This window comes from Malurus melanocephalus, unplaced genomic scaffold (assembly GCF_030028575.1).
Source record: "Malurus melanocephalus ecotype Western Australia unplaced genomic scaffold, MMel_1.1 scaffold_123, whole genome shotgun sequence".
In the NCBI taxonomy this organism is placed as follows: domain Eukaryota; kingdom Metazoa; phylum Chordata; class Aves; order Passeriformes; family Maluridae; genus Malurus; species Malurus melanocephalus.
The window spans coordinates 572491-701801 of NW_026623355.1; the positions used below are offsets into that span (position 1 = coordinate 572491).

General features: G+C 39.1%; 4 protein-coding genes across 10 annotated transcripts; 1 reads left to right on the forward strand and 3 right to left on the reverse strand.

Moving 5' to 3' along the window:
• Positions 1-17431: 17431 nt before the first annotated feature.
• On the reverse strand, positions 17432-25131 carry PDP1 (pyruvate dehydrogenase phosphatase catalytic subunit 1). Of its 3 annotated transcripts, XM_057370347.1 has the most exons (3): positions 25022-25131; positions 24553-24587; positions 17432-21670 (listed from the first exon to the last, which is right to left on the reverse strand). In XM_057370347.1, exons 2-3 carry the CDS (start codon positions 24581-24583, stop codon positions 20019-20021), a joined length of 1683 nt encoding a protein of 560 aa, XP_057226330.1. In that variant the 5' UTR covers positions 24584-24587; positions 25022-25131; the 3' UTR covers positions 17432-20018. The 3 variants fall into 3 exon arrangements, with proteins under 3 accessions (XP_057226330.1, XP_057226331.1, XP_057226329.1); XM_057370348.1 differs by lacking the exon at positions 24553-24587; XM_057370346.1 differs by lacking the exon at positions 25022-25131 and having other exon boundaries at positions 24553-24962.
• A 23517-nt stretch (positions 25132-48648) lies between these two features.
• On the reverse strand, positions 48649-79444 carry TMEM67 (transmembrane protein 67). The gene is made up of 28 exons (XM_057370349.1): positions 79254-79444; positions 77206-77294; positions 75700-75793; positions 74168-74267; positions 73638-73707; positions 73463-73537; positions 72149-72211; positions 69649-69803; positions 69420-69528; positions 67836-67922; positions 65830-65895; positions 62781-62937; positions 62286-62409; positions 61335-61440; positions 60877-60933; positions 60684-60782; positions 60094-60192; positions 59655-59741; positions 58836-58935; positions 58594-58733; positions 56860-57000; positions 56307-56387; positions 55036-55152; positions 53728-53844; positions 53542-53646; positions 53067-53169; positions 51906-52048; positions 48649-51460 (listed from the first exon to the last, which is right to left on the reverse strand). The coding sequence occupies exons 1-28, from the start codon at positions 79438-79440 to the stop codon at positions 51380-51382; spliced, it is 2952 nt and encodes a 983-aa protein (XP_057226332.1). The 5' UTR covers positions 79441-79444; the 3' UTR covers positions 48649-51379.
• Positions 79445-81103: 1659 nt separating this feature from the next.
• RBM12B (RNA binding motif protein 12B) lies at positions 81104-87693 on the forward strand. 2 transcript variants are annotated; one of them, XM_057370350.1, is made up of 3 exons: positions 81104-81216; positions 84113-84158; positions 84853-87693. In XM_057370350.1, exon 3 carries the CDS (start codon positions 84881-84883, stop codon positions 86975-86977), a length of 2097 nt encoding a protein of 698 aa, XP_057226333.1. In that variant the 5' UTR covers positions 81104-81216; positions 84113-84158; positions 84853-84880; the 3' UTR covers positions 86978-87693. The 2 variants fall into 2 exon arrangements, with proteins under 2 accessions (XP_057226333.1, XP_057226334.1); XM_057370351.1 differs by lacking the exon at positions 84113-84158.
• Positions 87694-88008: 315 nt separating this feature from the next.
• Positions 88009-111472, reverse strand: CIBAR1 (CBY1 interacting BAR domain containing 1). 4 transcript variants are annotated; one of them, XM_057370354.1, is made up of 8 exons: positions 111385-111471; positions 109360-109594; positions 106849-106917; positions 101701-101802; positions 98110-98214; positions 97491-97604; positions 95838-95957; positions 88009-92011 (listed from the first exon to the last, which is right to left on the reverse strand). In XM_057370354.1, the coding sequence occupies exons 1-8, from the start codon at positions 111414-111416 to the stop codon at positions 91901-91903; spliced, it is 888 nt and encodes a 295-aa protein (XP_057226337.1). In that variant the 5' UTR covers positions 111417-111471; the 3' UTR covers positions 88009-91900. The 4 variants fall into 4 exon arrangements, with proteins under 4 accessions (XP_057226337.1, XP_057226336.1, XP_057226339.1 ...); XM_057370353.1 differs by having other exon boundaries at positions 88009-92014; XM_057370356.1 differs by lacking the exon at positions 95838-95957 and having other exon boundaries at positions 111385-111472.
• Positions 111473-129311: the final 17839 nt, after the last annotated feature.

Below are 129311 nucleotides of genomic sequence, written 5' to 3' on the forward strand. Positions count from 1 at the left end.
TTCTAGGAGCATCTGCTTCATGATATTTCCAGGCACAGAGGTGTGGCTGACAGATCAGTAGAACCCAGAGCCCTTCTTTCTCCCCTTTTWAAAAATGTTGCAATGTTTCCCTTTTTCCARTCACYGAGGAWTYCACCTGCCTGCYATGACTTTTCAATATCACCTATTGCCAAATGAGCATGGACTATAATTTGACTGCTACCTGCAATGAACAGGAGGAAGCCAATAAGCAGCTCTATATTGTTGATGCACAAACCCACAATGCTGCCAGGTTTGTTCATGCTTCCATCTGGATTTGCAAATCTAGCTATCTCTGCCAGAATGCAATTTCAAGTCCTGTATAGACAAAAGCCAAGGACTGGAGAAGGGAAATTGAGAGAAACATGAGCAGTTCTAGGGATTGTGGAGATTTGGCATCCCTTTCTAGACCAGAGGGGATAACTGAGGTTACGATAATGGAAGGGAAAACGAAGAACATCTAACCATGCAACCAAAAGGTTAAAAATGTGAAAGCACCAAAAAAGACCCAGATTCCTGAGCAAACAGCTGCACCAAAGCMTCATACTGTTGCTCAGAAGTGCTGTTGTCACCTTGCCACTGCAGGGCAAGAGTTCTCTCAAACTTATTTTTYCCACTGCACTGGCAACACAAGAAACATCTCAGAGGAACCAAGAGAACATGACTTCTGTGTATAATTATATAGGCATATAAAGACATCTTAATGGTTAAAAATGGTAGGAAAACATTTTATTTAGAGACAGGGTAAAATTATGATMCCATCAAAATGCCAGGCATTTCATCATTGCCTTTACCAATGAGTCAATATCTGATCAGCTACCTTCAGTTGAAAATATGTAATTATCTCATTTTGTAGGATAGACATCCTGGATGATTTGTCCAAATTCATGCAACAAAGTCGTCAATTACAAGCAAGTTGAAAATTATTTCCTTTTCCATAAAAAATGTTGATGTTTCTATACAATCACAACTATTAAACATATGAATTAAAGTCAGAATATCAAGTATGCTTAAACAATAAAAGCCTGCAAAAGAATAACTTTAGATTGGACCTATAATTTTTCCTTTTGATGATCAAARTATTTGTTTWAAATTGGCTTTAATTTTACTGAAAMTTAATTTAAATTTWAAAATTAATCTTTTTTAAAACCTCCCTCTGAAATGTTGAARTAGGATATGGGAACRACTTCTAGGCATTTTARAAGAGGTTTTAAATATATTTAAATTGTTCTTTTACGATACACAATTTGATAAATTAGCACTTTCTAGAGGAAAATAATTTTGCTGGTGAACTGAGAAACTCTACCACTGTCACATCCTGCCTCTCACTATGAGATGCTCCCAGCAGGGCTTGAGGTTAACAGTTGTGCTGATGGTTTTAGCCTGTTCAGATAATGAACCCAGGAAAATCTCTGCCAATGTGCCTGGGTAGGCAGCTTTTTCCAAGACTTATTGGTGACTGGGCAGGACTCTTACCTCCTGTGGCTGACAGGACAGCGGAGTCACCCACTGAACCTCGCTGCTCATTCACACTGAACCAGGCAGGCAGTGACTGCCACATGCACACTCAGACAAGCCCATTAGRATTCATCTGAAGATAAAGAATTCTTTTCCAGTGAGAATAATCATTCACTTAACAGGGTTCCCAGGGTCATGGTAGAGTCGCTATAACTGGAGGTGTTGAGGATGTAATTGAACAGGTTGGTTGCTAATCTATTTACACTCCCCTTCCCATGAAAGGCTGGACTAGGTGATCTTCTGAGGTCCCTCCCATATYAGACTGTTCTATGATTTTATGATTTGTATGCCCACATGACCATTAGGATATGGATAGCAAGTACAGCTTATTCCAGAAAATGTTGAGTCCGCTAATTTTCTGGCACTTTTCTATGAAATAGCTCTTCACGGAGGAATGAAGAACATTGTTTTCCAATACTTCAGGAGATGAGGTGAATCCCAGGAGAAATCTGTCCATGAGAGTGTGGCAGACGAGGGCTGTTCCTTYTGCCCCACCCAGCACAGCTTTCAAATGCTGGCAGGGGGTGTGACAAGAGCRCTGTGAAAATGATTTGAAGCCAAGAGTGCCCCCAGTGTCACAGAGAGTCTGCTCAGTATCCCTGTGTGGCATTGAGACCCTGGTGGGCAGTACCTCTGAAATGACAGGGACCTGGGAGAAAGGATTCCTTCTGACTCTTTAAAACCAGCCATTACAGATTCTGTTGGAAGGATGAGCCCAATTCACTAAAATGTGAATTAATGTAAATTAATGAAATTCAGTACAGTACAAGGCTTCAGAAAATGCCAAAAGCTCAGTGACAACACACCAGAATAGGCCAATCCTTGTATTAGCCTTTTAACATTTTAATACCATTATCCTTAAACTTCTGGAAACAAATGACTCTTGAAATAAATAACAAGAAAGTATTCCTGCWTATTAAATAGTGAGGGAATCCTCACTAATAGCATCTGCAGATATCCACTTCAGTGACAATTAACACTGCTCAAGTGTCAAAATGATAGCCAGGCTACACTGTGAGCTGAGTTTTCTTACTCAGGATTTGAGTCAAGCACACTAAGGAAGGCACAGAGCAGCCTCAGTGAAGAGATGTGTACAGCAATATAACATCCATTTCAAATGTATAGTTACAAACAGAGGAAAAGAATTCTSGAGAGGACTCCTCCCTGTATGAGTAATAATTTAAAATTATTAAGGCTATATTGGTGCCATTCCAAAGGAYTCTCTAGCATATTAGTGTACCAAGCAAATGAGGGTTTTTGAGGCAAGAAAAGAGCCTATTTGAAAAAAAAATCCTACTCCAAAGCTTGCAATTTTCATTTTGGCATACCTTTTATCCTTCTTGCACCTTTACTTTTTGTCATAGCTTCTGCTATTCTTTTATTCATTATTTTACTTTGCTTCACTAATTTTTTTTTTGTCCCTTGGAAATGCTTTAACTGTAGAGAAAGAAAACACTTCTGAAGCTTGGCATCCATTCATCCTAGCTGCTATAGTTAGGATTTCCCTACTGTAAATGAAAAATTAATTTAGAATTTGTTTTTRACTTTTCATGTGCTAAGAATAATGGAAGAACTAACCAGAGCAATCAGACCTGCTAGCCCCTGGTAAGACCTGCTGCACGCCTAAGCTTCTAGGAGGTAAAAGATGAGAAAAAAAATAAGGCCTCACCCATTAAAGACACACATTTTAGTCCTTGTGGCTATGCAAAATGGCCATATTTACATTCAATCTTGAGTAACAAAGTTTCCAATAATTCCCTCCAATAATTTCCTCTAAAATGATGCTTTTAAACATAACAAAGAGTTCATCTTTTAAAGATAATTCATCATTTAAGTAATGCGAGAAAAGGCCAAATAATGGCAGGAGGGACTAGAGAAGGACATGGCTGCTCAATGTGTGCCATGTGAGGAAAAGCTCTGTGCACAAGATAATGTCTTTGCTGCTCTGTGAAATGGAAATATTCGAGAATTCCAGTTTAAACCAAGGGAAATGCCTGGAGACAAAATCCCAACTATTTTTGCACTCTTTGATGTCAGCTGAAAAGCAAAGGCCAAGCAATCTCARACTGTAAAGCTGAGCTGAATCTGGAGAGAGGAGCTCTTGACTCATGAGTCATTCAGCTTGTGCCAGCCAGAGCACATCCACACTCAGGCTTGCAGGCTGGGTAAGATTTCCCAGATAGTCCCTGCTGGTAGCTGGGCCAAGCACTRTGACAGATGTAGGAAATAACAAGCAGAAATGCTCTTCAGATGGTGCTTTCCAGCATGGAGTCACAAGGATTAAATTCAAACATTGCAGACGCTTTTCAAAAATTCAAAGCAGAATGTGAATGCTACAAATCCCCCATGTCTTCAGTAGCTCAGCCCCTTCCTCCCAGGAGCCAAGGACCTGGAGGGCAGCCCACTGGGCATCACACAGACATTGTGCAGTTTTTGTGTCAGAAAATATGGGGGGTGTTTTCTTACCACTGGGAGGCCAGGTTTAGGAATGTCCAGAGGGTTCACAGATACAGCACCAAAACAAAGTGCTTCTTACACACTTGGATCTCTCTGGCCTTGCATTTATTCCCTATCAGTACATTAAACAAATGATTTGGTTTTCTTTCAGGTGAACCTGATTCCCATAAGATACTGAGAGRAGGACTGACTTTTGCTAACCATATTTAGCAACATAATAATTTTTAGATAGCTYAGGTCAGAAGCCCATTTAGTGCAAAACACTAGGATAATGTGATTTACCAGAGGCTCTGCCCAGTTATAGTCATGTCAATAAATTCCYTTTCCAAAGTCAGCCTCTACCACAGGGGAGTAGTATTTCTTTCTAGGCTGAGATCTGGGTTACAGAAGCTCAGAAAAATTTTAGCACTAACAGTTCTGTCATGTATGGGACAATGACAGTATTAATATCTCATAAAAGGCAGGATCAMGTTCTCATAAAATATAGRACTAATCAYGGGGATAAAACTTAAAGRAAAAAACACTTTGCCATGAAGTGGATGTTCATTTCCTTTATAAGATGCGCAGGCAGATCATCATTTCATGCTTATCCACTCAAATACCAATTTCTCTCCTAAATCAGTTCTGTCAGTTCAAGTATTTTTCAATTCTTTATCCTGTTAGTCCTTCTCAAACTGTACAAGACAATTTATTCTTTCTTTGAGGAACAGTAGGCATATTGAATTTTAAAAGGTGTCTTTTTGCCAGTCTTTCAGGAAGATAAATTTACATTAATTACAATACAGTGACATTAGGTTCTGCAGGAATGGCTTGTTTGGATCATTGACTGAGCCAGGAATACGGTGCCAATAAATTCATCCAGTATATTTATATATATTTACTAAATCATTCCTCTCACATTCCATTATACTCTTCTATACCATCTCCAAAGCCAACCAYGATAGTCTTTTGAGAAAATTACAGGAAATCCACAGTATGCAGTCAAAAAATAACATCACTGAAACAATGTGTCCTAGGGTGCTCAAAMCAGCTTTCACCTTAAAGCCATGAAAATAATTCTAATTTCCAAAAGCATTTATAAAATCCTGCAGGTACTACAGCTGTTTATGATATCCTTATCCCTGTTACAATGACATAGACACAAAGATAATAACTGATTCATTTCTTCTTGACAAGATCAGTGACAGGTTGATTGTAAGAAACCCTTTCTTTTACAGCTCTTACTTTTATTTCCTTTCATGGCTGTTGAATATACTCCTTCCATATTATAAAGAACAAACAAATTGGCCTATTTGCTTAAATACCTGTACAGAAAAATCTTCACCTATCTGTACAGGGTCCTTTTTTTTCTGCACTCAGTAGCATGTATAGTAGATAAGTCAGATCACTTAGGTTATTAAATTACTATTTTCATAGTATGTTTCTACTGTTATAACTCTAATCCAAATGGAAAAGCACAACAGCACTGTGGACATCGAGTCCCAAGGACCTACTCAGTTAAATCCCATGAGAAATTCAACTTAATGATTTGGTGACTCCTCTGGTTGCTCTGGTGTCACTTCACGACTCAGTAGGGAGAAGCTACAGGATAAGGAAAAGAACATAAGAAGTCCCTGGACTATGTTCCTGCTGCCAWGCAAGCTCCTAGCAGCTGACAAACGTACACACGAGGCTGTGGTGCCTGGAGCTCGCAGGTCAGATCCAGCACTTGTGACTGCTCACACTTCCAGGCACGGATATGTATCTGGTCACAGCTGTACTTTGCAAGACGTGGAAATGTCATTGCTTGTGTCTGTCTAGAGGGAAAATCTGTCAGAGAGCCAAGCCAAGGAGGACTGTGGAGGCTGTTCYCTGTACTGGATTGTGTCTAATCACCTGCATGGCCATTTCACAGAGGCTTTGTAACAAATCCCCGATTTACATGCTTGCTAGAGAATAAAGACAATGGATAGAGATACAGTTTTGCTTCCCCTTCTCCTTCTATCTTAAAAGTGAAAAGAATACTAAAGTGAAATGGACTTTTTCTGGGTGAGTGTGGATGCTCAAAACACTTGCCATTTGTCACAGCTGGGAGCTACATAAACACCTTTACCAGGACCAGAACATCCTCCGTTTGTTTTCCTGCCCAGGGAATCTCAATGTTAAGTACAAAGAGAAAAAGACCCTGTTTGGGAAAAAAAAAAAAAAAAAAAAAAAAGGGAGAGTTTTTTTCCTAATTTCTGTAAAGAATGTGTCAGTTTCCTTTTAAGAGTGTTTGCCTTTCACGAATAATCAATATTAAATCAAATGAAAATTCAGAAGGGTTATACTAAGAAAATCTCAGTTTTTTATTTCAGGTGGACCTAATTTTATTTTTACTTTTCATAATTAGGCGGAGAATATGTTTTGTGATTGGAAATATATATRAGATAGAACATCAAATAAAAGTTGTATATAAGAACTTTGAATGTAAATTCTATTAAGGTAAAATTTGAATTTTTCAGAYTTGAATGGACAGTTTCAACTGCAACAGGATCCTTCATTTCAGCTTTACCTTCAGATGCAATATTTTAAGTGTTGAAAATGCAGCAYATTATTGCAGCTTTACTCAAAGAATATTTGACTGAAAAATCACCATGAAATAACATCGCAGGCAGATTGGGTTAGAGCCATATTGAATTGGGAATTATTTTGCATTAATTCAGAACAGAGACAAGTGTTTCCTCTCAGGGTCCTTGCCTTTGCCAAGCCTGATACTGCTGGCAGCAGCTGCTGCAGCCAATGTAAAATTAATTTTGCATTAATGGAAGGGTGGTGGGTAAATTTGCTGGTATCAGCCATTTTCCCTTGCAGCCATTGAGACACAAGATGCTGCTGTGAATAAAAGGCTGGCTGGGCTCCTCTGGAGAGCATCTGCCTTCACACCACCTTTGGCTCTACAAAAACCCCTCCAACAGCCCGTAACCCCCCGGGCTGGCACATGAACTCCCGGTGTGAAGTGCTGGCACATGACTGAAAGGCTTTTTGCATATTAAGGGTAATGATTTGCTGTGCACAAACCCAGGCAGCTGCAGGGACCCGACCCAGCCTCTGCCTCTGCCCAGCCCTGTGCTACGAACATCACCCACAAGGAGGAGCCCGATTTACAAACAATTCATAAAGAGACAAGAGCAGAGCTCTGCCGCAGCCGTGCCCGGGCTAAACAGATTAGCGAAGAATCACTGCTTGATAAAAGAAACAGGGTGGTTTTGTTGTTTTTGGTTTTTTTGTTTTTTTTTTTTTTCCAACTAAACTCCCATCAGAAAGAAGATTCACCAGACAGGGGATGTTTGCCTAATTACATTATCCCAACTTTTCCCAATTACATGGAGAACAGACGCTTTGTGACTGGAAATGAACCCAAAGGGAAGGAACATCAAAGACCAGCTGCTTACAACATGAGTCTATAAAATATTTTTTTTTCCTTAGACTCAATTATTTAAGATGCCAAACACGTTTTGCTCTGGCAGGAAGGTGTGATTAAGTGAAACTGCATCCCTGGGGACTACAGGATGATGTTGAAATGAACGCAGTAAAAATTAGTAAAAAGTTTATACAGTAAAATAAAGTTACTGCACGAATGTGCAACAGAAGTTTTCATTTTGAATTTGCTGTGCTGATTTCAGTATATCCCCCAAAGCTCAGTTTAACTGARCAGTGTTATTGTGAGTAGCCCCATTACTATTTTACAGCTGCAACAGTCTGGAGAAGAGTAGRAAGGGCAAGTATGCAAAGCACTTGTGCAGTTATGACATCTCTTGTTCAATTTTCAGGTGTACTGAGCCTTCAGAGAACCATTTGCAGCCAAAAGGGTGCATGTACTCTCTGAGCCAGCTTTGGAACTGTAATGTACTCTCTACAGCTTTGGAACTGTAATCCAAAACCTGAGGTTTGCAAATTAAGTGACTGTTTCAAAACTTGATCTTGAGCAACTTGCCTATGGTTACCCAGTCATGCCTGGCAGAATCAGGAACAAAATCCGTATCTGTCAAAGATCAATAAAATGATGCCAGATGCCTCAAAACAACAAGCAAGAATTTCTCTTGATTTCACACGAGGAAGAAYTTCATTTGAGATTTCTTTCATGTAGGTTTTCAATTTTCAGCTCACTGACTGTAAAAGCACTGTGGTTTTTCCTTCCTGTTTGAACATTTATTTACATACTCAGAATTCACAGTAATTCACATTTCTTTTTTATCTGTTTGTTGCTATCTTGATTACTTTCAGTTTGTTTCAATTGTTGCCTACTTTGCAAAATAAAATTACCTGAGCTGTGGATTAAGACTTCAGAAAAAAAAAAAAAAAACCAAACAAACTCCTGGCAACATATTTTTTTCTGCATTATTCAGAAACAGCTACCTTCAACAGATTGTTTAAAAAAAGTTGATTAAATGCTGAAGTTTTTTCATTCTAACAAAGCTCTGTCCTGCAATGATACTGGCTGTGAGGTCAATCCAGAAGGACACAAGCAATCTGGGAGTTACCGGAGTGAGAAGTTGGTAACAAATATGATCACAGAGCCAATGGGGGCAAAACATTCTGCTGGATCCCACACTTAAAACCAAGGAATACAATCAAGGAAGAACTCCTCGGAGATGTGAAGGTCACAGCCAGCCTTCGCTGCAGCAGCCATGAGGTGGTGGATCCCACAAACAGGGAACAAGGGGAAATAGCAGGATTAACTCCAAGACTTCASGAGAGCAGGTTGTGGCCTCTTAAGCTCATGGAGAAATCCTGTGCAATGCATCCATAGAGAGAAGAGAGGACCAGAGGAGTCAATTGAGTTTCAAGTATCATCTCCTCCAGCTTCAGGATGATCCATATTAATGTGCAGGAAATCAATCAAAGGCAGGAGGTAGCTGCAAATATGATCATGGGGATTCTAATTCAAGTAAAACTCAAATAAAAAAAAATAAAAAAAAGAGAAGTGTACAAGAGGTAGAACCAAGGCCAGGAACAAAGACACTGTCCAAGCATGAAGGGACAGGGCTAGAAAAGGCAAAACCCATCTAGAGTTGAACCTGGGTAAAGAATTGTGGACAGCAGCAAAGACATCTACAAGTATATCATCAGCAAAAGGAAGACAAGGGAATATAGGCCTGCTGCTGAACTGGGATGGGGCCCTGGTAACAAGAAAACTGAGGTTTCCTGTGTTTCACTGGCAGGATCCTTGTGATGTGAAACCTGTGAGAAAGGCCAGAGCAAGAAGAAGAAAATCAAGTTAAGGTGAACATTATTTTTAAAAAGAGGCTTATTAAAGTCCATGGGGCCTTACAGGATGCTGTGCTGACAGTGCTTACAGGATGCTTACAATTTCACAGTGCTGGCTGATGCCATTGAGGCCACCCTCAATTATCTGTGAAAGATTATGTGATCAGAATTTCCTGAACTGTACAAAAGAGTGAATGTTACTCCTGTCTTCAAATAGGTGACAGGCTGGTGACCCTCATCCCTGTCCCCTGGAAGGTGATGAAAAAAGCACTCCTGGAGAGCACCTCCAAGTAATTGGAGGACAAGGCGACTGGGAGCAGCCAGTGTGGACTTTGTGACCACACTGCCCTGTAATACAGCATAGGCATTGCTAGCAATGGCCATACGCTTTGTACTGASTTTGCAAGGTCTCAGGCCTGCTTTAACCAAATTTCTCTTGACCTGCCTGAAGCTTTATTTAATTTGGTTTAGTTGCGACAGCAATTTTGCTAACTGACCAGCAGGTTAAACAGGATAGCTGGACTAGATGGTGCCCAGAGGTTTCTGCTTACCTCCATTATCCTGCAATAATAAAGTCTGATGAAATTCACTTAGAATTTGCCTCCCATTTAAGAAATATACCAAGCATTTTTTAAATTGTTTCACCTCTTAAGAAAATTTCAGACCACAATTTTCTCCTTATTTTGACCCTCTCTTTTTCTGACTAAAGTGAAGGAATGAAAAGTAGAGCTGATGTAACATGTTTGGGAGAAGCTTATAGATATAGAATATTTTATTCAAGTTCTTAAGTAATAAAGAAAAAAAAATTGCTTTAGTTAAACTGAAATTTTCAACAAAGAAGAAAACTAGCAAAWAATGAATTCATAGTATTGCTTTTCACTGCTTCTTTTAAGAGTAATTCAGCAAAATCATTTGTTTTAATCCTTTGAAACGTATCTAAGCACATTAAAATTAATATACATTTTGATTCCGAGATGTCTTTTGCAGCCAGTGTAACTTATCATACTTCTTAGTTTTTACTTATAAATTCATCCACAAAGACCTGATTCTTGAGTAGGTCTACTGAGTTTTTAAAATTAAGTAGATCAAAACTGGTATGAATTTGCTCAAAAACATTATCTCTATCCTTATTATTAACCACTAGCTTTTTAGTTTTTAACCCTTCTTTTACAAGAAAGCTTTGAACTTATAATGGAAATTATTTGTTTGTTCTGGATGTGTTAGGGTTTTTGTTAGTTTTGTTTGTTTTTTCAGSTGCAACAGGTTATTTTACTTCACATTTTGCAAACTTTCATGCAGACCAACAATGCCTTTATTGTCATGGCATATATAGGATTGTCCACTAAATTATTAAGCTTAAGATCTGAGTCAAGTTTTCTATTTACATTGGCTTTTGCTTTCCTGAGAGGTTTTGCTGACAGGTGCAGRTGTATTATTGTCCCTGCTAGTCAAATACTCCAGAATGCAGTTTTTGCTTAGTTCAGTCARTAACTATCAATTTACTATTGCAAAGTTGATATGTATGTTGCACTTATGTTCTGCCTAAACAATCACACCATAAATATGTCACACAGACATACTCCTTGTTTTATTAAATTTCCACAAGTGGAATATTCTGGCAACTAAATTTATCTCAGAGAAAGTTTCTGGAAATGAAAGACCTCCAAAAGTCATCTTGTGATAAAAATTTTAGTTCTCTGCCTATGAAGCTGCCAGGCATCATGTGATGCTCCCAGTTTTGCAAACAATTTGGTCATCTGATTATTTTCTCCCCTGTCGGTAGTAGTTGACCCAGTTGTCTCYGATGGACTGRCAGGATCTTGGAATGCCTTGAGGAYGTTCCATTTAAGGAATGCACATGGACACCCATGTGTGTGCTTGCAGCATTTTACTTCTCTTGGGTGARGGTGACTTAAGATAGAATGAACTCTCTGTCTTCAGGATAGCAGCATTCACCTGAGGTATGGAGAAGGAGAAAAACTTGTTGAACGAGGGAATGCCACAATGATTAGTATTCATTTGGGCAGCAACTGGTGGAATGCAGGAGAGTAAAACTACCAGTTTTGCATTTTAAAAACCGTGAAATGTCAGTATATGTTGCTTTTAACTATATTCTAAACCAAACTTAACTTATCATGGTCTACAAGCATAGCCTGAGGGCTCAAAAACCTCTGAAAAACCACACAGGCATCTTTAAAATTCGAAGACCTTGACAGAAAATGAAGTGACAAGTTCTTCTCAGCTCTGATTTTCTTTTCTCTACTTRGTTTGTCAGATCTTCTTCTTTCATCCTCCCTCACAGCTTTCTGTTTTCTGTGCTGAGGTGCCATTGCAATGTAAAAATGAGTATGGTTTTGTAATATGCACTGCCTTSGTTTTTAAAATTCCCTGCATTTGTTTTGATGACTTGTGTCTCTTCATATTTGCATAGAAATGGTAAACTTCATTTAAAAATCAAAACAACAGCAGCTGTACTTTGTTCAGCTTTTGTTGTTTGCTTTYGTGGGGGTTTTTTGGTCTTCAGCTTAGACAGTCATTTCTGATCTCTTGATCTGTTGTTTGTTTGTTTTTCTAGCAAGACCATGTCACCAACCATAACTGATTCAATATCTTTCTCTTCATAGCCATCTCTGACATCATTGTGGTTTACTGTGCTKCCTTCTGCATTTTTATTACACACACCTAAGGTTTCTTTCATGTGGACAATTCCAACTTTGAAGACATGTTATGACAGGTTTTTTCTCCCTCACATTTTCCTACTTTATCCTGAATTTTTTTATGATTCACACTCATTGTATTTCTGTGTACTACTGAAATCCTCCACATTCTGTTGCTCTTCTGAATCTACCTCCTAGCCCCCTATTGCCTTTTCAGTCACTGCTCCACAGCTTATGACATGCTTTTTATGTCTCATTACCCAGACAGATCTTGTGTTGCTTTTTTTTTTTTTTTTTTYWAAGCTAGCTGCAGCAGTGGGAATTTCCAAGCACTCTTCCTGCGGGTACCCTGGGAACWCTTGATCTCATATCAAAGAGACTTTTATGATTCTCTGACTTCAGAACTGAGCTCTTTATATCATTGCTGTGATATGCATAAATGCTCCTTTGAGCTGCTGCATTGAGAAATAAGACCCATAGCACTCCAATATTTCTATTTTAATACAGGTTAGCAAATACACCAGATATCAGAACTGACTGAATTGTGATTTTTACCAATTTAGACATATTTCAACTCTTTGAACCCTTGTCATAGCTCAACTTTAATTCCCAAAGTTTTCTGATACAGTGGCTTTAAAATGCAGTACACCAACTTGAACACTTGCCATCTACCAAACTGGAGTGCCTCTGTTATTTTTAGGGCCTAATCTTGCATGACCTTCTCCCATAAATGTGTTTTTCTGTCAGTTGGATTTTCACAACAGTTCCTTACTTACTTCACAAAGTACCATGCATAGTCAGTGGCCTTCCTCAGTTGTAAGAATTGTCTCTTACACACTGATTCTATAAAATAAAGGTTCTTTTCATCTGTCTGAACACCATTTGGCATGAAGTTACATAAACATGGCACAAATGTAAAAAATCCCCAAATACTAAAAAGTCTAAGTGACTGTCAAAAATCTACACTTTTTTATGCTTATCTGTCTTTCTGGCATTGAGATAAACAGCTTCTAAGGCTCTTTTGTGTCAGTGTTTGCAAAGCAGTGAATGGCACTTTAGCACTCATTTCTAGATCATTCAGAAGGCAGACACAGGATTGCCCTCCATTGCCACATTACAGAGCTGCCAAGCCACCTGCTGGAAGACATTTCTTCTGCCTTCTGCACTATCAACTGTAAGTTCAGGCTCTGGTTTTTCCTTAATTATTGATATTTTAGCCTTTTACAAGCCAGACTATTTTGATTTTAAAAGAAGACATTGTCTCCTTAGTTTAGGATTTTTTACTTCTTTTTCATATGAAGGGGGACTGTGTAAAGGCCTGGATATTTTTTCTGTAGGGCTGTTCTTATGATTGAACTTTGTCAAAGAATGAAGAACACAGATTCCTCTGATCAGCTATGTTGGGAGCTTTACAGATTCCKACTCATGCAAGCGAGAAGGAATAACGAACACTGTTCCAACTCCAGGCTTCAGAGGTTGTGCCAGGGAAACTATGTTGCTCACTTAACTGCTGAACACTGGCAGGGCTCTGGAACAGGGAAAATAAAGGGAGTTCTTTGTGTAATAGCAGCATGTCACAGCACACAGCAGTGACATCCTACACACCATCTGTGTAGGTCAAGACAAATGATGACACTGGAGTTTGGCTGCATTTCCACATACCTTAAGAACAAAGGAACAAAAATAGGCCCTTASGGCTAATTACAGGTACAATTATGTACAAAACAATAAAAAAACCAAAGTAATTATGAAAAAGTAGCAGATGCAAAAACTTCAGGATTACTATACCTTTGAAGACTGTGGAAAGAATGTTTAATATTTGCCTCCAGAAAACACCTAAGCAGAGCTACCTWTGTGTGGACAAGGTGACCAAGCTTCTGCTGTGCTCAGCGGAGTTGAATGTGGGTGTGGAGTGGGCTGAACAGCTACTGAGACTACAYAGCATGCACTGAATATAGCTCCACCACCCATAACAGGAGCTTCAACACTCGGGGTACAGCACACGCAGAAAAATCCAAGGTAGGTGCCTTTAGAAAAAGCTGGTAAGGGATCTGCCCACAACAGGCAGTGCTTATACATACACAGGAAAACACCAACTTTTGCAGGGACATTTGAGCTACTTCTAGTGTAGCAGGTTGGTAGCTGTACCAATGTGGCACGCTGTACAAATGAATACTTTGCTTCTCAGCAAGAGTAATAAATCCCTACCAAATACATCTGTGAGACAGATCTTCTGTACAGCCACAGGTCTTCTGTACAGCCACCAGGTTTTGCTAAGATTTACCTTTTGCTCCTCTAGAACAGGCTGCTACTAGGGAAGCAACATCTATTCCTCCCCCAGCTGCCTAAACCTGGGAACACTAACCAATTACTATTAGYCATTTTAATCAACTTGCACAAAATCCACAAAAAGCTGGGAAACAATGTTCTTGCCATTAGCTCAGCTGTCACACCACTACAGCAAGCAAAGAAGTACCAGGCATGAGCAACCRGAATGACTACAGAATTAATGACTATAGGCTTGTAGCAATTTTGACAGACTTTTTCCTTAATATGCACTTTTGAATAGAGCTTTTGAATGAAGCTATGCATGGCTGTGTGTCAGCTCATGGGTGCTTTCCTGTTAATATCAATRATTTCCCTATTTATTAGGCATTTTTCCTGTCTTTCAGCATCATGACATGATGTCCAATTAGACAGCCCTAACTGGATTATTTTTGCAATTAAGGTGTGAGGTAATACACTAAAGGCTACCTTAAATACACATATTGGAGATTAAAGTGGAACAGTTTATTCATAATGCTAACTAAAAATAGTTTGGTATTCACAAGTTCCATTAAATAGGATTTTCTATCTAGGAAATCTAATAGAAAGTCCATAAAACAAGCACAATTTTTCTGTTCAGAAAAATGATAATAGTGAACAGCCTGCTGTATAAAACAGCCCCTGAAATCCCTAAGACTGATTACCTACTTATCCAGACTAGGAACCGTAAGAATGGATACATACTTGGCAGCTCTTTTTATCTTTTTTTTTTTTTCCTCAACACCAACACAAAAAGGGATAAAAGAAAATAGGGAGAATAATCCTAAAATAATCTTGTTCTGGTTGGTCCTGATTTTTTGAGGTAGAGAACTTTTAGTCTACTCCTTTTATTTGTTAAGTTCTAAAAAATAAAGTCTATTTTCTTCCTCATTACCACAAATACCATAAAATACCTGCTTATTATGGTATGCACTGAATGGTGGCTGTATTTTCTTATGCTGTTTTATGTTATCCTGAAAAATTTCATGATGGATTAGGTGGGTCATTTGCAAGAAATGCAGTTTCAGAAGACTTGCACACTGATCAATACACGAGGTAAGTTGTTTGGGTTTTTTTTACCTTCAGACCTTGCACAACATTTAAGAACAGACCATTCATACATCGCAGATTTCTTTTGTTTTTTGCTACACAATGCTCCTGCCAACTTACAGTTCATTTGTGATCCAGTTACRAAAGTCGGGTTATCCTTTCCCTCTACCCAGAAATTTATTATTAACACACAGAGGCAAATAAAAGAGAAGGTGTAACCAGCATTGAAATAATAAGCTTATCTACTGCATTGCAAATACAACCCTGGACTTGCCACATCAGTGTTGTGAGCAAGTAATACTGAAACCTGTCAAAAAAGCTTTTGAATACAGTTCTACACAAGCTTCAATAAGAAACAACACTCTTTGTACAACTAACATGGGTTGCACTTCAGTTTTCAGATGGATGGGATGCCAAACAAGACAACAATTTAAATTTGTTTAACCATTTCAAGGATAATTACAAGATTTGCTCTGTCATTACTYCCACCTCCACTAAGCTCCTACTTCRCGTGGTCAAAGCAACTCAGCAGCTAGTTTTCAAGTTTTGTTTTTTTACAAGACAGCAGTTTAAACCCCCAAAATTAGACATTAATAATGTTTACATGTCTGCAATAAGAAAAAATTAAAGTGAACCTCTTTGTTTTCTCCAGATATTCTAACTCCACAGATTTTGTTCCTATTTATACAATACTGATCATCAATTAGAAGCCGCACAAGCTTCTTACACAGGATCAAGCATATAAACTAAAAGATGCCAACTCATCTGGAATCCCAAACCCACTGTTCTTGGAATACTCTGCGGCAGCAGCATGACTTTACAGCAATCTAGACCCCAATGGCCACTGGTGTGAAACAGACAGCATATGTACTTCTTTTTATGAAACTCATACAGACTGCATCAGGGAGCTGAGGTCACCACAGCTGCTTAGAAGAATAATTCAGGTTTCTAGTTTTTTGCCAGGTAATCTCATTACRAATATGACTCCCCACTGAGGGAAAACAGAGAGGCCTAGCCATTCTGCAGAGCACTTACCAGAAATAGTTACTAAACATCCTCTCACTCCTAAGTACAAGCACGCATGTTCAAAAATCTAACTACAAAAGTACCTGATGTTGAGACTTATGCTCCTAGCAGCGTGTCACCTTTTACAAGTCTGCTATATGCAAAACTCTGCCCTRCAATGAGGAAATGGGTGGAAAGGGAAAACACCTACATTGCATACTCAAAGTCATGCACATAAAGAGCAAATGAACACTGGAGCACAGGTCTTAGGAGGAGCAGCTGAGGGAGGTASTGTTTCATCCGGAGAGGAGGCCCAAGGGAAACCTTATTTTCTCTACAACCATCTGAAAGAAGGTCATAGACAGGTGAGAGTCACACTTCTCTCCTAGGTAAAAAGTGACAGGACAAGAAAAAATAGCCTTAAGTTGCACCAGGGGAGGTTTAGACCAGATATTACAAAAAATTTATTGAYGGGTSGTCAGGCACTGAAACAGGCTGCCTAAGATAGTTGGAATCACCACCCACAGAAGTATTWAAAAACTCCCAYGCAGACATRGTGCTTTGGGACATGGTTGAATGCTGGACCTGGCCATGTTAGGTTAACAGCTGGACTCRGTGATCTTAGAGGTCTTTYCCAACCTTACTGATTCTATAGTAAACTGGGAATACAGAAGTTACAACAAGAGTTGCAAAATACTGCCAAAGGCAAATACAATACACATCCCATTGAACACAAGGGARCAAAGTWAACAGGTTAGAAGTACAGATAACAYACTCCTCTCTTACCTAGTATTACTATTAAACTCACACATTAATCCAGAACGGTTTTAAAGATTCACCTTAATCCCGTGTTGACTGTCAAGCTTCAGCCACCCTCATCCTCCAGCCATCCTGGTTGAACCACTTATTTGCAGCTATGAAATCCCTTTTTGAAAAAGTAATCCCACCATCACCTTTACATATACAATAACTATACTTGTGGCAACACAACCATTCTGGTAGACAATGCAAATGTGCCCTTACCCTGTGGCAGAGAGCAGTTTCTGTTTAGCTCACCATTAGCTCAGTCTTGCACCAATTTAATCTGCACATATTTTAGAYTGTTTATTAAATGCTRTATTTTTCTATACAAGGTACAGTRCACAGCTTTAAGATCTGAAATKATGCTGCYWCCTCAGCAGTATTGCCCYWAAAAGTACTCMTGAGGTGCTGGGAACTGAGATATGCAGCGATATTGATGGAAGGATATGAGCCTTGCCACCTGGGGGAGGCAGCACCAGCACGGCTGATGCAGGGTGGCACCGAACCTCACAGTAGYATTGAAGGGCTCTGAAGTTCAGTTCTCAGTTTGTTTCCATTTATGTTCCACTTTCTTTGCCTATCTGATGTGTTCCTAACAGGGATCACACAACAGAACAAAGACCTAGCAGAACAGATATCACATTCTACATCAACTCAATACACATGGATTTCTGCATAATTGATCATTTTATTGGAATCTGTTAAAAGATGTTTGTTCAGATCACCTGTTCAGCAGGCAGTTATGCTGCTTGTGTTCACTGCATACATACTGAGCAAGCCTCCAAGCAATACATAAATATTTGACCCCATACTTAAGTATCTTTACTACAAAAAGCAGCTTTTCCTCAATAAAAGTTGTATCCATGGGACCAATGTGCATTTCTTGTAGCTATGACTTGTACCAAATCCATATTAACAATCATAGGTTAAATACATCAATACATGTTAATAGAGCTTTAACAGTAAAAAAAGTAAGAAAGTTGAATACTGCAACAGCTGGGATATATACTGCATTTGAATGATAGAACATAGTCTATTGACCTAGTTCATGACACAGTCACCAAAACACAACATACAGAAGCAATGTCAACAGCCAGTACTTGTCTAAGCATTTTAGAGTTTCCCTTTTCCCTTCAAATAAASAAGGGTTGTGCACATTTTTAATGTGAACTTAGGCATCATTAACCTCACAGCAATATTGATGCTGATAGTTAAGGKTAGGTAAAGAAAGAGACATACTGAAGCTGCAGGCCACTGAGTACACATAGCATTTCTCAGTTTAAGGAGCCAATGTTTACGATAGGACAGGTTCATTGTTCAAACTAAGTGTACCTTATGTAACAGTAGCATTAATTGGCAAGACAYATTTAGCAGAAAATGCCACTTTAGAAATATACCATGTTTTGGTTAATTAAGTGTTGATTCAACTAGCTATGAAGGCTAGGGAGGTATTTTAATTGAAACACCTTGGTAAAGTGAAATAAGCTGACCTATCAGCTTATTGTTCTATAGAACGCAGAAACAAAGTTACATATGTTCTTTCGGTGATCACAGACTAATATTTCAGCAGGCATTTCAGTTTTTAACCTAAGGGCAGGTTAAAATAAATGTGTATACARTGCAACATACCTAAAATAGACGCAATGATGACCAATTAGCTGTCAGCCCCTACTTTTTTACCATTACAAGCCCAACAATTTTGGCACACAAGAACAGCCAATCTTTTAAGTTCAAATTCAACCTTTATAAGCCACAGAGATCCATTTCAGAGACTGCTCTGTGATAGCATTCTGGACTGTAAAAACATGCATACACCAGCTGCCCAGAAACACACAAGTAAAAGAAGTTGCTAGAAATAGCCACTGAACATACACATGCATGCCAGTGAGTTTCCCAATTAAAATGCTATTTACAAGCCATACGTCAATTTTTTGTAATTTGTAGTTTTTAACCTAACACATATGACTTCAAGGGAAGGACATACAATGCAACCTTTTGAAATACCCAAAGTGAAAACGAGTGCAAGTTACATGGCTACAAAGAGGTTAGCAATGATTTCCTGATCTTTTCAGGTGAAAAATTATTTACTAGGTAAGCAACACCAGAGAGGGGCGGAGTCCATGAAGGACATAACCTTTAGGAAAGCAAACACAGCCTTAACCAACAATACTGACTTTTTGAAAAGTCTGAAAGTTTCTTTACAGTGAAAACCAAAGTCCTCCACAAAATCATCTGRTATCTTGCTGCATGTTGTAATGTGTTATTGCCCTATAAGTTGTGCAGAAACCCACAGCCAACTATTAATGCACAAGAAATTTAGAAGTTACCGTGCATAAGATATGATTAAGCTGTAACAGAATCTCAGGTATCAATTATGGCTTAGACCTGCATTGAAAGTCAACACTTAGACAAATATGTGAATGACATTGTCCATATGAAAGTGAGACAACTTTGTTACACTGAAGACTTACTTGGTGAAAGTGACCTTCTGCTTAGAAGAAACAATAGACCAATATATTCACAGATAACCATTGCAAGAATTAGCTCTGTAAAAAATTCAACAATACTTTTCACTCATCTTTTCTTTAAGTGTATATATTYGCAGATATTTTATAAGCAAGCTGTTTCTTGAACTGCCACATCTTTGACAGTTTATTYTTTATCCTACTTCCTCCCTCATCCAAATTTGCCAAATTCAAGACACTGTTTTAGCAGCAGTCATGAAATCAATAGTGCAAAGTTGTTATAAAAACCTCTTTTCCCAAGCTAGGRCATCCTCTTCAAGTTTTGTATTAGGTCAATAGCATTTCCCATGTATTTAGAGATCTGGGAAAAGGCAGGAAYAATAGATATGTTGAATCTAGCAAACAATTGTTTGTCCAGGGGCTTTTTTTTATTTTAATTTTGGGTGGATAGTTTTTATTTGCTGCTCATACTGGCCATTTTTACAACCTTGGTAACAAGTTCACCACATTAGATTCACAACTCTTCATCTTGATATGCCCCTATAACATGTGAATTGAACTGCACCACAATAATTGTAATGTCATCTCTATACATTCGAGCCAGCTCTTCTGGAAGACTAAGCATCTTGGACAGTCGCTCATGATCCACAGTTCCAAACTCATTGTTACCCACTGCATGACGGATCAGGTGAGTTGCTGCATTCTGATCTTCAAATACTGAAGAGATTCTTGCTCTCCTTTCTGTTAAGAGACCATGCATCTGTCCCAAAGTTACCTTATAGCCACCAACAGCTATTGGCTGCTGGTGATGAACACCAGTGAGGTACTCCCCTACAATTCGAGCCACATCTTGTCTGTGCATTGTCTCCCACAGCCCATCTGTGGCCAAAACCARGAACTTATCCTGTGGTCTTAATCTGTGATGTATGACTTCTGGTTCAGCTGTGAGATAYGGGGGAGTGTAATAATTTGGAGGAATAAACTTTGTATATTCATTGTCATTCAGCTGATCTGGGCCTGATTCTATTACTCTCTTCTGCAGTTCAATACTCCATTTAAATTTCACATCACCAAAAGCTCTGAAGGGCATCAGGAGACCCAGGAGACGATCTTGTTTCACAAGACTTTTCTCTTCAGACTTCGGATGCTCCATTTTCACACGTTCCACTTCACGTTCATTTTGTGCATTGTGATCATAGGACAAATTAACTGCAGACCAAGATCCRTCTTCTTCCTGAACGCCAAGCATTGCTCTACTGTCACCTGTGTTTGCAATGTGCAAGTCRACACCATCCACATGGGCCACACAGGCAGTTGCACCAGAAAATGCTACTCGCAGTACTAGGTAGTTGAGAAAAGAATTTGGATCTCCTACTTGAGCTTCCAAAGAAATATCATTATCAAGCCTCTTAAAGGCATTAATTAAAGCTTCTCTCACATCAGTAGTCTCTCCACTGTTGAGGTCAATCAGCTCCTGCCAGTAAGTTCTTAGACTGTTGAAGTAAAGCTTGGAAGCCTCTTTACTAAAATAATCATTGGGATGCTTGTGCCACTGTAAAATGGGCAACAGAGCTCTGCCACTCTCCACAGCATTTTCTATTTCAAGTAAAGTCTCATGAGGTAACAAAGAGACAGCAATGTAGTAAAACAGTCTTTCACTGACAGCTTGAGCACAAGCACAGCCTGCATGGCCATCAAACACACCCAGAAGCATCCCTCTYGTCTGTAAACAAGTGGCAGCACTCCTCCGGTCCTCTATTGGAGCATTAGCAGGCAACTGGTTACTATCGAAGCCAAGAACAGAACTTACATTTTTGCCATCAAATTCTGGGACTTTGAAACTGTATTCATTCGCCTTCAGAATGCTGTTGACCTGTGGAGGGGTGAGGTAAAACCTCTGTGGCGCAGAAGCATGATCCCTTGTGTGAATAAAGTGATTAAAGTGCTCCTTTGGCCTATAAAGTGCCGCAAATTTCTTCTGCGGTGCATATCTGAAGTGACTGTGAGCAAAATGAGATGACAAACAACACAGATGTCTRTGGTGGCAGTAACACGCAGTACTGCCTATTCTGCTAATCTCACAGTTACGAATCAATGGGAACAGATGAGCTGGTGCTGGCATGGCATCAGACAACAAWGGTAGCCTGGAGCTTCGGACTGGAATAGCTGAAAGACAAGAGAACAACTCTGCTTAGTGGGACAGCTAACAGATTTTTTTCACCAGAATTGTGTTAAGATGTTTACAGCTCCTAGCCAAGTTGCTTATTATATGAGTTCATAGCTTCAAAGGACTTGACAAAGAAAGGCATTAAGAGATGCTTGTTCATAGACACTACACTGGGCTGTAACAAAAAAGCCATACCATACTTCTGCACAGGTATYTCAGCTCTTATACCCAACTCAGTTTGAAGGCAGGAAGTGAAAGCATCAGCCAGACAGTCAATGAAGCTTCAAGCAGCTTAGCACAGTGGTTAGCATGGAGCACTCTACKGAACTGCCACAGGACTTTTACAGATATTTGCTTTCCTGGTGATTTCACAGCTGACAGAGCCAGATGTGGCACCCRAGAAAGAAAACTCTGTCTTTCTGTAAGGCTGAAGAAGGGAAGGCAGCTAACAGGAATACTCAAGAAACAACTCTGAGATGACATACAATGAAGATGGTTTAGACAACAGAAGTAAGTAGTATGTGACAGAGAGCAGGTTTTTTTTATGCAGTCATAAATCAGTAGCAGGTTGTTTCTTCTCCCCCCTTTCATATATAAGGCATCAAGCTTTTGTGACATATACAAAATAGTCACAGCAGTACATGCAGCAATTTTATAGCTTAAGATATAAGAGGTAGAGAGAAGATGCATCTTTCCAACAGCTATTTCATCCCAKTTAATTTCAAGATTATAACACACTTTAAAAAGCTACTCAGTTGAAGGACTACATGCAAATTGTGCTTGCTTCCATGACTAGAATAGAGCCTTGCACAATACTCTAAAGCTAGTTTAGTGTTACAAGCCACTAGTATCCAAAAAAATATTCTACTACTACCTGCCACATCTAAAAGCTTTCCTTATTTTTCACTCCCCTGAAAAAAAGAGTATTCCAGCATACGCTTTCTTGTCCCCATCTACCTACCAAATCACAACATTAGTGCGAGTGCCTCTCAAAAGCCATATTCACTACGCCTCATTATGAGGAAGTCTTTTACAATGTAATACTTGAGAAACAATTCCAGAGTGGAAACGGAGTTGAACTGTGCCTTGTGTGAAGTATACATATTTAAGGCAAATTCAATTGTCTCTTTTATGATCAAGTTTCATCATAAAAGCTTTTTCTCAGAAAAGACCATTAGAAGACYTACTGCAGTCATAAGTACTAATCTATCAGCACCACTAAATCTTAAATTGTTGTACTGAAGAAATGGATAATGCTGCATAATGCAAGGTGCTTCAATCAGTAAATGGATTTTTTTTAGCCAAGCTGGCATACCAATATTTYAAAATGAGACTCAACCCTAACAAAATACAGCAAGCCCCAATATTCAGTCTACCGAATCATGCACTTAGGAGGAATTGCATTCTGCAATCACCCCATTCCATAGGCTTCCCAGTATTAATGAGTGACTGTCGTACATTGACAAACTCTCCCGAGTCTACCACTGACTGCTGTGAAGACTGCTCAGTTTTCTGCTGTGTAGGTACCTGGAGGAGCTCAGGCTGTAATCCAGATACACGGCAGCACTGTATTGGCTCAAGCTTCCAGATGCATACTGAATTTATGTTAGTCATTTGCTTCTTAGAAAGGYGTCTCCAGTCCAGGCTTCACATGCACACAGCACGACAACAGTAGACTGCAACTCCAAATATAGATTTTAAATTCTATTCACTGCCTTCTAATTATATAGGAGCTATTTTGGTAACAGTTATGTATTTCTTCACATGACATTTAAAAGCAACAATTTTGCTTACAGAACAGTAACCTTAAGGTTCTATGGATGTGCCTGGCCAACAGCAGAACCRCCACTTCAGCACTGGTCTCCCATTAGACTACAGCTGAATCAAGCTCTCCTGACTGCTCAGCATTTGTGTTCAGTGCTGACCCACAGTGGTGCCTCAACTGTTCTGACAGTTTTGTTGGTCCATGATGAAGCAAAAATATGAATGTATGACTGCTRGAACACTTCTGCAGTGCCACCAGGGGATATTTTGCTGATTTTTAATCATTAGTTTATCAAATAGTATGTGAAATCCAAGAGGAAGTAGYAAAAAGTTGGGCTCACATTTTCCACAGCTCATATCATTTACAGTAGATCCATGTCAGCTTAAGAGATCAGTCTGCTTCACATACCAGATTCAATAATTCCAAGTTGATTAAGTAAATGCATAATTCCAAATGTCCCAACCTGAAAAGAAGTTTAAGTCTCTTCCATTTACCCCCACAACACAGATGCCCTGAATATAACCAGACACTCCAGCTAGGCTTTAAATAATTAAGATCCCAAGATCATTTTGGGTGATCAAAAGATGGTAGAGGAAAAAAAGTAGAAATTTTACAGTTCAATCAAGATTTTTCAAGATATTAGAATCAATCTAGTATAAATACCTCTCCAAGCCCAGAACAGGGTACAAGTACTATTTTTCAAGCTGCAAATACAACGTGACCAATAATAAATCAGATGATTAACTTAAGGGTTCTGTAGTATTACACTAAATAAAATAGAAAAACGTTCCACCTTTCTTTAATAGAGGTTCGTCACAGCCATACTATTAAGGCTAATYGACACTGCACAGACAGGTTCCTCCAAAACACTGCGCCAGACACGCATRGCTTTAGGTAAAAACACTCACTCGGGTGCCTTTCCTACACCGGACAGACCTGAATGAGCCAGCTGGAGAAGACAGGGAGGTGGAGAGGAGGAACAAGTAACACTCAACACAAGCAGCACCGTTAATCCTTCCCTCCGGCCTCAGCCCTCAGACACAGCCCAGCCTAGCAAYCCCTTCCCCGGGTCCCATCCAACCMCGAGCCCGTCGCWCCACGAAGRGAGATACATACCGATCCGCCTGGGCCCAGGACATACACACATTCTCCTGTCACAACATGAAGCCGCCAACATCCACAAAGCAGAAGCCCGGGGGGCGGGGGGAGAAGCAAGGCAGAGAGTTTGTTAGAGAAGACGTAGAGCTCCGGCACGGAGGCAGGACGGCAGACAGGAGGAGACACGCACACACAGCCGTTCTGCGGGCGCACGGCCCCGCTGCCGCTCGCCCGGCGATGGGACCGAGCCAGCTCTGCAGGGACCGCCCGCACCCGCCGCCGGCCCGGCTRCCGAGCCCCGCCGGCCCCGCTGTCCCTTCCGGCAGGACGAGGGGCAGGGCCCGCTGGCGCTGGGCGCCGCCGCGGCGAACACCGCCGGCCCCTCAGGCGCTGTGCGGCCCCGACATGGCCGCCCCTCCCCAGCCAGCCACCCGCCCGCCTCCGGCACGACCACCTCCTCCTCCCTCCGCCCGTCCCGGGCACAGACCTGGCCCTTTCTCGGGCGGCTCAGGGAGACGGGTGGAAGGACCGCGCGGCACAGCAAAGGAGGCAGTTGAGACAGAGCGCGCCGCCCCAAACGCGCACACCACCCCCAAACCCCCCAACAACCACCGCCTCACGCCCGCGGCCGCCGCGCCTTATAAAGGGCCCTGCGGCGCGCGGCGCTCCGCCCATTGGCCAGCCGAGGAGGGCAAGGCGGGCACGTGACGCGGAGGCTGAGGGAGCGCGCGGCACGGGCGCAGGAGGGGGTGCTGCGTGCGCGCGCACCGCGCAGGGGCGGGAAAGGCGCGGGACCGGCGGGCGCGCGTTGTGTCCGCCCCCCTCAGGTGTGCGTGAGGGCAGGGAGAGCCCCCGGGATGCGCTTTTCCGAGTGGGAAATGGGGGCGTGGGGATTTCCCTTTGAAATGTTCGTGAAGTGTCTTTAACAGGTATGAAGCACGTTAACTCCGCCAAGAGACCGCCAGAGAGTGTCCCTTAAACTAGGGACCTCTGCACTGAGGAAGCCCCGCACACTCCTTTGGTCGGGAGTCAGAGTCACACAACTTCTGACTCTTACGGAGACCGAACATGGGAAAATGTCCAAAAACTTTTGTAGGGCGTATTGGCATTTACTCTGAATTCCTTTCAAAGAGTGCCTTTAGTGCTTTTTGGATTTTATTTTTCCCCTTGAAATATTCGAGTTGACTTGAACAGTCACAAAGCATGTTAACTGAAGTCTTTACTGAAACGTGGGGATGTGGGGGTTTTTATTCATTTAGCCCGTGGTGTTCGGTCGTCTCCAGAATCCCCCAAGCAAAGCAGGCTGCTATGGAATGCCAAAGACCAGGGACTTGAGTGCTTCGACATCGCCACATTGCTGCTGTCACTGCCCTCAGGAATGGCAGTGGGAAGAAGGAGCAGCGCTTCCCTGGAAAGGCAACACCCGCCAGTGCGACAGCAGAAACAGCCTCCCCTCCCTCCTTTCTCTCCCTTCTCTYGGTTACTGTCCTGTCCCTTACACATCTGTAGGGCAACACTCAGTTTTCCGTGTGCTTCTGAGATACTCTGATCCAGATGTACTCTTCAAATACATTTCTGAATTTGGAAAGTATATAAATTCAACAGTATTTTGATTTTCTTGTTAATCTCTGTTTATAGATGCCTGTGGATGCCTTACTATTTTTCAGGGGGTCTGGGATGCCCACTTTGCTGTGTGTTGTTAGCAGCAGATGTTAGCAAGCCTCGGGATGTTGCAATTAGCATTACCTTGGCAGCTGCAACAAAACAGATTTTGACTATACTTAGATCCTTACCCAGTTGGTAGGATGGGTACAATTGTGTACCAAAACCAGGAGAAGAAACAAAGGGAAATCTGCACTTAGTGCCCAGAAGACTCAAGAGCTCTACTTGAAATGGAAATGTGGGAAGTACCCCTCTGTGACTCTCTGTGTGAAAACCAGCTAGAAAGATAAAATGATGCAATCTTTAAAAATGTGAGTCTTTCCTGGTAGTAGCTGAAAACTAAGTATTAAAAAACTAAACTCTGAAAACAGTATTAAAGTTTTCATTTACTGGTGCTCTGGGTGACTTTTGAGACATTTGTTTATCCAGAATGGTACACCATCATCTTCTCTTCGAGGCTTATTTAAGAAGTAAAAAAAAAAAAAAAAAAGATCTGATAGACACCATTGTACATTACAAACTTCATTAAACAGCATGGAAAACAAATTATTTGCATTCCTTTTTAATGGTAGCACACTGTTAAAAATAGATTAGCAGAATGTGCTGAAACAACAACCATTTACATAATTTTRTACTTGCAGCAAGAGTCACTGTAAAGCCCCCAAGTTTAGGAATTTTCTTAWAGACTATGTAAAGTAGTATTATCAAGGCGCCTTCTTACCCTGTCAGAAGGTAGAAGGCTGTGGGAACACAAAGCTGTGCATGTGTGAATTTAAGTGATGGTTGTATGAGTAGATRCACAGAAATGGGTTGGGGTGAAGTCACCTCATATTCCTCTAAGTACAGGAGTTTGTAGAGTGGCTTCATGTATGACTTCCATAGAGAATGTTGCTGTCTAGAGTTGATTACTTAGAAAAAAAATTCCACAAAATAGTTAGCATTTAGCACTTAAGGTCTTCAGAACATCTTGTGCCCATTAGTTCAGCTCTCTGTAATTTGCTGTGAAATTGAAAGGTTAGTGGTACAGCTCCCTATTTATTTATTTAATTATCCCTCTCTTCCTGATTTAAGGCCAGGAGAGGAGCTACTTTTAGAGCTGGTCTTGGAAGTTGTAATTCCCTGTCCCACAGTATCCTGTTGATACCATATATCTCTGAACATTAGACAAAATTCGAATTTTAAAATTCTGAGTGAGAAAATACTTTGGCCTTAGTAGACACATATAAATGCCACAAATTGCCGACAAAATGCTAAAATTTGGCTGACATTTTKCTCCTCAAACTTACATGAGTTTGCTGGTGTGTTGCCAGAAGCTGGATGTTGCAATCTAACTGGAAAGTTAGATTTTCCTTCTCTTCATCCTGCTGCTGCCTGGACCTTTTTGTGCACTTTGAGCAACAGTCCATTTTTGCTGATTCTAAATAATAAAAAATATTTTAATGGATAAAAACATGTTGTTCCTCATCTAACATTTTTCACAAGAGATTGATAGAAAAGCCATTACTTGTAACTACTTCAAGGTATGCAGAGTCTCCCTGTTTCCCTGGATGAAAGGATTATCAGCTGAATGTAACAAGAGACATGAGTTCTTGTCTTACTGTGCCCGTTGCCAGGAGTGGCTAATTCTGCACTGCAGAACCAATAGGCAGCTATGCATTATCACTGCAGCTAAAGTGCTGCAGTACTTACCCTAACACACATTTCCAAAAAAACACATTTCCAGAGAAACTCTGTAACAGATCATCAAAGTCCATTTTCATTTGAAATCAAGCGTTTGTAATAAGTTTAAATAGATCCTAGTTTAAAAATGTTCCTGTGCTTAATATATAAGTATTTTATAGATTCATTTTTATTGATTCATTTTTACTGAAAGCTAGTTCAGGAGCAGAGGATAATACTTCACTTGTTTTTATGTCCCCTGACTCCTTAACATTCTTCTGATATCTTTGCACACAATGTTTCAGAAATGCTGAGTTGCTCCTGTGCTGTTTGAAAAGAGCAGTTGTTCATAAAACCTGTCTTAAAGCTGAGTGCACGGATCAAACACTTCCACTTGGCATGCTGCCATACCAACCTGGAGCAGGAAAAAAAGGCAGAAGAGAAGTTTTGAGAGCAGAAAGAAAAGCCTAACAAGGGAGAAAATAAGGGAGAAAAACATGCCATGTACTGAATAAACTGGAAAAATTGGACAGGACTAAACTTTCCTTTCCTGAGAGCATTACAGAAGCAATTACAGCAATCTAAGTGTGCTGTTCCACAGAGCAGTAATTTATTTTTAGCTGAAATCAAGAGCATTATGTGGCAAAAATAAATGTGTCAGTGGAACTCAGAGCAGATGGAGTACCTGCAAACAGCGGTGGCCTGTGCTCTTCAGTCTGCTTCAAAGAGTTTWGTCGTACATTCAAGTGTTCTGCTGCCCTCTCAGGGAGTGTTTGCTGTGGGTGGTGCATTTGTCCTCCCTCAACACAGCTGGATTCCCGAGAACAGTGAACATTTCTGAAGTTTTACAATTAACCCTGCAAAAGATTATTTTTAAAGAACTTCTCCTAAGAATATCAACTTTAGAGAAAACCAGCAGCACTGAGCCACATGATTCATCTCTCTTTTCTAAAGGCAAGTCCAATGGAGAATCACAGACAATTGCTTTCAGTGGGTATTTTGTTGTCACTGTGGGACCCACAGATAGTTTAATTTACTTTGTCTCCCCCGGAGGCCCTTTTTATCTTCACTCTTAATTCCTTTCTGAAATGAAGCAATGGGTCTGACTCATTCAAAACTTCATAGCCAGCTTCCTAGAGTCAGAGAGTAGCTGAGGTCAGACAGGTCCTGCTCAAAGCAGGGCCACCTTCAAAGCTAGGCCAGGTTGTTCAGGGTCTTGGCCAGTCCTGTTTTGGACATCTCTGAGGACTGACATGCTCCAGTCTGTCTGGGCCCCAGTTTCAGTATTTCACCACTTTCAGTGTGAAGATTTTTAATTTGTAGTTAATCAGAATTTTCCTCGTACATGTTGATACCCATCTTATTAGCAGAGAATTGAATGCATTTTTTGCCTTGGCAGTAGTTGTGCGCTAATTTTCACTCTTCACCTGGACTGGTTTTTCAGGGTCTGGTATCCAGTTTGGGGAATGCAGCATTCTAACAGCTTGATGAAGAAAAAGAAATTCTGTAGAAAAACATTGTTGAGAAATATTTTTTGGCCAGCTTCAAGAATGATACTTAGGATATTATCAGTGTCTGGCTATGAGGAAATAGTTTCAGGATATCAGGAAGTTGGATCCAGCAATTACCTTGGTTCTGAATGGTCTGATCTCTTTTCCAGCTGTAATTCATCATGTGCATTTTTCATATTTATTTGTTACAGTCATTTAAAAAAGTAACTACATTTGCAGTTATAATGGCTGCCCTGCAAAAGATTCAAYAGACTTCCAGGGAAGTAGTAGAGGTTAAAATTGGGATAGGAATCTGCCTCCAGTTTTCCATACAGAGAATAGCTTACACTTTTAAACAGATACAATATTGTTTACCTAATGCTGCTGAACAATGATATCCTGGGTTCATTTTATCASATATGATACCCCGAAATAAAAGATTGTTCCGAGGCTGGTAATTGGATACAGCCTTTTGTCTTTAATTGAGGTCACTGGAGTCAAAAGATGGAAAGCGAAAAGATGGTCTATAGAAACAGCTGGCTTATTTGAGTTGAGATCTCTCAATGCAAATGTGAGCGTTAAAGACTAATAATTGCTCCAGCAATGAGGAAGAGCAACCAGTGCCAACTACTAGAACTACCGGTGTTATCRTCTTAGCATGAGGTGGGTACTTTGAAGTGAAAAGTAGTCATGGAAGATAAAATTTGAAATTTCAATTTAGAACCAAGAGCAGACTCTGAGCCAATCTCTTAGATATCTTAGGGCCCAGAGTTACATCAGGTCTCATTTYCACCTGTAACAAGGAAATTTAGACAGAATACCAAAGTGACCTCCTTCTCACCCTATTTACCTTTCTCAGTTTAGTCTCACCTAAATGGGAAAATAAGACCGAGCTGTATCCTTTGGGGTTTGTATTTGATGAAAAAAATACAAGCATTTGTTATTTTTTTTCTGTAGAAAAAAGATGAATTAGGTCACTGCTTTCCTTGGTTGATAAATAGACTTTTTATCTCAAGTGACTCCATCTACATAAATATTTACTATTTGCTTTATACAGTATGTTTAATTTCTATTTTTAAACAACAAGCCAAACAGGTATTTGTTCTAACCTTTTCCCTTCCCTGACTAGATCCAGTAAATTATTCTGTTGTTCCAGACAGGTGTCCTAAGCAGAAGGTTGCAGAGTCTCATTTGCTGCCTCTGAGCCGAGGAGTGGTGGATTCCTGTGTGAGTGACCAGTCTGCACTGCGAGGCATTGCCCTCGCCTCAGCTGACCTACAGCCAGACAGTGATAGGACTCTCCTGGAAAAAGAAGTAGTGCAGAATGAAGGTGACAATTATTCCAGCCTKTTACAGTAAAAAGCTTTAGCCACTAGGCTGTTGCATGGTAAGATAGGAACAAGGAGAAGGAGCAACACTGTGTCTTAGAAGTGGAGCTGGAGCTTTGTTTATGGTGTTCAGGAACTGAAGGCAGCCAACTCCCTCTGAGAGATCCTATCCACCTCAGCAGAACAAAGCTGTGCTCCTCTGCCAGGTTTTTAATCAAAAGAGAAGGCCTGGCTGTGACCATTTCCAGCARCACTGCTTTAGGGGTGCTTTTCTTGTCCTGGGGAGTTTTTTATAAGGTCATTTAGGGATCCCCACTCTAATTTTGCACTGCATTGGCTTTCCTTGGATCTGGATTCCAGCCTAGGGCTGGATTTGGCTTGCAAGTCTGAATAACCTGCATAGCTCAATGATGTCCCGGTGGCAGAGGCCAGGGAGGTGGTGCAAGATCACGTTCCCCCACACATGGGCTGTGCCTCTGAGGAACCTCCATAAAGATTTAGGAACATCAGGAGGACATTTAGTATGCACAAGATGACTGCTACGCTGCTCCTTCGGCGGAGCTCAGGACTCATGTTCATTGTGATCCTTTTGTGCTTGCAAGTTTGCAGTCCAGGCACTTTACTCCTTCCCCGTGATCATTTTACTCAGTGTGTTTCCAATGCCCTGAAGCAAGTCCAGATTGCAAGCTCAGTCTTTTAGAGTAGTATTTTAAGAAGACGGATTATTTATTTTACTAGTGTTGACTTTAAGCACTAGRGCTAAACACCAGCCACATCAGGCTGTTTCTTTAAAACTTCTTTGAACTTTGGATGCGTCTCTGCAGCCTGAAGCCTTGTGTAACTGCAGAGGTTTGTTCAATTTGTCTGGATGTTATATAAGCTGTCTTTTATTTTCTTTTTGCTTGTGATCATGTTATGTAGGCTGCCTTCTTAAGTTTCAGGAACCCTAAGGCAGCCTGAGTCATGTGTATGAGGCTCTTTTTTGCAGTGTTGTGTAAGGTAGTGAATTGCAAAGGTCATGGGAATGAGTTATTTAAAAACTGAAACATGCTGGGCTCTATCCAGCCTAGAATAGATGAGCTCAGAAAGGCATTTGCGTTTTAAATTACAGTTTGGGTTGTCGAGCACTGATTTACCTAACTCACTACTGCAGTTTCCTTAGCAAGCTGCTGTAGCACACAATATTTCTGTTTCTTTTAAATGTGTTGCTGATAKAATCATTCATTCACATGAGACGATGAATAAAACGTTTACTTTCAATACTAGAAAACAATTGCATTCACAAATATTGTCATCATAGGCACAGTCTTCATGCTCATTCCTTTTCAGTGCTCACAGCAATTAATCTCCCTTACCATTTGATCCCAATGGAAGATGTAAGATTTATGGTCTAAGTGCGCAGAGTGCTTTGATCTATCCAGTGGACAACTGGGTTGTGATGTRTCACTGTGCTCTTGTGTAATCTGGCTCAGTCATACCAATGCCACGCAGGTTAAAGGCACATGAACAGATAAGTGTGGAGCCTCTAGGGCAGGTTGCTCTGTTTCTGTTCACTCTATCTCCAGTCTGGTTTAAGCCATCCAGCTGTACCCTCATTTATAGGAAGACCTTTCTTGCTTCCTCTTTCATGTCCCCTCCCAGGTCCTYCAAGTCACCACCCATACAAGAGCATGCCCAGCCATACTTTAAAGTGAAAGTGCTCTGAACTCTCCCAAAAGTACTTTTAAACTTGGGTCATTCTACAGCAATTCAGGGCATGACTCCACCAACTGTTCAGCATGCAGGGCAGGCAGCAGTCTCTGGCAGCAGGAAAGGACATAGCAGCGGGCAAGGGGAGCAGTAGGGAATACAAAACCACACCCTGGGAGTGATTTTTGTTCTCTCCATCAGCCCATGGAGCTATCCCAGCATCATTTTGGCCATTTGCAAAATTCATCTGTGCAATTCTAATTTACTTCCATTTTCAYGCAGCAGTATGTAATCAACTTGTGATAACATCAGCTCTTGCTGAAAATAGTAAGAAAAACCTATGGGATGAGAGAAAAACCCCATTAAATTGGTTTGACATGAGGAAACAGTTAAATGACGCTGATTACTGAAAACCAAACCAGTATAATCCACCTATTCAAACATTGCACCAGTATCACAAAATGAAGTAACAGCATGTCCCCATACAGGCTTGCAATGCAATGTACTGCTAAATGATACAGACAGAAAGTGGTTAAGCCAGAAGTTGGGGAGTCACACACGTGCATGTAAGAGAAGAAAATAAAACATTTTTGAAAAAGTGTAGAAATGCAAAGGGCACAGTTTACTGAGTTCAAGGACATGACGCTGAAAGGAAGGAGAACGCTGTGGCAAAGGACTTCCTGGAAAGGGCTTGAATGTAAGCAAAGGTGGGCTCTTGCTGTTTGCCTGCTTTTTGCTGTGTTCAGAAAAAAAAAACAAAAAAACCCAAAACAAACCAAAAACAACTTTTTAAATACAGCAAATGTACGTGTGAGTCTATTGCACTATACCCAGCATCATGACTCAAGGTGATTACTAGGGTTAAACAGAACAGCTAAAAGCAGAGCTGGTATAAGGGAGAACAGGTCTATGAGTCTGTAAGGGTTTAAAGATGTTAGCAAAAAAAAAAATCCCAGTGATTTTCCTGTATTCAAGTCGTTCTGGTTTGTATTTGCATGTGTCAGTGGGTAAAATATATGAGTCACATGGTGGGGTTTTTTTGTTGTAGTTAATAATGAAGGGACGCCTTGCCCTGAGTCAAAAAGCAGTGCCTTAGGTTMATCTGGAAAACACTTCTTGAATCTGCCAATCATGTGGAGACARGCAACAAGCTCACTTCCCCCTAGAGAAGTGCTATAAAACCAAGCAAGAGAATCTGCAAACAGAAAGTTTGTTCACTTCTGTAACACTGCTCTTATCCTCTTGAACTATCTTGGGTCGAGCAGCTGGAAGACAGTATGTTCTGTAGGCAGACAGCTTCTGGCAGGCAGTCAGTACAGCTGCAAATACAACACTCTGTGCCAAGCATGAGTCTGTAATTTCTACTGCTCTCCAATGGTCAGTTTTTTGAGGACAGCATTTAGTCATTTCCTGAGAAGACAAAGGGTGCCCATCAGAGCTAATGATACTTTATTTGCTCATGCGTTGCCATGTGGGAGGTGGCTATAAAGCACACTTGCAAAATGAGCACAACTGATTCAAAATTACAACGGTGTTGATGCAGGAATTTGCTGCCAGGCAGTTCTCAGAATCCCTGCACCCTTTGTCAAACAAGGAGGAATTTTCTTCTGACTTACTCTTCTCAGCTGTCTGAATTGGAGAGCAAATGTGCCTCAGGAGAAATGAGAAGTGTGTTAGTTTTCATTAACTTTTAATTTGAAGTCTGCATAACTGAATGAAACCACTGTAGTAATCTGGAAAGGGTATCCGAAAGCCCTGTTGAATCAGAGATAATTCCTCTCCTCTCTCTGAAAAGTACATATTAAAAAGGTGCTTTGTTCAGAGGCACAGTGTCCCCACCAGTACTTGCAAAGAACTCGAGCAGCAGGAGCAACTCTAGAAAGTCATTTCAGGCTGCTGCAACATTCCCAGGGCTGTAGTAAAGGTCAGTGTGTGTGTCCTTCAGCCATGTGGGGTTTTGATTAGCAAATCTGCATCGTTGACAGTTCTGAACTGTTTCCAGACAGCSAAATATCAGAGCTCTTATGTGCACAAGAAGTGCGCTCCCCGTGCTTGTGCTGAAAGGCATGGGACTTGCTGTGCAGTGTTCAGAYTGTAACACACACTGCAGCAAGGTTCACACCCCAAACATTCCAATCATGTCAGGAAAGAAAAGTTTAAAAATGTTTTGTTGCTAGGTTTTTCTTTGAAAAACGAAAAAAGAAAAAAATAGATCAAAAAGAAAAAGGTTAGTTTCAAAGAAATTTTGATTAAAGGAAAAAGAATTATAGCATCATTGAGTCTCTTCCCACACTGTACCATTTTCCAGGGTCATTCCTTAAGGTCATCTTTACAGCACTCACAGGGCCAGACCATCATGTTTTCATCATTTTATCTTGCCTGCAGCAATCACAATTYTGCCAGGTGCCTTGCCACCTTTACCTTATGTTTTGTTACTGTGGCCRAGCCTGTTTGGTTTTGCCACCAAGGCCAAATGATCAGATGTAGTGTGATATTGTGAAGCCGAATGTTCCTGACAGCGTTAAGGATTTTCCTGCAGGAAATCTGCCCATTCYTGTGAACTAGAAACGTCTTCTTTGTTGTGTCCAACTGCCACTAACCAAAGTCTTGTGGCTATGGATTAGCCTAAGAGTTTGTCAAAYACACATATGGTGCAGTTGCTCCACATGGTGCATTAGTATCGTGAATGTTGAAAATAAATACAGCACTCAGAGCATKTTTCAGCTTCTCTTGGACATCAATAAATAGCAAGTGAAAACTTGTCCATTGGCAGTCTCAAAACAAGCACTTCTCTAAAGAAAAGTTTGGTTTTGATGTTTGAAAATTATTATTTTTCATCCTTTTGCTTTATCTTCTGTCCGTTACAGCTACAGTCTGTACCAGAAGGGTAGAGAAAAATGTGTCGAGCAGAGAAGAACAATGGCTTGTGCCACATAGCAGGGAGCAGCTGGTGAGTGAAGCACTCCCTGACAGCCCAGAACATCAGGGGAGCTGGATGTGTAGAGGAAATGTACTATATTGATCCATTGCTTCTGTTTTGTTTTGTTCTCTGTTAATATCCCACTATTCCTTAATTCAAGCTTACATATGAGGAGCACTGGGCACTGTGACAAGGCAGCAAGCTGAGGCTGCTGAYGCCAATTAAGGGAGGGGAAAACACACATTTAAGTGAGAGAAGARTTTGGCCCAGTGTCCCCTTTTGACTTTGTACAACGCAGGAAACGTAAAATACTGTTGCTGTCAGTGGCAGCTTTTAACAGTAACTGCACAGTAACAGGACACTGTATTAGAATTTATGTTAATACTTAATTTTGTATTGAATCTCTTTTTTTTTTTTTTTGCCTGTCCTCTTGAAATGTCTCCCTTAACGTTTGACTAYGCTGAAAAGACTTGTCCTGTAGTCAAATCGAAGGCAGAGGTCATGTCAAATTATTTCTGCAAATACAAATTTCTTACAGTTTAATTTTTGTAAAAGTTTGTGTCTTTGAAATGTTTGTAAGTCAATTATGTAGTAATTTATTCAAGCTTGCTAAGTGCACTATTTTTCTACAGTCTCAGTTAAATACTGTGAATGAAGTTTGCCATAATTACAGCTGAGTCCAGAAACTGGCTCTATTGTATTGTAATTCTGGTTTCTTATCTCGCTTCTCTTGCTCTGGTACAGTGAGAAACACATTTCCATCTCTTTAATTAACTGTGGTGTGAAAGATCTTACACATTCATTAAAAATACTTGAGCAAATGTGAGATGAGGGACATTTTCTGCTGTCTTTTCCCCAAAACCCGTGAGTGACATGGTACTTCTTGAGCCCAATCTGCATACCTTCTGTGCATAGTTTCAARCTAGTCCTTGAAAWTCAGTTTGGCATTTTTGGCATTTTAATTCATYGCAAAAATTTACACCACCAAGTAAACAGGTACACCAACAGGTTCCTTTTATATAGGATATATTGCATGTAAAGACTGCATTATGTTGGCATTTATTTTGACCAAAAAACCAAAGGTCCCAATGTGACTGGAGCTGGCAGGTCTTAACACTGACTTCTGTGTGGTTTAGAYTGGACTCAAGACGGTGGCTGGTAAGCAGGAATCAAGGACTTTATGCAAAATCTACTGAGAGCAAATGCCTTCTCCTCTAGCTGAGCAACAAGGTATCTGTCTTACCTTCAGAACAACTTGTCTCCATGGGCTGCGTGCTAACACATCAAAAATGACACACCAATAATTGGAATGATTCAGGCGTTTTGTCTGGCCCCGGAGTCATTACAAAGCAGCCGGGGGCTGGGTCGTACAGCCCTGCCGGTGGGAACTCGGCACATCTGGGTCTGTCCTGTGCTCACCGGGGAGAGCTGCCCCTGCTCACGGGCCGAGCGGGGCGGCGGCTCAGCGACACAGCAGCGACAGTGCATCCTCACCGCACTCCAGCATTTCTCACCTGCAGCCCAGCCCCCTTCTTTGTGCCGACTGTCATTCTTCACAGACCCTTTGCCGGGACAACACAACTTACAAAGCTGGAAATAGAGAGCTGTTCCTGTTTTTTTCTTTTCTTTTTCCCCCTCACTATCTTGGATATTGCTGGTTCAGGGAATTGAATCTGCCCATAGAGGAGGCAGGGGGTAGCTGGACTGGGGCAAGGGGATCCATTGATCTGAGGAGAAGCAATGAGGAGCAAGGGAGGCACGTATGCTTGTCTTTTTGGCTCTTATTTATCATTAAATTGTGCCTTTTGACCTTAAAGGTTACCACAGGATTTGTTAAACAATCAGAATCTCTTCCTTAGTACAGTAGAGACAATAAATATGCTTTATTCTCCTGAGATGGTGGGTGGGAGGGAACACTCATAGCACAAGATGGGGTAGGGCCAACCTTTGTCCTGTGAATATTTTCCTGTATTTTTTTTTCTGGACAGGATTATGCATGTGTGCCTTGCAGAAGGGATCCCCTGGTCATTTGGGACAAACCATCATAAACTGACATGAACAGGGCTTTGTTTTGAATGAGATATTTGATGCAAKACTCATAGAACTTCAAGGAAAAGCAGCATTCACCATGCTTTAATATTGAAATCAAGCTCTCTGAGGTTAAGTGCACAGCTCATCTGCATAGTGGACATAATGAAATATGCATTTCATACCCATAGTGAAATAAATCTTCTGTTTGCTTGCAKCCTGTGATTGTGATGCCATATGCTTGGCTGAGCATGGCTCTTGATGGATCACTGTGCAAGGATGCCTTACACTGAGGGCTGAGTTCAATGGTGAGTCACTGCAGTAGAACGCWTGGTGGAAAAGCTCATTTCCCCAGTTACTCAGAGGTAAAATATTTTTGGATCCATGCCTGGTTTGTGCTAGGAATATTGAGGTTGTTTTTGTTTTTCTGATAAAGTTCCGTTCGGAGAGAGTGATGATTGCTGCAGTTAGCACTGAATTCTCTCAAACTATAGCTGAGTTTTCCTTTCCAAATCAGTTACATGGCTGTGTCTGAAACATGCCTTGAAACAGTATGGTTGGCTTTCGTGTTGGACACACAGGATTGCATTTACTCTTTCATCTTTGCTTTATCTTTATTCCCCAATGGCAAACTGGCATTGAGCCCTCATCTGAAACATGGACCGTAGCAAATCCATAATTTTTCAAGCTTTGATGCATTAATTAGAAGATGAAAAATCATGTGGTTTTTTTTGTTTTTTTTTAAGCTCTGTTAAAGCTATGCAAGTTCTTCAAAAATATGAGTGGAATTAAAGCTACATTTTTAATCAAAAACAAAGAAGTGGAAGGAGTGTCCAAATTGCCTGTGGTGGAAATCTGATGAGGCCCAGAGTGAAGTAGTGCTGGAGATGAAGGTCAGTCAGTAATGGAAGGCATGTTCTGTGTATAGGTGTCTGTGTAAGGTGCTGATCTGCCTTGTGACTGAGTGCAGAACTGCYTCTGCCAGCAGCAAACACAGCAAAAACAGACAATCAAAGAGAAAGTGGCAAAGGACTGAGCAGTTTTACGTCTCAGAGTTCAGTAAACCTATGCCATCAGGATGGGAAAAGGACAAGCCATTCCTCAAATCAAAGTGTTTGCCTCTCCATTTATTGAATCCTAACCTCTTCTAAACATTCTATTTTTTATATCTGTTCTRGTTCTGAATGGGTGGCCCCATGGTTACAGAGGGCAGCATTATTATCTGAGTTGCCTGAGGTTCTGATTTTTTTTTTGACCAAAAAAGGCACTATGCTGAGCATGTTTCTGCTGAAGGCACAATAATACAACCTTGAGGCAGGTCTTTTAATGCACAAGGTGGTCTGGTAATCAAGTAATTAAAAGGTAAATAGGATGATACAACAGGCCATGATTTATTTGACATCAGAAGTTGTCTCATAAACCCTGCTGTAGGCACAAAGCCTCAGTGTTGACAATGGGGAAACCTTTTGTCTCCCCATCATCTTTCCTCATGTGCTTCCCTCCCCTCCCCTACTTTGCATGTCTGCAAAATGGTCCTGCAGGTCACCATTACTGTGAGCCCTGGGGACCAGGTTTCTCTGAGCTGTGGGATGGAAAGGCATCCAAACTCCACATGGGTAAGGTAATGAGGGCTGTGGGCTTGTCACCTTGCTTTAAAAGCCCTTGGACTGCACAGAGTAGCCTTTGCTCCCTCCAGCAGCAGTAAGTGATCCACCCAAAGGGACATCCACTCACCCTGGGTAGTGAAAGAAAACACCTATCCAGAAGAGAATATCGTAGCCAGAGCCGTATGTCCCTTATTTGCCCTGTCTCTGGATCTCATACAGGCAATTTCACTCTGGCATACATAAAGGAAGCAACACCTGTTATTAAAACACCTTGGAAATCATTGGCAAATAGCTGTTATAAACATCAAACACCAGAGAGATAAGCACTTGGATAAAGTGACAAATTGTGTGCCTTCAATGCCATGAATGCAGCACTGAGGGAAATGTATTTTCCCATAAGAAATAAGCAGGAAAACTTGCAGATACTGCAAGAAGAGGAAAGGATAGAGAGTTAGAATGCACAAGCATTCTCTTTCTCAGGGATGGGAGGACAGGTGGTAGGTCTGTTCCTCATAGACAACGAAGAAAATATGAAATTTCAAAATTAAGTTTTGATAGTATGAAACCTGAATGGAGATCCTGGAGTTAGAATTGGTTGTTTGGGGTTTGATGTTCCTATAATCTTCCTTTTATCCAGGAATTAAATTTTGTGTTATCCAAGTCTTCAATGTGTCCAGACTCCTTGCTCCCTAGGCATGGGAATCCTTATGTTCTTGGTGTGAGATTAAATCCTTCAGGATGCCAGGCTCTGTCCTGTGCTGCAGGGACCTAYAAGCCCCATTCCTGCTAGGCCCTTCCAGGCTTCTCAGACCTGGAAAATAAAAAGTCTGAAATATTAGCAGCCCTGCCAAGCTGTAAATGTACAAGCCCTGGGCAAGTGCAGCTCAAGAAACCAGGAAGGAATTGAGGCAGGTCCTGAAACAAATCTGTTTCTTTTTTCTCATWAGTTCATTAGAAACTGCTCTGCTGGTGCAAAGCCTGCTTAATTTGATGAACTTGCATTTTCTGAWGAAAACCTGTTGTTTTGATGAAAATTCCTGCCAGCTGTAGGACACCCATTATTGCCTGGTGGAGCTGCAGCGAGCAGTGTGAGCCAGGCCAGCAAACTCTGAGCCACCATAGCCAGGGAGCGTAGCCCTGCTCAGTCTGCACCCGGCCAGGGTCCATGAACTGCTTTCACACCAGGCCAGGAGCAGAGAGGAGCAGCGTTCCAGGCAGCCACGTCCTTCACATCCATCACCTGCAGGCGGTGGCTGCAAGGGCCTGGCCYTCCCCTCCTGTCCCTGTTGACGCAATGGGGCTACCACAGCTCTGTCTCTCCAGAGCAGGTTCTAATTTGTTTATTGACGTTGACAAAAGCCCWTTTTTACTTCTGTCAGCAGAGGTGATGTGGCTGTAAATGAGCAGGCTGCTCTGCCTTCCTCATTATCAGCAAAATTGCCAGCTAAGCACTAACTTCTGGACCCTCTGTGGCTGATACGTGGAGCAGAGCAGCAAAACAAGTGGCCTATTTACATCTTGCTGTGCTGGGGGTGAGAAAAAATGTGATTTTAACCCTGGAATTGACTGAGTTTGTGACCAGGGAATGTACGTGTACACAGGTGGCTCTACGGCCCCACGGTTTTATGGAAGTTTATTTCTGATATTAATTGATCTAAAATAACAGGAGCTTTGGTAAGGTCTCGCTATTTTGCCTCAGTTCATACTTTCTGAGGAAAACTAAGATATAGATGGGGATGACAATAAGCTGATAACCCTGAAGTGATTTGCATGTTGTTCCATATAACAATATATATAACATATAAGTAAATGAACATTAACTCAGATTATTGTAGGCACATTACAAAACAACCATTAACTTGASATAATTACAGGGAGAAGTGGCTTTAATTAAGACCACACTTTCACGTTTATGTATTTCCCTCACTGAGATCCTATTCCAACTATGTTGAAGTCCATTTAATATACATTTTATGCTTTTTGTTGGGCACTTAGTAACTGAACTGGAGTTCAGTGGAGAGCTTGTCACAAGCAGAGGTGGAAGACTGTTCCTTTAGCTTCGGTGCCTCAGCAGCCAGCAGAAGCAACCCATGGATGGGGTCGTCAGAGGACGTCACAGTTTGGTTCACTTTGAAGAAGCTTCAGCATTGAAACTCTGCTGGCAGTGCTGGGATCACTGCTGGAAAGGCAGTGCTTTGGCTGGAGATTGTCCTTGTGCAAGAGCAGGCTACACAGAGCAGGCCTGGGCCAGGATCTCCAAGTGCTCGATGCTCAATGGCAAAGAGGTGATACAACATTTTACAAAGTATTTAGGAGTATTCTGGAGTGTTTCACCCACTATTCTCCATGGGCATCCCCAACTCTCTGTGCTGCAGCTGAATCATGTAAATGAAATTGCCACACCCATGCTTTCAGCATTCAGCCCAGGTATTTTTTTAAAACAAYAGCAAATGTCATCAACAAGCATTTCTCCTATGTTCCCAGATGTTTTTACCTTCTTTGCCCCAGTCCTCTTTATCCCAGGAAACAAAATAAAATCCTGTATTGGTCCTSGATGGAGAATTTCCCTGGGCCAAGGCTAATTCCTTTCAGTAGTTCCTTTCTGTCCAAGAAAAAGTCCRGCTTTGTCTGGCCTGACTTCTGCCAGCAACTGAATGTAACTGGACAGGATGGTGGCAGCCAGAGCTGCCCGGCAGCACCCGTTCCCAGCGGCTGGCCCTGTGCCCGTGAAGAGACTGCAAGGCAGTGGSACTGCCTTCTGTGGGACACCCGGGCAGGGAGACACTCAAGAGTTTTGCAGTATGGTGGTAGTTAGGAAAGTAATTTTTGGGATAGGCATGTGCAGAAGATGAGGAAGTGTCCTTAGAGAGGATGTACGAGTGGACTTGTGAGCTTAGGAGGGAAGGGGAATTTGTGGCTAAGCAATCCCCAGCGACATGTCCAAAACCAGCATGACAACTGCTCCTCGTCTCTCAGGCGCCGGGCCGGCTGCCCAGAGCCCCCGCAGCTCCTCGTTCTGCAGCCGTGAGGAGTTTCCCGATAGCAGAGCTGCTGCTGCGCTATGGCTTTGATCCTGACGTGAYGCTTCCCTGGCAAAAGCGCCCTTTAGGAAGCGGGTGGGTGGTGCAGAGTGTGCGAGCGCTGCTGCGGCTGTGCTGGGAGCGGCCGCTGGAGAGAGGAAGGGGTGCTAGCAAACACCCTTCCTCCTTCAGCCTCCACGGCTTACACRAATGTGCCTTTTGTCCAGCCGTTTTACACGTTCCCAAAGATGGTCCTGCATACATCGCTCCTTTCGGCTCTCTTCCGCTTTTTGGGAGTGCAGCCCCCKGACCCAGGAGCCAGCTCAACCCCAGCTGGGCTCCAGCACTGTCACAGCCTTCCAAAATCATTATTCTGAACCTGTATCTCATTCAAACCTGCATGCCCAGGTATAGGCAGAAGGGGAATTGCCAGCTACTTTAATTTGTGCTTTTCCAGAGCCCTCCTTTTTTTACTAAGATGGGCCAGTGCTGCTGTCTGGCAGAATTGATGGGCACAGCTGGCTGCCTGGGGAGTGCCAACCCTGCTACTGCTGAGAAGAAGCTTCACTGAGAGGCCCCCTTTTCTCTCTACGTTGTGAAAGAAATTTCAATTTTCCTAACAGGTTAACATCAACACATTATTTTTAAATCAATACTGATCTGGGACTGAGCAAACAAGAGGGAGATTGTTTGAAACATTTCTATTCTGGATTTGGCTTGAGTACAGCCTTTTTATGCATGTATAAACCCAGAGGAAAACTGTGTTTAATGATGTAGTTTGTTGGGAGCATGAATACCTTCCCTGCTCAGAAATTAACCCTAAAAATAAATAGTTTGGGAGCAAAGTGTGTAAGAGCCTGTKCTATGACACAGCAAGGGGGATCAAGCCTTCAATGGGGTTTCAGCATGTGCTTGGTGGTTTTTTTTTGGGAAAAACATTTCCAGCCAAAGCAAATGGGGTGATTTCCCCTTTCCTTTAGCTAAATCAGTCCTTGTCAACAAAAGAGACAGAGACCTGCAGTATCCCCAGACTTTGGACAGGGATATGAGCTTTGGGTAATTTTATTATTGCTTACAKCCCTCCTTTAAACTCTTAAGCAATGCCTTGGGATCAGACAGGTCACTGGTCCCTGCCAGCTCTTGGCCTAATGGTTATAAACAGCTGGGGGCCAGGTACCTTTTRCCTGCCAGCATGGCCACCCTGCTGGGAGCCATCAGGTTTGTTTGCAGAGGTGTTTTGCAGGAGGAAAGTGCACTTTGGGGTGACCCTGACCTACTGCTSGGAGCCCTGCAAGACATCGCTCTGTACTCCCCACCCTCCTCCAGAGTTTAATTTGATGTATATACCCTTCTGTACCATGGATCTCCTACACCTTTGTCCTGTGGAAAAGCTTGAAGATGGCAACTTCCTGGATTGTAGGCACCTTTCTCAAGAAATGCCTTTCTCGTGTATTTGCTGGGACAAGGGAATCTGGTGATTCGTGGCTGAGGTCTGAATACAAAACCACGTAAGAAGGTGTCATCACTGAGTCATTCCATTGTCCCTGCTGCATTGGCTTGGGACCCTCACTGTAGYCCCTTTTGCCCATGTCGGGTGTGCAGGTTGCTGGCAGACAGGGATGGGGCAGTACCATGTGTTCAGCATTCACATTTACTGCACACTCTCCTCGTGGCAAAGGGGCTGCAGAGAAGGAGCACACAAGAATGGGCTGCCTTTTATTTCTTGTGCAATGCCAGAAAACAGCTGAAAGGGCTCGTAATCCTGGGCTAATGCTGCACTTTGCTCCAGTGTCTCTGGGCAAAACTGCCCCGGGGGCCTCTTCCCAGGCCTGGCTCCTCCACTTTTTCCTTCCCTTACCTGGTGCCACYGGCATCATTCCGGCTCACCAACGGTCCTCTGAGCTACTTGCCCAGTTAGATCCCTTTCAGTGCCACCGCACAGATAACGGCTGAGGCTTGTTCCCAGCTGTGAGCTGGGTTCTAGAGGGGCTTATTTCCAAGCATGTGCATCCACAGAGTTGGCTCATGCTCCTCTCAGACTCCTATTATGCCATCCTTGAGCTGAGAGACTGACAAGGCGTGTGAAGAGCAGCCAGGATTTTACACTCCTGCATACACACAGGCAGAGAATGTGAAAACATCCACCTCCTCTAATTATACAGTGGGGTTTCCAGTACAGCTTCTATAACTATGGGTAGCATGGCAGTGACTGGCAGGAGGTGAAGCTTCCCAAATTCTCTAACTTCTGCCCTTACCTACTGCACCCATTTCTAGCTCTCCTAGTTAAAGCAGCTGCAACCAAACAGTGCTGGAGAGAAAGGGGAAGCTGAGAAAGCTAAAAGCCCCAGGAAACAAAGGACATTCCCCAGAGCAGATCATCAACTCCTCTCTGTTCCTCAGCTTTGATACATTTAAATGTCTGCTGCTTAAATGCATCTGGAAGAATCCCAGCYCTTCCCTGTTAATGGTTGCTGAGTAGGCAGATTCCCTTGATGACAAAGGATGGGCAATCAGGGTGACTGCACCAGAGGAGGCAAGAGCCCTGAGTGGCTGCCAAGGGAGGGYCCATCACCTCATGGTCTCTTCTGGCTTCACATCTGGTGAGCATGGGCAATGAATGTTATTATTTCCAAGGAGCATGCCATTGAAGTATCACTCTGCATTTATTCAGACTGTAAGAAATAAACCACTGGAGAGCAATGCTAGCTCTAAACAGGTAAAGACATTGAAGAAATTGTGGTTTGCTCACAGTATTTGGGATGAGGAAGCAAAACTTCCTCACTGACAGCAGCCAGCCCTTCCTTACACCAACCTGTATAACAGGGGTGTCACAGTTGCACATCTGCAGCTGCAAAGCAGACAGCATCATTGTAGGATCTCGCTCTTCCTGTCAACAGACCAGATGGTCCTGATCCCTGGGTCTCAGTCCCAGAGCTTTCCCATCACATGCTCACAAATCCCTCAGACTCATCAGCATCTGCAGCCTTCAAAGGAATTCAGTGCTTTGCCTTCCAAGCAGCACAGTGCTGGGCTTTCAGCAAATGCAAAGGAAGGATGTCACTTAAGAGAGAAATAATATGCAGCAAGATTGGTGTGAGCCAGTCCTGAGAGCTGCAGCTGCCTGTGGAAGCTGGGCAACCGTATTTTCTAGTTTTTTTTATTTATTTTTTTTTAAACAACTGTAAACATGCCTACATAGAGGAATTCGTCAGGCTTTGCTGCCATGCTTATGGAATCTCCATCCCCATCCCTGTGGGTTTAAGGTGATGTGGGGAGAACCCAGAGTCTCATCGAGTTCTGCACTGAGCTTTGGGTGCCTCGTGTCACAACGAGGCAATCTCCACAGAAAGCAATCTGCGTGTCCTGTCATGTGCCTGACCATGAAGTAATATTTTCCAGTGTTTGTAGAGWGAATAACTTGCACTACAAGGTACAGGAGAGCAATTTTGGTCTTTTCAACAGTGAAGCTCAGCTCTTAATAGCCACACACAGAGAAAAAGAAAATGCTGCAAATGGGAAATGCAGCCTTTTCCTTCCCTGTCAAACTGTGGAACAAACAGAAACTACTTTCTGACTGTATGCTTTTAGGAGAAATTAACACCCGAGGGGTCCTTCTCCAGCATCATTGCTGCTCTGACCTTCCAGGAGAGTGCAGTAAATACTGAGCTTTCAGCACAGCTGTTATTAAACATAAATATTTCAGCTTAACTCCTACAATCCCCTTGATGAGGTTTCTGGACTTTGCTCTCTGCAGGCCCAGGTGAACCTGAGAAGGAAGAGTTGAGGAGAAGGGCTGGTGCAGGTGGGCCAGCAGCCTGCAGATGTGTCCCAAAGCCAGTGCCCAGATCCACGCTCCGAGGGGGGAAGCTGCACCAACAGCTCCGTGGACTGTGTAGAGGATTCAGGGGGAACTGTAGCATGTTACAGTGCAAAATTTATTCRTCTCAGGTTGGCTGCCTGTGGCAGGGCACAGATAGGAAGGGGATCAGGCTGTGTGAAGTACAGAGCTGTTTGCTTGGGAGGTCAGYTGGTGCAACTCTTCTTGTCCCAGGGATCAGGCAAAGCCAAAAGCAAATATCTCCATTAAGCGTTTGCAGGAAGAACTGGAGATTTATTTCTTGTATGATTTAAAAGGGATTATTTTCTTGCAGCTGTAAACTGGGGKGAGAAGATTACAGAGACCATGGGGTTACAGGTCATCATTTTATCCATTCCCATTTTCTCCATACTGCAGGAGCCTTTCTGCCACCCTGACACACAGAGCTGTAAAATGGAAATTTGATAATTCCATAATAAAWGGCACTTATGTATCAAAACCCCCAAAATCTAAAGCCAACCAYTGAAATAAACCATCTAGATCTGTCTCTTAATTGTTGTGTGTTTTTTTAGGATAGTGCTATGGCAAGTGCCTTTCCTTCTCTCTGCTCAGATTCAGCCTCTGGTTTGATTCCCTGAACACCACAGGTCGTGAGGACATTGACAGGTGTGGGCTCAGCTTTCACAGATTAACTAAAGAACAATTCTGAACATCCAAAGGGAAATTCTCAAGGTCAGCTAATGCAGTGCTGCCTCCTGATCTCTGCAGAGCTATTCCACAGATGAGCTTTGAATATCAAATACTTCCTCATTAACCCCAAGGGCCACCCCAGCTTCCAGGCTTGGAGCTACTCTTGCTGTGACTGAAGTCACAGGGGAAAACTAAAGGGGTGACAATTCTCGAGTGGCACTGGTAGGTTGGCAAAGCAATCTGGAACAGAGAGGCATACAGCTGGTTGGGGCTCTGGACCATCACAACTTACTGAGGCTCTACCAGGTTAAAATGGTATCACTCAACTTGCAGAGAAGTAAATGGATCTTGCATGGAATTTCCTGGGTATTGTCCTGCAGGTTCCACAATCCCCAATCCAACCTGTGTATCCAGATCCTCCATGGGCACTGGAGGCCAGAGCTACCCACACACTTGTGCCCATGGAGGCTGGCACAGCTCAGCCACCCTGCCTGCCAGATGCCATCCACAGCCCCACTCCCTTTGGTGGGCCAGCAAGGACTGTGGCTTTCTCAAGTCATGGCAGGGGTCATGTTTGCTGTGTCATGATAAGAGGCTGGGAAGGAAGGAAGGTGGTGTTCTGGGATGGAGATGGTATGTAGGCGATAGAGGTGGCAAAGGTGGAGGAAGCCAGTGCTCAAAAGCAGGTTTTTTTTTTTAGAGGCATCTTGGTTACATTCTTTCTTCCTTTTAGATATACACGGAAGTTGGGACTTCATGCTTTTAAACTGATCTTTTAGGCAATGATTGGACTTTCATTCTCTTCACCAGATTACCCTGAGGCACACCTTGGCACACATTGCTGCCCAGCTCAGCTGGATTCTCCTGCCAAGGTCACATCTCTCCTCATTTGCCCAGGKAAGCAGGCACAGGCAGCAACTGCCCTGGCAAAAAGCCCTGCTGCCAGACCTGCAGGAAGGGAGGGGCAGGATCTGCACCTCATCTAACATCGATGGGGTGAAGGAGGAGGCTGCCTCAAGCTCTGCCTGGAGGCAGTGGCTTCAGGCACAGGAGAGTTGAACAGGGGATTAGTGCTTTAAGTTAGTGAAAAGGTGCAGGAGAAATGGGTGTGGTACTGGGTGGCGAAAGAGTCAGGGGAAAGTAGGTAGCGTTGAGGGAGATCAGTTTTGACAGGTTTGGCAGTTACCTCCTTCCCTATCCTTTTATTTGTGATTTTCCTAGGAGTGTGTCATATCATTGTGCCCTTCACTGTGCTCAAATGTTCCTGCTGGGCCTGAAAACAAAACAAAACTCCTCGAGCTCGGCTTGGCTGGCAACACTGTGATGCCCACCTAGCAGCAGCTGACTGGAGGGTGAAAGCTGAGCACCCTGCCAGGTGCACTTCTCACCTCTGCTAAGCTTTACCTCAGTCACACAYCCACCCCTACCATTCAAATGAATGTTGTCGTAAAACGGCAAGTTCTCACTAGTAAATGAAACCTGTAAATTTTAAACATTTTTGAAGTTATTGTACCTTGTCTGTACACACAAATTATAATTATTTTGTAGAAATAATATATATATATGTATATTATTTGTATATTGTAGAAATAATTTGGTATCTAAGTTGGCAAAAACCAACCATCTCATTCCATTAGTTCTGGCTATCCAAAACCATACTCTCCATTGTTGCACTGACTGAAAACCCCCTTTCTTACACTTGTGACAGAACTTCTCTGGACTGTGAAGCCAGCAGCAGCCTTTGGCCGTACCCTCGTGTGCATGGAAGGAAAAACATGTTGTAGGCTTGGGTAAACTCATTAAACAAGTGTAAAAAATCCCATCTCCAATCTTTGACTTTTTTTATTGCTCAGAGAAACAGACAGAAGAGACTAAAATGCCATATGGGCAAATAGAACATTTAGAAACCTGAAAGATGCTCATCACATGAACAACACATTGTAGATGTATATTTATTAAAAAAATAAAAACCATTACATTGGAAATAGAAGAGATATTTCTTGAATAAATATCAAGCAGTAGGAGAACAAAAAGCTTTTTCAACCCATTCCAGGTGTTCACTGGACAGCAAGAGTAAAGAAAAGCTTCTGTTAATTCCTGGAGCTTTTGACTCCTGGAATTATTTCCTAAATCATGTAGAGTGCCTATGTTAGTTATATTAACATTTTAGACAAATAACCTGGAAAAATAAAACAACAAATAACCTGGAAAAATAAAACAAAACAGAGTAGTGTGTACACTGAGGATAAAGAGAGGGCCAAGTGACTGAACTGTTTTGGCAGGATGATTTTAGATTAATCTATCATTTATCTGTAAGAAGAGTTGTTTTTAGCAGTTGTTCTTGCAAAATGCAAGGTCGTTAAAACAGATAATTAAAGGCATACCTAAAGCAAACTCAGAGCAGGAGTTTTGTATGGGAAGGGGTACCTGGTTAGCACAAGCCTTGGGAACAGGGTACAGAGTGAGAGCCCACATGCTGAAATGTCTCAATTTTTGCTGAACTGGTTAAAACTGAATGGATTAAAAMCACACAACTAAGGATGGCACAATCACATCTTCATTCTGCTTTCAGACATTTGCTGATTCACCTGAGTGTAGTTATTTTAGTTATTCTGACTGCAGTTGGTCATAAATCTGACCATTCTGGAGAAGGTATGTTTAAGGGTGGTTCTGTTCCCTGGAAAAACTTCCTGATCATAAATACATCATCAGAATTCACAGAGAACAAGCCCATGCCTGTGGCCACTGACAGTGATACACAGTTCTATTTACAGTTCTATTCGTCTAAAGACTAATATTAGGGCACTTCATCAGGGTCACCCTTGCTCATTAATRGACCACACCAACTTTATACACCCCTTTAGTCACATCCGTTAGCTTGAGCATTTATGGTCACATGACAAAGATTTTATTTCCTCTCGTGCACTGATTTTGCAGTAGAACTTGTAAAAGGACTTTAAGTTTAGTTAACCTATGCAAAGATACCCACCCAAGAAATACACGAACACCAGGTGAGACTAACTTTGCTCTGTGAATGTCCAACTGCAGACTCTTTCAGATGGCTCCTTAGCTTAATTTACAGTTTTGGCTCTAAGTAGACCAGTGACAAGAATCTTCACAACTAATGAGGTCATACAGTTATTGTTCCCAGTGGAAATAGGATTTTTGGCTGTTTAAACAGATACAGAACCTAATGGACACTTTAATTACTACATTCACCATAAATGCAATGACCTTAATTTTATTTATCCTGGATACTTCAGTCTATTAAAAGTTTTGTATTCACACCTTTTCYGAGGCACAGTGTGCACCATCAAACTAAGAATTGTGTCCATAAGCAGACAAAAGCAAGGAAAGSATTACATGGAAAGTGCCTATGCTAAACTCACATTAAAAAATGCATGTCCCTCTGCAAATCAACTCTTCAGTTGTCTCTGGTCACAGCCGTACTGGCAGGGACATYCTATCAGTCAATAGCTACTGCGCTGGAGTAGCAAGTGACACAGGCTTTGCAACACCAAAAGCAAATGCAGAGGAGCAATMGTGACTGTGAGATTTATGTCCATGTTACACTATGTTTAATGTAGTAGGACATGGTACCAACATGAGAACACGCTCCTCTTTGTGAAGCCAAAAACCATCTGAAATGTAATGCTGCTTCACCTCAGATCAGCATGTCTGCACTGGAAATCTGCTAAGTTCAACTAATCATGTCCTCAGACTCTGTTTCAGAATAAACATGAGATGATGTTGACTTACATTTTTCTGGCATTTTTGATGGTGTAAGTCCCTTGTTGAATTATCTAGACAAGTAACAGCTATAAATACCACAAACACTACTGACATTTGACCATTTACTGAAAGAAAAAGTCAAGTATAAAAAGTAGACTTTTCAGTGATAAAAATGGGAGGTAGACACCTCTGTTTAAGGTGATTTGAAGGCCATTAATAATCTCCCTTAATACTTARTAAGTGGCACTTGAGTAATTATTAACTTGTTTAAATTCCAAAAATATGATGATGATAAAATGATGGTCTCTGTTATATCTAAAGATAATAAAGTTAGAAAATGAAGAGACTAAAGGTACATGAGCACCTGTGAAAACACTTATAAAAAGATTTTAAAAAATGCTTCCATTTCACTTGTGTGGAAAAAGTGAACAGAATAATTACTGTTGTTTCCATGAACATCTTGCATCAGGTGACAGAAGATCAGGAACAAACCCCAAATGCTGATAATCATCTCCTCTGCTCTATCACAGCCTCTTTTTTAACATCACTGTAACACCACTGTACCTCAAACACATGGGTTGCACCCAAAAAATCAATGAAAAACTCCAAGCGAAGAGACGGAATTATACAATACTGTGTAACACAAGAAAGAAAACTTAAAATTTCAAGTTGGAGTCTCTGCAAATAAGTGATCTTTAAAAAGTGATCTCCTGAAATACTAACTTAATTCAGAACAAATCCTGTGCTGTGTAAAACTTGACATATATTTCCTAACATTACACCTCAAAATAACTTTAAGAAARAAGAAAAATATTTAAGGTATCTTCAGAGAACTTCCGAGTTGGCAACCTCTCCTATCTATCAGATGCTCAAATTGTTGCCTCAAGATCAGCAGTCCATATCTTATCAAAAGCCATAAAATAATTTTTTATCTTATTCTATTAATGAAAGTAAGCTTACTTTGTCTTATTTGCATGTACCTTTCTTTTTAAAGGCCTATGGCCTAGTGTTCACAAATTAAAAAAAAAAAAACTATACAGAAAAATAAAGCTTAATAGCACACAATACAGAAAATGACAAATTTCAAACCCATGACATTGTTATTGTTGAAAAGTGCATTACAATTAATCTACAAGTCAGAGATGCTTTGATCATGTTCATATTTTCCATGATTAAATCCTTAACAGTTTTTCATCTTCTTAATTAAATGAGAAATCTTTCATCCACCAAGGTTTTGGATGCCAAATTCTTCTGCCCAAGTGTATTACGTATAAACCTAAATATCTAAGAAGATTTTTAGAAAACATATATTAATGAAGAAATACTTAGACCAGTATGTTTCACAACCAACATAAAATAGTAACTTCAGATTATCTTTGAATTGTAAATAATATGAGTGAATTAGGTGCTTAACTTCCTTTAGGATTTTTAAAACACTTTCCACTATCTTTTCATCCTAAATTATGATGGAATTATGTGTGATCAACTTTAACAGATATTTGTGTTTTCTACTGAAAATTATTTGTAACCTCCTCATTCATGATCACCAYGTGAACAAAATTAATTTCTCACAAGTCTATTTGACAAAAAAATATAAAACTATTCTATAAATTCTCAGTATAATTTCCTGTCACTGCAAACTGCTAACTCACTGCCTTTATTAACTATATACACTACCATACAGACTCCCATTTAAAATATATTACTTTGTTCTTAAATTGAGATTTACCTCTTGTTGCAAATATGTTAGAATAGCGGCTAAAACAAAACTTTGGGAAGCTAAATCCACAACAGAGAAAAACAGGATATCAAAGATGAGCAGTGTTGTTTCATTGCCATAATAGAGAACATCACTGAAAGAGTGTCCTTCGTCTGTGGAAAGAGAATATTAAAAAAAAAATTATTTCTTGCATTGCTGGTTTGTGGAGTTCATCAGTCCTTGCTGACAAAGCTGATAACGAAAATCAGAGATGGAGCAAGTTATGGCATTCTATGGCAACACAGAGATAGTCCTGTCATTCTATTTAAAAATAATACAAACTTTTCACTTATAAAATGTCATCATACTGATGAACACAACTGGTAAAACCAGTTGTGTCACACACAACTCTATTTTTCATGAAATCTCAATCAGATTATTTTTTAAAGTTGTTTTAAACTAAGAAGCATATGTAACTTTCTTGTCATTGAAATTTTTGGCAATTATTAGCTCTGGCCCCAACTCAACAAAATCATAAAAACATATTCTTTAATGCCTTACTTAGGAGGAGGTTCGGATCTTAGGATTATAATGGTTAASAGTGCCCCAGAAAATGGGTCTTTTAAGGTGAAAGTACCTTTTTCATAGCCAAAGTACTCTAGATAATTTATCTACTTCTTTATTTTATCAAAAAGCACCACTTTTAAAAGTGAAAAGAACACTTAAACAATTACAGGAAACACATTCTTTTCTCTCTTCCTACTTTTTTWAAAAAACATCCAATACAAATTTGATTGGAAACTGTGTATTTTCACTATAAATTGTGKATGTCCTACTGCCATGAAATCCTGCTTTATATCCAAACTTCTGGGGACCGTGGCAGTCTATACTATCAAACAATGTATTTCTATCAATGCTTATGATTGTGAACTTCATAAACACGTGCACATCTGTACACATGTGCACATCTGTGTCTTTTCAGTTGCCTTAAATAAAAACATCACAGTCAAATGATTAATTATAAATAGGATTTCTGTAACCTAAAGAACTTCTCTTAAATACCTCCCTCAGCAGCAGTCATTTAATGATCCCTTCTGCTGTAAAGTCCATTCTAGACTGTAAATCCTGGGAAAGAAATTTATACAGAAGGTTGGATACTTAAAATAGTACAAATACCACACATCTTTTTACCATTATAAAAAATACTTTTCTCTATTGGTTCCATGAATTCCATGCCAAGAATCCGTTCAAGCAGCAACTTATCTTTAACAATATAATCCATTTCTTTATGACCCTGTGAGAAAAAGAAAAACAACACTTCTTGTTTTATTTCAAAACTGCTACAAAGTGATGTGCAGCTACTTATGAATGCAGCTACCTTTATGAATGAAAAAAACATGTTTCCAAGACAAAAATAAACACAGAACAAAAAGGGTTTTGTCATTTTTAAATGCAGTCTACGTTGTGGGGCAGCACTCCAATTTTTTTRTTTTTGAATGAAGCATTGTTCTGGTTGCCATAAATCCTTTAACAATGAATCTTAAAGCATCTATGCTGAAAAAGGGATTACAGTTATTTAGTTACAGTTTTTAGTCTCAAAATAAGTACATTTTCCTTAATATAGTAATGTTAATATACTATATAATACAGTAATGTCAATACATACATGATCAATAAAAGARCTGAGAAATTTGTTCATGGCATTGTAAGCCCTTGTGCTTTGCTCAAAAGTATTTGCAGATGAGTCCAAAAGCCTGGCAGGACCACGTTTCTGGAATAAAACAAGACCTTATGTCAGCAGAAAACTTTCATATTTTAAATAACATTTAAAGCATACCAATATCTCACTTACTCTTGTTAGGGTTTCACGAATCCAGTCATAGTGCAGTCGCATTTTTCTTGAAATGGAAATCTGAAATATCTGGCCATCTGTGTTTGGTAACAAACCTCTCTGACTACACAGATTTTCCTATACAATTAAAGCAATTTAACATTATTAATGTCATTCATAGACCCAAAAATATTCAAAAGCTTTTCATTTCCTCTCYTTCACATATACATAATATCTCTAAATATTTGAATCCACTGCACTCTTGTTCCAGTGCAGCAAGTTTTTCTTACCACATGAAATCCTGACCCCTGCTGTCACAAAGTCGTATTTATCTTTTTACCTGTGGTTCATAATCTTCTAATAATACATATTCTGATATTCACTCTGAAAACCTTTCCTTTAGGTCTATAATTTCTTCTATATTTGACCTGTTTTTTTTGTTTCTTTGTTTTGGATTCCTGACGTTTTCCATATGTTTTTCAGGTCACATTTTAATAAAGCTCAGAAACCCCAAGAAAAAAAAAAATCGACATCTTCATAGGGGAAAATCCTTCATTTTCCCAAAATTACATTAAAATAAGCAATTAGGTAAAAGATTGGAGGAACACATAAGTCAAAAATATTATTAGTAAGATTTCTCTATGTTTCAGTGTTTGAGTTTTAATTTTCACATGGTTATGGTTTTTTTTTCTGTCCACTTAACACTGAAATAGCAATATCCTTATTTAAYGTACWTTCTTAGTTGTMCCTAAAAAGATACAAGATGTCATAWAATWTAGKGCAGTCTCTGATCTTGTATTAGACATTCTATATTTGCCWGATCTTGCAGCAAAGGTGCAATATATGGCAAACTAGAAAAAATACTTACACAAATTAATTTCTATAAAGAACAGGTTGTATCATCATAGTAGAAGAGATGGAATAAAATAATTGATTGGAAGMCTACATGTTTCTGTATTATTTTTTCATAACTGTCTCTTTACAAAAGCTTTTTTTGATATGCACCTTTTTCAATGTGGCTGTGACCTTATGAAAAGCTTAAATATTGAAAAGAAGGTTCTTAAATACATGAAAAWAACTTTTTAGAGGAACAGGAATTCTATATCTTTGAAATCTGAAGAAGCAGCAAGAGGAAATAGTGAAGAAAAAGGAAGATGAAGAGCTAGTTAAAAGAGCAATGGAGTCTTATATTTACACACCAACAGCTGCTGTCTTGTAAGTAACATGGTTCAATGTAGCGCACAATTGCAGATCCATAATGAAAAGGTGTGGGGTCTTTATGTAAAACAAATAATTAGAGCAAGCATAAACTTGAATACTTTTACTTACTGCTTCTCTCTTCAGGTTCATATTAATTTCTTCCATATTGGTATCTGCATGTCCATGCACTGAGCGACCATGGATATAATGACCAAAGCAGTTGTGAGACAAGAGAAACACTGAAATCTAAGAGATRAGGGAAGAGAAAAACACTTTAATTAACAATTATCATTTTATTTTTGATCTCCTATTCATGGTGTAAATCAGTCAGACTAGCTAGCCCTGCTACAAATACAAAGTAGGCAAGTGCCAAAATAAATTTGGGAGAAAAATATTTAGCAACTCTTTACTAATTAGTTTTGTCTATATGTAACTAGAAACACATACCAGCTTCAARTTTAGTTTATCAACAGCAAAGATCACGACTTAATTCAATCGAGCCAAGAASTAAAAGTTAAGTTAGTAGATTTTATCTTGATTCAAAGGTTATTTCTGTGCGACATAATACATATGCATGATTCCAGCTCAACTCCTAAAAGACTGTATTTAACAGAACTTCATTCAGTATGATACAATGCTTACATATCACATAAATTCCAAAACTAACTGTTTCTACAACTCAGGTACTACATGGGTGTTTCACAGAAGATAAATAACCAGGTCTGGAAAGGCTGATAAAAGGGGTGACTCTGTATTTTTAAGAGTTCTGGACAAATGAAATAATCCAATCTGTTCCAACTGCACTCTTCTTTGGTTAAAGGGRAATTCCTGCAGTACAAAGCTTCAAGACCCATATATAAAGAAGAGAAAGGGAAGTAGTTCAGATGTGAATAAATGAAAATACATGCAAAAGGTGATAACTGTTAAGAGTGACAAAATGAAGTTCAGCAGTTGAGGGACAAACCCAAGACAGGAGCAGGAACTGAACACAAATGTATTGAATAAAACCAAGACAACTTGCAAGTCAGAAGGACTAAAACGCAAACCAGTAGAAAGAATGGCAGCAAATGGTTCCTAATTTCTGCTGAGTTGTTGTTTTTSAATTCTATATAAGCACATGTAACCAATTTAAATTAAAAAAAGAAGCAACCAAAAAACCTGAAAATCACCAGTTTAAAAGAACATATTGGTACCTAAGATTCCAGAATCTTTTTTCCAATTAAAGTTTAACTGCAGTCAGTCAGGGTTTACCAATAAAATGTGCTGAAAGAAACAACAGCTTTGGCTGTTAGATAGCAATCTAAATTAAATGAACAAATATTATTTAATATTCTTACAACTATTTTATGTCCTATTCTATTTAAAACACCACTCTACAAATGAGACAAAGAAATACTTACATTGCTCACGCAACACAAATCAACAAATTGGCTTATCTTATCTCCAACAAATCTTTCATARAACACAGCAAAAAATATAACCTGAAATAAATCAACCAAATTTTCTTTTACTCGTTCATCAGATTTGACATTATTAAGCAATTCATTTTACCATTTAACACCCACAAATAATAGACTTCTGTAGTGGTCACCATTGCATTRGACTTTATGAAACAGGATAGACATACTTCTTTTAAGAAGTAAAGTTGTAGCAAGAACCTGCTTTTCATTTTGAAGTTGTGAAATGCTTCAAAGTTGTTCAAAACCAAACCAAGTATTTGCATAAAATCATATCTTTGAGAGGATTACAATTCTCATTCCAAAGTGAGATGTCTCATATCTCAGAAGATTCATTTTGAGTCTARAAGGTGTACTATGCTAAAACAACTAAATATAACAGTTAAGAAAATACCCAATGCTATGATAAGCAATTTGGACAGCCTAGTGATTTTTTTTCTAGCTTCCAAGAACTAGCCTGAAAATGATAATTAAGGATGTCATGTGTTTCACATACCTGTAAGATGGCAATGGCTATCCAGAGTGCAGCAGACACACCAAATCTTAAAATGCGGCTCCAAGGAGCTACATAGCTCTCACTGCTTCTTGTAAGACTGGAAGAGGCATCCATTAAAGCCAAGTTTGAAAATCCCACCACCTGAAGAGATAAGAAGGTCAATATAACAATCAGAGACAACTGTATATTGAGAACAGAGAATAGTATTAATTACAATCCTGTTGTTTCCATCATAACAGGAAGTAAGAAAAAAACATGAAAAATGGACATGGGAATAGTAGCATGTTCACTATGACAGAGCTCACTTGTGTAATCCAGTGTTATTACTGAGAAACATAATTAAAACATAACCTGCACACATATTGGTTGATACACAAATTACAAAATGTGCAGCTAAATCTCACAAAAAGTCAGTGTTGTGTGTTACTGAAAAACTCCAAAAGATTCTACTGCTGTACTGCATAGGGATATAATTTCTGCCAAATTACAGCTCTTTGGTCCTATGTATTCCAGTGTTAAAGCAAATTTTTAATGCTTTGCAACTTTTAAAAGACTTGATTTTTTTTGTTTTTATTGAATGGAAATTTATTTGCCTCCACTGTCTATATGGTTGAATCTGTTTAAAACAAAAAATCTAGAAGAAGTTCCAAAATAAAAAAGATGAGAGGAACATTATGTCTTGAAACACTTAAGAAGTGAAAACCTTTCACAACTGAAGTTGCACCAAAATACACTTACCATTTCCTGATAGTCATTTCCTCAAGTCCTACTGCTTATTATTTGGGAAAAGAGACTCACACCCACCTCACTACACCCTCCTTTCAGGTAGCTGCAGAGTGCAGTAAGAAGAGGGRCTCTCTTTTCTCACATTCCTCTCTTGTAACATGGAACCTAAATTGGTCCTGGTTTGGTTTTACCAACAGCAAAAATGTTCACATAGTGAATGAGGAAACTTCCGGGATTTTTATTAATTAATTTAAAATAAAAAATTTAAACTAGACATATAAAATTGAATAGAAGTATTAAAATATGTATAAGAACCTCACAAAAACAACTAAATGCTACATGCTTTAAGAATACTTCCCAAAATAGAAAAAATTACCAAACTATAAAAGAAACAAACCAAAATATTTTTTAAAAGCTAAAACACAGTTTATCATGTATCCTGAAGCTGTAACTGAAGGCATACTGCCATCAGGAACAGAACTGGCACATTTAATTTCCTGCATTCTAAAAGGGCACTGTAGCAAATTACCAGGAAGGAAGCTCAGTTCAGATAAAAATRAAATCAGAAATAAAGCTGTAGACTGTGGCAGGAGGGAGCTCGTAGGCAAATAAAAAATTGAGTGTGTACACAGATTTATCAGTCTCTTAAGCTCTTTAAGGTAACTCATTACCTTAAAAAAATTCAAACAAAACTAACAGAGGTCTCCAAGGTATTTAAAGGTTGGATTTTTTTTWAGTCTTCCTTAAAGTAATATTGCAATGACTTATACATACATTTAAATWAAAAAAAATATTAAAATAAYTATTTTATTAAGTTAAATGACTTCAAGTGAATTTAAAGGGATTCCCTATTACCACACAGAATACAAGAATTAAAAATCAGACCCTTATGTGACACTCTGGCTGTGAATTATGAAATAACAATAATAATAATAATAATAATAATAATAATAATAATAATAATAATAATAATAATAATAATAATAATAATAATAATAATAATAATACCTCCAGAAAAAAAAGAACTGCCAGCACTTGAAAGAGAGGATTTATTTTCCTCACGGTCTGAATTTCATTCCATTCATTTGCTATAAAGTATGTCCTCCATATGCTCACAGGTGCAGCAGCACTTTTAAYAACACCTTCACCTAAAAAAATGTACATACAGTAAATCTCTAAAATTTAATACTTGAGAATGATATCTGAATTTAACCAAAGATGTTTATACAAACAAGCATAGTTTGAGTTACCTTCAACTGCTTTAAGAACTTTGCCCTTAGGTCTCTCCCAGTCAATAAAGAAAATATCAATAGCAAGTTGTGAAACCAGCAAGTGCAAAAATTGAAGAGCCTAAGAGAGAAAMAGGAGAAACACAAGTAAGCACAACAGACAAAGATGAAGAAAAAGTCTTGAACAGATCAATCATTAAACATAACAAGTGCTATCTTGACTATACTTGAGAYTGTAACTTTATTACCAACTTTTGATTCTTTTTTTTTGTTTTTTTAAGTTTGGAATAATGGTAGGTTATGCGACAATGTCCAAAATTATGAAGAAGATACAGCAAAGAACAAAATTAAAAGAACTAAGTATTTCCCCATAACATACGAACCTGTATTACGAATTCCAATTCAATATAATACACATAATTTATACAACATTTGTATGTGTCATGAAGACAGAAGAGCGATCCCAGAATTCTACATATTTGAACATAATTATTTGAATCTGCCTTCTTCCTAGCCAGGAACTCACAGCACTTAGATTTTGCTTTAAAAGAAAGTGCTTGCTTTCATGATATGATGCTATTTTATTTGGGTTTYTTTATACCTCTATCCTTGAAAGAAAGATTTTTCAGTCTCTTATAATCTTCTTGAGACATTTGTTTTCCTATAAGSACTCCACAAAATCAATTTCTACAGAAAAATGACTAAATTCTCAGAAAAATGTAACTATTAGGACATAACATCTAGACACTAATAATTGTACAAGATATTTAAAAACAAGCCTACTGAAAATATACAGAAGCATGTTGACATGTATTTTATGGTGAGGAAAAAATTACTTACCTTTAAACTGAATGCACATGCTATGTATGTAACAAAATCTTCTTCTTGAGATGGAAGAGGTAAAAGGACAGATACAAACTGCTGAGCCTGTAATTGAGAAGYTACATTGAAACAGACATCTGGCATATGTGACAATGTAATAAACACTTAAGTGTGAATAAGCTTTTACAGAAAAAGATCAATATTCAATGTGCAATCATTTTGAATATGTAAAATATTTTAAGTGACTATTAAACAAACTGCAAGTAAAATGAACCCAAAGGAAAAGAAACAGGTGAACACAAAATTTAAGCACACAAACCAGACCATAATACAGAACTTGCCTCAATAGTCTGACAAGAAAGGGGAAAAAAAAAGAAAAAAGAAAATTAATGTTAATGTAAAAATATATTTAATATTACTAGGTTTTCATAACATCCAAATCTGGAAAAACACTTACTTTGAAGAAYACAAGCCAATAAATCCCTGTGCCCACTGTGATGATAAAGAAGACGTTGGCAAGATCTCCAGCATAGAACAGTAAGAACTTGAAAACTGTCTGCAATTATAAAAACATGCTGTAGAGATCTGTAAAGCTAATTAAGTAATGTATATGTTTATAAGGCATTCATATAAAATGTTACGCAGCTCACTTAGGAAACTCTACTATTGAAAAGTAGCCCTGAACAAAAGTTATCCACTGTGATTATATATTAATGGTATATTCACTAGCTGAAACTCCTACATGCTGGTCTTTGTTCAAAGAACAATTAATCTGAAAACTAAGTCCACTCAACTGATCAGAATAGCTCTGTAAATACCCTTCTTTTTAGCAGCAACACTTCCTGAATGACAATTTCAGAATCAAAAAGAATGTGAAAACCTGCTTCCTCAGGTGGGCCTAACTCCAGGGCACAGTTCTATCCAGCTAGGCTAGAAATTATTTCAGTTACCTTAAGAAAAGAAATAGCTATAATCACAGGGACAACCGCAAAGGTGACCATAAAGAGAGGATGAGATGTCCCATTTCAGTTTTCCAGCTGTTTATACCTGCAAGTCAATTATAGAGCTTCCTGTCCGCCTCTTCCAGCCAGCAGTCTTGAGAAGAGACCATAACACTGCCAGTCCACCCAACACACCCAATGCGATCTGAAAATAACAAAAATTATTTGCAAGTTTAAAAAAAACCCACACGACAGAAGTAAACCATTATATCAACAAATTAAAGGGAATTACAACTTACATCAGTCTGAATCTGAGCCTCTGACTGATTCATTTCATAGCTGACTGAGAAAGAAACCTGAATATTAAAACACAAACAATAAAAATGTATGAAAATTTTGATATGTTACAACCATTACAGACAGTGGTAGTTTTCACAGTTTTAGTTGGTGGGAATTCCCATGTAGGGCTATTACACAAGTACAACATACATCTTTATTTACTGCATATGATTTAGTGTGGTCTGGTGCCAGGCTTAGTACTGGCACGTGCTAAGCTACTCTTACTGCAGATTTTACCAGCACTAACGCTGGGGATGGGTGCCTGCTATCTGCAACTTACCAGATATACCTATTTGTAATTCTTTCAAATGTGCATGAACAGAACTAGAAACTGCTTATTAGATTTTCATAACACACTGCCAAAAACTGRAATTCCTACAGAACTAAAAGTATAGCTAAGGTAGCACAAAGATCTCACCGTCACACTCTGGGTTTCAGGATTTTGGATAAGCAGATCTGTGTAAGYGACAGTAATTAGTGGAGGGTAGATTGTTCCTCTCTGTGTATGGGGTACCAGACGAATACTGCAGAAATAGAGTATGATTTTTTAATTAAAAAAAGAAATGGATGAGTACATGGAAACCAATCACTGAAACTTGTACTTACAAGAAAATACTAAATAAACTGAACAMCCTGATCAACAAAATGTTAATTGCTAACCCAATGACATGGCACTCCACATTTTAAAAGCAACTGTACTTGCCATACAAAGGCAAGTACACAAACATATAAAAACAAGGGAAGGACTGTTTATTTGTAGGAAAATACCTGAATCAATCTTTACCTGTCTGAATCTCAGAGGAGGACAATACATAAAGAAGGAGAAAARAAGTTTCTTCCAAAATATATTCCAGCTGAGCTGAGCAAACAGTAATGACCCTAACAGGTGGTCTCACARTTTCAGTTAAATTACTACAGGCCTATTCTGGATCATATAACAGAATAGGCAGGTTGTAAAATTACTGCAAAAAAGAATATGGAGTATGAAATAACATCATTGTATAGTCAGCAACACACACACACTGAAGAAGTATTAACAGAGGAGTTTTTAGGTCTTTCCAGACCACACCTGCTTTAAGAGGCAACTGAATACCTGCTAACTTGCACTATGCAAACATGGTCTGGTCCTTGTACCTAGAGGGAATCAAGGGGATTTTAACTCTCTTAAGTCATCGTTGCTTTCTCTCATTCATCAGAACAACCTATGAAAATTCATGCCATTTCCAAATAAGCAATGAAAAAAGCAGCACATGTTACATATTACACATATTAGAAACTGCATGATAAAACAACTTTTAAGACAGTAAAATGCAGACTGTACAAAATTGGCTTTACTTTTTATGTACAGTGTATTATAAGAATTAGTCACCTTATTGTTATTTTGCTAGCAATCCGAATTACCCTTGGCAGTTTTCCCAAGTCATTCTCTTTTCCGCTAAGTGCATCCACCAAAAAAAATCGACGAGTCAAAAGCCAGTTGTTCATATTACTGCCTATGAAAAAACRTGAGTTTCACACATATGATGCAACACACAAAAAGAATTAAATGCATTAGAAACAACACATGTGGCTGTATAACATATAGTAACTAGTGAGGATATAAAATTGTTTATTTTTCAACTCAAACAAATATATAATAAGATTATTTTATTTGTGTATATTACTGATTGGAATGGTATATGGAACCAAAGCTTGCAGTTAAACTATCAGAACTTGCCCACTAAGTATTAAAAAATTTAAATGGAAACATTATGTGTTGTGGTAACTTTGAAAACAACACAGGAACAGTAATAAATATTGATTATTTCTATTTGAGGTTTTCAGATTGTTTAAATCCACAGAGATGTTACTATCACCATCTTACCTTGATTAACAAACTTTTCATTGTATTGAAGATTCAAATTTAAAACTGGCACAGCCCAAAGATGTTGTTGTCCATTGCCACCATTATATTCAAGGAAGAGGTCATAAAAGACTGGATTAGCAAAATCCAACAAAATCTTAGAAACTGAAATTTTGCACTACAAGAAAAAAAAAAGTTAAAATAAAAAGATCACTTTAACCATTTACTTATTTTGTCAAGCTGTGGATCCCTTCCCTACAAAATTATTGTGGAATCTGTCCCACTTCTTCACCAAAGACAGAGTCACAGAATCAAGGTTCACCATGAGACTGCTTTTCTCCAGGCTAAACACCTCCAGTTCCCTCATTTTTTCTCATCAGACTCATTCAGACTCAGTCCAGACCCTTCACCAGCTTCACTGCTCTTCTCTGGACTTGCTCCAGCACCTCAAATGTCCTTTTTGAAGYGAGAGGCCCAAAACCRGACACAGCATTCSAGGTGTGGCCTTACCTCTGCCCAGTGCAGTGGGACAGTCACTGCCCTGGTCTTGCCACACAATTCTTGCTATTGGCCTTCTTGGCCACCTGGGCATGCACTGGCTCATGYTTGACCAGCTGGCTGTTGACCAGCAACTCCAGATCTTCTGCTGGGCAGCKTTCCAGACACTCTTCCCCAAGTCTGAGCACTGCATGAAGTTGTGACCCAAGAGCAGGACCCRGCACTTAGCCTTGTTCAACCTCACACCACTGGCCTCAGCCCGTTGATGCAGCCTGTTCAGAACCCTCCCATCCAGCAGATCAACAATCCAACTTAGTGTCATCTGCGAACTTGCTGTRGGTGCCCYTGATCCCCTTGTCCAGATCATCAATAAATACGTTAAACAGGACCAGCCCCAGTACTGAGCCCWGGGGAACACCACTAGTTACCAGCTRCTAGCTGTTTTTAGCTCCATTCACCACCTCTGGGCCTGACATACAGCCATTTCTTTACCCAGTAAAAAGTGTCCAAACCACGAGCAGCCAGCTCCTCGAGAAAGCTGTGGGAAACGGTGTCAAATACTTTACTGAAGTACTGATAGACAAGGCATTCTAGCTATCTGCAAGCAATTACAYAGAACTAATGATTTTATACAAACTTGGAAATTATTGCAATTAACTAGAATGACTAATGGTGAGAATGAAGCTCTTAACATTTTTCAAAAGATTTGGAAACAATATCATAGTAAACCTTACAGACATTATATTTAAAACAGTGTAAACTTTAAAGTCAAGAAACATAAGTGCTGAAGTCATGGAGAACCATGAATCTGGTTCTGGGCCCACCAGTACAAGAGAGWAATGAAGCTACTAGTTATAGTCCAGCAAAGGCCACTATGGTGAGGATACAATGAAGCATCTCTGCTGTGAGGAAAAGCAGAGACTCTTTTGCCTGGAGATAAGAAGACTCAGGGGAATCTTATAAATATGAAATATTGTTCAWGGAAGGGTGTACAAGACAGAGGCAGGCTCTTTTCAGCAGTGGCCAGYGACAAGACCAGAGGCAATGGGCATAAACTGAAACAGGAGGTTCCCTCTGAACATCAGAAAACAGATTTTCACTGTCAGAGGGACCAAGCACTGACAGGGACCAAGCATAGTTTGCCCAGGGAGGCTGTGGTGTCTCACTCCCTGGACATAAAAACCCACGTGGATATTGTCCCAGGCAATCTCCTCTACATTGCCCGCCTTGAGCAGGGGTGTGGGCAAGATGACCTGAGGTCCCTGACTACCTCAACCACTCTCTGATGGTATGAAGAAATTAGATGTGAAAGTAGGCAACTTTTTGCAAATGCAAACAACCATGCCTCTTTGAATACTCATAATTTGTCAGCCATGTTTTTTCCAAAGCCACAGGGAAAAAAAAAGAGTAATGCAGACAATGGATGAAAATAATTATATTAAAAAATACTTGATAAGTTATTGATACATCTATTCAAACCCAACAATACTACTTCTCACTAATATTTAACACCAGGTAATAGAAACTCAATATCAAATACTTAAAATTTTAAAAAGAAAAAATAAGCCCATACTTGACTAGTTCAATGAYCCTAAACAAAACATGTTTTCATTCTGTCTGAAATAATGAAATATGTATTCATCAACATTAAACAATACGGAGGAGTAAAAATACTTTAAAAGGATTTGTAAATGTTATTTGGTAAACACTTYAAATTTCTCAGACTAAGCTTTGACAGCTATTACCCTACCAGACTTTCACACCACCCAAATAGCAGCCACAGTTTATACATTTTTACACTTCAAAACAAAATGTGGGGAACAGTTTTCAATGAGTTAACAAACAATATTAATAAATAGGTATGAGACACTGTGCACACATGRAGTTTTATAAAGATGATTCTTTCTCCACTCCTCTGCCAAACAGACTACCACCTTCCCATTTAACACATWAAGTGACAAAAATTAATGAATTATCACTGGCAGAACCATTTCTGTGGCTGACATAATTTAGTGATCTATCTTCTCTTCCTTTCCTGGTGTTTAGTAAGGTGTGAAAACTCTAACATTTTTTTTTTCATAGTTAAGACAGCTAAAGAGTCTCTTTCCTCTGGTAAGTCACCAGTTCAGTTTAAATATGTTTTTAATCTCTATACTGAATTCACTGAAATCAGGGCATACAGTAAAGAGATAAGGGGAATATACAGGGATGGATGATTGGATTTGTCTTCTTTACATAAAAAACCTGGCCAAAAACAGGGGTAGAAAAATTGGAGATACGATACAAAGCATATGGATGTCACAATTCAGGCACAGCATTTTTCCACTGTTAAGGCAACAACTTCACGAATACAAATGCCAGTTTAATTTATTGTGATTAYGCTATGTAGTTAACAAGTTTTGTGATGTAGTTAAATTTTAAAATCTCCACACTTAYTTCACTCAATTTCACAAGAATTTCATACTGCAGCTTAAGCCTAAGCTCCAGACATACTTCAATATGCACTGAGTAACTAATAAAACATAAACCAGCTGAATTAAAAATTAAAAAYAGCATTTTATATTTTACTTACACTTTGTTGATAAGTTGTTCCAAAAGTATAAGCTGCATTCARTTTAGTTTGGGTATCAGGACAAAGCTGAATAAAACATAGTTATAATTAGGTTAATTCAAAGGTATTTCTTTCTCATATGAGAAGTATTTTAGACCTTCAAGGACTCATGTATTCACAGTTATCACAAATAAAATTTTATTTTATTTTTAATAAGAGAAGGATTGATTTTGGAATAAACACAATTATTTATTGCACTAATATTGGTGTTCTTAAAATGCTGGTTTAACTTATTCGTACTTGCATAGTATTTTTCAGTTCCATCACTGAAATCTGTGGACAGCAGCATSCAAACAGGCAAGAATAATCTTTCTGTGCACTGACTGCTCAATGAACTGTGCTGCCTCAAGCTCTATTAGTGGCTTCTACTAAATTCAAGAGTCATATAACAAAAGAAGTCCACATTCATATTGCCCTTTTTCTCTTAAGCTAGCATTCTCAGAGGATCAAAGTTATAGCAAGTGAAAGATCTTTTTTCTTTTTTTAATACAACACTTCAGCGAAAACCAGCAGATTCAGCTGAATCCAGGAAAAAATGGTCCAAATTCTAATTAAATGAGGATGGCATTTAGTGGAGGGTGTAGCCTTTTTCCCAGAATGAAAATCAAGCCTAAATTTGCATAAAACGCAATTCTATTAGTGTGAAACTGAAATTGTGGGAATTGCTACAATTATGCATTGAAAGCGCTTTAGCACTGTGATGACTTATCATCATGCACAATCTATTACATTAAAAGAGGCTTTGAATGGAAAAGCTATTTCTTTCCCATTGGCTCTTGATAGCTGTGTAAAGCTTTGTCTTAGAAAATAAATGGGCCCAAAAAAACCTTCAATTCTATGTCAGAATATATAATTTTCTATGCATGTAACTATATTAGTAACCTGTAATCTCAGACACTAATTTTCCTTAAAACTGGAGATGCAGACACAAGATGGTTCATCCTGAGACAAAAACAAAATAAATCCTGAATGTCAGCTGCTCTTCTGTAGACACTGCAGCATTTGAAGTGATGTGCTCCAACAGAAAAAGGGATCAACAATTCCCAATTGTTCTTGCTGGTGTTTCTATTGTTGTCTGCCTAGGGAAATACTGAGAGTGCCTAGATCACCACTGGACTGCTAAATAAATTCTATTCTGCAACATGATGCAGCTGCCAATTGTTCTCTATGATAAGCTAATTGCTATTGAACTTTCAAATTGCTGCTTACTTGCAGTTTTCACACCCTAACTATATATGCATGGTACTGCTGAAGTAGAATGTCTGCGTCCCTGAAATCTGAGGGTGGAGTCTCCAAGGGTACTTCTGGCCAGTATTCCCCATTTCTATGTAAAGTCTCCCAGCAAGTATTTATAACTTTTTGTTACAAAAAAGACGGGCAGATGCTGGCCAAAGTCTATATTTAAAATCAAAATAAATAAGCAAGTCAAAAAGTCCCAAGAGAATGCAAAGAAAATGGGGTAGATCAGCTTTCCTACCTCCCTTGACAGTGACATAACCACTGATTTGATTGTCACCCCCATGATGTGTGCAAATAGGTGACAACATYTAACAGGGACATACTCATAGAATCATTTATAAACACATGTGGATCCAGAGCTAAAGCATACACTTTTCTCAACAGAAAAAGAGGTTTAATAAGAGACTATTAAGAGGTTTAATAAGACACATGAGCAACTATGCTGAATGGAAGAAAGAGATAGATGGTTCTAAATGACTAACACTATTTTTCAGTTTTCCAATATGCCAAATTTAAATTGGTCCAATGAAGACAGTGTTGAAGAATTTGTACTTTTGRTTTTGTAGAGATCATTGTGAGCAAGAATAAAGGGCTATTTTCCCTAACCTASCTCTACAGTTATAAACTGTTATTAGTGTAATAACCAAACTCTTGGCTTTTGTCTTAATTTGGCGAAAGGCACTTAGATTGTTCTGTTATCAAGAAAAGATAATTAAAATCAAACATACCTGTAAGATGCCTCCTTCCAAACTTTGCCATTTAAGAAAGTTTCCTGCTGCATCAAATGACGCTGCAATAAATTTCAGCTTTACATCCTGATGATGAAAAAAAGATAAAGAATGATGCAACTGACCTGAACTGGACATACACRTTTTAGAGACTCTGTCTAATCACTTGATGTTTCCTAAAACTTTCAGCACAATCCTTCATTTTTTCCCCTTTTGATTTTGTTTTCAATATGGGTTTAGTAGTTTAACTTTTTAAAGAAACACACCATTCTTCTACAGCTTCACTTGTGACACAGAAAATGTTCCAWAGGAACTTCTACAGATGTAGACATGCCCTCAATTAATCAGCAATCGATGCAAATTTCTAATATATACTATACTGGAATCTTGGGGGTTTCCAGAACATTCAGTTAAGAGGAGTAACAATTATTTTAGTTATTAAAACTACTGCTGCCTTAACATTGTTTAATTTAAAACACAGTCTTGTAGAATATGGCTAAAAAAGGCTATTATTTCATTTTTGAATTGATAAGAAAACTCCAGACAGTACAACTTACAAACAGGTTATTGCTAGAACCATTTTCTGTGATTAGCTGAACTTGAATAATCTACTCCAGTTATTCTACTTTTACAATGAAAAAGATAGTAAATCTTTTTCTTCTGTTAACTGTGCCAGTTAACAAGTTACTTAAGCAGTCCATCCCTCCCAGGGATGGATATCTGGTATCTGGCTTTGTTAACGTTAAAATTATTTTTCTCACCTCTCTTTTTTTTTTTTTCTCTAATTCACTATAGTAAGTGGGAAAAGCTGAAGTAATATATTGAATCCATCTCTGATACAATCAGCTTGTAGAGATTTGTAACAAAAATATTACAACCGGTAAAAATGAAATAGGGAGAGAAATGTATGTGTAAGCAACAGAAAGGGTTRAACACCTCTTAACAGCGATTAACTGTTCCCAGCTACAGAGCTGATAAATGGGTTGTGATAAAACCTGGCACASACAACTTGTCAGTAAAAGACCCTGCACTTTGGCACACCAGGAGGGTGGCAGTAAAGTTAGAGCACATTACRTTTACCCCTCTTTTTCCCATTAGTTCACCACAAAATATGACAAAAAGATGTATCAATTTCAAACATGTAAAAAAGATTAATGAAGATGAAAGTGAACAAGACTCTGAAACAAAGGACAGGGTCAAAACTAATTACTAGTTTACCACTGACAATCCAGATCCTTGGGGACACAATGAACACTTAAAAGCGTGCACCCTTTGTTCCTTGTGCCCTGGTCAGACCACTCAAGCAAGCACATCTTGGCCTTATGAGAATGTAGGCATCAGAGCGTAAGCAAAGGAAACGTGTGAGCAAAGAAGTGTACAGTGATCAGTAAAATCATCTCACTAGACACTATTTTACTTAAGTATCACCTTCCTCTTTGATAAAATCCCACACTGAGTTTTGTTACACCAACTGCCTAAAATTTACTTTTAGTASAGTCACATCTATAATAAATCTAAACCTTTTTAAGTGATTATGTCCTCTTCCTAATGTATGCTTCCTTTTGTCTATTACCCAACACCTACCTTATCTGTTCCCTTAAAACTGAAGGTTGTAGGAAAATTATTTTTCTCAAGCACTTGGGATGCTAATCCTGGTTGGTCACCRTAATACAGCCATGGAAGATTATGCCTCCTGAAAAAAATGACAGTGTTTTCTCTAAAGAAATACAGTATTTTTCATCAAAGAACATTTCAAATAGCGATTTCCATAAAAGGCTATTAAAGACCAAAAGTCATGGAAAAGGCAACTTACCAGTAGGGTATTGAATGAACGATGCCTACCCTTGCTGTACTGACAAAAATATACTGAAACAAACCACAAGCATCAGTACTTGAAGAACTCAATGAGTTCATATTCATCACACACATATTTCCAAGAGCTTGGCATGCTGTTAAATTAGAGTACAACTGCAGTGGAGAAACACAAGAACACAGAAAAAATTATTTAATTACCCCTCCTTTTGGTGAGGCAATCATAAAATTAATGTTATTTTTAAGAAGCCACTCCTAAGCCCTTGTTTTTACTTGGAAGTAATTTCATTTTGTCAACACCGAGTATTTTGTCTCAGGTATTGAGGTACTATATTTTTATAGATCTACAGATGACAGTATGAAATCAATACTCTACTTTTTCAGCTTCTTTTAGTTGCACCAGCTAGATGGTATGAAATGACAGAAATGCCAAAATCTGCACTTAGAAAACAAAGTAAGAATCAAAATGTTTAATACCACTTAGGCTGTAGGGCAAAGATGACTCCATCGAAGACCTCAGACTGACAACTACAAATGCATGTAGCGTAAATACCTTCCCTTCAATTTTAGTACTTCTTCTATTCTGCTCTTCCCAAACTATGTTGTATTTGTRACTTATTCAATTCTGGTAAACAAACCAGTGCCAAGTGATATAAGGAGGTGACACCTGCCATCTGTGTGCAGGGGGTCACTGTATTGGTATTAACCTGCCACCTCCTCACTCTCATTTGTGTGTCAGACCAGCAGCTGCTCATTATATTCAGGCAGCACCTCAGAATCCCTGAGCAGGGTGAGGCAGACAGGATAAACTGAGGTCAGTGAAAAAGAACAGGAACAGTRGGAGAATACATCTCAGAGCTGTGTATATGAGATGGTGATGGAAGCAGCCACAAAAGTGATCTGGGAAAATTCTGTACAGAAGTCTGCTGAAACACTGACTGAGACAACACCTGCCAGTCTGGAAACAAGGCTTGGGAATTGAAATATCCTGAGAAAGTGAATATCCTTGAAATATCCTTGAGAAGTGCAGCTGGGTATCTGAATTTCAGAGACCTCTTGAGATAACATCAATAAGCACAAACCCAAGGAAATGTAACAGCAACCTATGATCTGGAAAGGGGAAAGAGTCTAGCAGAAGGAAAGCATTCCAAAAGAGTAGGAATAGGCAACTGCTATTGAYTATTGTACATGAGAGTAGAAAAACAGTCTGGAAAAAACACAAATTAGCCTGAGAGAATATAAAACACTGTATAATCTATTGGCTGCTCCAGGTGGGTTATCCTACGCCACCTTATGTCTCTCTGATATAGAAATGGAAAGTGAATCTGCCCCTGTCGTCTCTCTCTCTCTCTAACACGTACAGGACGCCCCCTACACAAACTTTTCTAAGCGCTGCTCTAGACAAGTTATCAGACTGTGGTTAGGGGTGGCTGACTGACTCCAGATTCTGCAATTCCAGTCATCTTTGAAGAGAAACTTCATCTGTCATCAATTTTGAGGCCCCACTCCTGGGAGTGGTTTATTGAGTATTGGACTGGTACTATTGGGAATGATATACACACCTATGGGTAATTGTAAGTGCATTTGCTGCTTTTTTTTATCATTTCGTAGCAACTTGTAATACTGAAATGTATGCCTGCTGCTACTATGGACTGCTGCCACCACTGGAATACATATATACTTGCTTTACTGATCATAACTATACTCATTTTACAAGTAATAATTTGTAGTAATCTCTAATGAAGAAATGTTGGAAATAACGACTCTGTGTGCTTGTGTATTGCAGAATTCTGAAAATCTATATTGTGAACTGTAGAGACTTCTAGGCTAGGTAACCCTTTGCATTGTGACAGAYAGGGACAAAAAGTAGAACCTGAGAAGTTAAAATCTAATCTTCAGGAGAGCAAGACAGAAGGAAAATGAGCATGTGTGATAACAGAGTTGGTAAAAAGGAGACACACGCCCTTCACAAGTGTCTGTGATTCTGTGGCTGCAGCCACTCTTTCACCCATGGTTACTGTTACCCAGAGCAACATAATGGTAAATAACACTGCATACATAAAGCAAAGCAAAACTAAAAAGGGTAGTTCAATGGCTATGAATAACTGAAAATCAAGTAAGAGCTAAAGAGCAGGTGCCAGTAAATACTGAATATGAGAGAAGTTAATTTTCTGAGTGATCCCTTACTAGATATGCTCATTAATATCTATATGTATGGGTATACTACCGGGTAGTAGGTCACACACCACTAAATATTGAATGATTTTTTTTTTTTTTAACACCATTCACCTGGTGAAAATTCCAACCCTGTAGACTTGCATTAACATTGACTAACCCTCAATATTTCTAAGTATTCTGTATATATAATTCTCTATTCTCATCTCAAAATAAAATTCTTTAAAAATGAGCAAGGTAACTTCCAAAAATAAAATTGACATGCTTTTATAAAGTATCACTTCTATACAAAAAAAAAGCAAACTGCAAATAATAATGAAACTCACCCAACAGGCAGAGGCTGAGGACTGCAGATTTTTCAGAAACCATGCTGATGATAGTGTTATACCCTGTAAATAAAGAACTTTTTCACTGTCTTTGCTCACAACAATTCACCGACAATGTAACAGTCTGGAAAACTAAAAGTCAGCTAAAAGATGCTACTCATTTTTTTTCTAAGAGCTTTCTATCCTTTGTAAACATCTCAATCAAGCAGTATCAGTTCAAAACACAACGATAACCCAATAATTTCTTTCACTTCACTAAATTAGACAAAATATACAGACAAGAGCTGAAGTATTTAAACTTTGCATATAGATTCTGTAACACAGAAGTTGTCTTTACTGAACAAGGGAAGTACTAACTATTTCAAAGTTAAGATGTTGACTTGATCGTAAATCTAGCTCAGGATCAAATTTGCCAAATTAATTAATTCAGCTCCTTTTTACAATTACTCTCATTTGAACTAGCTCCTTTTTACAATTACTCTCATTTGAACTACACATAACATTCATACATACTCTAAGTGACTGAAAAGACATATTTTCAATGAAGTATTATTTAGAAGGTGGCATTTTCAGGAAGCAAACCRATGTTTGATATTGGAAAAAATGAAGACTGCTTTTTACTTTCTTTCAAGCAGTAGCTTTTAACATTAATTCATTTAAAAACAAAATACATTTCTTAGTCACACAGCATTTCTTGAATTCAGAACTACTTGGAAAACGGTCCTAACTTTGAGCAGATTTCACAACTAATGAAAGTTCATTAGATAAAACAATGAAACCCCCTTCATTCTTCTCAACAGAACATATTTTCATTCATTAGCCAATTCAGAGTTCAGCAACTTCACACACAATCTCAAACTTTAGAGGTGCCCATTTTCTTCTGTAAGCTCTAAGATCAAGCAGTAAACAAAACCCTTAAATCTTCTTTTAAGAATTAACACAAACCAATTTTATGTAGTAAAAAAGACCAGAGACACTCAGGGACTCTTCAGTATGTTTTTGTGATACAAGAGTATGCTTTAAATGCACACAATTAATGCAAAAGGCCACATGCTACTTGTTTTGATACTAAAAGTCATAAATTACATCCCTTTTGCAGCTTCCAATAGGGGCATGAATTTTTAAAGGCTTATTCCATTAGAACAATGGTTGTTCGGAGTCCATATCTACACTATCTTGATGCAAATGACCTTACAATCACTGTGATCACACAACAAAGTACCMCCTTTGTTTTCCAGGAATGGGAATGCAAAATACTTACTGGAAGTAAGTAATGAGAAAGCTTAAAAGTGTTTTAGAAAAAAACCCACTTACTAGCTGTGCAAAACGAACAGTTGCAACTCCCTTTGGGGGTAGGCCTTCTTGAGCCAAGAAACACAATCCCCCAGTCTGAAAGAAATAAAAGAATAAAAAAAACGGGTATTGATATACTTGTCAAAATAACTTTTCTTTTTCGGAATTTCAGTACAATTATCATTCTTCTACTTACTAGAATGTTTGGGTTGCTGCAGTCACAAGATTTGCTCACTTGGATGAATGTTTTTTCACATCTTATGCACCTATGAATGACAAATATAAAGAATGCACTTAAAATGTGGCTAAGTATGAAATTTAGTACTCAGTGAAAACTGATTTCATAGCATGCTGGGAATCAGTGTCAGCAATTTCACTAGTTTGAAGTGAAATTTAGAAGTTATTACCAATTTGTTTCTACTGTCAGTGAAGTCAAGAAATCAAGAAATCTAATAATTAATTATCAAAAAAAAGAATTCTGTTCTGCCTCCAATCCAAAGCCTGTTTTTTAGTCACACTAATGCAAGACAAAAAAAAAACAAGCTTTGGTCATGTAAGGACTTSAGTGAGCACAAAACACACTGGGTTTGATACAGGTTTAGGATTTCCCATTCCCTGCCTTCAGAAATGCCATCTCAAAGATACAGTCTGTTTATCAGAAATATTCCATTCAAATGTAGCATGGCATGTTCAAATTTATCATCACAAAAGGCAAAGAACACCCACCKACTTCCTGATGCATCTGAAGCCGAGAATGACTGCTCACTTCCATTACAGTGTATGCACAGTGCTTCATTAAGCAAAATGCCATCCATGCTTCTTTCCACTAAGTATGAAAAAAAAGCAACTGTGATAAAAATGCCTGATACAAAGTGTCACGTGGGTTAAGAAAAGTGTGAAAAAATAAAGCATCTGGGCAGACCTAAAATAAATTCAAGGGCTAATTTTGAAAAAATTAAGGGCACAACTTGCAAATAATATCCACTATAAATGCACATTCATGTATGTTTGTGTTCATTGTTTCTAGCTGCGCACACATGAATTTTAGTTTTAACGAGAAATGCAACATTTCACGTCTAGCTTGGCTGTTCCTCTGTTACTTATTCTGAATCAAATTCCAAACAAAGGCCTCACTGTAAAGCAAATATTCAAAACATCAAGTTTGCAAATTACTGGGAAAAAAAAATAAATTTCATCTGAAATGATGATTGGAAAAGTCACAATTTCCAAGTTYCAAAACTGCATCTTCCACCAAYTAAATCATCTGGCAAGAGATTTCARMTCTARTTATTAAAAAGAAAATCCAAACCAGATAATTGAATAATTACAATACTAATGTTCTTCCTGACAAATTATGGAATCGACTTTGCTTTTAATATTTTACCATAAAGGCTTGGAATGTATTTTGTAACTGTCATAAAGTTTAAGGAARAAGATTGGTATTCACTGTTTTCCAGATTCCTAGGAAAATTTAAAATTATTGATCTGGAAAATAGTGATTCTCCAGTATACTCTATCGGAAATGTAACCGAAGTGGACATTTATAATACCTATTCAAAGAATTATAGGCATTCCATGTCTTTGAATATAAGGAAAACGAAAGGCCCCAAGAGCTTTTATATTTTACACCATTGAAGAAAATTGTACTTTGCTCTTACGTTTTTTACTATGCAAAATAAGCAGAAATCCATTTAGCACAAACATTAAAATTTAGCATTATTTTTCTGTCTASTGAAACTACTAGAGAGCATCAGGTAAGAAGCACATCTCAGAAAGTCACAGGTACAGATGTCTCAGGGAAGCGTGAAGTCCATTGACACCAATGCACAGCTCTGTGGCTTGGTTTGCCCAGGCTATTCTCTTCCACCTACTCATGTAGGTATAATTCCTTTTTATTTATAATTCCTTTACTGCTTTTTATACTTCAAAACATTGTAATGTTTTTTTATAGTCTATATTGACATTGGGTTTATTTCAATTTTAATGACTGCATCCATTGCCAAGGATCTTAAAAGAAGGGATACACCAGTATTTATTTACAGAATGTTTGCATAACAATTTTTATTGCAATGAGCAATGGTACAGATTTATCTGCTGTCCTTCAGAAATGACAATTGAAATCAAGAAGAATGTTGAACGTTTATATTAGATATGTAAACATATGTAAATTTTTTTTCGTATTTAACAGAAGAGCATATTGTAGTAAACTCAAATATGTAAAACAAGTGCTATCATCTCATAATTGGCATTTTTTTTACCTAGTATTTCGTTATTGGGGCATTTACAATTTCCATTTGGAGTCAGGCCTTTGGGGCAAGCAATACAATTCCACCCATCTTGAGTAACTCCACTCTAAAATAAAACGTAAAACTATTAGAATTTTCAAAAATATAGACATCACCCAGTATCTGTGAAGAATGCCTTATCCAGCCATTAGTTACCAGAAAATGTGTTCTGACAAAACACTGATAACATTCATGAAGTTTTTAAAGAGAAAAAAAAGCAAAACAATCTGACAAAAGTAATTCCTATGCAGAGAGAGATCAAAAAAAATGTTAAGCTCTCCTGAACCTGTTAGCTCACACCCTTCAGTGAAAATTAAAAGTAGAATGTTTAAAAAGAGAAACAGAGGTCCTACACTGGATAAACATAATAATGCATAAATAGATGACTGCATAGAAATATACAGAAATGGAAATGGAGTTCTAAGTGAAGCAGTTTATGTAACTGCTTGGAATTGTGTACCTACCACACAGGTCACATCCACACTTATTTTATACTGTAACTGCACTACAGATAAAAAGCACTGAGGAAAATGAAGATAACTGCTCATCCTCAAGTGCTACTGATTGGAAGTTACTCCCTTCTCCACTATCATCATTTCATCTTTGCAAAAGCCTCGGCAGTAGATCAGAGGCAAATAYCACCAACTGCAGGAGAAATACAGAAACAGCAAATGATCACAATACAACAGRATATGTGCCAAAGTCTTTGTCTAACACAGCAAGGAGATGGAGAGAGAAATTACCTGCATTTCCCGTTAGCCCATGAACACCTAACTCAGGCAACTAAGCTGRTCTCCTGAGAGCTCTATAGTTACTGAAGGGAAAGAAGTATTCAGGAAGACCTCACCCTCAAAAGTTGATTTGCTAGAAAAACATTTCTTTATTTACTATAGTGGGAAAAAGCCAGTTAAGCCTGGTGTTTCTGGCTCAGTGCTGCGAATACGACACAAAATTGAAACTTAAATTGTCAAAGAAGGTAAAAATAACTGCCCAAATGTTAAAGATAATTATAATTAAAGCAAGATGAGGAGCAGCTCATTTTGAAGAAGATGAAGTATCAAGGACTAKGAAGATCCAGCCTAAATATTACAATAAGAGGATTTATATAAATAATCAATTAAGATACCTATGAGCTGAAAAGTATCTTTAACATTCTGTAGAGTTGTGGTCTCTGGGAAAGGATGAAGCAAAGCAGCAAAACAGTGGAAGGAATTTTAAACAATTCTTATTTTGTCTGTGGGGTCAAATTTGTAATAAAAAAATGCCTCCAAACAATAGTAATAAACACTTCCAAATTGAAGAAAATGCTACCTACAAGCACAGTCTTAAAAACTGTCAAGCAAAGGCTATTACGCAAAAATACTTTAAATTAATGAAAAATAACTTGCAGTCAGGATGGAATTTAAAATTAGAAAAAAACACAATGATCATGATTACTATTATGTCATTATGGCAAAACATGAAAAGTTCAACACTTACCATATTTTCTGGGCATTTTTCACAACTAACAGAGAACCCATCATTATTAGAAACCATCCTGTATCCTGGCTCACATACACAGGAACTACCTGAAGAAAACAAAACAAATGCACTTTTAATCTATATAAAACGGAGTGGTTGTAACAGGATACGAAGATCAACTGCTGTTGTTCTCAAGAGAGCAAGACGGATTGGATAGACACAAAAAACATTTGAGTGACATGTGCATGAAAATCATCTTGCTTTTTAAAAAAGGCCCATGTTACAGTTTGCACACAGATGTTTTAGGAAATTGTTACAAGGCTGACTGAYCTACCAGGGTGGAATGGGGACCCAGAGCTTGTTTTGTGTTTTTTTTTTCTTCAAACCAAACTTTACCACTTGGTCTATAATAGATACATCTAAATCCATCTGAATCTTGTCACAGCCTATCCTCTCTAAACACCAGCATTATATATTTGTATAGTTTTTATGTTTTGAATATGAAGTCAGTCCTAAAACCAAAATGTGTTCCTATGCAAAGGGTTTTCAAAATACAACTTATGAAAAGCTGTTTTGAACTCAAAGCRTTAAAAATTGTACATGGGGATCAAGCTTTATAATGAATGGTTTTCAGTGAGAGAACAGAACATAACATTATGGGTGAAATTAAACACTACTTTCATGGCACATCATAGTGCCCATTAGCTAGTGCTCAACAACTTTCTTTTTTAGGAACTTTCCCAATCTCACTTTCATGAACTTCTCTCCCTAYTTTCAAACACATTCTACAAACAGAAACTGATTATATGTATGAATAAACTCCTTTTATTACTTAAGCTTATTAAACTGTGCAGGTAAAAGTAATGTAAAATTCTATGAAAAATTTTATAACCCTAGAATACATTCTAATGGGATCAGCTGTACAGAAACATTTGTCAAAGTGATCAGCCACTTATACTTAATTCTAAAGAAGAAAAAGCCCAATTAGATTAGATCAATGAAAAGGTTTGAGTTGTGACATTCAGAGTGAAAATACCTAGATTTTTAGGCATGTCTTGAAAGCAGAATCCACAGTGAGGAGCTAGTCAGGGAGTGTATGGGCAACTGCAAGTGGAATTCAGTCAAGATAAAAACAGCACTGAGTGACACCTAGCTACTCTGTTCCAGTCAGATGCTGCACGAAAAAAAAAAAGAAAAACCTTGACCTGTCCTTGGAATTTCTCTCTCCTAGAAGCCCTTGATTTAGAGGAAGATTCAACCTAAAAGGGAGTTATGGATCTAGACACCCATATTATCAAGGGATCTGAAAATAAATACAGCATTTTTTTTTGTAAGTGAACTATGGGATTAATCTTTAGGGTACCATGGTGGCAGTGGAAAAGGTGACCAGCTTGTATACAGCAGTTGTGAATACAGCCATCCACATCACTGCTTCTGACTGAGGTAACAGTTCTGAAAAGAGAAAAGGGTCTTAGTCTCAAATTTGTCTCTGAACACAAAACAGGGAACTACCACCTTTGTTGGACTGTGCATTTATAAAAGATGGACTCTTTAATACCTYCTTATGCCCTAAAGAAAGAGACCARCTATCTGTATTTGCCATTTAGTAYWGTCAAGGTGTGYTGTATCTGCTCCAAGTTCCTGTGTGGGACTTGCACTAGCATGGGCACAGCGTGAGGACCTCAGACATTTACTGTCTCAGACCTTCACGTTTTGACAAGGAGTTTCAAGTTATAGAAGYGTTTGAGAACATAAACTCAGGGTCCTGTGGAATCTTACAGATGATGACGCAAACACCTGTAATGCTGGAGGAAAGATTATTATAGAAGATGTACAGTCATTTCTCTAAGCCGAATCTCAGACACATCACAGCTGCGCTGGAGCCTTTTAGGTCTCTGTGGGATCCTGGCCCTTTCGCGGCTTTGCCAGACCTGACCCTGCGGGCTGCTGTTTTACCGCCACAGCCGGAGCCCCGTCTGTGCATGTCCCGCTGCTGAGGGCGGATTCAGCGCGGAGCTGCCCGAGCCCCGCCTGCCCCGAGGCCGCGCCACCTCCCCATCGCTCACCGCCGGCGCTCTGCCGCTGGTGAGCCCCGCAGGGCGCGCAGGCCAGGCGGGAGCTGTCGAAGTAGCGGTCGGCGCCGCAGTCAGCGGGGCGCTGGAGCGGGACGGAGAAGCCGCGGACGGGAGGCAGCGCCGCCCACAGCACCGCGAGCAGCGCGGCGGCAGCAGCCCCATGTCCCCGCGTCGCCATGGCCACCGCGCACCCCGCCGCGCGCCCATTGGGCACAGCCGCGCGCTACGGCGAGCGCAGGGGGCCCGCTGCCGCAAGAGGCGAAGCGTCCGCGGGGCGGGCCGGGGTCGCAAACCGAGTTTATTTATTTGGTCTATAGAAGATTTTCTTTTGTCATGTGCGAGATCAGGAGCAAGAAATGAGAGAACACCGAGGCCCGGTTTACTCTTTCCGGTGCCCCGTCTCTAGACCTGGTGCGCAGTATATCAAACACCTAWCACGTGTTTGTAATTTCTCCTCAGAGAGGAAAGTGGTAGCAGGGTGAAAACACAAAATGTGTGGAGCAATGAATGCACAGCCAAAGTTACTCCTCTTTACCTTCTACACCTTTGTCAGCACACTCTTGTTCACATTCCACAGAATCACAGAATGGCTCAGATTGGAACAGACCATAGCTGGTCATCTGGTCCAACTTCCCTGCTCAAGCAGGGTCATCCCAGAGAACATGGCAGAGGATTGTGACACAGAGTTCTTGAATATATCCAGTGAGGGAGACTTCACAACCTCTCTGGGCAAYCTGTTCCAGTGCAGCTGCACAGCAAAGTTCTTCGTGCTCAAGTGGAACTTTCTGTGCATGTTTCTGACTGTTGCCTTATGTCCCATGCCTTCAAATGTTACCAAAACTTCGCAGGGCACTGTGTCCTGGATTTTAATCGTTCCTCAGTCCCCCTCCTGCATGCTAATTGCCTATTATGATTTTCGACATTAGCATGCTTTATTTGTCACTGGATTTGTTTTGCTGGCTTAACAAGTGTRTAAAGGTTTAGTTGATGTCTTCAAGTCGAATTATCTGTCCCCAAGCTCAAGTTTATGTCAATTTGACTGTGTAAAGATATAACTTTTTAACCACCTGGTGTGCTTGATTTGTGGAAACCTCCACCTTGTACCCTACCCAGAATAAACCATGTCTCCTTTCTAAACAAGACTCTGTGTCTGTGTTGAGAGCTCCTAAAATCGGTATTACTGCTAGGTGAATCTACCATAAATACTACAGGTTTTTTTTTTTTTCTATGTAAAATGGAGCAGAAAAGTACTGAATATGCATAGACAGGATATAACATGTAAAGATAGGGAAAGGCAGGTAGGATAAACATTAAGATAAAATACCTCGCTTGCACGAGGTACTCTGCCTCTGCTCTTCCCYTTACTCAACCTTGAACCTTTCCTTCTCGTGTTTCATTCCTCCATCCCTGCCTGCCTTTCCTCTCAAACCCARGCTGGAGCCAGCCCCGAGCTGGGTTAGAAATGGTGTCTGCAGGTACTGAAGAGCAGCGGTGAGAGCAAACCCGCCCGGTGGAGCCTGAGGCACGAACGGAATGAGCCTGAGGACTGCACAGCACGGCAGGCGGCCCATCCCTCTGTACAGATGGAGCATCACACAGGTCTCTCACTATTCAAAGCTATAATCATACACGTCTGCTATTATACAGCTCCAGGGGATCTCCTCACACACGGACCGCACACAGCCCTCCAGTGCCACAGCGCATGCGCACAACCTGCCACACAGTCCCCGCCCGCGCGCCGCTCCGCGCACGTGCGGCTGCGGCGGAGGGGGCGGGGTCACAGGGCCCCGGCGCTTCTCGCCCCGCCCCGAGGGTGCGCGCGCAGCCCCGCTCTCGCGGGCCGGAAGCGCTCGCGCGGCGCAGCTTCCCCTCAGCGTTGGGGGGGCAGTGGAGGCGGCGCCATCTTGGCGGAGCCGTGCCGGGAGCTGCGGGGCTCGTCCGAGCGGCGTGTCCGGTGGGTGTGTGGATGGATGGCGTGAGGGACAGAGCACGTCTCCCCGGGGTGCGGCGTGTGGCCGAGGGCGGTGCGGAGTTTGCTCCGGGAACCCGTTCTCGGCTGCCCGACCCTCGCGGAACCGCTGCGCGGCCGCTGCCCGGCCACCGGCTTCCTCATGTCCCTGGGCTTCCCACCCCCCTTTCCCGCTCCCGGTGCCTCCCTCAGCTCTGTCCCGCTGCTGGGAGGCAAGCGGCCTTTTCCGTGGGGCCGAAGCACTGGCGGCTTTAGCGGGGCGAAGCGCGTGTGGCGCGGGGCGGCCTCTCTTCGCCCTSTTCCTCTCGTCCGTTCCCTGCCCGGCCGGCCGCGGCGGGGCCCTCCAGCAGTGCTGGTGCCGGCGGGGCAACTTGCTCGGAAGTGGTTCCGTGCTACATTCGACCGTGTAGCGGGCCYAGCTGCAGAGCTCATTCACGTCTTCCTGCAGCACTGTGAAAACTGCTGTTAGCAGCAGCCTGCTTCCACTATTAAGGCTCATTTTGAAGAATAGAATAAGAAACCTTCCCTTATCCAGTGGTTATTCTACATTGGTCCAGTTTTGTAGCGAGGTGTTTCTGTGGGTGTTCTTTCTAGCTTGCATACAGTCTGTSTAATCTTTCAGTGTTACAAAATATTAGTGTAATGCAGGCTTTGTTTCTTACAGTGCTTACAAATTCTGGTTTATTTTAATGGTTTTAATAATATTTGGAATTTCCCGAGGCTGTGGAAGGATAGGTATTATACTGTTTTTTAGCCGATTTTGCTCATATATAAAATTTCGTAAAACTCTGTACACCTCTGTGGTTTTAAGTTGGTGGCATGAAGTTGTCAATCTATTTATTCTTCAAATCCTTGCTCTCTGAAGTCCTTGTTAATGAATTGCTCTTACTTTTCATGGCAAGTCAACACTTTTTGGTCATGTGCTTTAAATTGTTGGATGGCTTGTCTATGCTTTTTACCCATGCTTGATTGTTTACCAAAGAGTAAGAGCTTATTATTTGAACTTGCATTTCTGTTAGTGGACTTCTTAGAGATCAYATTATGATCTGGAATCACTGTGTCTGGTTTTCACCACTGAAGGCTGTGTATTGTATCCCTGGTGCATCGTGGAGAACTTGCTGTTTATCACTGAAGAATTATGGAGGAGAGCTGTTGTGGATGATGCTTAAAAATCGGGATAAGAAAGCGGAATTGTGAAACCCAGAATTACTACAAATTAAATACAACACAAAGTAGCAGGGCAGTGGATTTGCTTTTTTCAAGACAAGAAGGTGCTGTATGAAAAATCTGGCCTTGAATTCTCCATGCTTTTTGGCACTGCTGTTGCATCTGTTGAGAAGACACGTTGCAAAGTGGTTCTGGGTCTGGCTGGGATGGAGTTAACGTTCTTCACAGCATCCCGTACAGTTCAGTATTTTGGATTTGTGGCTAAAGGAATCTTGACAACACATCGGTGTTTTGGCTGTGGCTGGACAGCACTTGCACAGTATCAAGGCTTTATCTATTTTCCCTACTCTGTTCCTCCCGTGAGTGTGCTCAGAGTAGGTGAGAAGCTGGGAGGGAACATGGCTGGGACAGCTGACCCAAACTCACCAAAGGGATATTCTGTGCCATGTAACATCGTGCTCGGCAACAAAAACTGAGGTAGAGGAAGAAGTATTTTGTTTGATGGTTTTGGTTTCTTTGGGGATTTTTTCTTGGCTCCCAAAGCAGATTTTTGGAGGAAGGCTGGAYTTGAGCCTGTGGGAGGTGGTGAGTGATTTCCTTTGTTTTGCATTTTTCTCTTCACTGATGAAGCTGTCTTTATCTTGACCCACAAGCTTTTTCGACTTTGTTCTTTCCCATCCTGCTGATGGGGATGAGGAGTGAACAATTGGCTGAGTGGGTGCTTGGCTGCTGGCTGGGGTCAACTCCCCACAAAAGTACAGAGAACAGATGGTCTTTAGTGAAGTATCTAAATAGGCGGTTGTTTTCGGTTTGCATTGCTTTCAGAGTACTGGTGCAGAARTGAGATGGAATCTATTAGTGGCAGAATTTGGGTTTTGCTCTTGTTATGCTAAGTAAAGATGGAGTGGCAGTTAGGGTTAATGATAGATAACCTGTCATCAGGATCTGGTGCTTTGTAGAGCAAGGTTTGTAGAAGGGATGTTCTCAAAAGCTTAGAATGTTGGGCTGTTGCTTTATTTTAAAGAGAGGCAGTAATTTGCTACAGAGGCTTGTTTGTTCTGGGAATATGGTGCTATTTATTGTGTGATGTTAGAAAATGTTGAAATGCAGGGTATGTTTAAGTCATTGTATTGTTCTTTTGTTTGAATGGCAATATGATAAGGATATAGGGAAAATACAGAAGCTGGCTTTGTAAATTCAGGTGCTTTCTGAAGTTTCTCCTTGTTGGATATTTTTGCTCTTTCATTTGATGGTCTTCACTGTGTACTTTAAGTGCAGTGCTGGACTGGTGAGTAGCAAAATCTTGTGAACTTTGAAACCAGGTGGATTTCAGAAGAATGGACACGTTCTGCAATCCTGAGATGGACTTAAACATCTTTCAAGAACTCAATTGAGAATTGTTCCCTCGATACATTGTCAGTCTGTTTCATTGCAACAGTTCAGTGTGGCACAATTGATGACCAAGTAATCTCATCATATTTTCATCGTTTTCAGAAGTGAACTTAAATTTTGGATTTCTTTCGCTCCTAAAATGGAAACACAAAAGATGCAGTGCATGGCATCTTGGATTGTGGAAGGAGTTCTTCAAATGGGTTCATAACATGCTTGGCTTTAGTATTAGCCACTGCTATGGATGAGCTGCAGCAGTGTAGCACAGTGTGTAAAGCAAAGTAGAGGTATCAGCAATTAATTATGTTTCGTTTTCTTTCCACAGTTAAGTTGATTTTACAGAATTTATCAGGTCTCCAAAGCAGAAACAGGTAAGCTGCCAAAAGCTTAACACTTCTCAGTGAGTATTGTGACAAGATCATACACAGCCTTTTTTCCTCACAGACTTGTGGCTGGCAACTAGGATATGCTCTCCTGAGTGCTTGTGGCCGCTGCACTTAATACTCTGACTGCATCAAAGAGACAACATTTTTGAATGCTGAGAAAGCATACATTATTGAACAGAACTGATCACTTGGTAGAGCAACCTATCAAAGCAATAAAAGTCATCACTGTTTGTGAATTACTTCATATTCCAGTGACATAGTTATTATTCTCCCTTTCTCCTTTTATCAACTAGTGTCCTRTTCAAAAGTAAACCGGATTTTTTTTGTTCCTTAGGACTGGGCAGAGATCTCTGGCATGTAGTAACTATGCTGTGAAAGATGTGAGGTGTTCTTTAGGTTTTGCGGATGGTGAGGAGTGACTTAGATGGATTTTGTTGTCCTTAGGATAGGGAATATTGATAGATTTGTGCATGTGTGCCGGTGGACTAGCTAATTGTTCTGACCAATCAACATTCAGTGAATTGTTTTAATCTTGTTTTTGTGAACTTGTGGGTTTTTTCATACCTCTCTTGATTGAGACAAGGGCATTCATTAAAAAGGCTCTAGCTTCTTAAGTGATAAGATACTGTAATAGCTGAGTACTAAAGACGTGCTATCATGTGTACCTTTTTGTCTGCAGGTGATTTTTGCTGTGGGTTGAGCTCAGCATGGCTGTAGTCATCCGTTTACAGGGGCTTCCTGTTGTTGCGGGTCCTCCAGATATTCGTCGTTTCTTCTTGGGATTGAATATTCCTGATGGAGGTGTGCATATTATTGGAGGAGAGATTGGGGAGGCTTTTATTATATTTGCAACAGATGAAGATGCACGGCGTGCCATGAGCTGTTCGGGAGGGTTTATCAAGGACTCGCGGATAGAGCTCTTTCTCAGCAGCAAGGCAGAGATGCAGAATACCATTGAAATGAGCCGGAAACGATTTGACCGTGGGGGACGAGAAACTATGTCTGGCTCTAGAAGAACAGGTACTAATGGTTCTGGTACATCAAGTATTGGAGACATACCACATTTAGTTACAGTTTCTCCAAAAGGAATAAGAAAACCTAATTATGGGCCACCAAATCGCCTGGAGGCTGGTTTCCATACCAAYGGCACAAGACATGGTGATATGGGTATAGCCAAATCTTACCAGTTAAGAAAGGATTCTCACCCATTTAACCCAGATGATCGTTACTTATTTCTACGTGGTATACCTTACTCTGCAACAGAAGTTGAAGTCCGTGCTTTCCTTTCGGGGATACGCGTGGATGGAGTGATTCTGATAAAGCACCGCAATGGTTTAAACAATGGTGATTGCTTGGTAAAATGTGCTACACCTGGTGATGCCTTAGAAGGACTTAAACGTCATAGACAATACATGGGTCAGAGATTTATAGAAATTAGTCCAACTACAGAGGAACGGTGGATTGAATGTGGTGGGAGGATAGACATACCAGATGAAATGGATCACTTTTTGGGCGAAAACCATTCTCCAAGAAGTTCAGGCTACATGCATTCAAGGAAGCATTCTCGTTCAAGATCACCAAGGAGACAAAGAACACATTCTCGTTCATCTCCCAACCAGGAATATTACATACACTTAAGAAATTTGTCTTTTAATGTGGAGAAGAGAGATTTGAGAGATTTTTTTCCTGATCTGGATATACACAGCAAACAGATCAAGATTCTAACAGATAAGCATCAGAAAAGGACTAGAGATGCCTTTGTGGTGTTAAGGAGTGAGAGAGAATATCAGGCTGCTTTGGAATGTCATAGAAAGGTTCTTCTCAATCGTCCTGTTTACGTTTTTCCAATTTCAAGAAAGTCAATGTTGAAAATAATTGACTCTTGTGAGAGGAAAAGATCACTGGACAGGGATCATCTTGGACAGGCCATATCAGAAAAAAGTTACCGGGAAGGTCATTGCAGCCCTAAGACGTGTGTTTATGTAAGGAATTTTCCATTTGATGTGTCAAAAATTGAAGTGCAGAAGTTCTTTGCAAGATTTGATATTGATGAAGATGATATTTACTTGCTCTATGATGAAAAAGGAGTTGGACTGGGAGAAGCACTAGTCAAGTTTAAATCTGAAGAACAAGCCATGAAAGCAGAAAATTTAAATCGTCAGACATTTTTGGGAACAGAAGTATTAATAAGACTTATATCTCAGGACCAGATGCAGAAGTTTGGTGTACCTGCACCATTATCTGCACCAAATGAAATGCACAGTCATTCACATCCATATGACAGAGGTGACCTCTCYCGTCCAGTTGGTTCACCATCTGGGCCACCACAAGGGCCACCCATGCATTCATTTGGTCCCCCTGGGAACTTTAGGCATCATTCTGAATTTAGACATCCCCCTGAGGACTTCATGTGCCCTCCTAAGGATTTTAGGGGTCCACCACCCCTCATGGATTTTGGTGGTGACAGTGAACCTTTTGGCAGAATGGAGTTTGGGAATAATAAAATGGGAAATTTTCCTGAAGGAAGATTTATGCCAGAGCCGAATTTCAGTGGTGGTTCTGAACGTGTTGTTCCTATTCTGTTGAAAAATTTACCTTTCAAAGCTACTCCTAATGAGATTCTGGATTTTTTCTATGGCTACAGAGTGATACCAGAATCAGTTTCTGTGCAGTACAATGAACAAGGATTACCTTCTGGTGATGCCATCGTTGCTATGACAAACTATGAGGAAGCTATGGCTGCTATTAATGAACTGAATGATAGGCCCATTGGTCCACGGAAAGTTAAGTTGAGTTTGCTGTAAAGGAGGAAGAGATGCTCTAATAACACATTCTAGGTTTGACAGTATTGACAGTTAATTTAACTTTTAATTCCTGGAAGATGTTAAAAAAACAGTTTCCATCAACGGTTGTAAATAATACTCAGTTCAGTTGTTTAGCATTTGGTTGAAATATCTGTAGGACACTGAATGTCCTACAAGGTATAAAGGGATRGAGTTGTAATGCTTTGGGTTTGTTTTTTTTTGTTTTGTTTTTTTTTTAGTTTGTTTTAATTCCAGTTTTATGTCTTTGCATCAAATAAAAATATAAGTGCTGGTTGACTGACCACACAAACGGTTCAAACAGAAAATTTTCAGTGCTACCTGCATTAGTAAATAACACTTCTTACTGAGGTTAGCTTAATGAAACTTAAAAAAATTACTGATTTTTTTTTTGTTTGTTTTCATGTAAACTCTACAGGTTTTATTCGGTTTCATGTGTTTGCAGGCATTCCTGTTRAAGAGCTTCCTGTTCTCATTAGCTGGCTTTGCAACTTTTTTAAAATAAAAAAAGAAATTGCCGTTTAAATGTGTGTCTTATATTTAAAAGTTGTACAGTTAATGATCTCAACTATTGTGGTCTGCAGATCTGGGTCTAGGTGAGAATAATGCTGAGTGCTTCCTCTGGAAAGAGTGTATKTGCAGTTTGTCAACACAGCAAAGAATAGCTAGTTTACAGATTGCAGAGACTATTCTCAGTTAGGCTTCTTTCTCACTCACTGTAGTACCTTGAGGCACAAAATGAATGTTGGAATTAGATCAAGAATTCTGACTTCAGTGGTCTTTGTTTTATCTCCACATGCTGCATAATATGAATACTAACTTGTTAATGATGTCTGGATGCATTCCAGGTCAATCTCTGATTAATTATAACCAACATCTGTCACTGACAACCAAGCTGACAACAAACTATGTTATTTTCTTACATAATAAAATAAATGCTTAGGTTGCATTTAGAACATGTTGTTTTTATTGGTTTGGTACCAGCATATTTAAATTTTAGGAAGAAATAAAAGGCAGCTTGGAAAAGCTGCATCTTCTAAATATAGATTTAGTAGGAAACTTTGGTTGTGCGGGTAAGGACTTTGGTTGACATTGAAACTGTGCAAGATAGTATCTGTAGTATTGAAGAATTAAGTCTCAGTCGCCTCAAACTTAGACAACGGTTGCAATTTGGCAGTGAAAACATTTAACCTTTGCTTGGGCAATACCAAAAAAATCATGAAGCTGATAAAGTAGGGAGGCCTCTATTCCAATCCCCTCCTCAAAGCAGTTCTGGTTAGAATGGACTACTCAAGGCCTTGCCCACTGCATCTTTAATAGCTTTAAGGACAGAACTGTCCAGGCAGCCTTTCCAGTGAATGATCCTCCCTAACTGATGGTCAAACCTTAACTGCTTTATTGTAAAGTCATTATCATTGCAAAACTTCCACGCAAACTAGTTGGTACAAGCAAACAAAATCAAGGGAATTTTTGTTCTGTAATTTTTAMAAGGTCAGCGTAGCCTTATTTCTTCTGCATTTTATCCTGTGTTTTAAGTGCCAAGGAAAACGCATTTTGAATGATAATGCAAGGGAGCAAAGAAATGTGCATGGCCAAGTTTTCAAATTCTGAATGCTTAGCATACTTCTTTCTGCTGTCTGGTAGGAATTGGCTTCAGAATAATAGTTTTGAATCCTCCTCTGAACTTAAAAATAAAGAAACCCCAAGAATTTTGTGCTTTATTTAATAGATACTATAAAGAGATAAAGGAGGCAGAATATGTTGCAGGGAAAACAAAAACATGAGAATCCTCAAAGTAAACTTCCCCGACCTTATTATGGTGTTGAGAACTTCATTGTGACCATTTTTGTAAGCTAGTATTTTTAGTACTAAGTTGTGTTGTAAATGTGAATATGACTATGACTAYTCCAGTTAATCAGTTTTAGATGACTTGTTGGTTTTAAAGTTCTTCTAGCTATTACACAATAGATTTCAAACATGGAGGCTGGAAAGGTAGGGGAGTTTAATAGGTTGTTTTGCCAGTAAAGTGTGAGATTATCCTTCAGAAAAAAACACTTAACTGTTTTCAGAAAAAGAGTAATTACTGATAAATTGTTATTAGTTTTTGGGATGGTAAGCGTTTTTCCCCCTTAGTGAACATATAAAAAGTATCATTAAGTTTGTARTAGCAGAGGTCATAACTAAGGCATTTCAAAATGTTTGTTTGTCCTGTAGCTGATTTGTATTTAAATTAAAGCCAGATTAGAGTATATAACCACTTTGGGTTAATCTGTCATGTTTGATTGATAATCCAAAAACAGGTATTTTTTCAGGGTCTATAAAAAGAAGAGCTGTACTTCAAAGTATGTACARATGCACTGAGGCATAGGAAACTTGAGAAAGAATGCCAATACATCAGTTAAATARTAAGATTAATAGGACAGTTGATTCTTAGTTTATCGCTGTTATCTGGTTGGTGTTCTGGGTCTGTGTGTGTCTGTGTGTCTATTTCCCCCACCTCTCCAAACTGGGCATTCTCTGCTGATTCTGCCTGAATAGATGGTACAGGTGCATGGTGTGATGCAAGCATTTCCTGATGATAGGGTTTTATAACATCAGATGTTTAGTGGTTTGGATGCACTGTATTTCCAGTACAAAGGACAAATCAGAGACTGTCTAATTACCTGGCTTGAAATACTGTTCTTCCTTTTTAAGTACCATTCACATAGTAAAGAGTAACAAATTAAAYGCTACAATTTGGGATGTTGATATAAAACATAGCAAGTTTCCTTAGTTATGCCTTCTTTGAAGTTGCTTTTGCTACCATTGTCCACAAATTGTGATGTAAAGGAKAACAGTTTCTGTTGGCAAAAACTAGAAATAGCGATCACCTACCAAAGCATTTTGAGGCATTTAGGAAAGGTTTAACAGGACAGTCTGATGAGCACCCTTAATGCCAAAGGAATGTGGGTTCAACAGAGTGGCAAAATAGTGGCTAGAATGGATACAAGCTTGCATCATGTATATGCCAGYAATAAAAAATACAATTGAGTAAATGGAGTAACAACAAGTCAGTCTTGCAGTAAGCATTCTTATCATGATAAAAATTTTTGCAGAAGTATCTTTAGGTAATATTTACTTCTTTAATTGCATTCTAAAATATTATTCTGGCTATGAAGTATTTTAATCAGGGACTTTTCATCTGTAGTTTCAAGGTCACAATTTCTGTGCAACATGCAAACTTAAGACATCACACATGCAGGACAAACTTGCCCAACACTCTACTTTTCTGCAAGTTTTTCTGTAATTCTTGAAGTTGCCTTTTTTTTTGKGATGCAGGGAGAGTGAATTTGATGCTGCTGTGGAAAACAGAAATATCTTTCGGTACCCTAGCTACTTATCTTTTAGGGGGGAATTAATCTAAACACAACTGCCTTTTTTTCCAGAATTGCTTTCTCAAGACATAGTACACAAATAATTGCTATTTGCATATATGTATATTATATGAAAACCTGAAATTGTTACGAAGTTAGACATCTGTTTTGGAGATGGATTACTTCAGTACGTAGGAAATGGTAAAGTGGTGATCACCAGAATTCTGATGTTGTGATACMACTATTGAAGTGCCTGACTTGGTGAAATAGATTGGAATGAATTAGCTAGATACTTTTGAAGTTTTGCTCATTGGTATTTACTTCTTGCCAACAGTAATTAAACATCAATAGTATGTAATTCAGGTGTAAAATGATTTTCTGGTTTAAAACAAAACCCTATGTTGTGACCTTTTCACTTTCATTTTCATCACATTAATTTTTGGCAAAATTAGTTTTTTACATGTCAAAACAGGTATGCATTGCATGAGTGGACAAAAGTAGCATCAATACTATAAATGCACTTCCTGGTTCATTTCTGTAACTGAAAGAATATTTTGTTATAACTTAAACTTGTTTTCCCACTGACAAGTTTAAATTCTTCTGCATTCATTATTCAGCAGAGACTAAAGCTGGAGGTGAACAGTGTAGTAGCAGCTTTCTGGCAGACAACCATACACTGTTTAAAAATGAACACACATAACCACCATCTCCAAACAGGATAAGAAATTACACTCAAAATGTGTAATTTCTTGCACACTTGATGGAATCAGTAACTGAATCATGTAGTAAACACATAAAATCTGAATTATGGTGTAGCATGTCAACTAATATAATAAACATCAACTGCATAAAATATCTACTAGTTATATCATGAAGGCACTTTTATTTAAAAGCAAAGCAGCATTAAACATAGATACTGGGCCAGGTCCTTATTTGTGGGTGTTCATTCTGTATGTATAAAGGAATGAAAAGTCATCTGAGCCTTCTGAAAGCCTGAGGAAAATGAAAATAAGAAAAAAATACACCTCACCCTGCCTTCTGCCATCAAGGGTGGGTAACAAAATGAGATCTTAATAGATTGTTGCTGCAAACAGTTTCTTGATTACTACAGTTACTTTAGGAYGTATAAACCCAATTATAACAGGTACAGCTAGAGATGCAAGAGATGTGTAGCTAGAGAGGTAATATATTGGCAAAGTAACAAGAAAACAYGTTCATAACTGCTTGTATGCTTACTGCAGTTTTTGGACACTTTCATCATGTAAATTTAAGCAAATGTGATTACAATATAACATCTATGCAAATATAATACAGGCATCTATTTAAATATTTCATTTTCTAGCTATGGAAATTGTCCACTTTGGGAAGATTTTTTTTCCATTCTTTGAAACTGGTCATTTGTTGTCTGGCACACAAGAATTAGTGCTGATTCTTGCTCCCGTTGAAATTTTAAATATACAGCCCTGGTGAAATTTTTGATCCAACATACAAAAGCCTTCCGGTAAAGGGTTTTTTTCCCCCTTAATAAAAAAACCCTCTTAGAATAGCTTTGTTATCTCACTTCCTTAGCAGCATCAAATTCGTCCTCCTCATCATCCTCTTCCTCATCCTCATCTTCCTCCTCTTCCTCATCTTCATCTTTTCTTAACAATCTGCGGGGAATCTGCTAAAACAAAAATCCAGCAAAAGGATATTAAGTGTTCTCTGCAAAGAAAAAATTCTCTGTTGGCATTTTCAGCCTAAATGTTTGTAGGGTTTTCATTTGGGGGAGGGGGTAAGTTTTTTATTAACCTTTCATAACATGCATGCCAACTGAAAGATATATGACACAAAATAAAAATACTGAAATGATTTCTAAAAGCTAAAAAAATCCTGATAGTCCTTGGCAACTATCAGAGTATAGGGAAAATGGTATTTTGATCCGATTAATGCTAAAAAAYAACAAGACGCAGATCAGTTTTTTCCTGGGTTGACTGTTGAAACAGCAGGCCGAAGATGAGTATTAGGGCTTAATCTTACCTTGAAGATTTCAAACCTCTTCAGTTAAGAGCTCAAAACTATGCAGCTCTAAGCTTTTCTTTTTTTTTTCCAAGAATAAATTAGACAAACTTAGTAAGAGTCTTGATTCATAGATGAACTTCTCTCCTTGCCCATCAAATGTTAAACACAAGTGCCAGCTGCCAAGCTTTCATCTCATTTGAGATTTTGCAGTCTCTACTTTTTTCTAATAAGGGCTCAATCTAATTCCTATTGAAGGTAGATTCTTCACAGACAGTGCAGCATTTACAATTTAAAGAAGGATATATGGGATTTTTTTTCTTTCCCATGAGAAAGAGAACATAAACACAGCTATCCAAGTCATCTGGAATGCTTTTGAAAAATTATTTCAGGTTCAGTAGTTCTCTAAGGGCTGCAGCTCTAATTTTGGTTATATTTTCTGTGTCTTCTCCCATACAGTGATATAGAAAAACTTCTGTACTGAAAACAAAGCTTGCCTTTTTTTTAAGCAGCCCCTATTTTAAAAGTCCATAAATGCTCATTATTAAATTGACTCCTGAGATATTGTAGTTCATACAGCCATGTATGTAACAGAAGTTTTTTGAGTGCATAAAGCAAACTAGTCATTGAACTTATCAAAGCAGAAAAAGCCTTAGTCTTGTTGATGCTGATGAAGTACATTATTTAGCTTGAAGCAAACGCTTGCTTACAAATTTCTGAACATAACAGAAAGTGGAGTTAGTCATTGGATGAAGTTGGTTTAACTTGAGGTGAAATGCCTAAAGCAGCAGTCTTATTCTTGAAAGAAGAAAGAGATAATGGCACTGATGTGTAATTGGAGATTAAGGAATGCTACAGACTGAGCCCAAGGTAGCTTCATTTCAATAGGGTAGACTAATTCTTCAATTTTTTTTTCCTAATTCAGAGCAACTGAAATTCTTCAGCAGAACTTGCACCATACTTCTTAAGAAAAGCTCCCTATTCCCCTTTCCTGAAAGAAGAAGTRTTTTGGCTTTATAGCCTTTATCTGCTCATTACTCAAATACCTCTGACCATGCAGCAATTAACTAAATRATATATTAAATATTATTACTGGTGGTGTTAAGGTGGCTCTTCCTAAGAAACAAACTGGATCCAGAAAAGAGAGTGAGAAATTAGGCAGTTCAAATCCAGGTTATTGTACCAAAGAACTAAAACACACCAGTTCTAAATTTTTCATAAGTTAATTCAAATTAAAAAAAAAAAAAAAGGAATATGGTAAGTTGTTGATCATAAAAAATGTAAAAATGAATTGTATGAGCATGTAGGTGATGACTGTCTTTGCTTAAGCCGTTCAGCTCCATGTTTCACTGCAGATGCTACTGCAGAAGCATGGCAATTTTCATGTCTTAGCACTGGAACACTYGGATGCAGACATTTTCAGTAACAATTAAAATGATACTTTTCTATCCCACAGAGTCAGTGCAAAAGTTTGTTATATTTAATGCACGTCCGTAAAACTTGTGTAGTTAAGTTTAAAATAACTGCAAAAGGTAATTCTGTTTTGCCATAGTTACAAAATACAAGATACAGCAACCTGAATCAGTAAACCAAAAYGTTGAGGATAAATTGCCAAGTAAAGTGCAAAATGAAGGAGGTAGCTCTTTGTGAAAAAATTAATCAAGCTTAAGGAGGACTTTAGATTTTTAACATACAGATAATACAGAAAGTTAGTCCACAGAAMCAGAAATGAATTCAAGGATGATATGTGTTAAATCCTCTGAAAAGAGCTGAATTGTGTTACTGGCCCACTTTATTCCATCTGATATGCAGTGACTTCCCACACTGTCCCCCATCTACAGGTTAGTGTTTGCGTGTGTGACTGTCTTCCCTGTCTCACAGACTTAGACCTTGTGATTTTGTGAACTGCTTACCACATTATTTATACTGCTTTACATTGGAAATTGCACAGTACTGCATTACATTCAGTAAAGGATTACTAAGTAGCAAGAAACTAGATTTGTGAAAAATTTCAGAGTGAAGGATCCACAGAAAAGATAAAACAAGTCACYTGAATGTTTTTCTGAACGCAGCTTTTTTTTCTCACGAGATGTTTGGGGGTGCCAGAGATTAGAGCCCTTAGAATGATTCAGCACCATGCTATTTTGCAGAATCAGGAAGGGAAAAATGGGGGGCGTGTGGAACAGGCTGCCTTTTCTTCACTGCCTTAGAGTGACTGCATTAGTTGGGTGTTCCACCCCTTTTTTCTGCTGCATGATCCTCCTCTGCAGATATACAGCATAGCCAAGATGACATTATTTTGAATTGCAGTGCAGTTTCTCTCCAGGTCTAGATGACTTTCTGTTCTTTTCAGGTAAGTAAGAGGTTATGAGAACACGAACATCCAGAGTCACAATTAAGAGAGTGGGCTAATAGAACAGAAACATTAACTTGCAAGTTAGTCAAAATGGAGTTCCACTCCACCTCTGGGAGAAAGCACAGTGTACATATATTCAGTTTTCTGCTGTTTTGCATTTTTTTCACATTTTCTGAAGTAGTTTGACCGTSAAATTTGCTAGTGTGAGAGAGAGGACTGGCAAGTTACTCAGTCAAGGTAGTACTTGATGCACTGTATCACTAGGTTGTATCTCTTCAGATGATACAATTCATCCTTTCAACAACAGAACAGCTCAGCTGTAATAATTCATCCTTTCTGTGTTGAGAGCAGAGAAGGTGTAAAGTGTGTAGAAGTCAAGAAAAATTTTCCTTATTACAGTATCAATGTATGGGTCTATTTAAGGAAGAAAAGTAAGATACATACATTTTAAATGTGGCCATCTTTGTCTTTAACTGAAACACTGGTGAGAATCATCATAGCTAAGGATTATTTAGTTGCAATAAATTAAAAATAATTCAGTCGTTTTGCAATGCCTGAAGTTTACTGCTGTAAACAAGTGGCAGAGACATTTGCAAGGTAGCTGGTCCAAAAACAGTGGCAGGGTCTTCAACTGTTTCACTAATTTTTATCATCCKTTTCCTGACCTGCTGTTTTCTAATTTTCAGAGTATAGAAGGAGAGATGTGTTGGTCATTGGTTTGCTCTCTTGCTAGAAGGTATCACTARTCTGAATTAGGATCTGGTAGAGAGTCCACACTCTAGAATCTGAATACTAAGAATATGCAAGTGTATTTAAAGAATGTTACTTCTATTTCAAGTAAGTTCCTAGATATATTCTCTGCAAGATGCCACTGTTTGTTGATGAAAGACAAAGTATCACTGGAAATGGCATTTGTCAAAAGTAAGCAACACAGCTTTAAAAGCCAATTTTTTTCCCCTTCAATGGTAAATCTGCATTATTAAGATCTTAAAATTATATTTATGCCCTTCAAAGTTTTTTACCTTTCTAATGGTCCTGAACTGAGTAAAGACAGTAGATCCATATGCATTAGCTAAAGGATTATCTTAAGTAGAGCTTTAATACAGCGATCTAGTATGTAGTTTTTCTTTCTTACCTGTACTGTTCTTAATGAAGATTTTGAGGAGCCAGTTCTTTGCAGGGGGGACTTGGAATTTGCACGAACTATGTCTAAGCGAGACTGATAGTCTGGTGGATAAAGTGAGCTCCGAAAAACCTGATCAAGTGAAGAAAGCTGTGACTTAGATTCTTGCAAGCTAAGAATCACCAAGACTGAAGGTAGCAGAAATGCACCAYTGGACTCTAATCTAGAGATGTGCATCAACTGTTGTTTGGATTGATCACTTTTAGCTGAAACAACATTCTTGYTTAACCTGAGACACACCAACACTGACGTGATCAAAGTAAACATTCCTCAGAGTTTGAGGGCATTTACACAGGGRAAACTGCAATGGTTTCCCACCAACATATGCAGCTGTGTTTCAGGCTAAGCTGGATGTATGAACCCCAGCAACTTCTTCAGGCTCTCCGGTTTCTTGCAAAGATGAACTCTTAGCCCCRTCACAAGCAAATCCTTACTGTCAGTCACAACTGCGTCAGACAAATTTTACTGGAAATGTACAGATGTACAATTCAAGTCTGGGAAAMCTCTTAAAATACAGGGGAGACCATAACATCCATTATATTTCCAAGTTATTTCAATAACTAGTAAAGCTATTTGAGCAAGACTTTACTGAAAGGAAATGGTAAATTATGGTCAGTATTTTTATGAAAAGTAAATAATTGCCAAATTAACAGAAAATTTAAAATGTGATTAGAAATTGGGTTGTGAAAGACGAAGTTTTGACTTAAAGGAGATTTCTGAATTGGTGYCATGTGACATTATATTTGTGAAATTAGAATAGTACAAAATTGCCATGGCAGAGTTTAAATGAAGTAATCTCAAATTACCAAGTAGTCTCAAATGTGATTGTCACTGAAAAATCATGGCTTTTTAAGTCTTGTGTTAACTTGGTTCTGCGCTGTCATTGACAAAATGAAATTATGACTGGTAGGATTAACAAAAGAAAACTGAAAATGATCCAACTTTCTTGACAAACTGAACATATATACCTAACACATTTCAATGTTACTGARTTTAAAGGCCCAACATCCAGAAGAACTGCAAGTATGAATAAAGGACTGAAAAGCATGTCTTGGGAAAGAGAGACTATAACTCAAATAGAAAAGAAAGGGTGACCTGAAGCTGTTAACTGCCACAAGGCAAAAAAAAAGAAATTTAGTAAATGACAAATGTCTCTTAATTCTCTAACAGCCTAATTAAAAATGAATGAAAGATGAAAAAATTTTCAGATTAGAGAGGGATCTTGAATGCAGTAATTAGTTTTTACATCGTCTTATCACAGCTGTGTAAGATTTTTTTCTGTGTGAATCTTTAAAGCAAGATGGACTGCAGAGGTGTTCTTTAAAAATTATGGTTAGCTGAGTGGCAGATAATTTTGTWAATCTTTTCTGTGTTTTGTGAGAAAGATTAGATTGCYACTGCAATTGCTCTCTGTTTATGTWCTCTGAGATCATAAACCTATATGCTCTTGCTGAAGAAGTACAAAAAAAGGCTTGTAAAACATGAGTTTGTTTTSGGAACCTGAAACATTTGTTGCGTTTTTCTGCCTGGGACATGTGTAGCCCAACTGTGAAAACTGTTTTTATACAGGAAGTAAACAGAAGAGCAAATCTCAATCACTCTTACCTCCAAATCTTCATGTTCATCAATATTTTGGATATTTTGGTAGGCAGCAGTATATATCTCTAAAGCTTTCCCATGGAACAACATTTCAATAGTTATAAATTCAGAAAATATGTTCTAAAAGCAAATTAAAAGAAAGGCGCAGTGAAGTACATTTCCACTTAAAAAAAWTACTGCATTCTGCATTTAGTATTTATATGATATAAATAACTGCATGATACTTAGTTCTTTTAAGTAGTCAACCTGAATGTTAGAAATTAAAAATATATGCTGGCTGGGCTATCACACAGCTATTATTTCCTAATAAATTCTAAATAAATACTTGAAGAGTAAAGAGGAAACATATTAGGAATAACATGTCTTACTGAAAAATCTCTTAATAATCTCCAATAAGTATTCACAAGATGTAGAATTTTTGCTGTTTTGAAGACTATGTTTTATAACAGGTTTGGGATAAGTTATCTGTAAATTCTATACATATCTAGAATTTACAATTCTGTGATAATGAAATATTCATTAATACCATGAGATTTGCATTTCAGTGAATACTAAATKTTACTAATCTTGCCCCCAACTAACTACAGTAATTTTATTATGTAACATGAAATGTGAGRACACATACTTTGATATCCTTTATCTTCTGTTTCTCAAAATTATCAATGGTTTCCTCTAAGTGCCGAGTTATTCGAGTAGCATCCAGTGACGCTCTCTGCAGTTCACTTTCAGCCTGGYAAAGTAACATAGAGGTGAAATTAGTCTTGTATTTGATACAAAGCTCTTTGCTCTAATTGCCATGAAAACGTTAAGTCTGAGCTTTCAAAACAATACATGTCTGTGTTACAGTATTTTAAATCTGTAGCTTAAAAAAATATATAAAGATGCCTTCTATATTGTTGTGACTGATGTGAAACATGAAAAATTACCAGCTCTAGGCAGTCAGGAAAGTTCCTCTGCCCCGATTAATTTTCTGCAATACTATATGATAGTTTTACTGAGCCAGCCCTAATASTCCATTGAACAACAGTTTCTGGGTTCAGGTGCTTAACCCACACCAAGACTGAGTGGTGGGTGAGCAGGAAATTATCACCCTTGTTTACAAGTGCAGATCAACCTGCTGGGTTCAGARTCTTTGTCAGTGTTGTGTGCTGAACCTCATCTTAGTAAGTTTTTACAAATTACTTAAATAAACAATTATAGCAGCTGCTGGAATGAATGTGCTTACCCTGTAAATATCTCAATCTGCAGGCTAGAGTTATTGTAATTTCTAGATTCAGAGGCATTTCAGGTATTTTATATTTTAAATATTTTGTATTATTAAATTATCTTAAAAAAACCCATCTTCAACTGGGCACTGGGAAGGGGACACATCAACCAATTCCTAAGCGATAAATATAGTTTTTCTTGTTTTATTACAACAAAAAGCATTTTAGATACCTGTTTTAACTAGCTATAATGATGAACTTTTTATAAAGTTTACTACCATTTAATGAAAGATACTGAAACTATTCTGATTAAATCAAGTCTGAGAACTGTGTACTATTACAAATGAATGATGTACAGATGTAAGACCTTGCAGCTGAAGTCTACAAAATTTGGGTCTAAACTYCTGTTATTTTCCATGCATTACTGGTCAAACATCATATACTTATAAGTGATACTTACAGGCTCAGTCAGTAAGTATAATGAGAAAACTATTTTGTCATGAGATTTGAACATAATATATGGCTCAAGTATTGTATCCTATGGTCAAGCTGTAGGGTTCTTCCATTTCTACAAAACAGTAACTTAAGAGAGGATTTTCTTTTTTAAATGGAAAAAGACACCACAGGTCCAGTTCCTGTGACACAGCTTTTACTGTTGCATATATGGAAACCTAAGGCATACAACACACTCTTATTCACTTTGATTATAATCTACTAATCTTATATTACAGGATCATCAATTTGAAACAATCTCCTTTTGAAAACAGCTAAAAGTCACAGAAACAATTCTGACATTACTGGGCAAACAAAATTGCTAATGATTTTAGTAGTRCGTAAGGTCACACATTCATTTCTTGATTTTGCCCAAAACACAGGAGTAAAGGACAGTAAGAAAAGACATTTTGTATTTTCAATTAGTTCAATTAGTCACTCTCAGTAAGTGAAGGCAATTATTATGCCTAAGCAGCCCTTACACATAAAATGCAGTATGTTATTTCTATGATAATCAAATATATCTTCTCAATAAGTTTTAAATAGATTGGCCATAATTTGTGCAAAAATGCTTTAGGAGAGGAATTCTGTTGTGCACAACAGCAGTTTGATATTTTCTCTTCTGAACACTCACCTGTGACTGGAAATATTAGTAAAGGAAAAAATGGCAAYGTAACAATCAGTATTCATGGAAATATCCATTTTCACTTGTACTTTTAATATACTGTCAACTATTTAGTTATTTCAAAATGTCTACATATTTAGTGCTATTATTAGATTATCTAAAGCTTCTGGCTGAAGGATATATAGTTTGTTAAAACTTTGCTACAATTCAAATATCCAGGCCAAAACGTTTCAGGACAGCTGTTTGTCTTGGACTGAGGGTTTGGTTATTTATTGTAAAAAAATAAAATTAAAAGCAGGCAACCTAGGTAGACTACTTCAGAAAAAAAAATTGATTTATAAAAATGTATTTTTGTATTTTTAAAAATCTGGTAATGTATTCTTTCAAAGCTGTGCTAACAATGCTTTTGGTAAGATGGGAGTGAGTACCACATTCTTCGCTATCTGTGGCTGAAGTAGTTCACTGCTGCAACATCATAGTTGCTCAAGACTCTGCAGGAGCTCTGCTGCTCTGCTCTAATGTGGTAAACCTCTCTCAGATCTGAAAGCTGACCTGCACACACCCTCAAATGCAAATGAACACATTCCTGCTCCTAACAACCTTTTTATGCATTTTGTGTCAATCACTTTAAAATGCAAATATGCAGCATTTGGTGCATTTGACCCTGTGCAGAATCAGACTGTACTGAGATTTTATAAACTCTTTAGACAAAGCCTGAAGTACAGAAAACATGGGTGTTATGAGTAGCTAAGTTACAGAAAGATATTTGGGAAAAGCTTAGAAAAGAAATGAGAAGAAGTGAACTAGGTGCCAGTGATATACCCATGAAATTAAATGGGAGTTTGCTCAAGGGAGAAAATTGGGACCAGGTTCCCTTTGGGGAAAACAGCTTTCTGTTATAATTTACTCCCTTAATTCCAACAAAAGAGAACTTTGCAACACAGCCCAAGTTCTTACCCTGTGGCTGAYATGTCTGTCTTTTTTACATGAGGAATTCTAATCAGTCATCACTTAACTGATTTGATTAATATTAAATGCAAATTCTTTGGCAGAAAGACAAATAAAATTGAGTTCTCCTCTGTTGTGTTTGACCAACATGATCATTTTCACTCTTTCTACAGTCTTGTGCCCCAGTCACTAGAAAGATCCTGAGGATTCTGAAATAGAGTTGATAAAATCCAAAAAAGAAYAGGACTGCTTAACTCCTGAGTTCAACACTAAAGTGTAATAAAAAGTAAACACCGTATCATGTATCTAGATYCTGTATTGTAATACCTAAGCATAAAGGGACTGAAGTAGGGTTGCCTTGAACCTGCTTATTTTGGCATTCCCTAGAYTGACTGCTTCAGAATTTGAAACGTCAATGAGATTTTAATGGAAATTCTAATTCAGTTTGATGGAGGCTTAATTTTTCCCTCTGTGATACAGAATAGTATAATGGGGGGGGGGCAGCATTACTGGTCTTTGGAAAGGAAGGGTAGTCTAATTGAGTATTCTACTAACAGAATAACAACTTTTGTGCAGCTGGAGGAAACTCATATCCCACCAAGGTTTCAGAAAGCACAAAAATTTCCAAAATGGCAGGGAAAAAAACAATACATCCACAGAAAAAAAAAAAAAGTCTGATTACACTTACTTTTAAAAACTTCCAAATTCCTAGATGTAATCTATGCCTATCTCTCTTGCATAAATATATCAAATAATTCAGAGTTTCTTTTCAATTCAAAAATAAGTAACAAATCAGCTGTTAGAAGCTGATCATGAAGTTTGAGATTCAACATTGGAAACAGTCCCTCTAAGGAGCATTATTGTTACTACTACTTCCTAAACACAACAGTTTAATTCCCAAGAAATTTTAAAAATATTCCTCATAGTAACTAGAAATGCAGGATACAATAATGTGTAGATCTGATGGATTCCTCTGACGTGTCCTTTCCAGTTGAGATAATTGCTTGGCTTCTCGGTTCTTTGCTGTTAAAGTTGCTTTAAGATCATCCTGGAAATAAAATGTTTTAAACATGTTTGAAATACATATAGAATAATATAAAATATGCTTTCCCTCATACATACATTGTCTAGAAAACATGGACTTCTGCTTTGAACAAAACTAGATTTTACTGCTTTTATCCTGTTAATTGATCCTCTGAAAGAGAAGTCATTGGGGACTGAAAGTTTAGCACCTTGCACATCTCCCTATAGCACATACTATAATTTAAAATGTGGAGAAGAAAAAGATATTCACAGCTTTTCATGAAAAGTATAGCAGATGGTCACAAGCTGAGATTCCCAAAGCATTAAGAAGGGAGACTCATTCCTGACTTAGCAACATAATAAAAGTGGAATTTAGAAATAAAAAGCAGCATCAAATGAAGTGGCATCAGTAAGAAAAAAAACCAACGAAATGGCAGCAGTGAGTACCGAGCAGAATTCATGGAGAAAACATAATTGCTGTCACCGGTCCACTGCCAACTGCTGTCACTGCTGACAGTGAGCTGGYGAAGGGGCTGGAGCACAAGTGTGATGAGGAGTGGCTGGGGAAGCTGGCAGTGTTTAGCCTGGGGGAGGCTCAGGGCTGACTTTATYRCTCTCTACAACTCCATGAAAGGASGCTATAGCCARGTGGGGTTGGTCTCTTCTCCCAGGCAACCAGCAACAGTATAAGCTTATATAAGCTGTACCAGGGGAGGTTTAGAGGACATATTACGAAAATTTCTTCCACTTGAGGCAMTGTCAGGCATTGGAATAGGCTGTCCAGGGAACTGGTGGAATCACCATTCCTGAGGTGTTMAAAAAAAGTGTGGATATGGCACCTAGGAACTTAGTTTACTGGTGAACATGGTGGTGCTGTACTAATGGTTGGACTTGATGAACACAGAGGTCTTTTTCAACCTAAAAAATTCTAGAGTTCTGTGCTACACAGATTTTAAGGTACCATAGGATTTCTATGGCTGAAAGGGTTAAACTGCATATTTATATCTATGCATTTAGTAAAGTGTCTAAAACTATTTCAAACAATACATCCAAGTAATGATGTAGGTGGTGAATATAAAAACTGATTTAGAAAAGGCAGAAACTATTGATAACCATTTTTGCTTCTCATTTTCAAAAGAGAAGCAGGATATACTTCTAGGAAGACCATTGATAATTTAAGAATATTTATCTACCAGTTTTCTCAAATTATTTTTCATAATCCTGTAAAACTGTGTTTTGTTTGACATTCATGGAGTCTAAGACTATCAGTCAAGTATTCATCAGTCCAGATGTTGGTACGGAGAATAACATTAATTTTGATRGTTCCAGTTTAAAGGAGAAGTAGTTTAGAACAAGCAGAAATACACTCTGAAGCCTAACAAAATCTGAGGCTGGATTAGACATGCATTTCAAATGACCTTTTACTCAAAAAATACTATTTCCCATTTATTACTACTCCAGAATGGAGGGAGTTAGAGCTAATTAGAAACGATTATATTGGGAAGTTGTCGGTGCKCCTTCCTTGGATTTCACAATTTTAATGTTTGTATGTCTCCTCACTCAGAGTGACATACGACCAAGACACAACAAGATTGCCAAGTTCCTCAGTGCTGTGTGCTGCTTCAATAATGAGGCTGTGTATGAAGTCAGGATCAAAACCTGCTGGTTTTGCCTTGTTGCTATCCTTACTGTCTGTCTGCATGTCCTTGTATATAACTGTYATTTTGTTATCATCTCTAGGGACACAGAGCGGTTTCTGACAATAAAAACTACTTCATTTTCAGCCCATCAAAACGAATTTTACTGCTGTTCTTTCAGAAGGGAATTTAGAATTTACAGCACCTTTAAGGTCAAAGACTGCTGAAAAGGCCTTTTGCCTTTATGAAAACCATGCAGCTGCAAGAAAAGCAATAATAGAATTTTTTATTGTTTTGAGTTTTAAATTTTAAAGGTAGAGAAAGAGAAAATAACATATTTATTGTTTAAACATAAGAAAGGCTTCTATCTAATGGTCACAGCTGCATGTTTGGTGCTATTTAATGACTGAGCCCTGTTAAAGCACTGGCTTTCTAGGCCCATTTAGAACAGTCCAATTGAATACTGTGGCTTAACAGGGTTCTGACTTTCATGCCAAGTGTACTTGAGGATGCAAAGTTCTAGAGTTACCATTATAAAATTCAGTATTTTCTTTCTAACATGCAGGGACTTTGGAAATATCTGTAGGGACAGAACTGTTCCCTCTTCTATCTCTGTTTTCTGTAGCAACAGCTACCATGAAACATACTTTTCTTCTAGCCAAAGTGTAACAAAGAATTAGTGCTACTATGGCGGCAGTGGTGAAGTTTTGCATGTACAAAAGTAGGGCACAGTCACATACATATTTTGTCTAGGATGTTGAAAAACTGAAAAGGGTGCAGAAAAAAAACCCCAATAAAAACAGAGCTGGGGAAAATGCAATTTATGGTGAAAGAATCAAGGTGTACATTATTACCTAATAGAAAAGAATGACAAATTTGTTTTACTAGCATCTAACTACTTTTATGCAAAAAAAAAACAAACCAGAGTGTTACAGAGCTCTTTCATTGCAGTGAAGCACATAAGAGCTAAAGATTAGATGAAATCTTTCCTTTAAAACAAAACACCACAAACATCAATTAACCAGTAACTACCACAAACACTCCTACATTCAACTCCAGTGTCCTTAGACCAAGCTTTGACATGCTTTTAGAAAATACGCTTTAATTACACTCAAGGAAAAATGGAATGGAACAGGCAATGAGATAAAAGGTATAGAGAATGTAAAATTATTAATAGTCCCTCTAGTTTTTAACTATGATTTAAAGTCACATGYAAGAACCCTGGTCACCCATCTAATTTCAAATCATACAGCTACAGTTSATCCACCAGACAATGTGCTGGCAGGCCTCATCACTGTACTGTTACCTGCTTTAGTCACTGAAGTTATTAAAGCAAATCAATCCTTTCTTCTGCACRTGGATCACCTTGGTTTTATGATGTCCTGTTTTACATGAAGAAAAGGAACCAGGAACARAGTTGCCAAAAAGCAGAAAAGTGAAGATTGATATACAGAACAATGAAACAGAAAGAAATCCTCATATCCTACATTTAAGCTGCATTACAGGACAAGAATATTGTATTAGCTTCCACTGAAGCTATCCAGCATCGTAAACCAGAACAAGTGAGTGAAACAATTTTATTACATTAGCAGATAAAGCAAAACACTACTCTGATTGACCTGGGCCTCTTTAAAGCATTTAGTAGCACAGGACATTGATGTCTTAAACCATAGGAAGGTGTTTTTAGACAAAGCACAGATACACTTCTGTGTGTGTCCTGGAACAGATCCAGTAAGTAGGCAGCAGTGAGAACATCCCCTTTAGAGAAAGTGCTATAATTACATATTCTGCCTGGTTTTACTTAGCTAATGTAGTTACAGGTAAAAGAGTTCTAGAACTAGCAGCTTGTGCAAGATTTCCAYGAGTGACAAAATTTCCTTTGCCACTAAATATGTTCCAGTGTTTAGAGATGATAAATGATGAGCACATAGTTGAAGTTCTAACCAAGTTTATGGTCAATGCAATGGGAAAAAAAAGTAACCATTTAATGACCTACATCTTTAGTGAACTCTATCTTAGTTCAAAGGTAAACTGGTAAAATAGTTAATCACAGCTAAAGTTTAAGAATGCTCTTGTACTCTTCAGTGTAGCTAAAATAAACATTATGCAATGCTGTCTGACATTCTGAAAGGCAAAGACCTCAGGAAATTCCATTCACTATTGCAAGCAATGACTTGGTTTCAGTTGCTTCTGTCCTCAGCATTGCTGGCCATCAGTGGCAATGCACCTCAACAGTCTCTTCAATGCTTTGGATGCCTCTAGCACTGATGTAATGTTTTGTTTCTCCTCAGCAACCCTACTGCCACAAACACATGAAACTCSTCTTCCACCCTCAACATTTATATCCTACAGAGTAGTCAGTTCTAGATCTCATGGTTTCAGAGTGACCATTAAGACACCAGCTTTTAGGCTCTATAGTCTACAGCTCAGCTAAGAACTACTAKGGGTAGTCCTACTCAAGTCTTTCACAGTTGTTTCTCTAACCACCAAGTGAGGAAACTGCAGTAAGTTCCAAACACTCTGCTCGGTTCTTCACCATATGGAAAAGACATAGAACAAAAACATTCAAAAACTGCTTGCTTGAGATGCAATGCCACAAATATACTCAAATTAACCATGATGAACACACTGCAAGAATTTTGCATGTAAAATACCATCAGATAATAATTTAAAATTTTGATTTATGTAGGTTATGATAGAGACATATACATMAATTTCAGATTTGAGTTTGCAGGATTAAGGTATTCTCTGTATAAGATACAAGTATTATGAGGATCTACTTTCATCTTATAAAGTAGTATATGCTTATTAAAAATTATTTGCTCAAGCTTATCCCTCCTGGAGGAAAGAAACTTACAGATATTTTAAGGGATTATCTCAAACCCCTCTAAACACTTTCTAAAATGCAGTGAATGAAGAGACCTCAGATTTTTGTGTATCTTCAGGTCATCATGATGACCTAACAGAGGGATTTAGGTCACTACCTACTTGTCAGGTTTAAATGTGTTTTCTAAATTATGAACTTTAATGTAGAACACAATTCTGAAYTAGAAAAGCTGTTAAAGGCAGCATATTGATAATTAAGAGCCAAAGTGTAGTAGTAGTAGTARTAATAATAATATCAAAATSAAACAATTGTAAATTATCCTATTCATAAATAAAGAAGTCTCGAAKTCACACTATTCAGGAAGTTTCACTAATGCCTTTTCTGAGTATTTGCTTGTGCTCAAAGAGTCTGAATATCCTTGTCTTCAYATCAGAGCTCTTTCCTTCCACATATATATAGCTTCAGTTCAGATGTCTAACTACACAATTAWGATACACTGATTATGGCAATATGAAAAATCAATAATTTCCCCCATAAACTGAAAGTTTTCAACTGAATGACAAGGACACTGAAATGTACCTTGTGAGAAAACAGATGTTGAACCTACCCTTTTAAGTTTCACTATGGCCCCGTAACATTTCAGAGGTTCAACAACCTTGGCTTCCAGCCTGTCAACCTACAAAAAGAAACCACAAGGTTACTAAAATCATCYGTATCTATGGTGGCAGAAATGGGAAACAATTCATTTAATAGTGACTCATCTTATTAGGAATTAAATCCATATATGCTGAAAAAAATATTAGGATAAGAGTCTCTTAAAAAATTTTGTAAAAACTACAGTCAAGTATGTTAACCAAAAAGTAATTTGTTTTCTGAAGAGCTCAAGCTGATTTCTAGTGGAATTCCTTTTTTCTTACTTAGATCAGGAAAAATGAAACCTGGAAAATTCAGAATACATCAAAATGAGTACTACATACATCCAACATTGCATCTTGGAGCTCTATAACTTTCTATTTAAAGATCAACATATTTGCTCTACACTTATAGAGAGGTTATGGACTAAGCCATCTTTGCTATCAAATACACTGTACAAAATGGAACAYTTCTTAAAAATAATGGAAACAGCATCCCTGGTATTGAGTGCACTAAAAATACCCATAACAGGGTGTGTAAAATGCACAAACACTCTCCCAGATAAATAGTTCTGAATTTTTGTTTCAGTCCTCCTGGTCAGAAAAACAGCTACATATGGTCAGACAGGCAATAGGATAAGACCTGCTTGTTCAATCTGACAAAACCATCTGAGTGRCCCCAGCATAATCTGCCAGTGACCTACGGACCATGAGTGAGTCATGTGGCCCATCAWTGTTACAYCCAAATCAACTCAAGGTGCACACCTCTAGTAGGAAGGGACAGTTCCCTCTACACTGGTAGTTGTCAGTCAGCCAAAATCTATGCCAGCTGAGCAAACATCTCTTCTTTACATGCTCTACCAGCACACCGTCAAACAATTTCACCTGAACTGCCAGTAGAAWGGAATAGGGCAGTAAGGCTCTAAACACCACACATTACAGATGTACCAGATAATCTGCCCATCTTGCTCATTTACCCTGTCACGTGTTGCGGTACCTCCCACCTCAGTATTCATAGATCTAGCACTGTAGCTAAAGACCAGAAATTGATAATCCTTATAAGCTAATTTTCTCTTGCCCACTTTGTCAACATAGAGGAAAACTGTTAAGYGATTTGATGCCCCAGAAGAAACAAAGCTGAGATCTTACATTTTGTTTTCAGAAGCAAAGGAGAACTTGATTTAAAGACTAAAAGCTTTTCCTTTGTTGCTTCTGCCTTTTCTTCTTCACAGGGCAGTGCCAGTYTGCAGACAGGCATGGCAGGAGGATGTAGGACAAATGTCAGTTTTTAAAAATACATTTAAAATCGAAAGAAGCAAAACTCAAGTTGTTACATACGTACCTCAGAATTACAGGTTCACAGTTTAATGATGAAAACAGAGAGATCATRCAATCTGAGTTCACATACACCTTTGTCCACAATAGAAATTGAATCTATTAGCAGAGGATAAATTGCTATGACAACAGTTGAAGCGTAAGGATCTACAGAGGGCTTATCTGGAGACAGATGTATAAGAGTTTATGAAAAAAAACAACAAACCACAGACACCCTTACGTTTCTTATTACTCCTTAAAACTCTCTCCCTAAATATATTGTTAAAGATCCACATATATTTCTTGTATTTCAAACTCTCTGCTTCTCATATTAACTACTTTTAAAATGTTTTCTACTTTGCTAATACGGAAGGATGAACTTGCAATGCTCTCCAAAATAAAATAGTCCTATTGGAAAACATAAAGAAGTCTCACAAAAGACTTTTTTGAGTTACAGGGGGTCTTAGCTGTTCAAAACTATAAATGGGAATATTCTACATTCTACTAAAATAATAGATACATAGTCCAAAAACTATTTTGAGTACATGTGAATGATTTTTTTTTTTAACTCAGTATCTGGAATTCTGCATTGTAGRTAAGTTTGACTGGCACCACACACAAATGTGTAAGCAGGATAAACACCTTTCTTTACACTCTCACTCATCTGTCAGAAATGTGGCTATAAAGTCACATATGGTCCAAATCAAGTTTGTACTCGTAGTATKGAACTACAAACTTAGGAAGTCTACAGTGGTCCCTGACAGCAACTCTTCCATACTATTTCTGATAATGCTCAGCAAAAGGAAATTGACTGATTTTGTCTCAGCTCCTGCTAGACAAGTCATACAATTGAACATTTATTAAYGATAAATCATAATCCAAAGTCTAAGATCAATAAAAAAGCTTCCTATGTCTCAAATACATTGAGAGTTCATAGGGATAATTTTGCTGACTTCAACAGGACTAATTTTAGACAGCTTTCACTGAAGCTGTTAGGAGGGTAAATGATGAATGCTTTGGCAGCCTACACTGCTCAGACACTAATATATTTAGACATGTTTTCTTCTATGCTTCTCTTCCAATTGCAGAGTATATGRTTTCCCTTTTAATCAGAGATAAGTAGCTGAAAAGTTCAGATGGCAAACACAACATGTACAGCTTTAATTTTGTACCTCTGCCTGGCGATAATCCTGAAGTCTGGAAAATTCATCTGCAAAGTTTTTCAATCCAACTTTTAAGTTTGGTGTCTCTGTAGCTGCATATGCATATATTTCATTTACTAGAAGATCTGCTTTGTCTCGTAGTCTGGCAGTTTTACGTACATATCCAGCAAATATTTGGCACAATTCACCAAAATGTTTTTCCACATTTGAAACAGCATCTTGTATTTGTCTAGTCTGATTGTCCCTGGATACCAAAGAAAAATAAGTGAAAAACAAGAAAGGTACAAATGTTTACAACACAAACAGAAGAAAATCTATATAATTATACTATTAATAATTTMATTTCATCTCATTTCAGTGCAAAGCAGAAATTTATTCTTAAAAAGAGAATGTTGTAACAATCTGATGTATCGTGTGCTTATTTATGAATGAATAACAAACAYAAAAAAAGCAGATTTGCACTTGAAGATCCAATAGAGGAAAACCCAAAACATAAAAATCTGCTTGGAAGTTTTCCTCCTGCATTTAATCAAAAGCTCWCTATTACTATTGGTATTAATTACTAACTCAGTGGTAACACCTGCAGTCTCAAACAAGACTTCTACAAAGACCAACCTTCCTGCAACAGCCAGCAATCTAACAGGTAAGTCAACAACYGGAGAAATTAGGCAGTAGAGGGCAAATTGGTAAAGGTATTAAATGTTCTTTAAATTGTGAACAGTTACCAAACTGCTTCTGATCACCAGAAGAAGAAATACAGAGAATAARTACCACTGAGAATTAAAGAAGTGAATGGACACAAGAGGTGGAAACTCTGAAACCACTCAAAGGACATTCATCACACTAATAAATTATTTTCTTTTAAACTACATAAATCTAATTAAGTTATTTGATCCAATGTGTGGTGCATTATTAATGATCTAGGTAAGTCATTCCTGTAACTCACATTGCTTTCACATTCCTATCTTATGTAAATTCATGCTAGTTGTTAATCTGACTGAATCAGATTTAAGACAATTMAGATGAGTACCTGCCAGATACTGGGTCCTAAGAAATCTCTATGGTCTAACATAAGGTTATTGGTGTGAAGTGCTGGAATTCTCAGAAGGAGAATTCAATCCTATCACTATCTTGGCAAGGGACATRAACAAAAACTTCCTTCATATTCTTAAAGTATCCCAATATTGCTCACTAATATTTAAATACTGACTTCATATCAAGACATATGATGATTGGAATAATTTGAAGAAATTTGGTACTTTGAACAACAATGCAGTCAATTCTAATGAGAAACACTTTTACTTCAYGAAAAGTATTTCAGACCTTCAGAAGTTCTGCCTTGGGCAAAACCCCAGTTGGGTTGCTTCATGGCAAGCTGCCTGGAAGACTGTYCAAAAGAGATTCTTTTAAGGTTAAAAAAAAAATCCAAGGAAGTTATTCAATCCTCCAGGACACGAAAATCACTTGAATAGGAAAGGTTTCACCAGGTGTGCACACAAGTATGAATTTCATTACATACTAATAAAGTTGTTTTTCAAAATGAATACTATCTGACAAGATCTTCAATAAAAGGTCTATCTTTCCTATTTTCTTGAAAGGTCTTCATGCCAGAAAGTGTTTTCCTCCAGGAGGATGCCATAATCACCCACTTTACAATTCAGATCTCACAGTACAACCATGCAACTAGTTTTTAATTTTGSGACACGAAACACTACATTTTCTTATATGGTGGTGTAAAAGTTTTTATTCCCCCCTCATTATCGTGGCCGCTTAGAACTGTCCACTGAATTAATCGCGAGAGSTTCAAACAAATATCGGCAGCACATCTTTATTCCATCTCTGCACAGCACACTAGGCCTAGAAAAGTTTTGCGGCCTTTACCGGAGGAAGGCAGAGGCGGCCCCCTCCCCTGGGGAGGGCGGATGCGCTAACAAGGACCGGGCCCGCAYCGCTCCCCGACCCCGCGCGATCCCCGGGCACCCTGCCCGAAGCGGGAACAGCCCGGGGCTCCCCCGGCCCTCCGCGCCCCCGTACCTGGCGTCCAGCCCGCGGCTCAGCAGCATCATGGTGGCGGCTGCGGCGGCGGCCCGGCGGGAAGCAGGGAAGGAGGGCGGCGCTCCGCGTGCGCTCGGTTTCCATGGTCACCGGGAGCCGGCCCGGCCCCGCCCCTCCGCCTGCGGAACGGAGCCGCACCGGGAATCCCGGAATCAGTTCRCTTGGAAARGAGCTGTGAGATCATCCAGTCCGACCTCCGACCCAACACCACCGTGTCAGCTAGACCATGGCATTAAGTGCCACGTAAAGGCTTTTCTTAAACATCTCTAGGGACAGTGACTCCACCATCTCYCTGGGCAGCCCATTCCAGTGTCTAATCACTTTCTGTGAAGAAATTCCTCTTTATGTCCARCCTGAACCTCCTCTGCTGCAGCTAAAGACTATCTTCTCTTGCTGTGTCACTTGTTACCCGGTAGAAGAAACGGACCCTTGCCTTGCTACATCTTCCTTTGAGGGCATTACCCGGAGTGAAAAGGTCCCCTCTGAGCCTCATTTTCTCCAGGCTAAACACCCCCAGCTCCCTCAGCCGCTCCGCTCCTCACAGGGCTCATGCTCCAGACCCTTCCCCATCTCCGTTGACCTTCTCTGGACTCGCTCCAGCAGCTCAATGTCTTTCATTAGTCTGTAGGTGAGGGGCCCAGAACTGGACACARCACTTGAGGCCTCACCAGTGCCCAGTACAGGGGGACAATCACTGCCCTGGTCCTGCTGGCCACAACATTGCTGATCCAGGCCAGGATGCCACTGGCCTTCTCGGCCACCTGGGCACACTCTGGCTCATGTTCAGTGGCTGTCAAGCAGCACTCCCAGGTCCTTTCCCACTGAGCAGCATTTCAGCCGCTCTTCCCCAAGCCTGTAGCACTGCAGAGGGTTGTTGTGACCCAAGTGCAGGACCTGGCCCTTCACCTTATTGAACTTCATACAGCTGATCTTGGCTCATTGATCCAGCCTGTCCAGCCCCCTTTGCAGAGCCCTTCAACAGTCCTGCCCAATTTACTGTCATCTGCAAATTTATTAAGGATGCATTTCATCGCCTTATCCATATCATCAGTAACGATACTGACTATGACTGGGCCCGGTGCTGATCCCTGGGGACATTGCTAGTGACTGGAGTCATCCAGGCATTCTGCAAACCTAAGCTTGCCCAAGGGAGCTCTTTATTTGTAAAGGTTTTTTTTTTTTTTTTTTTTTTTTTTTTTCACCAGCCTTGGCAAGTGGCTGGTACCAGGTGAACTGGCCAACCTGTCTTCACCTAAGGGAGAGCTGTTGAGGTTGGGCAGCCATGGGAAAAATCCCATGGAGCACCAGGAAGGGTCTTAAAAAAGAAGAACAACAAAACAAAATCAAACAAAAACATTATAAAAAAAACCCAACCCCTCCTCTGCACAGTGGTAAAGTATTGGGAATGTGACCTCAGGACTCTGTGGCTGTGATCCTGTCTCAGAGATCCTGCATGTGCTGTGTGAGATGAATGYAGAAAAGACTCTTGAAGGGGCAAAGTGGGAATTGTGCTGTGTCCAATACAAGCCCATCTGATATTACAGTAGTCCATGAGAGCTAAGGACTCAGACAACTATCAGCGTGCTGTCACAGAAGTACATGACAACAACATCATGCAGATAACAAACTCAAGTTTTAATTTGCAGCTAAAACCAATGGCCAAAAGTAATGACAAGGTGGGTAATGGTGATACTCCCATGGCATTTACCAGGTTACAAGTTTGGTGTACCCACTGGGATTATGTTACTACACAAAACGTACATGCACACACACACACACACACACACACACACACACACACACACACACACTCAAACAAGGGGCCTCTCACTCAAGAGTACCCAGAAGAGCTAAGGACAAAGGATCACTCAGGGACATCCAGGAGGAAAACAGTCATTTCCCTGGGAGAGAATGGTGAGAGGGCACTACTCAGTCCCAGGAACTAACTCCACTTCAGTCCTGAAGTATGGTACTTGGCATAGATGTTAAAGAAACTTAAATTGTATATTCTGATTTCACACATGGTTTGACTTAATAGTTCTTAATGCAATGCTGTAGATAGTCCTGGAATATATGGCCCACCGGCTCCAGCTGCACACAGAAAGCTGGAAATAATGTTGTGAGGGCCTGTTGAAATTTTGAGTCATCAGAGCGTACAAGAGCACAAGCTGCATAAATCATGGAGTGGAAAAATATTTTTGTACCATGATTTAGAAATAATTATGGAGAATTATGTTGAAAGTAATGCCAAATTTCCTGCTCATTACCTCTAAGTAAGTTTCCAGACTAACATACTAAAGATGATGACATAAATGACAAATTCTGCAGATAAGAAAGCTCTGAAATGTCCAATTGGCAGTGTTTTCCAATATTCTTCCAGAGTACAAGCAATAAACTCCTCCTGACTTAAATCAGCTCGAGTAAATTCTTTGTACTATTATATTGAACAACAGTATGTAACTCCAGCAGTGCTCAGCAGCAGTGAGGAATTGTCTGTCATTACTGGGTAGAAAAAACAGGACATGCATAAGTCTGTGGAAACTTCAGAAACACAAATTGGCATAGGATTTCTTCCATAATATTTAGGGAATGCCTTAGCCAATAGYAAGGTAAAGCCATATTTATGGGTTGGGATTTCATCAATGAGTGTGTCCTAGATATATGTAAAATACTTCCAGAATATTCAGCCAGCTTTTGTTTGAGTTAGGGATGTTAATTTATATTGTATGGTAATTACAAAGTGATCTATACAGGCCCAGAGGTTCATCTGTGCACTGCAGTTTATGCTATTACATCTGTATGTAATTGATGAGCTGCCTGTATATTCATGTTATGCTTCTTTTCTCATGGTGTGTTTTTAACTTTAGAATATTCTTTTTGCAATCTTTAAACTTTTKGTATAACAATCCATATTCATGTTCACTTATGCTATCAAATGGCTATCACTGTAGACCTTGGATGTTAAACAACATTAATTTTGGTAGACAAGTTTAGCTCCTAGAGGATTGAGCCTTATTCAGATTTAATAATTTCACGTGTTTTCTCCTTCTGCAACCATTTCCCTCTTCCTGCTATTTCACTTCTTTGGGTCTGCAATTCCCTTACTTAATGCAGGAACTAGACCACCTCTTATTCCTAGTTCGGTGCTTTCTCAGGAACAAGAGACAACTTTTGGGAAACATCCTTCTCTGATGCACAAGTCTCCCATACCAAGTTTCAGATATCTTAATTAAAAATCAGTTAGTTTGTTAGAGAAAAAATTGTCAACATAATTAGAAAAACAGTAAAACATTGTTTCCTCAGGCTAATACCCGCAGGCCGGTATCACCTTCTGTCGTCCATTTTGTCAGTGTTGGTAAAAGCATACAGCCTCTTGATGATTTATGCATTTGCCTATTGTTTTCTACTTCTTTAAAAGAGCTTTAGCCACTGTCAGAGTCAGGATGCTCYGCTTGCAGGGTCTTTGTTCAGCACAAGCATTCATGTTTTTGAGGTGTTTTTTCTTATAAACTAAGAGGAATTCTTCTGTTTGTTTCCTTGTTTACCTTTGTGTATTTCTGCCCCTGTGCTTCTCTTTATGCAAACCAAGTTCACAGGTGAAATGCAAAATATGTCTGGAACATGCTGCTGCACAGGTTTTTTTTTGATGTGTCTTGTTTTCAGTGATCTATCAGACAGTAAGCTTTTTTCAGTGTTACTGCCACTTTTTTTCTACYGTGTAAACTTTCAGACTTTTTTCTCTCTCAGACTCTTATTTATGTAGTAGGACCCTAAGTMCTTGGCTTGCTTCCCCAGCCTGACTAATCCAAATTTTTTCTGGTTTATCATTAAGACCTACTGCTCAAATATGAACAGATAAAGATGTTTTGTTGACACTGGTTTATGATGTTTGAAACTCTTTTTCAGGTAAYTATATTTGTTGCGATGCAGACCATGCTCTCAGTGACATTTGGTGAGTACTGATTCATATTCCAGGGAAGGAATTGGAAAACATCTGTTTCTTGGATTCAYGGTCTACATGATTTTAAATGTTCTTATTCATCAGTGTCAACAAATGATGTTCCAGTTTTTGTTGGTTGCATTGTAGAAATCCCAGATTAGGCTGTCAGAACGCTTCACCTGAATCGTGCTCAAGGTTCCTGAGCTGCGTGGACACATTGTGAACATTGCTGAAGACAAAGGGCCTGTGCCAATCTACTTCTGTTTTTGGAAAGATGGCAGAGAGGACTCTTTGGAGACTATTACTACATATCTCCATGGAAATCTTTAGTAAAAAGCAAAGTATTTATTTGAACTTAGTGTGTAGATGGTGAGGAAAATAAGTTTTGGAGAGTGGGTCTGCCACTCATTCTGCAGTAGTGTCCCTCGTTCCTTCAGTGGCAGTAGCCCTGTCACAGCCTGCTCAGCTTTCCAGGGCTCTGATTGATGAAGGTAGGCAGTGGAGCCAGGCTGTTTTGCCATTCCCCTCAGGCTAGTGCCAGAAGCAATCTAATCTGCCTTTTGTTTTCAGATAACTGTGTTAATAAACACATTAATTAAATAGACACTTGTATTATTAACATAGTACATAACTTTAATTAGCAAACAGTTATTTTCCAGACATACTTTATTATTGAAATGAGTATGAGTCAACGAGAACAAACAAGTCAGAATTATTTGCTTACAATTTGGTATTATTTGTATTTATTAAACTACCAAACTGGTGGCAAGTCACTTTAGTGCCTGAAAAGTGGAGCAGAGAGTATGGAGTTCTTTGYCCCATTCAGCAGGCAGGGGATTTCTCCTAGGTTCTACACAGCTGAAGTGAGTGAGGTTGGAAGAGTGATGACATGGATGGAGCTCATGTCTCTGAACCAGGTGTCTGCAGCATGTACCAGGTGCAATACCTTTGATAGAAGGTTCTTCATATCCTCCATGCCAGACTTATGCTGGTAGTCATGGCAGAATTTCTGAAGGTTATCTATAATGCTCTCCAAGAATGAGGGCATGTTTCTAAATTGCTTCTCACATAACTTYTTCCCAGAGATCCTAACAACAAGTGGCAAGGGTTGTCTTATACCCTTGCTGTAATTCTGGCTCTCTAGGGGTAGTGGAGCAGGCTGCCCACCTCTGTGCTGTGTGCCTGGATGGATCCTGTGGGCCTCTTGCCGTGCCATTGTGGCTGAAGYAATGCAAAGACATGAAACAGCCCTCATGAGTGTTCTTATGGCMTGGAACTGAGCTATGTATGTCCTGAGATGTGGTTTATGAGATATTTGCAAATCTTGCTGCAATAATGTTGAAGAATGGTAGAAGACAGAGGGAGTTAATCGCAGAGTGAATGGGAATGGCAAACCTGGAGCAATTTCAGCCAAATGGTTTTTGTGATCATTTCCTGGAGGAAACTGTTCCCAGTGCTGTGCCTATACTTTGTCTTACAGAGAACAATTTGCAACTGCCAAAAATAKGGTAGTGATAAGACAATTAAGTGATACTTGGGTTTGTCTCATAGCCTTATATAATTTTCCAGTGTGTATATACACAAAGAATCAATTATACACCGAGGGTCTCTTCCACATGCACCTGGAATCTCTCTTGGAAGTTTCCTGTAAATGTGAACTGCAGATTTGGTCTTTTGAGCAACCTTGGATTTGCTTTTAGAAGATTGTAAGTATTTTATAAGGTTTCAAAAAGGAAGTTGGTATTGGTTTCATTTAAGTCCATGACAGTTCTATCATTGGCAGTAGGAATCAAACGTTTTCCTTAGAGAATTCTTTTTCTCTTTTTGCAATAGTAATATTCCATTCCTGACAAATGCCTGTTCCAGGAATAAGTTCTGCTGCTGAAGTGTTAGCCTGGAGTGAGGTCATGCCAAATATGCTGGTATGTGATATCAGCTACCACTTGGTGGCATCCGCACCATAGTTTATTCAGCTGAAAACTCCCCAGCCAGCAATCTGTGAGAATTTTAGGAGTAGTTGGCTTGAGTTCACTCCTTAAGGGTGTTTGAAATAGTTAACCTTAGGCTGGTCTGGATTGGTCAGAGCCTGACATGCATGATCCACCTTCTGTTTGTATTTTAGTCTGGGAGTATACACATTTACTGACCTTTCAGTTGACTCAARTATTCAAAGTTTCTAAACTCTATCTTACTGCTGTTCTTTGGAAGACTGCTCAACTATTTTTTATTCACAGGAAACCTGCTTAAGCTCTTGGACCCTTGCCGCTTACCTTACCTCAGATCAAAATAAGGCTTGATTTTAGACAAKTCAATTAGAAGCAAAAATAGCATAGATCTGGTTATGGGGAGAGTGTACTTGAAAAGACTTCTTGAATCTTTTACTTGCACTTTTCAAAGGAAAAATAATTCAGACTCATTCTGGGAAGTGTAAAACRTTGGTATTGCTGWCTAAGGTTCATTAGGAGATAAAAGCAACTACAGATTCACTTTAYCTAAATTTTGACATTTAAATGAGACATCAGAAATATATTTCACCTGCCAAAATCTTAATTTRGAGGTCTCTGTCTGTCTCTGAAATTACATGTAGCACAACAGTCACATTCAGTTTGAATTTYATGGGTACCTAACTTCAGATTTAGAGTTTAGAGTTGCAAGCCTGTCCTGCTTGTGTTTGTTCACAAAATATTGAGAAACCAAACAAGTGCTGGGTTGATGGTGTGCTGGGTTGATGGCTGGACTTGAAAAGCTGGAAAAATATTTTCCAATGTAAACAGTTTGGTGATTCTAAGACATTTTTTTTAAATGTCTGGTAAATATGAATTGATTTTTGGTAGGTTAGTGCATATATCCTTAAGTGGGCAATTTCTCTGATAGTATTAAGTCAGATATAAACAGAATCAAGAATTTTTCAGCTGTTCAAGACTTGGTCTGCAAGATCTTTGTCACTTCAGGAAACAGAATATAGCAATGAGAATGATGGGAGATATAACTTAATGGCATTTGGCTGTTTGTGGGCTGRTACTAGAACAATATTTCTACTTTTACATATTTCACGCTTGTGATGGATCCACTTGTGATGGAAGTGAAATAATAAACAAATAAAAAATCTAAGAAAACTGTATACTTGTAATTTAATTGCATTATGCGATGCTGATTAAAAGGTATTGTGACATTTGACTGCTATTCATTCATTGCTTTCATGCTTGGATTCTTTAACCTTTGTAGCTGAAGTTAGAATGTTGGGGGTTGTCTCTTTTTTTCTCTTTTAAAATTTAAAATAATTTCATTCCTAGGCCATTGGGGAGTTTGTGGAAACCAGACATTTCCCAGTGGTTTTACACATTTTTTTTCCCTATTAATAAAACCAAAATAATATTGAACAAAAATTTCTAAACACTTGATAAACAAATAATCATTATTCATAGATGAGATTGCTACCACTTTTGGAGGCAATAAAAGATTAACTATCAAAACATTCCACATGATTGAAACTCACTGACTTATTCTGTGATTTTTAAATCCTAAGCTGATKAATCTCCCATTCCTCTCAGAGTCTTGTATCAGTGTGGTGAGGGTTGGGCTTTAAATAAAGCACTCACGATTCTATTCTGTTAATTTTCAGTTTTTTAAAGCAGGATAAAGCAATAATCTGAGTTAATTTCTTCTTGAAAGTTTGATAATCCCTGGAACAACACATGACACTATCCCATATTTCAAACAGAATAATCAGTGATGTTATCAAATAACTGGATTCAGAGAAGGCTTCAAAATTCTCAGCACCCCATAGTTCCTGCCATCCCTCTAGCCCTTTGACATTGCTCTTCATTGTTKAGAGCATTTTTAAAATTACAGCAAGAAGGCCTGTATTGAAGTAAACTGAAGTATATCTGTCAGTCTGCTTCTAGAGGGCAGCAAATGACTGTGTTTCAGCCACAAGAGAAACAAAAAGTCACATACAGTTCTGCCAGCAAAACCAAAGGCACAATCCAGCATCTTGTAGTTAATGGCAAACTTCCCACTTTCTTTGATGGGAGCAGGATCAGGCCCCTGATGCTTTCTTTGCTTTCTTCTCACTCCCACTTTTTAAGTGGATAAATGGTGTGCATAAAATGCATTGGACTCCTCTTATCAACTGTAAGTTTTTTTAAACTATGAATTATGATGCAAACATTATGGTTTTTATTAACATTCTAAGTCTACAGTTCATTGAATATAAAAAGTRCATGACACAAATGTAATAGTATTTATATAAAAATGAGCTCATTGGGGTTTTTTATCTGTTTTGTTTTGTGGTTTTGAAAGGAATGTGAATGTCCACCCACTATAGAGTGGGGGGTGCCCCTTCTTTGGGAGAAAACCCCACTACTGATAAATTCACAAGTGTTGTTTGCAATCAAAAGAAAGAAAGGCTGTAAGTAAAAGTTTTATTTTAAATGTATTTCACTTTTATTTACATAGGGCTATAGCATAGGTTTTTSTATAGACCTCCTTTTCACAGCCCTGGTACGTACATCAGCTTATACCAATGTAGTGTTATCTAAATGGTGGTGAATTGCCTAARCATCTCATAACCATTCTATTTTTCTCAGTCAATGATCTATCTCTACAGAAGCTGTTCAACCTTTATAGCCCCCAGAATTCCTTCCTCTTCCTATTCCCCCCTCCTGCCCCCTCCCCAGAAAAAAATACACAATTTCTTCTCAAAATTTCATTAGTTGAGTTTGTGCAGAGCTGGAGGAATGGGAAAAAGTCAGATAGCAACATCTTTAGAGAATGTGTATTGACTCTTTATCTCTTTGTCCCTTTGCTTAGAAAGAGCTGGAGTTTTATGCTCCACATACCTTGGGGACAACCTGGCTGCAGATATCAGCTGATGAAAATGTTGAGCTTCTCTAATAAATGATTTATTCCTCATGGCTACCTATGAATGTWGAAGATTGAAACCAGCTCAATTCAGTACATTCTGCTAATGCAAATTGTGTTGTTGGCTGGTTTGTATATCCTGTAACCTAGAAGGTATTTTTACCAGGTATCAGATATCAGAAATATCAGTGTAACAGAATCAGGCTCTGGCTGTCACCATTTCAGTGCTATGCAGGGCAAGAAAGGGGATTATTCCAGTGGAGATGGAGAAATTCTCTTTTAGCTGAGACATCCCAAGGCATCAGATTGGATGCCTCTGGTTGAGGGAGAACCATCGTGGATCRTGTTTGCACCACTCTTGCCAGTGGTGACCTTTCTGGGGAGAGTTGGTTCCCTTGAGGGTTCACAGAGTCCAGAGATGCTGGCAGGAGGATGAGTGCTGTAAAACACATTTCTTCTGGAGTCTAATGATGCCCGCAGCTGGTTTTTTTTTGTGTCAGAGATGTCCCTCACCTCTTTCACTAGTGAACAATTCTGGTGGCAATCCTGGTGCAAATCAGGTCTCATTTCAGTTGCATTTTAAAACATTGCAGTGGGACTGCCTTTTTCAGGTCTGCATTAGTTTTTGCTCTGTTTCCAATGCTGGTCCAGGGTATCTGTGTCTGAAACCATTTACAGTTCTGATTCAATTTTCTAATAGAAAAGTCTAAAGAGTGACTCGCACCAGAGTTTCAATTTTTCTTTTCAGTGGTTATGAATAAAACATAACATAAAGGAAAAAAAAAACCTTTTGTTGTCTGCTTCTGAGGGTACAAAGGAAACATAGAATATTCTGTGTGACTTAGTGCCTGAAAAAATCACAGCAAGGCTTCTGGAAAAGTCAAGAGGTGAAATCTTTAGCTAGATATGATATCTTTGAGATGCCTCAAACAGGGCACTGTAGAATTTTGCACCCATAAAAAGAAAGGTTTTGTTCTCCAAAGTTTAAGTTTAGTTTTTGGCAGTCTGCATACCTAGAAATGATGATTTTTGCAGTCACATAGTTGTTTCTCGTAATAGTTATTCATTACTCATTTCTGAAATATTTGCAGATACTGGCCCACAGCATTCTGTAGTTTAGGCCACTAAGTGTATTACTTCTTGCCTGCTGAATTCTTCAGCATATGGTATTTTATTTTGTTGGCCACAGAAATGTTCTATAGCCTTGCAGTAGCTTTGAGTGTGGTTCGTGGCTTTCAACTTTAATTATGCTTWATCACATAATACATATACAGCAAATAACATTTCCCATATTTAAAGTGTGGTTCTACTCTGAAACGTGATGATTTTAAGATAATTCAACAAATAAGTTCCTTGTGCTAGTCAAATCATAACTTACTAATAACAACAATAAATTTCCCTATCTGCCTTTCCCTCATTCAGTGGGTTGAGGCTGGCCAGACTCCAGGCACCCACCAAAGCCTCTCTCACTCCCCTCCACAGCTGGAAAGGGGAGAGAAAATATAACGAAGGATTCATGAGCTGAGATAAGGACTGGGAGAGATCACTCACCAAATAGCAGCACAGGCAAAACAGGCTGGAATTAAAGAMATGAATTGAATGTATTAACAAAATCAGTGCAGGATACTGAGAAGTAAAATAACACCTTAAAARCACCTTCCCCTCATCCCTCCCTCCTTTCCATCTCTGTCTCCTCCCTCTCTGCAGTGCAGGGAGACAGGGAATGGGGGTCATGGTCAGTTCATCACCCGTGGTTTCTCATGCTGCTCAGGGAGATGAGTACTTGCCCCGCTTCACCCTGGGGTCCCTCCCTTGGGAGACAATTCTCTGTGAACTTCTCTGATGTGACTCAATCATCTCACAAGCAGCAACTCTCTGCACACTGCTGCAATGTGAGTCCGTTCCATGGGCAACAGYACCCCCCAAAGTGCTGCAGTGTGGGTCACTCTCTCACGAGGCACAGTCCTTCAAGGGTCACAAACTCCTCTCAGTCATGCACGTGCTCTGGTGTGGGTCTTCTCCKTGGGTTGCAGGTGGATCTCTGCATCCCTATGGTTCTCCTTGGGCTGCAGCTTCACCGTGTTCTTCACCATGGTGTGCAGGGGAATCCCAGCTCCCATACCTGGAGCATTTCTTCCTTCTCCRCCACTGACCTTAGTGTCTGCAGAGTTGTTCCACTCACATGTTCTCACCCCATTCTTGTCTGGCCTCAATTACAACTGCTCAATAACTTGTTTTTCTTTCTTCTTAAATAAGATACTGCAGATGTGTTACCACAATTTCCAATTGGTGCAGCCTTTACCAGCAGTGCATGCATCTTTGGAGCTACCAGGGATTGGCTCTGTYGGACAAASAGGAAGCTTTTAGCAGCTTCTCATAGAAGCCACTCCTGTAGGTCCCCCACTACCAAAGCTTGGCTGTGCAAACACAATACACCTTAGCAGGACAGAACCAGCAGAGCTGATGCCCATGCTGGCACTTTTCCCTTCAGCCTCCAAGCAAAAATACATCYGGAGTAATCAAGGGTGAATATATTGCCCTGTGGCAGCTCTGTGAACTCTTCCCTTATGATAAAGATACCTTTTAGGATCTCTGCCTCCACCCAAATGTGTTTTTATACAGTTATTATTGGTTAAGCTATCAGAAAAATCTTGAATAGACCTCATTAAATGACTCAATCTTTTATTCACATTTCAGCAAGGACATCAATGAGACTCAATAAAAATAATTTAAAAATCTGGGGATTGCTGCCACATTTTTCTTTCTCATGCTGTAGAAAAATGATTATGCTGAGGTAGGGGTTTTGTTTTGTTTTGCTTGCTTTCATTTAGATTAGAGGATTTTGTTGTCAGCCCTTTTAAACTATCCATGCTTTCATTTTGATACAGAAGAAGACAAATAAGCCAGCTTGACAGGCACAAGCTCAAACACAAAGTGATTGGAAAGTTAAGGACTGAGATAACCAAGGAAAAGTTGAGACTTAGCTTAGAGCTGTCAATACCTTCCTCGTAAATATCTTACCCTGTATCAGGACATAAGTATGCTGTGTGCACAAGAGACAGCAGGGCTCTGTGCTGCCCTTGGAGCTGGAGGTGCAGCAAAGGCTGTGGAGGATGGTGCTGGCTCCGAGAGCCATCAAGGCAAAGTGTGTGCTGGCTGTGGGCTCATGGCTCATTTCCCGCAGAGAAATGGTTATGACCATTTCCCAGTTTTTTGCACAAAAACGATGAAAAACAGGAAGTTGGTGCTTTTATTTTAATGAACATGGCCATCCTTACAAGCCAATAAAAAAACCCAAACCACCTCAGACTGACAGAAGTGAACTTAGCAAAATTAGCCTTTTTAACTGCTWTGAATTTCCTAAAAAATCCATCCAATATCTCACTTAGAGCACGTGTRGAGGCACGTGTAACACGAACTGCAATAAATACATCTCAGTACATGCTGGAATTTCACACACACACACACAACCCATTCAACTTAAACAAAAAGTGATTAAAAAAATGGAGATTTTTTTTTTTACTTAATTGCATTGAAAATTACTTTGTTTTAAATGGTATACCAGTTTTCATTTCAGATTCTAGAGAGAGTGACATTGGATGAAGAGTTCATGCTACACCTTTTTTTGCATCTTGCTCAGTATAACAGTCTCTGGTTTGTTATATGAATTAGGTAAAAGCTGATTCAGTCTAACAGACCTTTGAAAAGCAACACTAATCAGGGGAACTGTTGCTTAAACCTTRTTTTCAGTGATCAAAGCAGCCCAAAGAAACTAAATCTTTTGTCAAAGACTAAACTCAAAGCTAAGAAGAAAATGCCTAAAAATAATTTCATAAAATAATTTCCTTGTGTCTCTAGCTGAGGTTGCAATAAATTTCACACACACCAAGATAAATCATTGTTCACTTTTGCCCTTTAAAAGATTGCATTAACCCYGGCCTCTCTGCTGTTTTAAACTTAGATCAGACACTGGCACTCCAGAATACCCCAGAATGGTGTGCTAAAGGCTTTGTGAGTAGAGATGTTTTCTGCAGAGGTTCAGTTAGTGCTTGCCACAACCCTTGTAAGTGCAGTACCAAGGGTTTTTTTGATTGTCCCTAGCCATCTCAAAGTCATGTTCTTCTCGCAGAGTTTGTCATCCTGGCTGCACAGCTGCCAGCTAGGGAGTACCTGGGCATGTCACCTTCTTGCTGGGATACCGAATGCTCAACCCTTGACACTTTCCAGGTGGGAAGGAGAAAGGGATACTTGGTTCACTGAAGACAGTAATGGAATGGGCCACCTCAAACTTGCTGTAGTTTAGGCAGAAATTTCTCAGTTAATCRTAGTGGATTTCCAGATACAAGGCAAAAGCAGGTCTTGAAAATTTCAGCATGGCTTCAAATATAACACACAGAAATTTTTGTTAAAGTCTTAAATAATTAAGTTCCCTAAGAGTGAGCAAAAAATGCACAGTAGAACCCATGCTCACATCCAATGCTTGAGTAATGACAATGACAAGTAAGCATTGTTTCCTAAGGTTCTCTTTGCTAAAATGATAGATCCTGGCACAGCAGATATTCTGTCTGTTAACAATATCCATTATTCATGTGGGAAAATGAAGACTTTTGAAGGGGGCATGTGTTTATTTTTGACTCATATAACGAAAATATTAAAACGTTTCYCATAATTGTTTTTACCTACACAGTTAAAAGCAGAATCATCCACCATATGCATGATTATAATTACTAATTATACTATTCTAAGAGGAATACTCCAGCCTTGAACTTATATAATGCATCACCATGATATTGTATCATTCGTAAAAGATAATGCTAAAGGAAGCTGAATACAAATCAATGGTAAATTGAAAAGTGATTTGTTTTCAACTAATTGTTTAGTTCGTATACTACATAATAGATAAATAAATGTAGTAGCTATGTTATTATTTCTTCTTGAGGTTGTGTGATTTAAGTTTTTTGCATACTGCATTGTGTCTGTCAAAGAACTTAAAAATTACAAGGGAGATTTAATGTTGTCAGCCTTGAAGATGAGAAAATAATGAAGCATGTCCCCACAAGGTGGTTAATTCTATAATGCACATTTGAAAGAAACTTAAAATGTTCTTCATCTCATGTAAATTACTKTTAGGTATGAACTGCACAACTGCAATTTTATATTCTACTAGGAAAATGAAAATATAGAAAACACAGAGATATTTCCAGTGACAGCTTACAATGTGCTAGAAGATTTCTATGGATACACTTTTAAAATTAAAACAGTTTGGATTTGTGTGTGCTGAAGCTTAAAACATAATTTGTTAATTGAATGGTGAATTACCACAAAAAGCTTGTGACAATTTTTGGCCACAGGCATTTGTACATAAAGCATGCTTCATGGAAAAAGAGGAGAAAAATGGAAAGTGATGGTGAAAATTACTAAATGCTAGTAATTTATAAGCATGGTTGGAAAACTGGCAGGGTCTGAGGGATTCAGTTGAGTGTTTGGTSATGTTTTGGGAGTTAGAAAGTCCCTTCTTATCTCCAGTATAGCACCAGGAGGGTGCATTCCTGGTGCAATCGTACTTGAGCWGTTTGCAGAATTCAGCCCAAGACTGATTGTGCTAAAGGTGAGCTTCAATTAAATTTATTTTGGTTTTATATACAAGGAGATCTAAGAAAGCATTAGAAAACAAAAAGATAGTGAATTATATTACAAATATTAAATATAATTTAAATAATAAAATTACATTTTGTCATTTATTATTGATTTGACCTTTTGTTTCATAAAAGTAACAGGAATGCATACTTAACAGGAAAGTGAATGATGTGCTAAAATAACAATATTTTTATAATATTTCCTTTAAAATAAAGAATTGTTCCTTATATTTTAAAAGAGTTAATACYGGTTTATTTGGTTGGGGTTTTTTTAGTATCTTAGTTTTCACAAGTTCTTGTTTTTCCTTCTAAAAATTCAGTAACTTATTTTGGGGTAATACCAAATAAAAGTAGAGAGRACACTTGCCTGAATAATTTAATTACAGCAAATTGCACTTGTTGCACTGGTACTACACTTCTGCTAGAGAAAATATAGACATAACTATASAGGACTATATCCTCTGTCAACCTTGTGCTCTCTGAGTAGGAGTCTGATATTTTTATGCAGGTTTTGAATTAAACAAACTGCCTGTTTCATCACCACACTTTGTTGGGGGCGTGGTGCATTTTATTTTCAAATAAATACGACCACTTACATATATCTGACTGTGGATGGAAAGGAACTTCAATGAGAAGGTGCAATCARCTGCTTGTGGGTTGGGCTGTAAAGGAGCAGGGGGCTTGGATAGGAAACAGGTTAAAGTCTTAACTGGATGTAGAGGTCTGGAGGCATTGGAGAGTTCCCGTAAACAATTCCTGGGTGAGCCACGTACTGTGCAAGGCTGGGAAACTTCCACCAGTTGYCTTTCTGTCAAAGAGTCCCCTGATACTCCTTTTTTGATTCTGCTCCATACCCAATCAGTCACATTTCTGAGAAGGTTCATTGAGCACAAGGCTGCAGCCCCAGCTGGCCAGGGGWTGCCGCAGGAGAGCTTTCTCCAGCAGCTTCTGGGGGTCCTTTTGGCTCCTTCAAGCTCCCTGGCTAGGTCAGTGTGTTACACCTGCTGAGCACTGGCTTTGTGCCACAGGAGGGSCACACCTGGGAATATTTTTCTCACTAGTTATAAGTTGACTGTGCTGGCACAAATTGATGTCGAGACCTCGTGGGCAGCCGCTGGCTTTTCTGAATGAAGYACAGGGCAGGCATGCTGGGTAGCAAAAGAACGCTGATGGTTGAAATTTCAGCTGAAAGCAGTCAGGGAAATACATCCAGCTCCTGGTAATTCTTTTGAAGGATAAGTTTGAAACTGAAAGTTGAGATTTTGCTTTTCATTGAGTTTCTGGGACATCACCCSTGTCGGTCACAGTTTTGCAGCAGTGAGAAGGTGTGACCAGAGGCCCCACACCTGAGCWGGTCTCCCTGGAGCCTGAACATCCTTCCGAGGCACACAGTCCTGTGAGATGCAGTGTCTGTAGCAGGCTTGTAAGCTTGCAGGAAACCCCCACAGCTTTTATGAGATGCAGGTACAGCAGCAAGCCTGGTTGCTACTAGTGACAGAATCAGGCCTTTATGTGGTTAATAATATGCTCTGTGCAGCTTTAGTAATCAGTTGAGAGAAATTTTGGCTTCTTTTGAAAAATCAAAGTGATCATTAACTTGCACTGAACTGACACCATAAATGARTCAGAAAGGATCTTGATCTGAAAGCTTCCCTGTAGGGCACGTACATGCATCCTCAAGCTTTTCTCTTCTTTCCCTGGGAGGGCTTGCCCTCAACCAGTTCATAACTCTTTGACTTTCTGCCTGATAKTGGTAACTTTTGAAAAGTTGCCAAGAGGCAGGATTATCTGATTCACAGGAACATTTGCACATTCTCCAAAACCCCATTTTATTTTTCAATAAGAAAGACTTTTGTGAAATCTTATAGAAGTGATCATCATTTCCTGCTTAGGCCAYGGGGAAAGAGGCAGTTGAAGCACTTACCCTGTCTATAATTGTGATTTCTCATACCACCTTTTGTTGATGTGAGTGAGTGGAGAAATACTGAATAAACAAAAATTTGACAATGGGGCTTTCCAGTTTGGATTGATCTATTTATGTTCACTCTTCATAAGCTTTAGCTGATATGCTAGGCCARTATTTGCTGTCCCACATCTCCCTAGGACTGTCATATGTAGTAAGAACCCAGGCAGGGGGACAAAAAAATGATGGGGTAGTTTTTCAGGGGAAATTATTTTGCTGCAATGATTATTAACAAGAAGGACAGCAAAATGGATAAAAAAAAAATACTGATTTCTCCCATAAATGCCAGAATATTACTTCTTTTAACATCCGTAGGAGCTGTAAGGAACAAAAGTTACATTAGAAGACCCTCCTTGGTTTCCTGAATAAGTGCTTTGGCATAAAGAGGGGGATAGTTCAAGTTCATGCTCCTCTCCATTCTTGACCTGTGAAACACTTGAGTGAAAAATGAGCTTTGCAGCCAATATGAAAATAAATAAYGGGAAAACAGGACTTCACTTTTTATTTTAGTTTGAGAGCTGCTGGGACCAAATCTTTGATTCTTCCTCTGTAAATGGCCTCTCAGTTTCCTGAGGCATGACAGTTTGCAGTTTGCAGTTTGCAGTTCACCATCTCCTTTCCATGGAAGGAAGAACCTAAGTCACAGCACTGCGTGAGAGCTGCTCTCTTCATGATGTCCTGGTTGTCGGTGTCTGTGAGCAGATGTCAGATGCTCTCCCTTGGGTGGGCAGGCTTGCTGCTCCTGTCCTTTCTCAAGAGGATATTTTCCAACACTGATTTTCTGCATGTGTGTGCACATGCCTTCTCTCTAAGCTCTCTCAAGAGTCATTAAAAAGCAGTTAAACAAAGTTCTCCAGCTGAGACCAAACAGATCTGTTGCTGAAAAGAATTCCATGGCATTGCTTTTAGAGACAGAAAGAGAGGAACAGGTTCAGGGCAGATACAGGCAAAAACAGCTTTGCAGATTGAAAAGCTCARTAGCCCTTAAACTAAAAATATCTACCTTGTTTTGAATCTTTTGTATCTTTGTGCAGTCTTTAATGGGAATTCTCTTCCACTCACTATCTAGTTTCTGGAATTTTAGAGGTTTGTTATTTGCTGTGGCTGCTTTATGAGACCAGTACCTCCAGCAGAGCTTGTTTGGTTGCTAAACATAGTAAAGGTTTGATTGTTATGACAGAATGAAGGGACAAGGTGCTAGGCTGTCCCCAGCTGGAGRAGGTGGCTGCTCTTGGGAACCATTCAAGTTAGTCTGCACAACCTAGGAGAGACTGAGCAATTTTTAATGACTGACTGAACATTAAATCTTCCTGTAGCCACCCACTATGCCCTTTTTTCTRCTACTGGTCTTCAATTTCTGATGTAAATTTATTCATGGCCATTTGTGTTGGTGGTTTGCTTTGATTTATAWAGCTCTTTCTAGCCCTGATGCTGCTCCTTTTATATTCCTAGAGAGAAATTGTATGTCATCTCAGACTTTGTTTTGCTGGGTTAATAACCTGAG

What these genes read in the sequence shown, in the direction of transcription:
- CIBAR1 (XM_057370353.1), bottom strand. Translation starts at nt 111,416, where the DNA reads ATGATGCTGCTGAGCCGCGGGCTGGACGCCAG. An exon ending in AGCCGCGGGCTGGACGCCAG is followed by an intron (nt 109,595 to 111,384) that starts GTACGGGGGCGC and finishes TTTGGTATCCAG; the next exon opens with GGACAATCAGACTAGACAAA. An exon ending in AGGATTATCGCCAGGCAGAG is followed by an intron (nt 106,918 to 109,359) that starts GTACAAAATTAA and finishes TTCTTTTTGTAG; the next exon opens with GTTGACAGGCTGGAAGCCAA.